Below are 144,179 nucleotides of genomic sequence, written 5' to 3' on the forward strand. Positions count from 1 at the left end.
GTAACTGTTGTATGGACAGATTAGCTGGCAAATGTGGTTTTCATATACACTGTATATTAGAGACGATTTCAGACCAAAAACCCCGGAGTATACAAACTCAGACCAAAAACCCCGGAGTATACAAACTCATCGATCACATCGGCCAGTGTTTTGTTAACGTCATAACCATTAAACGTATATCAAAACATTTGACAATATATGATCAACACTTCATTACAGAAGGAGATTGAGGAAAGTACCCAATGAAGCCCACTTATGGAATAAAAGAAATATCTTAGTCGGTTGACCTCCGGGAATGTTTCACTTTTCTTTGCTTGCTTATCGATACATTTCATTCGATATTGCTATAATAATATGACAAGTAGTATACCTTCCGATAAAGGTTTCTTTTTCTTTTTCAACTTAATCACATTTAGTTACATCATAATGTTTATATTAGTTTTAGATATTCTAATTTCTGACATCTGTGCTTGTTAGTGTTCTTGTTTTTCAGGCTGCCTGGCACCCCTGCATCCAGAAAAAGACTGTTGAAGAATGTCGTATAAATAATGTGGGGACTCAAATTTATATCAAAATACGATGTTGAAATATGTGTTTGTTCCGTATAACTTTGTACGTATTTACTTAAGTGTTGTTTTCTGAATAGAAGTGACTCAGAGGCAGTGGGAAATAAAATGCTTTGGGTTTCAACTAATAACGAATATAAGTCTATTACAAACACATATATTTTCAGGTCTTAAAGTGTAAGTAAATCGCACTTAAAATGATAAGAAAGTACAATGAATACAAAGAAAAAACAATTTAATGACTTCTAAAATAGTTATATAGTTAAATAATGTTTACATAATATGGAGACATACTGGAGTAAACACATGTCATAGTTAAACGGAAAATCGCCGATTCTCGCTTCGTGCCCATCTCGTCAAGGCCACGTCATATTCGTATTTCTACGCGTGAGTACCCTTCATCGAGATCATCCAGACATAGTTCAGGATGTCATTGTCGCGTTCACAGTCTATATTGTCGCGTTATTGTCGCGTTCACAGTCTACATTGTCGCGTTATTGTCGCGTTCACAGTCTACATTGTCGCGTTCACAGTCTACATTGTCGCGTTCACAGTCTACATTGTCGCGTTATTGTCGCGTTCACAGTCTACATTGTCGCGTTCACAGTCTACATTTTCGCGTTCACAGTCTACATTGTCGCGTTATTATCGCATTCACAGTCTACATTCGCGTTCACAGTCTACATTGTCGCGTTCACAGTCTACATTGTCGCGTTATTGTCGCGTTCACAGTCTAAATTGTCGCGTTCACAGTCTACAATAAACGCCGGAATCAGACGGGTGACGGTAGCGATGAAAGCAATGTCCTCCATTCCCGCGTTGAACGCACTAACGACCCGTTTCAAAACACCTGTAACAGTCAACTTTCTCAAGGTCGCGCCAGGATCAGCCAGGAAAACGTCTGTTTCCAGCTGTCATCTGTCCCAGTTCTCCGTTGCTATGATGGCGTCACGAGAGATGTTGGGGCACCGTCCGCTGGAGGTTGCTGTCATCTGGAGTACTGAGAATCTAAATGACCTGAATTTACAGCATTTTGTTTCAACATTTTATAGACGCATGGCCAGTCTTTGGTTACATTGACTGTTGCTCTTTTTTAACGGGATTTACTTAAGTTCGTATTAAGGTAAAAACATAAACTGAATTAAAGTAACAGTCGGCGAACTTATTGAATCTTAATTTTTGATTTAAATCAATACATCGATTTCAAACGTTTTGTTTTTCGAGTTGGCAGATATGTGATGGTACAGTTTAACTTTAAATAATGTAATAAACAAAACAAAGTTTGGAAGAAACTATGTTGCCAATACGAATTTTGTAAGCGCGTCTCTTTAATACATTTTTAAAAAAACAACAACAAAAACAACAACAACAACACAATACCATATTATAAGGTATATAAGTGACAAAAAAAATGATGTTTTAGACAATAAAATACGAATTTATATTTTTCACTGTTTAGAAATTTTTGCCCGCTCTTAGTTCCATATCAACCGTCAGGGCAGGGTCATAGGGCTGGGTAGGGCTGGTTCACATGGCTGAGTAGGGCAGGGCTAGGTCACAGGGCTGGGTAGGTCACAGGGCTCGGTAGGGCAGGGTCACGGGGCTGGGTTGGGCTGGGTCACGGGGCTGGGTAGGGCTGGGTCACGGGGCTGGGTAGGGCAGGGTCACGGGGCTGGGTTGGGCTGGGTCACAGGGCTGGGTAGGGCAGGGTCACGGGGCTGGGTCACAGGGCTGGGTTGGGCTGGGCTGTGATCCAGGGCTGGGTCACAAGTTAAACGGCATCATTTCCGAAATGGATTTACGTCCGCATACAGTGCGGCGTTCTTTTCCCAGCATTTATCCAAATATAATCATAATTATGATGCCGAGCGCCAGGCAAGGGAGCAACTGCTTCCATAAGTTGACGTCTTTTGTAGCAATATGCAAATCAACATAAAAGTTGCACTAGAAACTTGACCTTATCACTAACTCTTATAAACAACGCAGATTGTGATAAGAAAAGGAAAAACGTGCAGGGCGTTAATGTGAGGAAATCCAAAACAATGGTAAGGGCATTTTAACTGTGCTTTCGTTATAACAAAATTGTTGAATATTAAAAATATACATAGTAATACTCGTTTTTTAAAAGCTTTATATTAATGAAACAGCATTTCGAGTTCGATTGACATTTAACATCTAACAACTAGATTCGCGTGATTCTATACCTTGAACTGAATAGGAGAGGCAAATCCTATAAACCCGAGGTTTCCTAGGCCTTTTAACGTTTTTTTCTGTGTAATTGTACGCCTGTTCTTGCACTTTCTTGATCAATTAAAACTGTTGTCTAAGCTGTACACGTTTTACGACATTCAGCAATTTTAATTTAACATAATCTTTGATCTTGTAGATCGGTGGTAAGGTAACATGTCTGTTGTCCGCATTGATGGCGTCAACTGTGGTGTCATGTTTCCTGGAGATTCCGTCTTGTTCAGTAGTTGAACCTCCATGCTCGTGCAACAATAATTACATTGACTGCTCCAATGGTGGACTCACAGTTCTCCCGATGATCAGCACTGCAGTGAAAAATTCCAGTGAGCAAATACATACAATTTACCTACTTAACAACAACTTCACCTACATACCAGATGACTATTTCAAAAGTCTACATAACCTAAAGCATATATGGTTGGAACATAACTGTATTAGGAACATAAGTGACAGCGCTTTCCGCGGCTTGGAGTCAAGTCTTACTTTTCTAGATTTATCAGATAACCAACTGACAACCGTTCCATCAGCACTGAGGGTTTTGAATCATCTAGAAACACTAAATCTGCAACAAAATCCAATTTCATCCTTCGACCCCTATGCATTTAAAGGTGTTAGTAAGTCGGTTTTGGAATTGAGTATTGATTTGGGACTATTTTCAACATGGCCTGAAGAATTAAGCTTGTTGCAAAATGTTTCGCTCATACAACTGCAAGAAATGAATTTTTCGACGGTGCCCGATGAAGCCTTTTCAAACTGGACACAACTGCATCGCTTCTCTTTGTGGGGCACCAGGCTAGAGGTAATCCAAAGAGCATTGTGTAACGTTAAATCTACATTTGACTTGTATCTCTTCTTTAATACTGCGATACAATCAGGCACAAACCTTTTTCAGACTTGTAACAAGAGTTCCTCTTCTCAACCGTTCTTCAATCGAGTTGTTCTTAACGGAAGCAACCTAAAACGAATTTCGAACATAATCACTTCTTTTCCGGAAATGACATATTTGGCGATAACAAACAATCCTTTGCTTGGATTCATATCAAACGAAGAGGTACCCGACAACTCCAACTTAACCATTCTTGTCTTAAGAAACAATAGTTTCAACCGCTTTCCGGAGGCTCTTCAGAATCTACCGAATCTGAAATATCTCGACCTTTCTTACAACCACATCCAGTCACTACAACGACATGATTTGGACGGAATGACTCAACTAAGGAGTATTGACCTAAACAATAATCCTCTTCAATACGTCTCAGGAGACGCGTTCAATGCAGCTGTTTTGCTTTCCAACATAGGTTTTCAATCGACAAATCTTACTACCATTCCACAAGCGCTTTCATCTGCGCACAGTCTTCGTGTTATTTATTTTGCGGAATCACCGATTGAATGTTCTTGTTCCATGTTACCATGGCTGGATGCATGGGTCCAAGGTTTAGGGAATTTATATGGAAACTGTGAAAATGAAAACACGCACTTATCGGACTTTATCACGAAACAACTACCGAACTGTACATACTGAAAAGTTATGTTTATACATGTATTACGATCAATGTTGACCACGATTTTGACCAAAGTTTAGGAAACGCATGAACATATTTGTGAAATAAAGTTTAAAAGGAAGATCAGACACTCTCCAATATTGAGGCTGTAATGTTTTATATATATATATATATATATATATATATATATATATATATATATATATATATATATATATATATATATATATATATATATATACACACATTGGTAATACACATGTAATTTGTACCTTATGTGTTTTCAAGTTTGTCTTGTGTAAAACAAATAAAGTTTGAGTTCAGCTCTGTGTTTTTTTACATTCATCTACAAAAGAAATACTCGTTCCATTCAATTTAATAGCTTTTATTTGATTCAGGCCAACTCCGAAGTGTAGTATTAGCAAATTCATAAGTGTTCATATCTATAAAATACTATTAAAGGGGCTTTATACCGTATGATGAATTAGCGAAATAAAAAAAGAAAATTGTCGAAAACTGATATAAACTTGGTATCGATGTGTACAATGCATTGAAATTAACTAACTGAAGTACCACATAGTTTACAATTCATTTTATTTTTCGCAGTCTTTTCGTATTTATCCATTAAAAAAGATTACTAGGTATGTATACCTAGTAGAATTCATTCTTAGGCGTGATTGGTTAGTCGATGATATCACGTGATACTACCAAGATAGGTATAGAGCTTAAATATTCCAAATGATTAGTGTAAACCTTCGTAGCAGAGTAGATACAACACAGGACTGCAGTTTTGGCGACACCGGTTCGAACCCGGTCCCCCACTTGATTTTATTTACATTTTGGTATTTTTTTTTTACAATTATGATATCAAAGAGTAAAACATTTTATTTAATAATTGTTCTGAGATTCGTTACAGAAAAAGATGGTGCCCATCTGGTATATAGTCCCTTTAATAACAAGAATTCAAATAGAAGATGAAGCTTAAAATTAGATTAATTTTATTTTTGCTTTTCTCGTCAACTCTTGTATTGTAGAAGTCTCCTTACATTGTTAAATTGAACTAGTTCATCCTTTAATTAGTTTGTGAGGAATACGAATGCGATATTACTGTATTGAACGAACGCAGATAGAACGTTGTCATCTATACACTAGAATGAAAAAAAAAACACGTTTTGAATTTATAGAGTTCTCGTATAAGAGAATATGGACGAATCGGTAACCTGACTTTGATTAATAGCCAGACTAAATTATCATTAGACCATATCACTGTTTCGATTACTGTGCGTATCAAGACAATTACTGTTGTTGTTTTCTTTTATCAAAGTAGACAGTTGGTTATGAAAAGTTAGTTTATTGTGGCATTTGAGAATTTAAAGTGCTCTGTGGATTTTCGACATTTGTGCGTTTTGATACGAATTTCTTCAAAGAGTAAAGCTTCTAAAGCATTGCAATCTGTGTGGAGAGTGTAACTCCTATAACAGTAGACGTAACCGCGTGTGTAATAATTGTAGGAACCCAAAGCAGACGTAAATGGTCAAAGTTTGACTATGTTTTATTAAAGTGTATATTAAAGGAAAAATCCCACCTGAAATATAACTATTTCATATACATGTTTCAGTCTTCAGGAAATTGACATAATATGATGTTCTTTAGGGTTGCTTCACGGTATTTCAGAAAAAGTCATTTGACATTTTATTAATTGGGGGTGAGGTAGAGGGTGAGGTAGGGGGTGGGGTAGGGGTAGGGGGATTTAACAGGACCGATCGCAAGATTAGATTTTTTGCATTTTCTGAAATATTGGTGCAGTATAATTCGTGGCAAACTAATATCAATTTTGTTTGGCCTCTAATGCATCAAAATACAACAATAGACTGAAATATAGGCTTTAACCTAGATATTGTTTAATCCAGAATAGAAGGCGAAACATAAACATCTTAACGAAATTAACGATGTTATCAAGATGAAAACAAACCTTAGTACAAATGTATTATATACAATCCAAACGTAAACAATTATCTTTTACAAGAAATACTTCAAGCCTTTTTACCGGTTTAGGTGCTTCCCTTTTTTTCAAAACAAAACAAAACATTGAACCATAATAGTTTATATTTGCACACAATTCCGCAACTGTTCACCATCGCACGACACTGACATAATGATTCGTAAGTTAAAAGTGAGGCTGTTGAATCTTCGCCAAAATACCATTCTCGGCACCCCAACGTATCATAACCTATATAATACAGGTTATGATACGCTGGGGTGCCGAGGATGCAAAATACCGACTAGTTCGAAAGGTGCAACACCACAACCTGCGACTCAACTTTTTCCATAGATAACCAAATCAAACTAACATAAATATACTCTTTGGCAAAATATAGTGTTCACTTACGTTTTTGTAATTTAATATATTGTTCCTAAGAGGACTGTGTGATGTTTCATTTAACATCTTGAGAATCATATAATATATTATAATACCATGTTTTTTTTTTAAATGGCTAGCATTTACAAGTTTTTGTAAGAAATAAGGGTTTTACAAAGCTGCATTTTTTTAATTCACTATTCAAATAACGAGAGACGTAAAGATTTTGACGTACACGTTGGTAAGATATTAATGTTGATAAATTCATGATATCGCGTATGGCCACATCTTCTACGGATACACACCATATAATGCGTGTATGACCGTCAGAACGTACAAATGAATATTGTTCCATTCCTGATTGAGAGCGTTTGCTAAATTTTGCAGGTTGTTAATGTCGCCTCTTGACCTCACCCTGAGACCATGCTTGTCTCAAATATGCTCAATATGGTTCTGACTTCAAACCTGGTATAATGGCCGGCAAATGCATCACGTTTGCGTCATTTCTGTTAAGGAACTGTAAATGATCAACTCAATGGCGTGTTAGCATAATTTGTCCAACGTACGATCGCCTGACTCTTTTATAGGTTGGCGAGTTTGTCTAGGACGTCGCAAACCGATAAATTTACTGATACCGTTTTTACACACCTGCTCTACTAGAGGCCGTTTGAAAACGACGGTAGACGGCGCACGTGCGTCAACGTTATGAAATGGTCCTTTTCTGTGTTTGTTGTACGTGGTCTGCCAGTTCTGGGATAAATCGTGACACCTTTAGTCTGTTGAAAGCATACTTGAAGGCGGTATATTGTTTTCTGTGGCTTCCAAACGTTCCAACGACGTCAGTTAGTCTTCTACCAAAAGCAAGCATCACCAATGCTTGAATTTGCTGATTTTCAGAAAGTCTTAGAATATCAATTTAACGCAGAGTTGAAATCTGATGTGATTTTACCTTCATAAAATGAAAGAGACCAAACAAGTGTTGGTTGACATGTAGCTTTCTCACTGCTTGCACGTGAAAATATGTTGTAATGTAATAATCGCTATACAATCGAACTTTCTCCAATTCAAATAGGTATTTGATACGCTTGAGCGATAGAAAATGCTGCTTATAAATAGTACACCAAATGTCAGACTGTTCACTGTTTGTTTTTTAACTCGGGGATATTTAAAAATGAAAAGTGAATACTTTCTTTTGCAACTGAGTATACATCAATTACTACACCTTTAAGATGCTAACTTCTTCCGCTCCAACATTTAATGCTTTAGCTTATCTGAGTCCTCGTAGAGTTGAAATTCATACGCGAAAGTACCAGATCTCGATAAAAACCAGATTGTAAAACATACCTGGAATAATGTTTTCTGTACAAAATAAGTTCATGTTCATTCTGAAGAAATAGTGCGTAATAGTTTGCTTATATTAACAGTAAACACACTTAGCAAACACGAATATGAAAGATTAAACTCCTTAAAACTGGGAAACTCGATCCTGGCAGTTCTGGTTTTGAACTCATTTGAACTAGATTACATAACAATTCTATAAAGAAGATACTACAGGGAAGGGACCTATGATATACAATACATAATTATTTAAATGCAATGTTCTCCCTTATGCACCGTTTTAGCATGAAAATAGCTAAATGGACGAAATATACACCACGAAGCATTGTATGTTAGATGGAAGAACATGTATTCTTTGCCATTATCTAAACTTATATACCTCAGATTTTACAAACATATAGTGGTGTTGGTGGTAGGGTGGTGGTGGTGAGTGCCTTGCTATCATTCATATGAATTATTTTGAATATCCAATAGAACGAACCATTGCCCAAGTCATTCAGCACTATCAGTGCTTTGATTTATGTAGGAAAAACACATAAATTTGTGCCTTATATAAATGAGATGCGAGATTGCCGTCGATCTATCTGTGACCTTACATGTAGTGCATAACATAAAACGAGATATCCATACCAGGATCAAATGTTTAAAGTCATACTCCCAGCATGTATGCATGTATTTTACTTTAACAATTTACTAGTAATTTACATAATAGTAAATCAGTATCATCTTTCATTTCAGATTTCGTGATACTGTGCCCTTCCACACGGTGATCCACCAACATAGCGTTTAGGTTGTCTGGTACCCAGTGTACTCTGCACACCAACAGTACCGATAATGAAATGGATAGGGCAAGTAACCCAGGCTAAACGTCTCGGTCATATACCCCATTTGCAACATAGCCGATTTGACTTACTGGTTCATACCAAAACAATATTGTTATTCGATAAAACCAGTAAAGCATTTTGTTTACATTAATGTTTTTTATTTATTATTTATATATTTATTAAAATAATACGTCATAACCCATGTTACACGTAAGTATTATAATCGTTAGGTCGATATGATTTAGAACAAGTTACTTAACGCCTTTTTTTAACGATATTTGATTTTAGCATACTGTACTTTTTGCATGGTCATGAAGATGTCCAAAATACACATGTAGTTTTTACCAATCTCATTAAAATCATATCGTGACGTTCACTTGATTTCATTACGTTATGTACGTATTTCTAAGACGCCATTTTGTTTTTTGGTAGTGATAATTACGGGAATACTTCAGTAATCAATGACAAGTAAAAACAAATAGTTAAAGAAAATACAGGATGGAAAGGAATATTTATTATAAACTTAATCCAGTAGCAATCGGTTTACATCTACAAGTGACGGATGCCGGTGTTTACCTCGTAAATAAACGGCTATTGCAGCATCATAAAATGGTGACCTTTTAATGGCATTTGGTATACAGAGAGAAAAGTAGTTTTGGAAGAAACCATGAAAGTTTCATCAAAATGACACCATTCTGAGCTAGTCTAAAATATTAGACGTGTTATACGGGATTCTTCCAATCCCTAACGTCTAAACGGGAATGTGCAAAAAACGGGGGTGTTTTAAAAATATTGAAATTGATTTAAGTGAAGTATTTTATTGTTGAAATTGATCATAAAGAGTTATATTCATATTTTACCATGTAAGTGAAATGCTATTTTGCACTAAACAAGCATTTAATGCATTAAAACAAGTTGTTTACCTTTCCAATAAAACGAAAGTTGACTGACACAGAAAACAATTATGCGAAGGGGAACAACTCGATACAATCGTAATAACTCGGCCTCCTCCGACAAAGCTTCGAGATAGACCTCGTTATACAATCGTAACAACTCGGCCATGGCCGAAATGTTCCGATCGATTTAAAACTGTGCCCTGAAGCCTTGCAGGTGCCCTTCATGTATATATCGTTATGTTTTGACAGAATGAAATGAAGAAAAGCCGTCAAACTCATAATTATAAGTTGGATATTTGTTTTTTTTGTGTACGGAACTAATATAAAATAACATTATCGGTAATATTTCTTGTTTTTATGATATTTTATAGACGCTATATGCTTTAACCCGTAATCCTGATCGGAACAACTACCCACTTTTGATACTAAACAATTTGTACGTGAAGGATTTGCCATATCAAAAATCTAAAAAAAATCCGTCAACGTACAATTATTTGGACTACATTCTGAGCATACTAATTTGCTATTTTTTGTAAAATTGCCATATACTCACAGCTTAATTCGGCCATGACGTTTGGAGAAAACGTCAGCTTCGTGTCTGCCTTCGACATAACGAGCAATTTCATTGGCTAGTGGAGAGGTCAATCTGAAGTGACCCCTTATGCGAAGTCCTCAGATCCACATAGCGTAACGTCGTGAAGCGTGTATTGGGGATCTGATTTTAATGAGATTGAGTTTTTACGTTCATTATAGTAATTTAATCAATGATGTAAAAGGGGAGAACAATTGCCAAGTGAAATGATTTTCTTAAAAAGTTTGGCTCAGGGTAAAACGCAGATGACATAGGTATTGTACTGAGATGAAATAGGTGAAGAAATCCATTGCGTTGAACATTGTGTTAAAGGCCTAGTTTAAGGAAGCATTGAACATTGTGTTAAAGGCCTAGTTTAAGGAATGTTTGGCATAACAATCACCTGCTGTGCATCTCCTGCTTATTGCACTGATGTCACAGTAGGGGCCAATTTCAGGTTTATTTGTTTATTGGCTCAGGGCCATTTAGGGTCCATTTCTATAATAAAACCTCCAAAACTGCACAGCAGGATATTCAGATCGGAGATCTGATAAGACTATTAGGCATTTAGATTAAGATCAATACACAGAGGTTGTGTATAATACATGTTGTTTTTTTGGAGGGGGGAGTCACTTATAGAAGGATTTAACTAGGGCTTTAAGCAGTCACATAAAAAGTGACCAAATACTAACATCATTTTTATTTTTGAAGTTCAGGAACTGTAAGGCAACATTCATCTCAGAGAAAAACAGTATTTTTCAATGCCCTTCAACATCTATATTATCTGCGTAGCTATATCTTTAAATGTATGTTACCTGACCCACACTTGAAGGAGTGGGTTGGCGTTACCAGACCAAGGTTTGATGGTTTGTGTTGGCATTACCAGACCCACATTTGAAGGAGTGGGGATGGTGTTAGCTGACCCACATTTGAAGAAGTGGGTTGGCGTTAACTGACCAAGTTTGACGGTTTGTGTTGCCATTACCAGACCAACATCTAAAGGAGTGGGGGTGGTGTTACCTGACCCACATTTCATAGAGTTGGTTGGCTTTAACTGGCCCACATTTGAAAGAGTGGGTTGGTGTTTCCTGACCATGGTTTGACGGTCTGTGTTGGCATTACCAGACCTACATTTGAAGGAGTAGGGGTGGCGTAAACTGACCCACATTTGAAGGAGTGGGTTGGCGTTAACTGACCCACATTTAAAAGAGTGGGTTGATGTTAGCTGACCCACATTTGAAGGAGTGGGTTTGCGCTACTTGACCCACGTTTGAAGCATTAGTTTTACCTGATTCACATTTAAAAGAGTGGGTTGGTGTTACCTGATCCACATTTAAAGGAGTGGATTGGCGTTTACATACCCACATTTGAAGGAGTTGGTTGGCGTTACCTGACCCACATTTGAAGGAGTGGGTTGGTAGTGTTTTTATTTCTTCAGCCCATAATTCTTTAAAGAAAACAAAAACAAGGAGTTTGATTATTAGAGCGGCTGAAAAAAACTGTCAGGTGGAAGGTATTTTTGTGAGTCAGTCCAGTAATTCCAAACAAACTATATTTTAATTATGGTCTTTTATCAAGGTATGGTAATATGCGAAATGATCTTGTGCTTTGTGAAAATTTAGGGCGGTAAAGTAGCTTTTTTCATCCATATCCTCATCTGAGTACTTGCCTTTTGCCCCCACACCCTGCCGTTCGCAGGTCATCACAGTGTCTGGCCATACTTCAAAACATAACTAGACTGTTGGGGTACTACCAGGTTGCCCGCTAGATTTCCCTAGCACGATATGGGACAGGAAGTGATTATTTTATAGGTCCTCCTCTGGTTTGACTATTCTAAGGGTGTAGTGGCTTACATTATTGGCATTTCTGTAAGCTGGGAACCTTTATATTTTCTATAATTTAAATTTAATCTTTTAAAATGATACAGTATATAATTACATTTTCTTCGCATAATTTTGATTGAGATAGTATTCATCTTCCAACAATTGTTATTACTATTTAATGTGGTATTACTTTTTTGCATTATTAAGTCAAATTTTTTTTTTTAATATTTTGTTCCTGCTATTCCTCATAATGGGAAGTTACATGTACAATGTCGGTGTGTTACAGTCCACTGCACACAGAAGGCTTGTAAAATACCTGTTTTGGGTTGCATTATTCCATTGAAATGTTTTTGTTAAGTATAGGTTTTAATATTGATTTTATTTGAATTATTTCAATATTGTTATTTACTTTTGTTGTCAGTGAAAGATTTCAAAATTTGAAAAGACCGGAGCGCAACCAGGTTTTCACGATAGAGGTGTAACATTTTTACTTAAGCCCCTCCCTCAGAATCAAATTTATTTGATTTAAAGTGTTGGTAGGGGTGTTTTGGGGTAAACTCCCAAGAAAGGTTTAACAATATCTAATCTAAAATGTTGCATTTGGGTGTATTTTATTACTTTTTTGCTCCTATATTGAAATAAAAAAACTAACTGGTTAACTCAGGACCGCACTAGTAACAGAGATATGAAATGTCTTATTTCATTATATTTCCTTAATTTCCATTAAGAAAAAATCTCTCCCTCTTTCCAAATATATTTTTATATATATATATATATATATATATATATATATATATATATAAAGTATATAGATATATATATATATATATATATGTATAATTAGTTTTACTGTGTCAGTGTGCAAATTTCAAATTTGCCCAATGATTATACAGTCTAACGATGGTCATTCCAATAGGCGGTCAGTCGAGGTCGAAGCTTTGTCCTGACAATTATTCCTTTTATTTTCATATAAAATATACTGTTGCTGGATTGAAACCTTAATCAGTTGAGGAGTCAAGCACCATTGCTGGTCCCAAATAAACAAATCATGCGCAAAACCTTTTGATTACCTCGAGGTCACAATAACACACATTTTCCCGAAAGCATGTTCCAAAATGAACTAAAGATTGGCAGGTGTTAAAATTTTGCAAGTTCTAAAAATTGCAATGACAAATGAAAGGGAATTTGAAAAGGTGTGAAAAAAACAATTATCACCGCTCAGTCTTTGCCTTATTTTTTTCAGCACTTGTCCTTTTAGGCAAGTAATTGAAGAAAATCACTTGCCCCAAATCAGTTTTACTCGCCCCCCCAAAAAAACCTCAACAAAAGTTAACTTGTAGTGTTCATTTATTGCCTCAAGGATAACAGCAAATTGAAAACAAGGTCTTCAGTCATCTCTAAGTCATTATCATCACCACCATCCTCATCAGAATCATCAAAATACTTAAAATTCATCATTTAGTAACCAAACCAGGAACGAGAGAAGTATTTCATTAATAAGCGTCCATGTGTCAGGCTAAGAAGCTAATAAATTTATTATTTAATTAATAAGCGTCTAAGAATCGGGCAGACACTTAGATGCTTATTAAATGAATACTACAAATGCTGAGCATGCAGAATGCTGTGACGTCACCAATTCCTACCTAAATATACGAAAGTCAATATTTAGAAAGGATTTGAGAATTGTTGCTGAAGAAATTATGAAAACTGAGGGATTTAAATTTTGGAAAAATGCACTTGCCCGTTCGAGCAGAAACAGTATTTACTTGCCCCGGGCTTCCGGCAACCCAGTTACGATGAAGACTGACCGCTTTTAAACATATGAGCAATTTCCACAATGAAATTCATACTTGTGCCGAAGTAAACTGACTACTTTAAACTTTGAAAACACATTGTACGACATTTCATAGTAGACTAAAATGGAAACTTGGGATGCTCGAAACATCTGATCAAGATTTTAGGTCAGTCCCTGGCGTCATCTAGCGGTCGCAATTTTACTGTTTTATGAAAAGTATAATGAACAATGATTACAAATATGGTTAAATGATATGACATATATTATAAACACACTGTTCATTACCATAGTTCTATGATTTGGTGATTTGAGCCATGTATGATTGTATTTCATTTTACTCATGATCATAAAAACAACAATAATATTTTCACTCATGCATGGCCATAGGGCCTCTTCTTCAAAGAGCTTAACAAGTGATACAACTAAGCTCAATAGAGTGGAAACAATAAAATGTTAGCATTTGCTAATCTGATTAAGTTTGAAAAGAAATGTTAAATAATATTTTACCAATATTTTGCACTTAAGGAGAGTCTATAAATCATTAGTGCATGAAATCAATTTTATCACCAATATTTTGCACGCTATAATGAACATCATATGATATGATAATTTTGTTCTCAAAATGTTGATCATTTCATTTCACTTTTGATGGATACAAAGTTCTCATTCAAATGTACTGTCATGTCACCAGTGTATGTCCACTCATACACATTTTAATGTTAGTATAAACATGATTTGCATAAATTTTGGCCAGAGAAAAAATAGTGTTTGATTTTTATCTCCACAATCCAATAATCTCCGTCCCATTATTTTTCATTTCACATTATCTATCTTGCCAAGACGTGACAGAAAAAAAGGAATTACACAATTTTCTTTCTTTTTATAAAAAATGAAATTCACACCCCTGCCCCGTAAAATTCTAAATAAGAATTGTAAAATGAGTTTTGCTTTGGCCTAAGAAATCATTATGAAAACTTAAATGATTTATCATGTGCTTATTTATTTATCAGTATTCAGAATAAGTGTGATATTTAGAACACTGCTGCAGGTGCTGAAGCTTTGTTTTAAATAACGCATGAAAATTAATGCTAACACACAATCATACATGTCCTTGATAGGTGGAAGCCAGTTACAGATCAGGAGTTATGGAGAATATATGATGGATTTTGCCAGCTAGCTGCATTCTTGCCGACTGTGTCTACTCAGGAAGTTGTGTCGAGGCTACTCTAGTCATACATTCAAGCGACTTCACTCTTGTACAAAAGAACACCACCACAGAAAACCATCAGAGGCAGTTCCCGAGGATATATTTTCAAGATGATGGTCTCAATGTCTTGTGAAGTTAACTTCAGGTAAGAATTCATGTATTATACTTTTAATGCTCAAAGACTATTAATTTCTATTAATTGAAAGAATGACAGAATAAGAAGTCTAAAAAATTGCATGAAAGTTTTCATCTTAACTTGAAAAAATACTATTAGCAATAATATAGAGGGTAATTTTGGATCTAGCACTTTCAGTAACTGCTGAAATTCAACTTTGATACTCCGGCAATGGAAATGGCTGTTGATGAATAGAATGGATTAGTTGCTGAGTGGTGCTAACTCAAAGAAGGGGTAAATAAGTGCACCTGTTTCCCCCCTCTCAGGCATTATGTGGAATGGAGGGGGCGGGGCGACCACATGGCCCCGCCTGTTCTGCTATCAGTGTTGCAATGCTGTGCGTACATAGATTTTGTTATCTTGCCAATAAAACTCTCAATACTTTGTTGTATGTGTAAAATTTAAAGTACAAAAATTGGAATTAAAACATTAGAAACATGAAGTCACAAGAGCATTGCTGTAATAGCATCTGATTCTTAACATTCATATTCCTACTCAGGAATGTTACTTTTCTTCCCTCAAACACAGGGTTCGTGCGAAAACCCGCCCTGGTGAGACGGTGTGCCTGGTGGGGGACTCCCCGGAGCTGGGAACATGGGATCCACACCGGGCCATTATATTGAGGCAAGAAACTAAGAAGCTCATACACACAGACAGTGAGGCATGCTTCGAGGAGTGCTCTGAAGATGGGTAGGTTGTTATTAATATATATTAATTTGCTCATTATTATTTATATACTCATAGTCACAGAATGATCTCTGTGAAAATACATTAAAGCTGTCCAATGGAAATCATAAAATAAAAAGTATAACATGACACTTTCTGTGAAATCATAATAATATGTTGGCATGAAATTTCATGTTTTTCCGAAAAATGTTTATTTGCATGAGTACTTAATTTTTTTTATTTTTTTTTAGTGATCCTTTATCTTCTCTTGACCATGTGCATCTTTACCTACATCACATGGTGTCTGACACTCGCTTCAGCGAATCAATATACCGATTAGTACAGATACCCTTGCCAATGATTGACAAATTAAAGGTCATTTATATAAAGATGCACCATTATCAAAGATATAAATTAGGGAACCCATTGATTGTCAATAAATCATTTTTGCAAACTGAAAAGATAGTGACGATGCATAATTTTTATTATTTCCATGGTATTCTTTTTAAAAAATTATTCCTTCATGTTTATATGTTTTTTTGTATATATATATTGATTTTTAAAAAAACCACCTACCTTGGAAATCACCTTAATTGAGCACTCTAAGAATGCAATTTCATAGATGACTGACTCTCTACGGAAAACAAATACAGATGCTCAACAATAGTTACAGCATATCACAATAATTTTCACAGATTGTTGTAATTTTACATGTTCCTTTCTGATCAATTCCAGTGACATCTGGTCAAAGACGCTTCAACTTGAGGGTTTCAAAACCCACTACTATCGCTATTTCATCTGCCGACTCTTCCAGTCTGATAGCGAAGATGACGGAGGTCGGAGCGTTCTTGTGAAGTGGTGGGAGGGCCATATAAAGCCACGCAGGTTTTCACCAAAAGGTTAAATAATTAGTATTAGTATGTCGATTTTTTTTTAAGAAATAACTTGAGGACTTGAGGTACATGTATAACCATATTCTTGATCACCAGCATTGTCATGCAAATGTTGACATTTGGGCCCTGATTCCAGGGTTGTCACCTATTAGGAAAAGTCAGGGGAAAAATTATATCAAGGTTGGTGATTGGTTAGGAAATTTTGAAAATTGATCTGTGAAAAATGAAATTTTAGAAACCCAGGAAAAATAATTTTCCTGAACCTAATATAAAAATTAGTGTCTATTACAGTCTTCAAGCAGTATTGGTGTTTTCTATATGTATAATTTGTTGTAACAGTAGATAATAACTACCATTGTGTTTAATTAAATTTAAAGTACTGTATGATACAGTATTTGAAACCTTGAAGACTGAAAAGCTTGGTAGTCCTATCAGTAAATGTGTGGATTGGACAGCTGTAGGGTAAGGGAGAAAAATGAATAAAAATGGTGATACTGTTCAGTGAAAACCATGATTTGGTTAGTGAAAAGAATAGGTTTTTATTTTCTTATTTTTGGTGGCAACCCTAAAATCATTTTAAATATGAGCCATGTCGCGTGATTTTGGGCCTTCGGACATATATTTGGTATTACAATGTTTTAAGGTATTTGAATGAAATGATATTCCAAGAAGAAATTCTGAAAAATTCATGATGATATCACTTAAATTGATTGAGATACTTAAGTTTAAGTGAGACCTTGTATTGCACATTTTGAATACTAAATTTGACGACATTAACATGACGTCCTTATGAAAGCCCATTATTCGAATGATGAGAAAAATTAACATATCAATGTAACACCTAGCTCATAATTTAATTATTTTCTTATCACAGAATCCTTGAGGAACGTTAATTAAGATAAAAATAATGAATTTAGTAATTTTAATACATTTGGCCATTTAAAAAACAGACTATCAATGCAGTCAAAATATATTCCATTAAGCAGTTATATACATCATCAGGCATTTTTGCAGGCAATGCTCTTGTTTCATAAGTTTTCTGGAACGAAAGGAACAACATTTCTTATTATTTTCTTGTCTAAAAGTGTAAGTAATATTATGTTAGAGAAATAAACTTTTATGATGGAAATATAAGAAATTTTCTTGAAAATAAGCTTGAAATATGACAAAACTCTCAGGATGAAAACATGTTAACTTCATACTAATTTTAATTAACATTATTTATATGATTCATTTCCATACTCAATAAAAAAATTGTGCTTTTCTTGAACATACTGTTTGTTTAATTTGTTTATGTGTGTTTCAGAGGCCATGTCGGAAACTGAGGAAGGTGCGGAAAAAATGTTAGACGTGTTTGGAAACTTTGGTATGTTATAAGTATTTTAATTCTAACTTAAGATACAACACCTTTATATAGACTTAAGGGGCAGGATACGATTTTAAAGCAGGGAACTTTGTCTGTTTTATTAGCTTATTGTTGTTGTTTCTTGAATGAAAACTGTTAAGATTTTGTCATAGCCATTATTTCATTGTCATACAACTTAATATCAATAGAAAATACTTTTGATGATCATATGCAAGTGATCGAGCACTGAATTTACCACTTGTGGCCATCTCTTGTTACATAGTATTAGATTTTGAATATTTTCAACTATTCATTGAAATTGTTAGCAAGGTCTTAGCTATACCATATGCATTGATCATTAAAAATGAAATATTTGAAATAAACTTGTGCCATTGGTGCGGTCAGACCACTGTTCAAGGTGCCGAAAGACTTCAGTGTACATGTATAATGTTATCTTGCGTTCCTTTGTAAACTCTCGTACGCATACGTTGAGTCCTTAATACAGTTGCTTGTCAACAAGTCCTACAAGTTATATGATAGTAGAATGGTGTCCTCGAGTTTGGTGCTTGGAGTCACTGTTTGTTATTTAAATGCTAGCTCATATGTGCGCTTATTTATTTGACCTCATGAATGTCTATAATAAGTTTCATTATTTACCCATCATAAATCCACACGCAATACATATCGCAAAATACAGTAGTCCGTATTCCACTCTTGTGACGTCACGTCAAAACAAGTATCGTTGCAAGATGTTAAAATGACGTCATAAAACAAAATAGTGTTTTGTTTAAATGACATTTATTATGAAAACATGTGGCTTTTAAGTGATCTAACCAGTAATGTATATAATAAAAGGCTTATTAGTACTGCTTTTGATCCTGAATGTCATATTCGACTTGTGCCTTGTGAAATCCGAATCTGCAAAAATCCACTCAAGTCGAATACAACCTCCCAGATCAAAATGCAGTACTAATAACTCTATTTTATTGCCATTTGTCATATTTTTGGCTTCATTATCAAACATTTCTATGTTCAATGGGACAGTGGGAGATTATTTTGATATTTAGCTTATGTTAATGGCTCCTGCATGTCTACAGATACAGCAGCAGTATACATGTATCTGTATAATATACTAGATTACATCTATCTCTATCCTTGGTCAGGTGGAGGGGTGAGGGGGGGGGGGAAGGGGATAAGCTTATTTACCCTCACCATCAGATAATACCCATTCGGCAGTAAAATGGCGGTTAACCTTTTTTAGATGGTATAAGGTCGATCAACCGTGGCTGGCTGATTGACCAAGTTGAGGTGCAGTTACAGTTACATGGTGAACCACTCGCCTTCTGGAAGCCTAAATACTCCGGTCAGACCTACAGCATCAAATGTACACCCATAGATCATAGTTACAAGAAGGTATGTGGAATTAGTCTCTTTTTATTATTATTATTATTTTCCAATAATCAAAGGTTAGGCTTAGGGTTAGAGTTATCGCCAGTATATTATTAGTTCCCGGGTTGACATTAAAATATGGCTAAAAAGTTGAGCATATAAAAAACAACATGATGCATTGATAAATCAGGACCTACAGAACTATATACATATGGTTTATTCTCCAATACAATGTTCTAAGCTATACATTGTATTGACCCCGCCTTGGTGATCTCGTCATCATTGTTGTTGGCATGCAAACTCTGTAACCTTGTGGACAAAACTCTAAAAACGTTCAAGATAGTTGAATGCATCATGGTACACATGTTGCCACTAACAATACATAACAGCAAGGGCCATAACTTTGACTTTAATAATTGTTGAGTTATGCCCTTTTCCATAGCTCTCTTGTTTGACTTTTACTGTTATTAATGTGTGCGTTATTTTCAGACACTGGATGACAAGTATGAGATGGAAATGTTGGGGGACTCACTGCCAGAATGTCACAAGACAGAACTGCTGGTCTCTGTAAGTATGGGGGAATTGCCACAACACAGAATTGCTTAGTAATTGCTTGTAAGTAAGTGGGTGGGATTCACTGAAAGAATGCAGAAACATTACTCTTAGAAGACAGATAACAGCTTTATCATGCTTTCCTAAAACATCCTTGACCATTGTTTTGTTGTACACAGAATCACTCTTTATTTCAGGTTTTGGAGAAGGGAAGATCCAAGCCCCGACCCCAATCCAAGTTTGGTCCAGTGGTCCAGCAAAACTCTTTTGTAACCTTCCATGCTCAGACATCAGACCCAGAGTCCCTGGTTGGTGTTCATTCTTCATATAAGTGTTCTTTGGTTATGGTATATACTGTGACTTTGGTGACATGGGCAAGCCGTCGTTAATAAAATCTCGTTATAAAGTTACCAGCTGCCCCACCTTCCTTAAATCTTTTGTACAATCATGAAATTTGATGTGTAGATCTGCAAAAGATATACACTTGGTATGAGACCTTCTTTATTTCTCTACTTCAATCAAGCTCTGCCATCACCCCTCATACATAGTTTGGAAATTGTAACATTCTACTCTGCAATGGAATAACAAGGACTTACCTGAAATCCACAACCTTGTAGTCTTATTAGGAGTCCTATCTGGCTCAAAATACATGAAAAAGGTTATATTGTTTAAAAGTTGAGTAGATTAAATGGGTCACATCATGCAGTAGTCATGTTTGGTAACTCTTGTGTGAGGATTGATATGATAGATCTTGAATCATTTCCCTTACATGCTATCTTGCATCCAACACCCATATTCCACTTGCTTAGATAAATGCATTTCATTTCAATTGAATTCATATTTCAATGATTGCAACATCTCCAGAAAATTTGAAAGTAAAATCTTGAGTGTTTTTGATTGGACAATGATAACTGACCAATATACTGAAGGGAATCACTGAGGCATGTCTATAGGATAAGAATTCTATTGAATACTGGTCCTGGATATGATTACAAAATATTAATACTACCGGTAGTTGAAAACATAAGCATGAAATGTATAGTGTATGCAATGTTAAAGCAAGTTGGAATCATGTCATCCAGTTTCATTACTGGTATGTTATTTTTCCAGGGTTTCCAGCTAGACCTATATGTAGATGAGGATAACAAAGAAAACGAGACAGCCAGGCATGTTGGGTCAAGTTTTATCTTGCCCCTCAGTATGAAGAAATCTCGGGGCTCAAAGAATATACCGATTAATGGGAACAATAATAGGCCCATCGGACAGCTTACATGTGAGTTTCCCTAAAAATGGATCTCTTTGCATTAAGATTTTAGTCTCTGAAGAGGTAGGTTTTGACCTATTTAATTTAAGGTCAGTAGTTCACAGTCATCATCATAAACAGTCTTATGAACCTTGTCTGCATTATAGCATGATATCATCTGTAAGACCCGATAAACTTTCAGAGAATATCTTCCCTCTTGTCTGGACAATCTCAGGTCTTGAAAATTACAAAATAGCTGTATCATTTTTGTCAGGATCTTTTTGTAGGACGCACTGTTTTGTACAAGAGTTGTACAAAACATACCAACTGGGTATTAATGTTAAATACACAATACATTAATGTCAGAGTCAATGGATTCTAATCTTCAGTAAGCAACAGCAGTTTTACAGTGTCGAAGAAAATAATTATAATTCATTTTTGTTCTAGGTATCTCAATGTTTTGTACTCAAAATATTTAGTTCTAAATAATGACTGAATCAGATTTTTAGTGAAAAAGTTACCTTCAAATACACAGACACACAGGTGACAACCATTCTTTACATACTTTCATGAGTTCTTTGTTTAATTCAAAAAGGTCATTTCTCAGTATTCTTTATAATGCTCATAAGTGATTCGGAAGATTTATTTTAAGCTGGTCAACTGCCTTCTTCATGTTTTAAAAAAAAATAGTCTGTATTTGCTAAAAAATACTAGATAACTGGAGTATGGTTTGTCTTACAGTCTACAAAATGGTCACAGTGACCTTGGACTCAAAAAGCTTGTCCCCTTGATTACAATAGTATGCTTTGACCAACGGTCCTCAAACTTGGCAGGGGTAAGTAGTTCAATGGTTATAGTCATGGTGACCTTGGACACAAAAAGCTTATTCAGTTTATAAGAGTATGCTTAGGCACACAGTCCGCAAACATTATAGGAAGGTAGGTGGGTCATGCAGGTACCTGCAGAGTACCCCTTTTGACTTTAAGGTCAGCAGGTCAAATTTCAGGGCCACATTGACCTTGAACATAAAGACTCGTCTGCTCAATGTAAAGAGAGCACTTGAACATATGGTCCTCAAACTTGATGGAGAGGTAGGCCATGACCATAACCTAACCCACAGACATTTAATGCAAAATGACTAATTGGGGGTCATTTATGATTTACAACCATCTTTTTGGTGCTCCAGTGATGGCTATCTGTCCAATAAGGCCCAATTTGGGGATTTTGCAACGTGACTATGAATTTTAAAACTGGTCATTCTGTACTCAGATCAACTATAAGCATCATGTCTTTCAATCAGCAATCCTAATGATTGTTATTTCTAGGTCTCGGTTTTGCTTAACAGTTTTGTTTGTCTGTTGTTTGTTTGTCTAAATATTAAAAAGGTATGAATGTTAAGGATTGGACATATTTCTTACAATGACAGGCAAATATTTCTTCCAATTGAAAGAGAAGAAACCTTAACCACATAACAGGGCATAACAGAACTTATTATATTGAGGAATTTTAAGGAGACTGCTCTCATGATAAAAAAAGAAAAACGATTTTCAGTCATTATAATTTTTGAAAAAGTAACCTGTCTATGGTCACCAAAAAGTGATATTCGGTTGAACGCTAAGATCAACAGTTAATCCCTATATGAAGAATCTACAGAAACAGAGGCCCAGAAGCCTTAAATCATTCGAAAGATCAAAGGTCGATTACAATGACAATTATTATTTATTTGGTATACATGACAATACATATAGTTTAAATAAATATATTACTGTATAAGTATTGTACATATCATCATTGCCAATAAATGTTACTACCTTTGCTTTAAAATAAAAACAGTAAGTGAATATAAATGAAGCTTGTAAGAGACATTAAATAAAGGAGCAGGTTTTATCATTTTTAGCTCCACTATTCAAGAATAAGAAGGCTATACGACTTGCTCCAGTGTCTGTATCTGCACTGTCGTCCGGTTTTAGGACAAGTTGTCATTTTCACTTATACCTCCAATACCCTTCATTCAGTTCACTTATTACTTCACACAGTTGTTCAGGACCTGAGGTCCTCAATACCGGTACAAATTATGGCCCCTGATTGACTTAGGAACTTAGATTAAAGGTTTAGGGCGCTTTGTATCAGGTAAAGTTTAAGAGCAAGTTGGGATTTTTACTAATTACTTCTATACCATTCATTCAATTAAATAAATACTTCACACAATTTTTGACGACCATCGAGAAGTTAGGTATCATGAAACACCATTTCATCTTAAATACAAATTTTGGTCCCTGATTGACTTAGGAACTACGATTAAAATTTTAGGGCACATTGTGTGTGGTTAAAGTTTTACGGCAAGTTTGGATTTTTACTAATAACTTCTATACTACTAATTCAATTGACTAAATACATCACACAATTATTGAAGAGAATCTTAAAACTAGGTTTCATAAATCCAAATTATTCTCCATACAAATTACTGCCCTTGATCAACTGAAAAAGGTAATTTTTTTGAGCAACTCTCAGATTTCAAAAACTGTTGATGGCCTTCATACTTAACACAATAGCCATCTCACAAATTACTGTAACATAGCTCCATATTACCTTAAAAACAAGTAATGGCCCTTGATTTACTCTTTTTTTTTGGCTTTTGATATGCACATTTTAACCAGTTTTCAAAAAGTGATAATTTTTAATGTGAAACCTGGTTATTAGAATGTACGTCATTGTTCAACATCAAACTCACCTATGGTATTGAATAATTTTAATTAGGTTTGAAATATTGTGAGCTTGATATATAGGAAGAGTTTATGAAGACTTTTCATGGGATTGCATATGGTGACCATGGGTCAAGATCAAGGTCACTATTCCTAATAATAGAAAAATGCTTAGTACTGAATAACTTTAGTTAGGGTTGACATATTGTGACCAAACTTGGTATAAAGGAAGAGTTTATGGAGACCTTTCACAGAATCTGGTTTTGTGCCCCTAGGATCAAGGTCAAGGTCACTGCTACTAAAATAAGATAACTGTTTTGTACTGAATAACTTTAGTTATGGTTGACATATTTTGACCAATTTTGGTATGTAGCAAGAGTATATGGAGGACTTCCATGTAATTGCAAATGTGTCCCCTATGGCCACCTAGGGTTAAAGTCAAGGTCAAGGTCACTGTTACTAAAAATTGAAAGTTCAAACTGATGGCTGAAGTTCTTCTGTCAATCATTGAACACCTGGTTTCGTTGCACTGCACTGTTTCTTATTTACTTTTTATTGCTTTTGACAGGCATATATTACATTATTGTATTCATTTCGATTCTACTAAGGGATTGCACTGGGGATTAAGCTGGCTTGTTAGCCTCACACTAAGGATTGAGCTGGCTTGTTAGCCTTGCACTTGAGATTAAGCTGGCTTGATAGCCTCACATTGGGAATTAAGCTGACGTGTTAGCCTCACAGTGGGGTTTAAACCGGATTGTTAGCCTCACACTAGGAATTTAGCTGGCTTGTTAGCCGCTCAGTGGGAATTAAGCCAGCTTGTCAGCGCTTAACCTCACATATGTCCCAGCTTTTACTGATAGAGGATTTGCAACTAAATGATTACAAGCAAATTTTAACTCAACCTGATCATATACATATCATCACGTTATTCTTTTATACTATCAGATACGTACCTCCTCATAAAGCCAATGTATGGACCAAATACAAGGATTAGTATGGAGCGCACCTTTCAACGTTACTGGAAGTCCACACGTAAACCAGTCGATGTTGGGCACAGGGGACTTGGGTCATCATATAAGTGCAAAAAGTGAGTGAACGTATATTATACTGAAAACTTTTTTTTTTTCAATTTGTCTGTTTTTCAAAGAACAAAGGCAAAATATTGTAATAAAGCCCTTTTGTTGTCAGGTAAGTAATGCAAATACTTCTTTTAGGGAGCCACATGAAAAAATTTACATCTTTCCGTTGACATATGCATTATGGTCAGCAATCCTAATATCCTGTCTAGAATAGTTGCCAAGAAATGCTCTTTGACTGTCTCAGAAAAGCGGACAAGAGTAATGGCATATCTTTTCAGTGCTCTTCAAATCAATTCCTTGTCCAGATGTCCATTAGCTATCACCATGCTAATTTTTTACCTTTAATGTCAATGTCTTTTCTTGCTCTTTTATTTTTTTTAGATCAACTGATCCTTTATAATGGAATCTTTAAATCAATATCTAATTTGCAAAGTTTGAATGACTAGGTAAATGTCAAAATCATACAGATTTATAGATGCTATTTTCATTGACATGTTAAAAACCAGACATTCTGTGTTCAGATTGAAAAAGTTAAGACATTATAAAAGCTTTTGTCTTGTCGTTGGGGTTGGCATCAGCATCCTAACCTTGGCTCTTATTAACTTCTTCATAAGGAAACTTGGTACATTTGTACATTTGTGATTGGGACCATATGCACATGTATAGCAAGATTGCTAACTCTTCCTTAAATTATTGTCAAGTTATGCCATTGTTGTACTAAAAACACCGACAGCATTACTGGTAATGAAGTTTGATGGAAGGGTCCATTAATTATGCCAGTGTTTTAACATCAATTTGTTTTCATGCTGATATTGTTTCAGATTAGCCATTGTGCAGGAAAATACAATAAGATCATTCCAGACAGCAGCCAACCATGTGAGTTCTAGGATAGCACTGCAGATTCAATAGTCATTGACTTTCATTTGCTTAAGAGATTGAACACACATTAAAGTTTCCTTGTTAAATTGAATTTCAAGAGGTGCTATCAAGACTGAGGTAATTACCTCAATTTATTGAAAGACTTGCTTTATTCTTGCAGGCACCTCTTGTTATGCTATCAGCTAGTATCAGTTGGCTGAATCTGTAGCCTGAAATACTTGTTAATGTTTCCAATTCAGTTCTACTATATAGTTAATGACTGTCTGAAATTTCCATTGGCTGGTTCTCAGACTGGTCGCTTTGGTAGTTAAGTATTTGATAACTGTATTTGAACGGTCTTTTTTCTCATCTAATTGTGCCCGAGGATCATCCTAAACAGGCATAGATAGCAAATGGGTTTAGGTTGGCTTGTTCTGTCTGGCTTTGATAAATGGTAAAAACTATTCCTGTCAAGAATAGATTACTTGTATTCTTTAAAGGGACTAGACACCAGATTGTCAAAAATCGGCAAATGCAGTATGTTTTCAAAACAAGCCTAGAATTGTCAATTTGAGCCAGTTGGAGGCCGATAAAAGATCATTTTACATGTTTAAAGGAATAAACATATATGTTTATGAGTACAGATCAATATACCGATGCTTTTTTTAAACTTGCTGGGATTAACGTCATAAGTGATGTGATACATCAGTACAAAAGATTCAATGTGTTGTACACAGGGATGTCAATTTTATGTTAGTTTTTGAAAAAAATATTTTTATCTTGCAATTGAATAATCTGGTGTCTAGTCCCTTTAAGAGATTCAACATCTTTGTGACGAACAGAGTTACATGTTTTATAGACATAATTGGTCTGTATTGACAGTCATAGCTATATGCCAAATGGGCATATTGCGAAAGTCATAAACAATGATCATGCATCAAAGAATTGATTGATATTAAGGTTCTTTTAATTATTTTCTTAAATAATCTAAACACCTTTAATGCTTTAACAATTTTCTGAAATAAAAAAATAAATAATGAGGGAATCTGCTAAGTGTTTATCAATCAGTATATTAAATTGTCTATTAATAAACTGAACTTATAATGTTTTGTTTTGATTGAAACCTTACTTGAATTTATATGAAGATGATTTTGGGGGGGGCTGTTTCTTTTTTGTGACAATGTCATTTTGGGTTCAAAAATGTGCATCACTTGTGGTTGGCTCTGCACTAACAGTGTTTGGTTTCATGTGTTTCCTTTTTGAACGAGTAGTAGAAATCTAATATAGGACACACTGGTACCCATCTCTCAAGGCTTGGAAATAAGCTAGGATGAGCCTATTCACGTCATAGAAAGTCTCTTGATAATGATGATAATATATATTTAATATGAAATATTGATCATTGTTTTCATATATTTGATATATCTGTTAAAGGTTTTGAAGGTTTGCTCTCATATAATTGATAATTGTGTTGGTTTGTTTTCATATATTTGATGTTTGTGTTGGTTTGTTTTCATATATTTGATATATGTGTTAAAGGTTTTGAAGGTTTGTTTTCATATATTTGATATATGTGTTAAAGGTTTTGAAGGTTTGTTTTCATATATTTGATGTTTGTGTTGGTTTGTTTTTATATATTTGATATAATTATGTGTTAAAGGTTTTGAAGGTTTGTTGAGAGTACATGGTAATATTTATTGGTAGGATGGGGTTTGTTTGTTTATGTAAGTCACAACAGTACATATATACTTTTCAAGATAAATTAACTCACAATTGGCGGAGTGGCCACAGAGATATATATCCCAGCTGGGCGCACGGGTTAGCAGTAGGAGTAGGTATGCATACATGCCATATCCCCCGGCGGGGGGGGGGGATCCCCCAGAATTTCGACCCATCCCCTGGTCCCCCCCTGGGGGATCCATATCCTCTGGAATTTAAAAAAAACAATACAAAACTGTGTTGACTGTGGAAAGCATCAATAATATTATGAGTGTGAAATTCCATGAAGGACCATGATGACTTAGTCCAAAAATTATTATAATTCTTATGTTATAAATGCAGATATTGCGCAAATTTTCTTCGCATAAAAATCCCCTGGTGTAATATCAAAATCCCCTGGAATTCAAATCAAAATCCCCTGGGAAGCCTCTCATAAATATGGCATGTATGGGTATGACTCTGTTAGGTGGAACTATTGTGATAGTTATGAAATATGTTTTTCACCAAGTTATTAAATGGAAGAGAAGTGCAGAAGTCGATTTTTTTCTACACGCAATGTCTCAGAATGTTTTTTAAGGCAATCATTGCAATATACTAGCCCTATTCTGCTAAATTAACTTTATATAAAAAGTATTGCCTCTCTTTCTGAGTTATAAGAGACTATACAATATTTTTTCATATATTGTATAAAAAAATGTAATAGTTATACCCATAATATTTTTCATATATTGTATAAAAAAAAATAGTAATACCCATAATATTTTTCATATATTGTATAAAAAAAAATAGTAATACCCATAATATTTTTCATATACTATATAAAAACTACAAAAGATATATCCCCTATCATATTCCTTGACAATGGATTAAAGTGTTTGATAATATCTACCACATGATTGTTTTGATGAATATATTCACAACCATCACCTAATTCAAGCAAAATGTCAGAAAACTACACATTGGCATGTTAACATAATAGTGAATAATGGATCTATACTATGTAACTTAGAATTGGCTTTATTTTAGAATCACTTTGTAGCTTATAGTAAATAATATTGTCTACTTAATAAACCCTATGTTTACATATACAAACTATTAGATCTAAAATTAATTCAGATTATGGATGTGTGTAATAAACATTGCCATTCATTAAGTAAAAAGATTTTTGTTTTACTTGGAAAATGAAAATAGTTTATTACCTCCTGTATTGTAGGGGTTATTACCTCCTGTTTTGTAGTGGTTATTACCTCCTGTATTGTAGTGGTTATTACCTCCTGTATTGTAGGGGTTATTACCTCCTGTTTTGTAGGGGTTATTACCTCCTGTATTGTAGGGGTTATTACCTCCTGTATTGTAGGGGTTATTACCTCCTGTATTGTAGGGGTTATTACCTCCTGTATTGTAGGGGTTATTACCTCCTGTATTGTAGGGGTTATTACCTCCTGTATTGTAGGGGTTATTACCTCCTGTATTGTAGGGGTTATTACCTCCTGTTTTGTAGGGGTTATTACCTCCTGTATTGTAGGGGTTATTACCTCCTGTATTGTAGGGGTTATTACCTCCTGTATTGTAGGGGTTATTACCCCCTGTATTGTAGGGGTTATTACCTCCTGTATTGTAGGGGTTATTACCCCCTGTATTGTAGTGGTTATTACCTCCTGTATTGTAGGGGTTATTACCTCCTGTATTGTAGGGGTTATTACCCCCTGTATTGTAGGGGTTACTACCTCCTGTATTGTAGGGGTTATTACCCCCTGTATTGTAGGGGTTATTACCTCCTGTATTGTAGGGGTTATTACCCCCTGTATTGTAGGGGTTATTACCTCCTGTATTGTAGGGGTTATTACCCCCTGTATTGTAGGGGTTATTACCTCCTGTATTGTAGGGGTTATTACCCCCTGTATTGTAGGGGTTATTACCCCCTGTATTGTAGGGGTTATTACCTCCTGTATTGTAGGGGTTATTACCTCCTGTATTGTAGGGGTTATTACCCCCTGTATTGTAGGGGTTATTACCCCCTGTATTGTAGGGGTTATTACCCCCTGTATTGTAGGGGTTATTACCTCCTGTATTGTAGGGGTTATTACCCCCTGTATTGTAGGGGTTATTACCCCCTGTATTGTAGGGGTTATTACCCCCTGTATTGTAGGGGTTATTACCCCCTGTATTGTAGGGGTTATTACCTCCTGTATTGTAGGGGTTATTACCTCCTGTATTGTAGGGGTTATTACCTCCTGTATTGTAGGGGTTATTACCCCCTGTATTGTAGGGGTTATTACCTCCTGTATTGTAGGGGTTATTACCCCCTGTATTGTAGGGGTTATTACCTCCTGTATTGTAGGGGTTATTACCCCCTGTATTGTAGGGGTTATTACCCCTGTATTGTAGGGGTTATTACCCCCTGTATTGTAGGGGTTATTACCTCCTGTATTGTAGGGGTTATTACCCCCTGTATTGTAGGGGTTATTACCTCCTGTATTGTAGGGGTTATTACCCCCTGTATTGTAGGGGTTATTACCTCCTGTATTGTAGGGGTTATTACCTCCTGTATTGTAGGGGTTATTACCTCCTGTATTGTAGGGGTTACTACCTCCTGTATTGTAGGGGTTACTACCTCCTGTATTGTAGGGGTTACTACCTCCTGTATTGTAGGGGTTACTACCTCCTGTATTGTAGGGGTTACTACCTCCTGTATTGTAGGGGTTATTACCCCCTGTATTGTAGGGGTTATTACCCCCTGTATTGTAGGGGTTATTACCTCCTGTATTGTAGGGGTTACTACCTCCTGTATTGTAGGGGTTATTACCTCCTGTATTGTAGGGGTTATTACCTCCTGTATTGTAGGGGTTATTACCTCCTGTATTGTAGGGGTTATTACCTCCTGTATTGTAGGGGTTATTACCCCCTGTATTGTAGGGGTTATTACCTCCTGTATTGTAGGGGTTATTACCCCCTGTATTGTAGGGGTTATTACCCCCTGTATTGTAGGGGTTTTACCTCCTGTATTGTAGGGGTTATTACCTCCTGTATTGTAGGGGTTATTACCCCCTGTATTGTAGGGGTTATTACCTCCTGTATTGTAGGGGTTATTACCTCCTGTATTGTAGGGGTTATTACCTCCTGTATTGTAGGGGTTCTTTAGTTCATGGTTAATCCCAAAATCAGGATTGAGAGCTGTAAACTTCAGGCGCGGATTTCTCGAAACTTCTTAAGCTTAACAGGCTAATAAGTAGCTTATTTCAATTTGATAAAATACATACTTAAATTGAACTTTTATGAAAAGAAAATGGTTTATTATGATAATCATAAATTTAAATCCTGTCTAAAGTATAAAAATTCTTAAAGAAGTTAATATTACGCAAATTATTGAAAAACAAAAATAGTGAGCTTAGCTTAATCCTGTTATAAGGGACTTAAGAAGTTTGGGGAAATTGGGCTTAGACTCTTGTTCGGTTGTAGGATTATTTTTTTTTACTCTGATTGCTGCATCAAGAACTGTTACAGGAAGTACCTAAAAATAAAAACAAATGACTTTGGAAACAATGTCAACAGGTGTTCAAGCCTGCTGACCTTGTTTGGGCTATCCTGAGTTAAGGAATGGTCAAAATAACAGGATAAGTCTATAAAATGAGAAATTAAGGATGAGCTTAAGATTGTGGTCATTTGGGTCCTGACTTGTCAAAATAACATGATAAGTCTAAAAGGAGAAATTAAGGATGAGCTAAGGATTGTGGTCATTTGGGTCCTGGCTTGTCAACAAGTGTGCAACAAAATAGCATAACATCAGGTTCCATATTCACTCACATCTTCAGACTGAGTTTGTAAATCATGCTCAGAAAACTGAATTGTTGAATAGATTAATTATGAAAGATACAGCATTTTTTCCATCTTTGCTCCTGTTATAGCATTTTAACAACAAAATTGAAATTGCTTTTTTGGGTCTGATTCTATAACTCGAATTCAAAATGTTAGTGTATATGTGCCCTTGAATTTTAAACAAAATTTAGATTTAACTTCTTGATCTAAATTGAGATAAAGGTCGCTTATGCAAAATATAGATGGTTATAATTATGAAGGTTATAACAATATGTGCTTTTACAATACAATAGTCTTGCGCTTGGGGACACAAAATTACTGATAGCTTATCTTTAAAACCCGGTTTTGTTGCATTACAGCAGTTCTAGATCTAGTTTGCTATTTTGATGCTCTTATTAACATTTCTATTTTAAGGGAGCAGACTTTGTGGAGTTTGATGTCCACCTCACCAAGGATGAAATACCAATTATCTACCACGATTTCAAGGTGCTGATTACCTACCGAAAGGTCAGTTACAATCCCCATTCCACAATTAGATGTGAGAAAAAGATAATATTCACTGGACCAATCCTTATATTTATTTAAGACATTTCCGTACCAAATGAGCGGAAATAACACACAATTGTGCATCTCAGGTTCTATAAAATGTCAAAGATTTCAATAGAATTAAATTTGATGGTCACAACTTGGGAGTGATTCAAGTACCTGTTTTGAAGGAAGGGAACAGGTGCCGAATTTGTCATAAATGATGGGAAAACAGCTCTCAAAGACAATTTTTACTGTTTCATTTGGCCAAAATGATTTGTCAACTTTAATCACTAATGACACTCGCCAATGTTGACATTTTCAGTCTTTATATGTCACAATTTATTGGAACAATACTGCTGTGTTCGAACTTATAATGTTGAAAGCACTTCGAAAACATTGACCTTTTTAGCTCGACTATTCGAAGAATAAGGAGGGCTATACTACTCGCCCCAGCGTCAGCGTCTGGTTAAAGTTTTAGGGCAAGTTGGGATTTTCACTAATAAGTCCAATACCCTTTATTTAATTGACTAAATACTTCACAGAGTTGTTCAGGACCATCACACAATGAGGTTACATAACTCCATATTATCCTTTATACAAGTTATGGCCCCTGATTGACTTCAGTTAAAGTTTTAGGGCAGGTTAAAGTTTTAGGGCAAGTTGGGATTTTCACTTATAAGTCCAATACCCTATATTCAATTGACTAAATACTTCACACAGTTGTTCAGGGCCATCACATAATGAGGTTAGATTATCTTTTATACAAATTATGGCCCCTGATTGACTATTGAACTTAGGTTAAAGTTTTAAGGCAGGTTGGGATATTTATTGATAACTTCTATACCCTTCATTCAATTGACTTCATACTTCACACAATTGTTTAGGACCATCACACAATGAGGTTACATAACTCCATATTATCCTTTATACAAGTTATGGCCCTGATTGACTTAGGTTAAAGTTTTAGGGCAGGTTAAAGTTTTAGGGCAAGTTGGGATTTTAATAAAAAAAAACTTCTATACTCTTCATTCAATGCACTTAAAACTACACAGAATTATTGACGACCACCTTACAACAAGGAACATAACTCCATTTTAACCCTACATACAAATTATGGCCCTTGAATGTTTTTTTTGTTTTTTTTAAATTTCTTTTGAAAGGCACATTTTTAGCTCGACTATTCGAAGAATAAGGAGAGCTATACTTCTCACCCTGGCGTCGGCGTCGGCGTTGGCGTCACACCTTGGTTAAGGTTTTGCATGTAAGCACCTTTAAGTCATTATCTCAGTAAATACATCAGTTATTGCATTGAAACTTTGGATATGTATTCCCAGCTATCTTACATACTAAATTAATGAAGTTAGATAACAATTATTTGAATATAATGCAAATAATAGGCCTTTATTATTCGACATAGAAATTCTGGTTAAGGTTTTGCATGTAAGCACACATAGGTTAATATCTCAGCAACTACTTGAGGTATTGCATTGATACTTGATACAATGGTACTCAACCATCCAACCTACTAATTTAACCAAGTAAGATAACTTTAGTTTGCATTTAATGCAAATAATTGCCCTTTATTATTTGACTTAGAAATTCTGGTTAAGGTTTTGCGTGTAAGCACACATAGGTTAATATCTCAGCAACTACTTGAAGTATTGCATTGAGACTTTATACAATGGTAGTCAACCATTCAACCTACTTAATTAACCAAGTTAGATAACTCTAGTTTGCATTTAATGCACAATAATTGCCCTTTATTATTCAACTTAGAAATTCTGGTTAAGGTTTTGCATGTAACCACATTTAAGTCAATATCTCAGCAAATATATCATGTATTGCATTGAAACATTAGATTTGCATTCCCAGATAACACTTTTTTGAATATAATGCAAATTATGGGCCTTTATTATTTGACATAGACATTCTGATTAAGGTTTTGCATGTAAGCACACCATTCTGATTAAGGTTTTGCATGTAAGCACACATAGGTTAATATCTCAGCAATTACTTGATGGATTGCATTGAGACTTTATACAATGGTACTCAACCATCCAATCTACATAAATAACCAAGTAAGATAACTCCAGTCTGCATTAAATTTAAATAATGGCCCCTTTTTATTCCACATAGAAATTCTAATTAAGGTTTTGCATGTAACCACTTTTAAGTCAATACCTCAGCGAATACATCATGTATTGCATTGAAACTTTACACACAGGCTCCCATCTATTTAACCTTCTTATTTAATCAAGTAAGATAACTCTATCTTTTATAATATATAATTTTTGCCCCTTTATTATGCGACTTAGAAATTCTGGTTAAGGTCTTGCATCTTAGCACACATAGGATAATATCTCAGCAACTATTTGATGTATTGCATTGAGACTTTATACAATGGTATTCAACCACCCAACTTAATTGAATAACCAAGTTAGATAACTGTATTTTGCAAATAATGGCCCTTTATTATTAGACTTAGAATTTCTCGTTAAAATTTTGCATGGAACCACATTTATGTTTATATCTCAGCACACCATGTATTGCATTGAAATCTAATCTAACAGTGATCCATGCATGTTTCGCCTAAATGTTTCAATCCTTACATTGAAAAGCGGCGGAATATTCGAGCGCGCTGTCTCTGTGACAGCTCTTGTTATATTCTTGACCGCATTTTCATAAAGGGAAAACAAGTTATTTGAATGACTTGCGTCATTGTTTGGGCGGGCTGGTGGGAGGGCAGCGTCAAAGACACCTTATGTATCGAATAATTTTAGCTAGGTTTGACATAAAGAGACCAAACTTGGAATACCACGTTTGAGACCCCTAGGATCAAGGTCAAGGTTACTATTAATAGAAAAAAGGTTGGTATTGAATAACTTAAGTAAGGGTCCACATATTGTGACCAAACTTGGTATATAGGAAGAGTTTATAGAGAATTTTCCTGAGAATGTGTTTTGGGCCTCGAGAGTTATGGTCTAGGTCAAGGTCACTGTTGCTAAAAATAGAAATATGGTTAGTACTGAATAACTCAAGTAAGGGTTAACATAGTATGACCAAACTTGGTATATAGGACAATTTATGCAGAGCTTTCATGGATTGCCTTTTGGCCCCCTAGGGTCAAGGTCACTGTTTCTAAAAATAGATTACTGTTTCAGGTATGGTTGACATACTGTGACCAAACTTGATATGTAGGAAGAGTTTATACAGAAATTCCATGGGATTGTGTTTGGGGCCCTTAGGATCAAGGTCACTGTTACAAAAAATAGAAGAAAGCAGTTGAAATTGAATCTCTTCAGCCAATCATTAAAAACCTGGTTTTGTCACATCGCGATTCTTGTTCACTTTTTAATTTGATTGTTTTATTGCTTTTGACAGGCACATATTACATCGTTATTGTATTCACTTCTAAGTCAAAGCTGCATTGTCGAGCGCGCTGTCTTACAACAGTTCTTGTTTTGTATATAACATTTATTTGGGCAAATAACTGGGACCATTTGCATAAAAAGATATATCTTAACTTAGGTCACTTTTTATAGTCAAATTAAAAGTATAAATATTTTTAAAATAAAAACTATGCATATTAAATGAAATTAATACAAAAATTATAAAGCTTTTCAGATTTTATCAAGTTATGATTACATATGACATAAAGAGAGATACTTAACCTAAGAAGATGGCGTTAGGAAATGACTTACATTTTTAGCTCACCAGAGCACAAGGTGAGCTTTTGTGATCAGTCTTTGTCTGTTGTCCGTCCGTCAGTCCGTCCGCACAAGAATGGGTATATATTGGGTACAAATTCCTGCATTACTTATAGAAGATATATTTTTTTAGGTAGTGCTTGTTGGTTTAGGTTAGTTAGGGTTAGTAGGGCATTAGTGGGTATATTTTTATAATGGGAGTAATGGGAAAGTACCTAACAAAGGTTGATATGTGAGAACGTCCCTCAGTCCGTCCGTCTGTCTGTCTGTCCGTCAACAATTGCTTAAAAAACATCTCCTCTGAAACTACCAAATTCAATTGAACTTCATAGGAAGCTTCCTTGGGTGTCCCTCTACAAAATACAACAAGGGGTCACGATAAGCAACAACAACAACAATCTGGCCAACTTCCTGTTTTGCTTTAAAAAGCATCTCCTCTGAAACTACCTATCCAAATTCAATGAAACTTTACAGGAAGCTTCCTTAGGTGACCCTCTACAAAAATACAACAAGGTTCACGATTGATTAACAACAACAACAAAATGGCGACTTTCTGTTTTGCTTTAAAAAGCATCTCCTCTGAAACTATCAGTCCAAATTCAATGAAACTTTACAGGAAGCTTCCTTGGGTAACCTTCTACAAAAATACAACAAGGGGTCTCGGTTGATCAACAACAACAACAATCTGGCCAACTTCCTGTTTTGCTTTAAAAAACATCTCCTCTGAAACTACCAGACCAAATTCACTGAAACTTCATTGCATGACCCTCAACAAAAATACAACACAAGGCATTGAGATTGGTCAACAACAAAATGGCCGACTTACTGTTTTGCTTTAAAAAAAACATCTCTGAAACTACCAGGCCAAATTCAATGAAGCTTTACAGGTAGCTTCATTGCATGACCCTTTACAAATATAAAACAAGGCATCATCATCAGTCAAGAAATGTTTAAATTGCAACATTTTTATTGATGCTTTATCACAGAGTTGTTCTTAGGTGAGCGTTTTAGGGCTATCGTGGCCCTCTTGTTTTTTGAATACCGGCTCATTTCTTAACTTTAGACGATTTTCATAGTCAAATTAAAGCAAAAGTATAAATATTTTAAACATAAAAATATGTTTATTCAATAAAATCAACATAAATAAAGCATTTCATATATTATTAATTTATTATTACTGTTGCATGCATATGACCTAAAGTAAGATACTGAACTTAGGAAAATGACTTACATTTTTTTGTGAATACCAACCCAGTTCTTTTTATATTCTTTTGTTTCATAAATGCCATTGCAATCATTAAATAATGTAAATATATTAAGTAAAATTGTGTGTAGAAATTCTTTTTATATCGGGGTTCTTAAGTCAGGATTGAGATGTTTTACATTCAGACTATTATACAGTTGTCAAGATTGTTTTTTGCTCCGATTTGCATCAATTCAGAAGGAATGTTAATCAATAAGGAAATTGATTTGGGTCTGGAAAAATATGTGAGCTACAACAAATGTTCATTGACCTTGTGCATCTAAAAGTGGAAACTATGGTGCATGAAGAATTCATATTACAGCTATTTTGTTGTCTTCCTGTCACAAGTCATATATTTCCCATCTGCTGTTTTTCAAAAGGAATTAATCAAGCCGTATTTCTATGTGTCTATTCTTTCTTTTTCAGAAAAAGCGTGAAGACCTGGAACTGTTTGAGATTCCGGTAAAGGACATCACGTTTGCTGAACTCCAACAAATGAAGGTCTTTATCATTGTTGTTGTTGTTTTGGAAATTGCTTCAATTATGGATTAGTATCTTAAGTTGATACACATTTTATTTTGCCAGACATGTGGTCCCAATTTCTCAATACATCTTAAGGTCCCTTATAATAGGACTAAGCTAAGCTAAATGGAATAGTGTGTGAGTATATTATGCACATTCTGAAAAGGTTTTGGACATTAAAAGGATTTTTTATGATAATTATGATCAACTAATGTTTTGCTCCGCTATTCCAAGAATAAGGAGAGCTTTACGACTACTACTAGTGACTTAAAAGAAATATAATTTCACTTTTTTCTTAGATTTTACCCGTTTCATTTTGAAAATAGAAATATAAACACATTCAATGCCCGGAAAAAAATGCACTAATGTAATTTTGCTTCCGGTATGACGCCATTTGGTTGTATTTTCACATGGTTTTCTTTTAAAATACCAATTTAATTTTGTTTTTGTTAAATCATAAGCATGAAATAAAAAAAATAAAAATATGTTTGTTTCAGTGTAAGAAACCTGGCAAAATCACTCGTGAAATCACTTTGGTGTTCACTCGATGATATGTATGGCATATCTTAAACGGAAACAAACAATTAACCTCTTTATGTTACCAGTGACAGTTTGTACATGTATTTTAAGACCCATTTCTCTAGCTTTATAAATAAATAAGTTATGTACCTTTGATGTCTAAAAGAACAACAAGAGATTGTTGACTTGGCCTTGAGGTCTCTTTTAAAGAAAATAAAATTTACATAAGTTTTCGTGTTTGGTCAGAATTAAAACATATGATGCAACATTCTTTGTGGCCTACGGTCATTACTGACTTCGCTTTTGAGAATGTGTAACTAAATTTAATTTTGAAAAGTTTGCTAAAATTTTCAAGTTATGAATTTCCCAAACATTTTACCTGTGAAGAAAATGAGAAATTGACAATTAGCTATCTTAGAGTGCATGAGGAAACGCAGAGCATTATCAATTGAATACTGGGGATATAGCCAGACGCTGTTGATGGTGTTCGTGTGACTATTTGACCTATGAGAACATTTCAAGAATTTAGCAAATGATGATGATTTTAAAAGGTGTTTATAATGAAATATGATTTCAAAGGCATCAGGGACCATTATCACATTCTTACTTACCTTTGTTTTTCCTTAAAACATGCCCTATGTTGACATTTTATAAATGTATATATAGTGCTTTATGGATATCAAACTCACTTTATAATGCCACTCCATTGAACAGTTTATTTTTGGTGAGAACATATGTTCATCAAATTTCCTGGGATAAGTTATTCTTTAGTTTAAATGATCACTTATTCCTTAGATTAAATGATCAGTGGTTTAAAGGATCAATTATGCCTTATGTTCAACAAGCTGTCTTATTTTTCAAGGATCAGTGAAGTTTTTTAGTGGTCTTCATTCTATTTTGTAAACTACCCACTAACTGGGCCAGCCACTGTTTATAGCTTCTGCCTCACCCGATTAAAATCAATAATGGCTGACTGATGATTTATTGAAATAAATGTATTGGAAAACTGGAGAAATACTGCCATCTCATTGGACAAAATATTATAAATATTGACCACTAAATAAGGTTTATCTGACTACTATCTGGTTAATAGCACTTAGTACTGAAATACATGACCACTGACCACCCCCCTGTTGCTATTAAGAAAAGTCTTGTTCATATAAACGCTTTTTTATGCACAGTGGGTGAATATACACATATAACCTAGTAAAACATAATTATGTAACAGTATTATTTTAAAGTTATTCCATTTTTATTTATTTGTAGAATACTTGGACAATGGTTTATTTAAGATATAAAATTGAAGTGTATTCTAATGTAAGTTTAGTTTTGACTTAAGTCCTTTTCAAGGATCAGTTAATTCTTCCCTAGTTTATTTTTTTCCATCATATATGGATCAATCAATCCTTAGTTTAACGTTTCATTCAATATTCATTAGGATCAGTTATTCCTTAGTTTAGCAACTCATCCAATATTCAAGGATTTTATTCCTTTCTTAAAGATGCACTCTTACTCCCAAATATGATGTACCACAATTAATTCAATTGTTTTAATTTACTGGAAAGGATGAATAAATATTGAAAACAATGGTTCTTAATTATGAAGGATACTGTGTTTAATTAGGAAGAAAGGTGCAGAAAACACGGTATTTCTACCTTATGAGACGGCATTTGATCACTGTAAATCTTTTAGGAACAACAAGTCATTTAATATTTGTGTTTTTTCAGCATTAATTTCGTGGTGTCAGTCTTGTTATCAGTTATTAATGTTTTCCATAAAAGCGTTTTTAGTAAATAATTAAAGGTTTATCAGTCAAAATATATGTTTGTTATACATGTGTATGTATTGATTTTGAATATGAGTGTCACTTTAAAGGATTTGTCCAATTTTCAAGGATCTTACCATGTAATAACAATCTTAAATATATACATGATTTTTTATTATCATCCCATTATGGCTTGTTTTTCTTTGAGTTGGTCTCTAAATGGGAAATGGGAATGTTCTATAATGAGTTCATAAAAACTGTGAATTATGGCCTTCTACAGCTTGTTTGTGACAATAATGATAATATTTATACCTGACCTACCATCCTTCTTTGGTATAATGCTCATTTTAGCTGCTGTGTTCTTAAAGTCACTTTTTCTCATAGATTACCTGGTAAACTTTTAAAAATAGAATTCTTGAAAGACAAATTTAAAGAAAAAAACAACAAAACAAATACTAATATCTTTTTTTAAATAAATCAAAATCTAAAAATCAGTAAACAGTATAGTCTATATAAGAAATACATTATACAAATAAATAGAAAAAAAGATCCTTTATAAAATTGTTTCTGAAATTTTGACTATATTGAAAGCCCTCACTTTGATACTTGGTGAATATAAAAATGCAAACTTTATTTCTTAATATAGACCATAATATTACATATAATTCTGCAATAATATCATTTAGATTTCAGTAAATCAATGAATTGCATAAAAGCTGTTTTTGTGGACTTAAACTACATGATCTAACTAAATAATAATTTCCATTTGTTGCAGTTGTCACACCCTGCCTCCACACCAGAGTATAAATATGGTAAGAAACAGTTTGATTGCTAGCTAGAGTGGCTGATATGTGGTTTAGTTGATGGCTAGCTAGAGTGACTGATATGTTGTTTTGTTGATTGCTAGCATGAGTGGTTGATATGTGGTTTAGTTGATGGCTAGCTAGAGTGACTGATATGTTGTTTAGTTGATTGCTAGCTAGAGTGGTTGATATGTGGTTTAGTTGATGGCTAGCTAGAGTGACTGATATGTTGTTTAGTTGATTGCTAGCTAGAGTAGCTGATATGTGGTCTAGTTGATTGCTAGCTAGAGTGGCTGATTTGTGGTCTAGTTGATTGCTAGCTAGAGTGGTTGATATGTGGTCTAATTGATTGCTAGCTAGAGTGGCAGATATGTGATCTAGTTGATTGCTAGCTAGAGTGGTTGATATGTGGTCTAGTTGATTGCTAGTTAGAGTGGCTGATATGTTGTTTAGTTGATTGCTAGCTAGAGTGGCTGATATGTGGTCTAGTTGATTGCTAGCTACAGTGGCTGATGTGTGGTCTAGTTGATTGCTAGCTAGACTGGCAGATATGTGATCTAGTTGATTGCTATCTAGAGTGGATGATATGTGGTCTAGTTGATTGCTAGCTAGAGTGGCTGATATGTGGTTTAGTTGATGGCTAGCTAGAGTGACTGATATGTTGTTTAGTTGATTGCTAACTGGAGTAGCTGATATGTGGTCTAGTTGATTGCTAGCTAGAGTGGCTGGTTTGTGGTATAGTTGATTGCTAGCTAGAGTGGTTGATATGTGGTCTAATTGATTGCTAGCTAGATTGGCAGATATGTGGTCTAGTTGATTGCTAGCTAGAGTGGCTGATATGTGGTCTAGTTGATTGCTAGCTAGAGTGGCTGATATGTGGTCTAGTTGGTTGCTAGCTAGAGTGGCTGACATGTGGTCTAGTTGGTTGCAAGCTAGAGTGACAGATATGTGGTCTAGTTGATGGAAAGCTAGAGTGGATAATATGTGGTCTAGTTGGTTGATAGCTAGAGTGGGTGATATGTGGTCTAGTTGATTGCTAGCTAGAGTGGCTGATATGTGGTCTAGTTGATTGCTTGCTAGAGTGGCTTATATGTGGTCTAGTTGATTGCTAGCTAGAGTGGCTTATATGTGGTCTAGTTGATTGCTAGCTAGAATGGCTGATATGTGGTCTAATTGATTGCTAGCTAGAGTGGCAAATATGTCGTCTAGTTGATTGCTAGCTAAAGTGGCTGATATGTGGTCTAGTTGGTTGCTAGCTAGAGTGGCTGATATGTGGTCTAGTTGATTGCAAGCTAGAGTGGCTTATATGTGGTCTAGTTGATGCTAGCTAGAGTGGCTGATATGTTGTCTAGTTGATTGAAAGCTAGAGTGGATAATATGTGGTCTAGTTGGTTGCTAGCTAGAGTGGCTGATATGTGGTCTAGTTGATTGAAAGCTAGAGTGGATAATATGTGGTCTAGTTGGTTGCTAGCTAGAGTGGCTGATATGTGGTCTAGTTGATTGCTAGCTAGAGTGGCTTATATGTGGTCTAGTTGATTGCTAGCTAGAGTGGCTGATTTGTGGTCTAGTTGATTGCTAGCTAGAGTGTCTGATATGTGGTCTAGTTGATTGCTAGATAGAGTGGATGATATGTGGTCTAGTTGATTGCTAGCTAGAGTGGGTGATATGTGGTCTAGTTGATTGCTTAATAGAATAGAAGCTATGTGGTCTAGTTGATTATTAGCTAGAGTGGATGATATGTGGTCTAGTTGATTACTCGCTAGAGTGGATGATTTTTGGTATAGTTGATTGCTTAGCTAGAGTGGCTGATATGTGGTCTAGTTGTTTGCTATCTAGAGTGGATGATATGTGGTCTAGTTGATTGCTAGCTAGAGTGGCTGACATGTGGTCTAGTTGGTTGCAAGCTAGAGTGGCAGATATGTGGTCTAGTTGATGGAAAGCTAGAGTGGATAATATGTGGTCTAGTTGGTTGCTAGCTAGCGTGGGTGATATGTGGTCTAGTTGATTGCTAGCTAGAGTGGCTGATATGTGGTCTAGTTGATTGCTCGCTAGAGTGGCTTATATGTGGTCTAGTTGATTGCTTGCTAGAGTGGCTTATATGTGGTCTAGTTGATTGCTAGCTAGAATGGCTGATATGTGGTCTAATTGATTGCTAGCTAGAGTGGCAAATATGTGGTCTAGTTGATTGCTAGCTAAAGTGGCTGATATGTGGTCTAGTTGGTTGCTAGCTAGAGTGGCTGATATGTGGTCTAGTTGGTTGCAAGCTAGAGTGGCTGATATGTGGTCTAGTTGATGCTAGCTAGAGTGGCTGATATGTTGTCTTGTTGATTGAAAGCTAGAGTGGATAATATGTGGTCTAGTTGGTTGCTAGCTAGAGTGGCTGATATGTGATCTAGTTGATTGAAAGCTAGAGTGGATAATATGTGGTCTAGTTGGTTGCTAGCTAGAGTGGCTGATATGTGGTCTAGTTGATTGCTAGCTAGAGTGGCAGATATGTGGTCTAGTTGATTGCTAGCTAGAGTGGCAGATATGTGGTCTAGTTGATTGCTAGCTAGAGTGGCAGATATGTGGTCTAGTTGGTTGCTAGCTAGAGTGGCTGATATGTGGTCTAGTTGATTGTTAGCTAGAGTGGATGATATGTGGTCTAGTTGATTACTCGCTAGAGTGGATGATATTTGGTATAGTTGATTGCTAGCTAGAGTGGCTGATATGTGGTCTAGTTGTTTGCTAGCTAGAGTGGCTGATATGTGGTCTAGTTGATTGCTAGCTAGAGTGGCTGACATGTGGTCTAGTTGGTTGCAAGCTAGAGTGGCAGATATGTGGTCTAGTTGATGGAAAGCTAGAGTGGATAATATGTGGTCTAGTTGGTTGCTAGCTAGAGTGGGTGATATGTGGTCTAGTTGATTGCTAGCTAGAGTGGCTGATATGTGGTCAAAATGATTGCTCGCTAGAGTGGCTTATATGTGGTCTAGTTGATTGCTAGCTAGAGTGGCTTATATGTGGTCTAGTTGGTTGCTAGCTAGAGTGGCTGATATGTGGTCTAGTTGATTGCTAGCTAGAGTGTCTGATATGTGGTCTAGTTGATTGCTAGCTAGAGTGGATGATATGTGGTCTAGTTGATTGCTAGCTAGAGTGGGTGATATGTGGTCTAGTTGATTGTTAAATAGAATAGAAGCTATGTGGTCTAGTTGATTGTTAGCTAGAGTGGATGATATGTGGTCTAGTTGATTACTCGCTAGAGTGGATGATATTTGGTATAGTTGATTGCTAGATAGAGTGGCTTATATGTGGTCTAGTTGTTTGCTAGCTAGAGTGGATGATATGTGGTCTAGTTGATTGCTAGCTAGAGTGGCTGCTATGTGGTCTAGTTGATTGCTTGCTAGAGTGGATGATATGTGGTCTAGTTGATTGCTAGCTAGAGTGGCTGATATGTGGTCTAGTTGTTTGCTAGCTAGAGTGGATGATATGTGGTCTAGTTGATTGCTAGCTAGAGTGGCTGATATGTGGTCTAGTTGTTTGCTAGCTAGAGTGGATGATATGTGGTCTAGTTGATTGCTAGCTAGAGTGGCTGATATGTGGTCTAGTTGATTGCTCGCTAGAGTGGATGATATGTGGTCTAGTTGATTGCTAGCTAGAGTGGATGATATGTGGTCTAGTTGATTGCTCACTAGAGTGGCTGATATGTGGTATAGTTGATTGCTAGCTAGAGTGGATGATATGTGGTCTAGTTGATTGCTAGCTAGAGTGGATGATATGTGGTCTAGTTGATTGCTAGCTAGAGTGGGTGATATGTGGTATAGTTGATTGCTAGTTAGAGTGGCTGATATGTTGTATTGTTGATTGCTATCTAGAGTGGCTGATATGTGGTCTATTTGATTGCTAGCTACAGTGGCTGATGTGTTGTCTAGTTGATTGCTAGCTAGACTGGCAGGTATGTGATCTAGTTGATTGCTCGCTAGAGTGGATGATATGTGGTCTAGTTGATTGCTAGCTAGAGTTGCTTATTTGTGGTCTAGTTGATTGCTAGCTAGAGTGGCTAATATGTGGTCTAGTTGATTGCTAGCTAGAATGGCTTATATGTGGGCTAGTTGATTGCTAGCTAGAGTGGCAGATTTGTGGTCTAGTTGATTGCTAGCTAGAGTGGCTGATATCTGGTCTACTTGATTGCTAGCTAGAGTGGCTGATATGTTGTCTAGTTGATTGTTAGCTAGAGTTGCTGATATGTGGTCTAGTTGATGCTAGCTAGAGTGGCAGATATATGGTCTAGTTGATAGCTAGAGTGGCTAATATGTGGTCTGGTTTGGTTGTTAGCTGGATTGACTTCTTGTTTATTGTAAATGATAAGAATATAGATGAGTTCCAATACTCCTACAAGTATCAAATCACATTGATATGTCCTAAGAGACAATTCTCCTTGCCAATAAGTGTGCTGACTCCAGCTGTTTTGCTATGAAGACAAATGGGACTGTCAGATCCAGAGCTATCAGTTGCTGACCCGTTCCCTCACTAATGTGTCCCTGACAGGCCGTTTGTATCTGAAACCCTCTAATATGTCTGTCTGAGCTTTCTTGGTCATATAAGTGGCTATTCTGCCTGCATTTGTCATTTCTAGGATTAATTCAAAGAAATATAAGATGTTACTACGAATAGATGTCTAGTCCAACATTACGAGTGTAACTTAATTGTAGCTGCATGATGTTGCCATTTTCTTCTATTATGAATATCTTGTTGAAAGCGATTGAGAACTGTCTCAAGATGGTATGTACTTTCAAGCAGCAATATATCAATTTTGAAAAAAATCCAATATCATAAATATGTTCAGCCATTAACTGCTCTCATTCAAAGTTGTCTGTTGGCAAATTCATACTCTGCAACATTAAACAATTAATATGATCATAGACATAAGTATTTGTCATAATGTATCAATGTATATGACAGTGGGAATACTGTTGAACCAGAGTACATTCCCATTCCTTGAACAATAAAATAACATTCTACTCTGTAGATATACATACAGTCAAATTCCGTTGGGTCGAACTTGCTTGGCTGGATTTCCTCATTGGCTCGAACTTTTTGTTAAGGACCGATTTTGTTTCAACTGAATGCAATCATAAACGCTTGGAACAAATTTTAATAGGCTCGAGCTATTTTTGCCAGTCCCTGGAAGTTTGAGTCAACGGGGTTGAACTGTACGGGCTTTAGCATTTACCCATTATACATGTATGTTATAGAGGGAATACAGGACGATGATGTTGAACCAGAGGACACCCAACCATTCCCGTCTCTTGAACAAGTCTTCCGCTCAGTTGATATACATACGGGCTTCAACATCGAGATCAAGTACCCGCAAGCTAAAGTGGTGAGTACCAGGTGCTCTATTTAACTATTAGAGACGTTATGGAATACTACTTCTGGACCTGTGGCATACTTTCTGAGCGCTATTTAATAACTAAACATAGTGCAAGTTTAAGATGATATATACAAAAGCACAAACAAATTGATTTATGCCAGTATCAGTCAGCCATCAAGTACAAACTTACAGAGAAATATCTCAAATGAAACTTTGTCTGCTTGGTTTTACATAGATGTGTAGCTACATTTACATACTCAAGTCATATTTTGCAACTGCTCTATTTTCTGCCATTGATCTTAATCTTAATTAAGCATAATTCGAGTGATTTCATTGGGTTAATAATCTATAATCAATTAACCAATACATACAGAAAGGAGTTACTGAGGCCTGTCTTAAATCATAAGACAAACTGAAATGGTAAGGTTTTTCACTGTATTTAGTTGTATTTTTATCTAACCCTGCAACACTAGTTTTCTAAGGTGGTATATACAAGTTCAGTTTAGGGCAAAATTCCCCCTACAAAACCCCCCTTCACCAAGTTTTGCCAAGGCATTGAGAATCCCCCCATACTTTTAAACTTTGTTGTAATGTTTTTGAGAAGAAATTAATGTTGTGAAATGAAATAAAATGGGAACAATGTTTATTGTTCAGAAGCCAAGGGGACTTCGGCATTAGACAAGGGGGTTTTGGACACTAATTTGTCCTCCATGCAATATTACTGGAAGGTTTCCACTCGCTTTTTCCCCGCCTGACCTGCTTGTAATAAGTAGCATTTAATGAGAAGTGGCAACGGTGGCATGCTACCATTATAGCTTGTGTCTTGGTAGAATGGTCCATTTCAATCCTTCAAAGAATTTCCCCTTGTCATCCAAACATGCTTTGAGCAGTGAATTCCAGTCAGAAAATGCCTCTGTAAACTCTTCTTTTAGTATGATGTTTTTAAACATGTATAGTGCACTCCCATCAGCACTGCACCTATCTAAACAATCCTGTCTGCAAAGATGCATATTCATTTTGGATTTGTGGTTGAATTAAAGAGTGTACAATGCTTTCTGGCAAATGTGCACATACTTTGCACTTTTTATGCCCCCACAAAGTGGCGGCATATAGGGTTGCCCTTGTCCGTACGTACGTACGTACGTACGTACGTCCCGAAGATTGTTTCCGATCTAATTCTTGAAAACCGTTTGTCCAATCCTCACCAAACTTTAAACACATGTTTGTGACCATAATATCTTGATCAAGTTCGATAGTCATGGAAATCGCTTTAGTCATTTAGGAGTTACGGCCCTTTTTTGCCAAAAATACTTCAAAAATATATGTTTCCAATCTAATTCTTGAAAAGTATGTGTCCAATATTCACCAAACTTTACATACATGATTGTGACCATAATATCTTGATCAAGTTCGATAGCCATGGAAATCGCTTTTGTCATTTAGGAGTTACGGCCTTTATTTGAAAAAAGACTTGAAAAATATGTCCCGAAGATTGTTTCCGATCTAATTCTTGAAAACTGTTTGTCCAATCCTCACCAAACTTTTAACACATGTTTGTGACCATAATATCTTGATCAAGTTCGATAGCCATGGAAATCGCTTTAATCATTTAGGAGTTAGGGCCCTCAGATTATCCTGAATAATCATTATGGCTTATTTTCTGTGACAAAAAATCGAAGTGGGGGCATCCGTGTCCTATGGACACATTTCTAGTTTAATTTTGTAAAATCAAAAACACTGCTTTTACAAGTTTAACCCTGGCATGACATCATCCTCTATCTTTACTAATAAAACATTCCTTGTTAAAGCATTTTATTCAAACTAGCATTTTTTAACTGAAAAGCACTGAGTAATTTTTTTGTAAGAAATGTATATTTGTATTTTATTTAATTCTGGGAATACGCATTCACTGCATTAGAGACTTTAGAATGAATCAAAATTCTGGATTTTCCCTCCTCCAGGGGTTATTGCATGTATGAGGCTGTGTGTGTGTGTTTTTCTTCCATATTTTGTTCACTGGCGCTTCATTTCCCATATATTAGGATGAATTGACGCTTTGTACAAATAATATAACACAAATTGGCCTTGACAAATATGAACTGTCATCTGGGGGATTGTCATTCATTCCCAATGATAATAACATATTCATATATGACTCTCCTGTTTTATTTTTTAATGAGAAATATTATTGTTTTTAGTGCATAATAATGGCCCTATACGTGTAGCCTATTTAGGAAAGATTCTAGCCTTCAACAAGCCTGTCTCTCAATTAACACTTGTATATTATCCCACAGAGTTGAAGAGGTTACAATATGGGAATTCTCAAATTATCTTCTATATCTGTGAAAGGAACTTCATCGATACTTTAACTATATTTCTCTGGGATCCTGAATGGACGCCACCAACTGAAATCAAGTCTCCCTTCTAAAGTCAAGAGTCACTTCAAAATATTGTCAATTTATCTTCTGCTAAAGTCAATGGATAGTATGGCTATTTTACAGAAGAATTACAAAGAATTTCACATGGCCGATTGTGTAAAAGGGCTATAAAGTGTATGATAGTCATTTTAAAAATCACATAAAGCTTGGAGTCCTTATCATATGGATGAAATAATATTAGTACAAATCATGTGTTTGAAAAACAGGATTACTTGGTTACATGTTATGGCAATTTAATAATTATTTTTGACACCTTGAGATGTTAACATCTCCTGTATGCCGATTTGCTTTCATCAAAAATATAAAGAATTTAGAATATAAAGAGACAGTTTATTAAATTTACGTCACAATAAGACAGGAAGATTATAATTACAGATCACTTTATAATGTAAAATCGAAACGCTAATGACAACGATACAATTACCATAATATCATTAATGAACACTTTCTAGTTTGTTGATTTAAGTGGCCTGCTGGCATAATCCAAATGATAACAAGATCAACACTTCAATTTACATGTATATTTTTATGCGATGATTTGTGATCCGAACATATCTGAAGATGTTGCAATCATCAGAAAATATTCACTATTGCCGAAAGGCAGTTTATTTAAGGAATGATAGTTGAAGTGTAAATATAAGGCAGCTAATTGTTAATTGTCTCTCATCAAAAAAAACATGTGGTACGTACACTTAAATGTTGGCAATGTTTTCCTGAATTTTGTCCACTTTTTGCGAAGACTAATATATATATATTGGACAAATAAAAAACGTTGGCAGTCCATTGGAGGGTTTTGACAAGATTATCTTAAGAACAGATTTTCTATGGCCATGAGCATAATTTTGTTATGATTGACTTTCAGGATGGCTCTGGGAAGATCAAGGACTATTTTGACTTGAATCGTTTCGTGGACATCATTTTGTCCGACGTCTTCAAAAACCATGGTGGACGAAGGATTGTGTTTTCCAGCTTTGAGCCAGATATCTGTTCCATGTAAGACCTTTCAGCTTGTTTACTTTTTCAAAGTGTTGTTAGTGCCTGTGTGCCATCTTTGTGTCACTGATTGTTGTTTTCATTATTTAAATGGTTAAATGCTGGTTATAACTTGTTTGTGTGTGTTTGTGTGTTTTGTGTTTAATCTTGAAACCAATGTTTGATGCCTGTGGTACAATTCAATTTATTTGAATCAGAGGCTTGATCAAAATTATGGTGCCATGCCAATTGGTCCATTTTGTTGGCAATGTTATCCAATAGATGCATTTCCAGTATTAATGATTTAATATATGATCACATATAATTCTTGACCATGAAACTAATTGACCAGTAGATGACCCATATATTTTTAGCTTGACTACTCAAAGAATAAGGAGAGCTACACTAATCACCTTAGCATTTCCAACCTTCTTAATTAAGTAAGATTATAAGTATCTTCCATGGCCGTGAGTGTAAGATAGGTTCATCCCGACCCTAGCGTAGGGTGTTTTGCGGAAACAAGGTTTACCGAGTTTCCGCAAAACACCCATCGCGAGGGTCGGGATAAACCTATCTTACATAAGCGGCTATTGTAGATGCTTTTTCTCCCACCTCAGTTATACAAAATTAAGTAAAAATGTATTTTTTGCTGGAACACTTTTGTGCGTAGTAAAAATAATGTGTATGGATATTTGATAATTCGTGGTTGTCACGGATATGCGCGCATTGATTCAGATTATGTTAATAGTCAAATCGGTCTTAAAATAGTCCTGATCGGGGTGGAGCATTATTTCTTGAAAGGTGCGTGAAAAAAAATTTATGGCGACATTTGAAGCGAGAAATAGTTAATTAGCATTCTAAATATTGACACAAGACAATGTTTCTATGATGCTACAGACGACAGTCTTCAACAAGGGAGGTAATTACAATGTGGTGACCATTAAAAAGGAGTTCTATACGGGCATTTTATCTTCGCCCATGGGCAAGATAAGAATTTCTAGCATGGTTAAATTATTGGATCTACTTATCTGAGGAGGGAGAAAACTCTATCTAGTGATAACTCTATCTTGTATATAATACTTAATAACTCTGGCTGCGGTTGTACATGTAAACACATATAAGTCAATAACTCAGCAACTACTTGAAGTTTTGCATTGAAACTTTGTACAATTTATGTTTGCAAGTGATGTTTTAATAAATGTACATTGTTGAGAATTTAGCGATAAACATCTCTGTATTTGGCTATCCAAAACAAACAAAATTTTCTTGATGTTTAAATATAAAACATTTTTTTGTTTTTATGTTTTGTAATAACAGTAAACAAGTAAAAACAATTTTTTTGCATAAGATGTTTTAATAAATGCACATTGTCAATAAGTTTGTGATAAACATGGCTGTGTTTGGCTGTTAAAAAAAAAAAAATCTTCCTGGTGCTTTAATAAATATTTATAACATTTCTGCCTAGTTTTTATGTTTTGTAATAACAGTAAACAAGTAAAAAAATAAATGTTTTGCAAATGATGTTTTAATAAATGAGTAGTGTCGACAATTTTGCGATAAACAACGCTGTATTTGGCTGTCTCATAGAAAATCTTCTTGATCCTTTTATAACAAACAACTAAAGTACAAAAATGAGATTCTCTTGCTTAAACCACTGGCTAACTTGTGCTGTCTTCAATCATGTCTTTTTTTTAGAGAGATTCAACAATTGATTACATTTTTATTATTGTTCATTCATGCTAATTTTATTTGTTAAATTGTGATGAATTATTCCCATGGTTTTCAATTGACAAGAATTACATGTAAATTAGCATTCTAAATTAGAAATTAAGGCCTGTAGATTTTCTGTCGCCTCCATGTTTCCCGAATGCCTTGTAGGATTTTAATGAAACTTCTTTATGCTTTGTTTCTATATTTCAAGCGAGACTACCATGGGAATATGACTTACAAGAGAATAGGATAATTCATTACACCATCCATTGAAATCATGGTGAAATGATCAGTCTGTTTCACTGCCATGTCCCCTCTTTATAAATAAAATATTTCATTTGCAGAATTCTAGTCTTTTAATAAAATTAAAAATTTCATGATTTTTTTTGGACAAAATAGAAGAATCACGAAAGTATAGAAATATTTTTACATTTTTCTTCAAATAACACTGAAACAAAATTGTATCATGAAATAGTGTTTTAGGTATTACTAACATTTATTTCATATGAATCTTTTATTTGAATGGGGCATAGCAAAATTATGCTGTTAACATTATTTCAGGTTACGACTGAAGCAGAACGTGTTTCCGGTGTTGTTTCTTTCCCAGGCCGATACTTCGAGATATGTTCCGTATGCTGGAATTCGTACACAGTCTGTTGTCATGGCAACTGAGTTTGCTCTTAGTGCTGGACTGCTGGTATGATTTATTTCTGTTTATATTAGCTTCTTTATTGTGTAGGAACCTGAAAGCTGAAAAGAATCACTTTTTGAGTCAAAGTGAAGCCAAGAAAAAGTCCCTGGTAGAATTCTAATCCATGAACTCCCAGTTACACTGAACAACACTTATATCACTGCACCATTTTAACAATGCTTGGGGTCTCATCCAAAACTTTATAGATGACCTAAACCACTACTCCACGCTAACCCTGGTGGGGATCTTTGTTAAATAACCTTATTGGTGACAAAGGAACACCTTTACCAATCCACCACTCTCACCCTGGTGGGAATCTAAAGTCTGTGACCTCATGGGTGACAGGGGGAGACTTAACCCCTGCACCACTCTCACCCTGGCGGGAATCTAAAGTCTGTGACCTCATGGGTGACAGGGGGAGACTCAACCCCTGCACCACTCTCACCCTGGCGGGAATCTTAAGTCTGTGACCTCATGGGTGACAGGGGGAGACTCAACCCCTGCACCACTCTCACCCTGGTGGGAATCTAAAGTCTTTGACCTCATGGGTGACAGGGGGAGACTCAACCCCTGCACCACTCTCACCCTGGCGGGAATCTAAAGTCTGTGACCTCATGGGTTACAGGGGGACACTTAACCCCTGCACCAGTCTCACTCTCTTAACCCCTGCACCACTCTCACTCTCTTAACCCCTGCACCACTCTCACTCTCTTAACTCCAGCACCACTCTCACTCTCTTAACTCCTGCACCACTCTCACTCTCTTAACTCCTACACCACTCTCACTCTAGTGAGGATCTTATTGGTAACAGGGGGATACCTTTACCTCCTCATGGCTAAAAGGGGTACACCACTTCACCACTCTAAGCCTGGTGAGTATCTAATATGCTACCTCATTTGTGACAGGGGGATACCTACCTCCACTCAACTTTCACGCAGGTGGGAATCGAATCTATAACCTCATGAGTGATAGGGGGACACCTATGCCACTTCACCACTCACACTGGTTTGGGATCTAACCTGCTACCTCTCATTGATGACAGGGGGACACTTATACTACTACACAACTCTCACCCTTGTGGAGATCTTAGATCTTACATACCAACACAACTCTCACCCTGGTGGGGATCTTAGATCTTACATGCCAACACAACACTCTCACCCTGGTGGGGATCTTAGATCTTACATACCAACACAACACTCTCACCCTGGTGGGGATCTTAGATCTTACATACCAACACAACTCTCACCCTGGTGGAGATCTTAGATCTTACATACCAACACAACTCTCACCCTTGTGGAGATCTTAGATCTTACATACCAACACAACTCTCACCCTGGTGGGGATCTTAGATCTTACATACCAACACAACTCTCACCCTGGTGGAGATCTTAGATCTTACATACCAACACAACTCTCACCCTTGTGGAGATCTTAGATCTTACATACCAACACAACTCTCACCCTGGTGGGGATCTTAGATCTTACATACCAACACAACACTCTCACCCTGGTGGAGATCTTAGATCTTACATACCAACACAACACTCTCACCCTGGTGGGGATCTTAGATCTTACATACCAACACAACACTCTCACCCTGGTGGAGATCTTAGATCTTACATACCAACACAACACTCTCACCCTGGTGGAGATCTTAGATCTTACATACCAACACAACTCTCACCCTGGTGGGGATCTTAGATCTTACATGCCAACACAACTCTCACCCTTGTGGAGATCTTAGATCTTACATACCAACACAACACTCTCACCCTGGTGGGGATCTTAGATCTTACATACCAACACAACTCTCACCCTGGTGGGGATCTTAGATCTTACATGCCAACACAACACTCTCACCCTGGTGGGGATCTTAGATCTTACATACCAACACAACTCTCTCACCCTGGTGGAGATCTTAGATCTTACATACCAACACAACTCTCACCCTGGTGGGGATCTTAGATCTTACATACCAACACAACACTCTCACCCTGGTGGGGATCTTAGATCTTACATACCAACACAACTCTCACCCTGGTGGGGATCTTAGATCTTACATACCAACACAACACTCTCACCCTGGTGGAGATCTTAGATCTTACATACCAACACAACTCTCTCACCCTGGTGGGGATCTTAGATCTTACATACCAACACAACTCTCACCCTGGTGAGATCTTAGATCTTACATACCAACACAACTCTCACCCTGGTGGAGATCTTAGATCTTACATACCAACACAACTCTCACCCTGGTGGGGATCTTAGATCTTACATACCAACACAACACTCTCACCCTGGTGGGATCTTAGATCTTACATACCAACACAACACTCTCACCCTGGTGGAGATCTTAGATCTTACATACCAACACAACACTCTCACCCTGGTGGAGATCTTAGATCTTACATACCAACACAACACTCTCACCCTGGTGGAGATCTTAGATCTTACATACCAACACAACACTCTCACCCTGGTGGAGATCTTAGATCTTACATACCAACACAACACTCTCACCCTGGTGGGGATCTTAGATCTTACATACCAACACAACACTCTCACCCTGGTGGAGATCTTAGATCTTACATACCAACACAACTCTCTCACCCTGGTGGAGATCTTAGATCTTACATACCAACACAACTCTCTCACCCTGGTGGGGATCTTAGATCTTACATACCAACACAACACTCTCACCCTGGTGGGGATCTTAGATCTTACATACCAACACAACACTCTCACCCTGGTGGGGATCTTAGATCTTACATACCAACACAACACTCTCACCCTGGTGGAGATCTTAGATCTTACATACCAACACAACACTCTCACCCTGGTGGAGATCTTAGATCTTACATACCAACACAACACTCTCACCCTGGTGGGGATCTTAGATCTTACATACCAACACAACACTCTCACCCTGGTGGGGATCTAATTAAGCTGCCTCATTGGTGACAGGTGGACACCACTACAGAAATTACACCACTACAAACCCTGGTGGTGATATAATTTGCTACCTGATGGGTGACAGTGGAACACTTTTTTTATTCCACTACACTACTCAAGTACAGCTGAAGCACAGGTCTAGATCTTGTTTGCTAATTCATGGGTGATGAATGATTCACCTTTACCACTTACTACACCACTATTTTAAAACTACCTTTGTTTGCCTAAAGCCTCCTCAAATTTATTACGCTATCAAAAGAATGAATGCAGAACCATGAATATTGAGTTGTGTGAAACAATAAACTAATGTATAAAATGAATACAGATTTATTTTTGTATGTTTTTGTGTTTTTTTCTTTATTTTTTTACTATTAATAAAAGTAAAGAAGTTGTGTACTCCATGCTCTTAAGGCAGTGCATATGAAAGCCAGGTGGGGGAAAACAACAGTATATTTGTAAACAGGGCGATGCTGTGTGATCGAAAACTGTAGACTTTGTTACCTTATATGGTCCAGCCACGTCAATGTTTGGTCATTTGTTTTTCTTCATGCTAATAAGACTTCCCGCAAACTTGCTGAAGGTAGGGTATAACAGCTTTTGTGTTCAAATTTAGGAAACATCCAGATCAACGTAATGTTGTACGCAATATCACCACAAACTGTGGTATGTACCAGTGTCATAAGTCAAATGAAGAATCTGCTAATTATTAGGCTGCTGTGAGTGCTTCAAATACTGAGTGCATTATGTTTGGGATGTTAAATGTTGTTTTTTTGTACACTTGTATGTGTGTTTGAAAGTATTATGATTAGGGATGCAAACGAATGGCAAAATTGATATTCGAATATTTGGTAATTCTTTTGATCAAATATTCGAATATTCGATCACAGGCAAGATTGTCTAAAAACTTCTATATTGCATCGATCATTTGCGTTCCAAATAATGACATTTGCCGAATAATTTTATTGATGTCGGATTGTATGACGTCGTCTGTAATACGTGTAGTGGCTTTATTGTGCAATTTCAAAATAACTTTGCATATGTTATCTAGAATAATACTAGTATGTCATATTGTTTCATTACAAAAACTACGTCGATATATCAAAAGTCAAGGTCATGGCATCTTCACCGTTGCAAACGGTCTGGTTTCCGTCGACTTGTTATTATTTTGTACCTATCTTTCGTTTGTTACTTGTTTTTATACCAATAAAGATAAAGAAAACCACATATTTGGATTTTAACTAGTATATTGTGAAATATTTTAAATAATAATGCTATTATTAGGATAACAAAATTATATACATGTACATTCTATATTACACAAAACACTTTGAATTTAATTCATAAACAAGAATAATAAACAGTTGCTTTAAATAACATACATCACATATGTCGGCTTGCTTCACTACCAACTTAGTCTTAGAATCCCTTTGATATCACCCAAGCTATTTATTCGTCAATGTCACAGGTCACCTTATTCTTATTTAGAAAGATAATCTTGTCTACAAGTTCGTTTTGTTGCTTACTCTCATTTTCATTTTTTGCACTAGGATGTTTTCCTTTCACATGATTCCATAGATTTGTGGTAGTTCCCAAGTACGTAAGACTAACACTGCACAACTTGCACGACACTGTTTTCTTGTCTACAGACCGCGTGAAATAATTCCAAACTTCAGATGAAGCAGGCATTTTGTCGATTATTTTGTTTACGTGTATTTGTTATATTTATTTCCGAACAGTTCGAGAGAGCTTATTCACAAGGAATGATGGACATCAAATTTTATGCGCATTATATTCAGTGCGATTTTAGCTACATTGCTCAGTTTAATTGACATACAAAAGAAATATTTTGTGTTATTGCTGACATGACGAACCCTTAATTGGCATCGTTTAAAATAGGTTCCAATCCCCTTTCAACTTTATTTATTTCATTGCCGCTAATTGGCAGGGGACGGCACACGTAAAATTATTTGTTTATTTCGCCATGATGATGGGCCTTAATTGACACTTGACGCGCCACTGTATATTGTCTAGATGCTCGCACCTCGATAATTGGTGACATGCGTGGGTGTATTGATGAAACGATGGTAAATTAGAGCGTTTTAATCTTTAAATATAAATGTTAAATAAATGTTCAAGATGGAACAAAATTTAGAAAAAAAGTAGAAAATAAACGAATATTCGAATACCGATTTTAATATTCGAATACCATTCTTTTGATCGAATATTCGAATATTCGTTTGCATCCCTAATTATGATTAATCTAAATTTAATGCTGGGAAACGTTGTGAATCCCTTGAGTACAGTGTAAGCATAAGAATGTCCTATTTAAAGTATCCTTTAAGCTAGTTAAAGCTCTTATGACCACAGTTGCTTGATTTTTTAATGAATGAGAGTATAGCTACCAGTATCAGGTACATATTTTTTTATTGCATAATTATACCCCCCGAAAAACGAAGTATATTTGAGTTACCTTTTGGTTGGTTGGTCTGTTGGTCGGTCCATTGCAATTTTCCTTGTCCGGATGATAACTTGAAAAGTATTGGGTTAAATTAAATTAAACTTCATATGATAATAGAACATAATGAGAGGAAGTGCAATGTGCAAGAACCATAACTCTTTTTTTCTATTTACAGAGTTATTGCCCTTTGTTACCTTTTCATGTCCGGAGCATAACTTGAAAACTACTCGATGGAATTTAATTTAACATCATACAATGGTGGAGCACAACAAGAGGAAGTGCAGTGAACAAGAACCATAACTGTTTTTCAGCTAATAAGTTATTGCTATTTGTGGTAACTTTTTCTTGTCTAAAGCATAACTTTAAAACTACTGGATGGGATTGAAATAAAACTTGGTATATAGATAGATGGCAATAAGAGGAAGCGCAGTGCACAAGCATCATAACTCTTTCATGTGTATTAAGCTACATGTAGCACCCCCTAATGAAAACCTCCTCTTGAAACTCTTCAATTTCAATGCTGTAGCCTATGTTGTAATTAGCATATTTCTACAAGTTCTTTTTTAGGGTTTCACGGTAGCTGTTTAAATCGACCCAGAAGCATTTTTTTTTCATTTTTTTTCAGTAGCTAACATTATTTACAGAAACAGTAATTAGCACAGAGTTATTGCCCTTTGTTACTTTTCCTTGTCCGGTGCATAACTTGAAAACTATAATGGTAAAGCACAACGAGAGAAAGTGCAGTGTACAATAACAACAACTATACATCTACACCACTCGCACACTGGTGGGGTTTTGATCTGCTGCCTTATGGGTGATGTGGGGAGGTCAGAGTATCTTAACTACTTCACCATGTTTTCAAAACTACAATTGTTTAACTAAAGACTCCACAGATTTATAATTCTATCTAAGAATGAATGCATAACCATAAATCCAGTTCTTGCTAGAAACATGATACTAAGGAACAAAATTAATACAGGTAAACTATATCTTTATCAGTCATTTGCGTTCTTTTTCTTGAAGATTAAAAGAACAAAAGTAGTTGTGTACTTCTTGGTTTTTGCAAGTAAATGCCATGTGCGAAAAGACAAAAAGTATGTGTGAAAACAGGGCGATGCTGTGCGACAAAATACTTTTACAGTACAATACCCTTTAACCAAATACTTGTTTACTTTGATATATCTTACATGTTCCAGCCATGTGAATGTTTGGTCACATGGTAGTTGCTTCTTTCTGATAAATAACCCATACTTGCGAAAGGTTTGGTTTAACAGCTTTTGTGTTGAAAAGGAAACTCCCCAAAAAACTGATATTGTCTGATTTCTACCAGTGTGGTCATATGAATATTCTGCTACCTTTTGTTACTTTAATATGAATGTTTTTAGTACTGAATGAATTATCAATATGTTTGGGTGTTCAAGTTCACATTTGTATGTTTGTAATGTAAATCAATTGCTTGGAATTATTATGAGTCCCATGAATGCAGTGTCAGCATTGAAGTGATCGATTTAAGGTAACCAGATGATTCACAAATAATAAGGCAAGTTAAGGCTCATGAGGCAAGTTAAGGCTCATGTCAGGCAAGTTAAGGTTCATGAGGCAAGTTAAGGCTCATGAGGCAAGTTATGACTCATGTCAGGCAAGTTAAGGCTCATGGGGCAAAAGGCTCATGAGGCAAGTTATGGCTCATGTCAGGCAAGTTAAGGCTCATGGGGCAAAAGGCTCATGAGGCAAGTTATGGCTCATGTCAGGCAAGTTAAGGCTCATGAGGCAAAAGGCTCATGAGGCAAGTTATGGCTCATGATGCAAGTTATGGCTCATGTCAGGCAAGTTAAGGCTCATGAGGCAAGTTAATGCTCATGATGCAAGTTATGGCTCATGTCAGGCAAGTTAAGGTTCATGAGGCAAGTTAAGGCTCATGATGCAAGTTATGGCTCATGTCAGGCAAGTTAAGGTTCATGAGGCAAGTTAAGGCTCATGATGCAAGTTATGGCTCATGATGCAAGTTATGGCTCATGTCAGGCAAGTTAAGGTTCATGAGGCAAGTTAAGGCTCATGATGCAAGTTAAGGCTCATGATGCAAGTTATGGCTCATATCAGGCAAGTTAAGGTTCATGATGCAAGTTATGGCTCATGTCAGGCAAGTTAAGGTTCATGAGGCAAGTTAAGGCTCATGATGCAAGTTATGGCTCATGTCAGGCAAGTTATGGTTCATGTCAGGCAAGTTAAGGCTCATGATGCAAGTTATGGCTCATGTCAGGCATGTTAAGGTTCATGAGGCAAGTTAAGGCTCATGATGCAAGTTATGGCTCATGACAGTCAAGTTAAGGCTCATGAGGCAAGTTAAGGCTCATGATGCAAGTTATGGCTCATGTCAGGCAAGTTAAGGTTCATGAGGCAAGTTATGGCTCATGATGCAAGTTATGGATCATGTCAGGCAAGTTATGGCTCATGTCAGGCAAGTTAAGGCTCATGATGCAAGTTATGGCTCATGATGCAAGTTATGGCTCATGTCAGGCAAGTTAAGGCTCATGAGGCAAGTTATGGCTCATGAAGCAAGTTATGGCTCATGATGCAAGTTATGGCTCATGTCAGGCAAGTTAAGGCTCATGAGGCAAAAGGCTCATGAGGCAAGTTATGGCTCATGATGCAAGTTATGGCTCATGTCAGGCAAGTTAAGGCTCATGAGGCAAGTTAAGGCTCATGATGCAAGTTATGGCTCATGAGGCAAGTTATGACTCATGTCAGGCAAGTTAAGGCTCATGAGGCAAGTTTAGGCTCATGTCAGACAAGTTAAGGCTCATGAGGCAAGTTAAGGCTTGTATTATAGTTAACGTCTTTGTACAAGCACACTACTGTATTTATCCTAATCCTAATAGACCTGCAAGGTGTGCATCAAATTTAATCTCCTTTGTGCTTAATTATGACCCAAACATACCTAATTGTTTATAGAAGTACTTTTGTGTAACTTGATGTCGTTGGTTACACGTCGTTGAAAGACGTCAGCATGTACTATTGTGACATTGAAACTATTGTTGATTAAGCTGAATTTTAACAAGTTTTAATTCCAGTCAGGCAAGTCCCAGAATCAGACAATATACTAACAAAAAGGCTTTTCTGGCGCATAGAAGAAGAAATATGTTTTTTGTTAGACCTATGTATAAAGTGCACTATTAAATAGGCCTGTCATTAATGTATAGTTCAGTGAACTTCTAGATTTTGAAAAAAATGGATTGTTTTTTCATGACAAAAGTTCACCAAATGCCGTGACAAAAAGTATGTGTGAAAGCAGGGCGATGCTTTGTGGCAAAATACTTGTTTACTTTGATATCTTATTTGGTCCAGCCATGTGAATGTGTGGTCACATGATTTTTGGCTTCATGCTGACAAAATTGAGGGCATACTTGCTAAAGGATTGGAATAACAGCTTTTGTGTTCGAAAAAAACGCCCAGAAGAGCTATAATAATGCTGGTTGTTAGGTAACTTTTATATTTATATAAGTTTTACAACTGTGATACAAATATGATGTGGTGTTCTAGTACACCTTTGTATGATTGTTATGTTGGAGATACAATGGCAGCATAAAAGTGATCTATTAAGGTAGCATGATGATTTACAAAGAAATATGAATACAAACGTCTGTACAATATCTCACCAGAATAATTAAGTTCAAAACCATTATGTAATGGGCCTGTTATTGTAGTTTTTTTTTTTTCAAAAGAGAACGTCTAAATCAAGGGGTGAAAGTGAAAAGGTTCTATCTTCTTCTTTATTTAATGTCACTTAGAACCTTTTTGCATTCGCCCCTTGAAATATGCATCTGGAATTTTTAAAATATGGGGCACATTATATTGGATTTTCTTCCTGGACAAAAGCTAACCCCATACATGCTAGTGTTCGCTCTTTTTCCCCATTTATTAAATAAGAAAACCACTCTCTCTAGAAGTCTATTTTTTCTATCTGAAAAAGACATGGAACAAATCCTTGACTCTTGTTTGCCAAAACATCAGTGAGAACACTGAAAAGAAGTTCAGGCTATAGAAGTTTTAGCCAATGAGTTTGTGCATCCCCTTGGTGTGAATGTGATATAAGAGATGCACTTAGTTTCATTGAAAGATGCAGGACATTTGCTTTAGTGGGCTTCAATTTGATGATTTAAAAATGATCATGTGACTATTCTGTTATTTCTTTCCCCAGGGTGTTGATGTCATATCAGACATGCTAGTGAAGGACATGTCACAGATTCGGTACGTGAAGGATGCGGGACTGGTGCTGTTTGTCTGGGGAGAGGGCTGTAATGACAAGGAATTCATTATACAACTCAAGGAGAACAAAGTTGATGGAATCATCTATGACAGGTATTCACACATATCATATAGTTATACAATCACCTACTGTTGTGAATGTATGTAACAGGCATTCACACATATATCATATAGTCCTACAATCATGTGCTGTTGTGAATGGCTTTACATCTGTTTAGGTCCACTAATATATAAGGAGTTCTTTTTTGACTCATATGCGAAAGAAGGTGTCATTTCAATTTGTTGAAAACCATTTCTGTTCAGAACACAAGTCATACTTTATAATTATTAGTTATATGGCATGTTTTTGAATGTCAACAATGCATGCTATGGCTGCATTTAGGAATTATAAAATTATTGTCATCATTTGCCCCAGTTATAATAGCATGGTATATGAATCTCAGTTAACACTGAAAACACTATAACATTTCTTGGACCTGTAAAGATATGAATTTGCCGATCATCTGACCATGTTAACTATAATTCTATCATGGTCCTTATGCAGAATTGACTTCTACAAGACCGGCCCCAAGGAGAGTATCTTTAAGCTGGAGGAGAAGCAGAAGCGACATCTGCTGGAGACTCTAGGCTCCCTGACCATTACTGAAGAATCACTCGACTCTGGGACTGACTCTCCTTGAAGTGCCAAACAAGGGAGATAAATCATTTATATTGTAAACAGAGTTCGATTGACATTGCATTTACAAAATGAATACTCAGCCAGTCCTTGAACAGGTTTGTTGTCAATGACCCGACGTTCTCACTGAAATTGTCCATAATCTCTCTTTCTTTCTTAAATAAGCAAAACAAAGTTGTTATAACTATATACAATATATTATGTTGTGTTTGTGCATTGTTAAGTCATTGCTTATTCCTGAACAAATTATAACCTTGCAAGCCACTGAGGCCACTGAAAACAAACCATGTGTAAGGATGACCATGCATTTAAAAGTAGAAGATGATACCAAAAGTCAAGAGTGTAGCTCCCATGACTATTGTAGCGATTGAAAATACCCGGTAGGTCTTAAATCATAATCCATCAAGGGAGATAATAGATCAAACAAGACTTAATTCCATCAAGTTTCGGTTATGTAATTGAAATCAACAGTTCAAAGAAAAGTTCAAACTTGCTTAAAAATGCATTTAAATCATCATCAGAATACTTAAAAATAAAAGGTCATGAAAGCAACTTAATCATTCCATATTTGGAAATTATTTTCAATGATAAGCATTAAGTTTTTAGCTGAAAACAAGTTAATTTTTACTATTGTTCCACCATCTTTCCTTAAAGCGATACTATATTGCAACATTATGCAATAGATAATTGGCAACCTCAGTCATAATGAATCAATTTTTCATCATAGTCTGTCATCGTTTTTTCCCTAGAATGTTGTTTCTCTATACTGTTGGAATAATGAGCCATCTGCCTATCAAACTAACACAGAACATTTACTCATAATATGTATGCATAATAATTATGTTAAATGTACATGTATAAATGGTAGTGTGAAAGATTTAGTGTTGATTTTTAATTTTTTTATACAATAACTTATTTCTTTTAGATTTTAGTACATGTGCATTAAATGTGCTGGCCCCTACTGCTAAGGGGATTGGAAGAATACTCACCTTGGAAATTTGGTATTCTTCAATGGCTGTAGAAACATTTTTCCATAAATTTTTCCATTTTTATATAAACTTAAAAGAGCACATTTTATGAAAATGTTTGGCAAGCAAAGGCCTGCTTTGCCCGTGTAGAGCTACGCTAGTGTGTCCAAGTACTGGTACGGCTAACAGAAACTAATTATGCATATTTGTCCTAAAAATTAACATCTTATAATGTTCAATTGTCTATGAAAAGTGGGATTATATTTATTCCCTTGAGCTCAGTGCTCGGAAAATGTCTCAATCTTCAGAGGTAAACAGGGTAGACAACTGTAAAAGAGAGTAATGTCTCTTGTATGTATGTATGTATGTGCTCACCTAATGTACACAAAAATCTGGGCCAGATTATTATTATTATTGTTCTGACATAAGGTCTTGAAACTCTATTTATTAAATTTGCTACATCTAAAGCAAAAATATCAACATTTGCTGTAAATGATGTAAAACAACGATTGTATTATGATCAGTACATATTTTATTGGTTAGATTTATATATATTTTTATTTTTCAACCTGTTAAGTTCTATATTTTTGAGTCAGAGTCTTAAACTGTGTGAATAATATGGGCCCTGTTGCCATGATTACGAACAGTCTAAAGTCTAGACTCAGACTCAGGAAAGCATTTTTATGAAGAAGCAAAAAAATCATATTTATTCCATTTCTTTTTACAAAAAAATATGTAGATAATAGTAAACATTCAAATAGTGATGTATTTCAGCAAATTTTACCATCAATGCTTTGATAGAAGGAAAATTACAAGTAAATGCAGTTTTGCCATAATGAGTCCTAATTCTGAACTCAGACTTGAAACTGTTTGTTATCACTGCCCCAGGTTTTAGCCTTCATTGCTCCCACTGTTGACATGATTTTATACCTAGACTGGTTTAGATAATTTTACTCATTAGTTAGTGTGTCTTAATGAAATTGTGTGTGTGAGGGTCAAGTGCTTATTCAATATTTATTCTTTTAAAAATGTGTATTTTTGGGTTTAAAGAATTTCTAGGTTATGTTGTGTTTATACCATATGTTCAGATGTATATAAAATTATGTGTGTTTACATTTTTAACTAACAAATATTGAAGAAACATCTGCTAGACAGACATCAGTTTACTATTTCAAGATTTATATTAAAAGCAATAATTGGTTATGCATTCTAGATATCTTGCAAGCCTAGTAGTAATAAACAGTAATAATGTAGTAAAGGAAGTAATAAAGACTTTGAAATGTGGGCTGGTATGCTTTATGTTTATGTTAATGATACGCATGGACAGATATTTGTGGTTACTATAATATTATGGCATATCATATGCATTTGAGCTCAAAGCTGGAAGCCTGTATTTGGAAAAAAAATACATAAATTGTCTGTAATCTCAGGATATTTTGGGATATCAAAACCTGTTTTTTTATTAAATGAAAATGAACTTTTCCCCAGCCAATAGCTATTGATCAAATAGCGGGGAATTTTACCAGAAGGCAGGTATCAAGCATGTTCAAATATACATGGTTTACACTAATTTTTATTATTAACCCAACAATTATTGTTTATGCCTTATTTTTACTGTTAAAGATTAAGTTTACATTATTACAGGTATTAAATTGTGTTTTTTTACACATGCTAACTTGTTATTGTAGAATGTGCAATTTTAATACGGTGCTCAAATTATTTGAAAGTTAAACATAGAAATGTACATGTAAGTATTCTTTGAAAAAGTATGGTATGAACAATCATAATTTTAAGATACAGGCTCCAGTTTCTCGAAACTTCTTAAGCTTAACAGGGTTAGTAGCTTATTTCAATTAGCCGAAATACATACTTAATTGAATCGATAAATGAAAAAAGAGTAATTGTGATTTTCATCAAGATAACTCCTATCAAAAGTATAAAATAAAACTCTTGAAGAAGTTAATATTATGAAATTATTGAAAAACAAAAATAGTGAGATTAGCTTAATCCTGTTATAATTAGCTTAATACTGTTAAAAGGGACTTAAGAAGTTTCGAGAAATTGGGGCCAGGGGTTTAAAATTCACGAATAATCCTGAATTTAGGATTGAGAGCATCAGACTATTGTACAGTTGATTGTTTTAAATAGTACCTTGAAATGAATATAAATGACATTATGGTAAACCATTTTAAAATGGGTCTCGGCCTCTTTACCATGCTTTGTGCATAAATATTTAATACTTAAACAATCCCACAGGTATTTTTGAGGATTAACAATTATCAGCTGTTAAAACCCCTGAAGGTAACAGAACCAAGTATATGTATTATATAAACTGCACATAGAACTAGTATGAATTATTGTTTATTAATGTGCACAGGATATATACAATTCATTCATACATTCCTGTTCATTTTTCAACCTTTTTAGTCCTGATTTACAAATTGAAAGAAAAATCTTGGACTATGAATATTCTGCCGGATGAAATAGTTATTATCTTGTCTGTATTAATTGTTACGTGTGATATACCTGTATCTTTTGTTTAGGTCAAATTGAAATAATACTAAGGGGCCGATTCCTCTGAACTATTTAAGTCTGTTTTAACATGATTAAGCTAAGCTCACTATTTTTGTTCCTTTCCCATTGGTGAAATATTTACTATTTTGGAAGTTTTTTTATTGATAACTGAAATTATCTGTCTGGTAATCACAAAATTTTCTTTATCAAAATTATGTTTATGTAAGAAATTTTGCTTAACAAAATAAGCTACTTAAGTCTGGTAGACTTAAGAAGATTCTAGAAATCACGGCAAGGTTGTTCCTGGGCTCCACTGGCACTGCGTTCATGTTTTAATTTGGTTTGCTCCATTATGTTTCATTCTCATAGAACTTATATTTTTCCCTTTTTAAAGCCAAAACAACACTTTGTGGATTATTTTATTTTAATATAATTATGAGATTGATGTATGCACGCTTTTTAATTATGTTTTTTATTATATAATGTTTGGCTTACCGACCACAATGGAAATTAGGGATTTATAATTCCTTTTTGTGGTATCCTTTGTGTACAATTTAGTTGACATGGACTATTTTACTTATGCTTGATGTTTTAATTATGTTAAGTGTTTGCCCTACATTGTCAGCCAATCAGGGGCGCTAGATTTTTAAATGGTTCGTTTCTTATTTTTGAAGAATCATTTCTTATTTCTGAAGAGGACTCTTCATGAATAAGTAAATTTCTATAACTGCACATGCGCATATAGCCATGCCTACTGTTAACGGTTATTTAAATGACGTCACAATATCTTGCATTGGTTGACATGCAGGTCTTTTTGACAGGCGCATGGCTTAATCTTAAAACTGATGCAATTTGGGAGGGGCTAACACTGAGTCGGTTAGAATTTATTAAGGAATTTCTTTGTGAATAAGAAACATGGTCGCTTCACTTCCTTAGGTTACTTATTCAGGAAGAAAGTACTTAATAAACTCTTATCTATACATGATGTTACCTTGTTTATGTACAGAAATAAATCTATCTATCTACCTTTTAACATTACAACAGTTCATTATTCTAAATATTCATAAATGAAAATGATGTGTTGCAAGATAAAAAATACAATTGAAGTAGAATTAAATACTGCAAGCTCCTCATTTTTTCAATTTGCCCGCCAGAAAGCCTTGCAAGTGGTCTTTCCTTCTCCAGTTATTATCTGTTTGTTTAATTGTCTGTTGTAAGGAGTACCTCAAGTTGTTTGCTGAGGTGTCGGTTTTGTTTATAGTACTTCAGTTATGCTCCATTTGTTTGTTTCACATATTTATATAAAATATTATTGTCCACACACCTTGTTGAATGTTTGTGTTATTGGTAATAGAACCACAAAGATCTAGATTTAATATTCAATTCTGAAATCTTTCACAACTATGTAAACAAATTTCACATTGAAGTGTCTTTGTTTTGGGTGATGTTCACTCTTATTAAAGTGCCCAAATACTTTGCTAATATTAACATATCTTGTCAAACAAAACCTTTGTTCTCTTTGTTAAAAAGCTAAAGTGAATGCATATTTTTTATCAAGTTTGTACCACTTGTGTTTGCTAGTTGTGTATTTAACCTACACTCTTAATAAACACCATTATATACATGTATGTTTCAGTTCATGATTTGCACCATGCCCTGTGGTATTTGATAATTGTGTTATAACATTTACATGTGTGAGTTTACAAGAACAGGGGAAGCACAGAGCTATGTAAATCACTAAAGTCAGTGTTAAACTTGGACACTAAAGTCAGTGTAAAACATGAACACTAAAGTCAGTGTAAAACATGAACACTAAAGTCAGTGTAAAACATGAACACTAAAGTCAGTGTAAAACATGAACACTAAAGTCAGTGTAAAACATGAACACTAAAGTCAGTGTTAAACTTGGACACTAAAGTCAGTGTAAAACATGAACAATAAAGTCAGTGTAAAACATGAACACTAAAGTCAGTGTAAAACATGATACACTAAAGTCAGTGTAAAATATGAACAATAAAGTCAGTGTAAAACATGAACAATAAAGTCAGTGTAAAACTTGGACACTAAAGTCAGTGTAAAACATGAACAATAAAGTCAGTCTAAAACATGAACACTAAAGTCAGTGTTAAACATGAACACTAAAGTCAGTGTAAAACATGAACAATAAAGTCAGTGTAAAACATGAACAATAAAGTCAGTGTAAAACATGAACAATAAAGTCAGTGTAAAACATGAACACTAAAGTCAGTGTAACATATGATCACTAAGGTCAGTATTAAACATGAACACTATAGTCAGTGTAAAACATGATACACTAAAGTCAGTGTAAACATGAACACTAAAGTCAGTGTAAAACATGATACACTAAAGTCAGTGCAAACATGATCACTTAAGTCAGTGTAAAACATGAACACTAAAGTCAGTGTAAACATGATCACTAAAGTCAGTGTAAAACATGAACACTTAAGTCAGTGTAAAACATGATTGATCACTAAAGTCAGTGTAAAACATGAACACTAAAGTCAGTGTAAACATAAACACTAAAGTCAATGTAAAACATGATTACTAATGTCAGTATTAAACATAAACACTAAAGTCAGTGTAAAACATGATCACTAAAGTCAGTGTGAGCATAAACACTAAAGTCAGTGTAAACATAAACACTCTATTCAGAGTTAAACATGGACACAAAAGTCAGTGTAAAACATTGACACTAAAATCAGTGTGCAACATGATCACTAAAGCTAGTGTAAACATGATCACTAAAGTCACTGTAAACATAATCACTAAAGTCAGTGTAAACATAATCACTAAAGTCAGTGTAAACATAATCACTAAATGCAGTGTAAAACATGATCACTAAAGTCAGTGTAAACATGATCACTAAAGTCAGTGTATACATGATCACTAAAGTCAGTGTGAAACATGATCACTAAAGTCAGTGTAAAACATGATCACTAAAGTCAGTGTTAACATGATCACTAAAGTCAGTGTAAAACATGATCACTAAAGTCAGTGTAAAACATGATCACTAAAATCAGTGTTAACATGATCACTAAAGTCAGTGTAAAACATGATCACATAGGTCAGTGTAACATATGATCACTAAAGTCAGTTTAACATATGATCACTAAAGTCAGTGTAAACATGATCACTAAAGTCAGTGTCAAATATGAACACTAAAGGCAGTGTAAACATGATCACTAAAGTCAGTGTAAAACATGAACACTAAAGTCAGTGTAAACATGATCACCAAAGTCAGTGTAAAACATGATCACTAAAGTCAGTGTAACATATGATCACTAAAGTCAGTGTAAAACATAAACATGGGAAACCGGAAGACAGATTTGGTTGTTGTACAGGACAACATTAATGCTCAGCGTTATGTTGCAGGCGTGCTAAATGCATATGCCTTACCATTTATTTGTCCGCATGGTCCTAGTGTAACATTGATGCATGACAATGCCCGCCCTCATGTAGCCAGGGTCACCACTCAATTCTTGCAGCAAAACAATGTCAACATCATGCCATGGCCCGCGGTTTCCCCGGATCTCAACCCCATTGAGCACATCAGCTGGGCCGCAAAGCACGCGAGCTAACTATCAGATTGACAATGTTCGCGATCTTAACGGACGTTACAACAGGAATGGAGGGATTTGCCCAACGCACTGGTATTACGTTACGTTACGTCGATGTATCATTGCATCCATTCATGCAAATGGTGGTCACACTCGGTACTAACGAGATTTACTGGATGTGCCACATTTCTTATTGAAATTCCATCTCTAAACTTTCAATAACACCTTTCTGAGTTTTGGGATTTTTGATTTTGACCCCTACCTCTCTTGACCGGTTATTTCTCGAAAAGTTAACAAGATAGCCAGATGTTATTAATTGGTTTTGATACAGAAATGAATGAACTTGTTTTTCTATTTTGATTCATAAAAGTAAGCCTTTTGGTTTTCGATAAATCTTTCCTGAAATATGGAGGGACGTTTCTATTTTTGCTGAGTATATAAATATATATATATAGTTATATGTATAATCTGAAGTCATGCAGTATAGTAAATTATAGTACAGTTTAGTGTATACTTCTGTATGAAGTGTTACAATCAATATTGGATTGCTTAGCGTTTAAATTGCGGCTGCTATGCCTGAGTTGGTGGCTTCCATCCTGCCCTGAATAGTTAATGTAACTTCAGTTGATGAACACAAAGGAATACCGATAAAACCCATCCGATCTAATGAATGTTAATATGATATGTTCCGCCTCAAATGCAGTTCAGCATGAGTCATTCTTTGTATTGATCCCATTTCAGGAGCAGGTGATATATGCATGGCTGATCATAAAACTCTCTTATGTTGCGTTTATGTATTATGAGATGATGGTTTTTTTCTGTAGCGCTATTACCATTGCTTGAAATTCTTATGTTTTTGTCACAAACGGAAAATAATAAATTCAGTTTTAAGATTTATTAGCAATATCTGCAATAAATAAACCTTTGGCCATGTAAAAACCCCGTATAGAATGAGATGTACACACATGGTAAGAGTTACAATTACAAAAAGTTACAATTACAAAATATAATTAACAAGAGATGTTTGTCAAACATTATGCCCCCCTGAGCGCCATGTTGTCAGGATTATATGGACAATTGAATGAAATATGCATGGACCGAAATGACAGCTGATTTGTTGCTGTTTAAAGATTATGACCATTAAAGTGTGAGGATAAAGTGTGTTATGACCGTCATGACCTTTGACTCTATGAACTCAAAATCCAGAGTCATCAGCTGGTCACCAGAAACCTTAATGTCAAGTTTGAGGGCCATGGGTGCAGGCATTGTCAAGTTATCATAAGACAAGTTTTTTTTCGTTCAAGGTCACTGTGACCTTGACCTTTGACCCGATGACCCCTTAAATCATAAGGGGTCATCTACAAGTCAGATGCAACTCCAAGTCAAGTTTGAAGGCCATGGGTTCAGGCATTGTTGAGTTATCACTCGGACAACCTTTTACCATTCAAGATCACTGTGACCTTGACCTTTGGCTCTATGAATCCTAAAATCAATAAGGGTGATCTACTGGTCAGGCTTAACATCCATGTCAAGTTTAATGATCATAGGTTCAGGCATTGTTGAGATATCAGTGGGGGAAGATTTGTTAACTTTTTAGCGTTAAAGGTTACTGTGACATTGACCTTGGCCTGATGACCCCCAAAATTGATAGGGGTCATCTACTGGGCAGGCCCAACCGTCATGTCAAGTTTGATGACCATAGGTCCAAGAATTGTCAAGTTTGCTTTCAAGGTCACTGTGACCTTGACCTTTGACCCCTAAAATCAATAGGGGTCATCTACTGGTCAAGCCCAACCTCCATGTCAAGTTTGAGGGCCATGGGTGCAGGCATTGTTGAGTTATCACTTGGACAACCTTTTACCATTCAAGGTCACTGTGACCTTGACCTTTGGCCCAATGACCCCTAAAATTAATAGGGACAATCTTCTGGCCAGACTCAACCTCCAAATCAAGTTTGAGGGCCATGGGTGCAGCCATTGTCAAGTTATCACTCGGATAACCTTTTACCATTCCAGGTCACTGTGACCTTGACCTTTGGCCCAATGACCCCTTAAATCAATAGGGACCATCTTCTGGCCAGGCCCAACCTCCAAGTCAAGTTTGAGGGCCATGGGTGCAGGCATTGTCGAGTTATCACTCGGACAACCTTTTACAATTCAAGGTCACTGTGACCTTGACCTTTGGCCCAATGACCCCCAAAAACAATAGGGGTCATCCCCTGGTCAGGCCAATTCTCCAAGTCAAGTTTGAGGGCCATGGGTGCAGGCATTGTTGAGTTATCACTCGGACAACCTTTTACCATTAAAGGTCACTGTGACCTTGACCTTTGGCCCAATGACCCCCAAAAACAATAGGGGTCATCTACTGGTCAGGCCCATCCTCCAAGTCAAGTTTGAGGGCCATGGGTGCAGGCATTGTTGAGTTATCACTCGAACAACCTTTTACCATTCCAGGTCACTGTGACCTTGACCTTTGACCCATTGAGCCCAAAAAACAATAGGGGTCAGCTACTGGTCAGGCCCAACCTCCAAGTCAAGTTTGAGGGCCATGGGTGCAGGCATTGTTGTGTTATCACTCGGACAACCTTTTCCATTCAAGGTCACTGTGACCTTGACCTTTGGCCTGATGACCCCCAAAAACAATAGGGATCATCTACTGGTCAGGCCCAACCTCCATGTCAAGTTTGAGGGCCATGGGTGCAGGCATTGTTGAGTTATCACTCGGACAAGCTTTAAAATTATTTTACCATTAAAGGTCACTGTGACCTTGACCTTTAACCCGATGACCCCCAAAATCAATAGGGGTCATCTACTGGTCAGGCCCAACCTTCATGTGAAGTTTGATGACCATACGTCCAGGAATAGTTGAGTTATCACTCGGACAAGCTTTGGTCTACCGACGGACCGACCGACCGACCGACCGACATACCGACATGCCTGTGCAAAGCAATATACCCCTCTTCTTGGAAGGGGGGCATAACAAGTAGATAATATACGAACTATTTCATATAGGACTAGATAGCAACTGCTTCAATGGTGACGGAACGCCTTAATATAGCATTATAAAATACTTAAACAAGCACTGATATGATTATTATTGTTATTATTTGATGGCATTATAAACATCAATGTATTGAAATTTGTTTTAAAGGTTAATAAGAATTGTGGTCAACATATTTTTGTCCAATGAAAAGGCAGTATATTTGCCAATATATTTGTTTCAGTAAATCAGCAGTCAGCTGTTATTGATTTTAATCAGGTGAACTGGCAGATAAAACAGTGGCTGGTCCATTATTAAAATCTGAACATTGTATTACCAAAAATTATTAGCTAGTCAAACTCGTGTACATGCATATCTTACTTTAAAACATGATACGATATATTATGAAGGACTATCCTGTGCCAAATAACAAAAGGTATTCATTGTGTTCATCAAGTCAATGCTTAATGCTAGAAATAATTGAGCACCATTGACTTAGAACTAAATGCTTTCTAATTGCATTTTCCTTTCTCATCAAAGCGCTCACAGCGCTGTAGTCGACTGTTTGCAGTTTTGTATCCAGATCGTCAAAACTGTCAAAATATTGGATATGTGGCCAGTCATAAAAGTCACTGAACTGTAACCAGTACATCTCTGCTTCAGAATCCTGGTTAAATTCAGCATTAGGATTGTAAGAATGGTGGGATGTTGGGTGCTTGCTCACTTTCCATGGTAAATCTTTGTCCACATTGCAATAAGGAGGTGTGGTGCTCGTTCTGTCTCCTCCAATTCCACCTCGACTTCTTAAGAATTTTGGACTTGGCATAAATAATGGAATATTTATGGAATAAAAGTCTGTTAATTTATATGACATCACAGAATAAGGGATATAAATTATTGCTCTGTGTCTAAGTAAATCATTTGAAGTGTAGTGTTTATATTTTTTATGAATTTCAATAAGTTTAAAAGATTTCACTTTTCCGATCATTGCTTTGTTATAGCCTGCAACAAGAATTTCAGCCTCTGTAGGTTTAAATTCACCACCTTTTGTATACATTCCACCAAAGCTGCTAATTAATTTTATTGAATCACCAAGACCAGTATAGTATTTCAGATATTCATAATCGTATCGACTAGCACCGCCAATTATGTGTTTTGCTCTTGTTAGATCTTGAACGTTTCTTAATTCAAGATCTATCAATTGATCTGTTAACTTATTCCATGAATCTACAGTGCACCGTCCAAGGTTGTATCTATGAGCTGTTATGAATAATATAGACTTAGTTTTGTTAAGTGGCATCCACAACTGGCACATGGACGAATAAAATCCACAATAAAATGCATCAACGCTGTTAAATAATTCATCATTGGTATAAAACTTCATTACTTTGTTGATTAAATCCGGTGTAACCTGAGTTCCTATCCTGTATTTTTCTATTTCTTTAGGAATCGATTTTGGAACTATGATATTTGGAAAATTAAACACTTCCGGGTATGGCGTTTTTCTATACTTGTAGCCAGCCACTACAGATCGTTGTCCAAGAGAGGAGAGAATGGTCGGATAGTCTATTCTACAACCGTCATACAGATCGGCGGTCCATAATGTCATTTTGGTATGCTTGTTTTTAACCACTTCACATTCCTTTGGAAAAGTGTTTGGTTGGTAAAAGACCGAAGACCCAACGTTGAAGTTTGACTTTTCCTTAGTTATAATCCAATCAGAAGAGGTATCAGCAAGTGTGCCACTAGTTCTCGTCGTATATCCAACATCAAAAAGAGCCAAAATCCACCGCTGAATAGCAAATACGTCATCAATTTCTATAAAGCCGCGTTCGTAGATTTCAATATACAAGTCCTCATAAAGATCTTCCAATGATCGTGACTTATGCTCGCCTTTGGCTATCTTGTCTCTTCTCCAGTGATCTAGAAAGGATACAAATACCTCAACTCTAGTGTACAATGGTGTCTCTGACTCAAGGTCTGCAAGATAAGAATGAACATTACGGTCCTGGTCGACTAGAGGTCGTGGCATGAACCCGACCAGTATGTCTTTCAAAGAGAGTACAGCCTGTGCAATGTAGCTTCGCAATATATCAGAAACACGTCCGTGAACAGTGGTTGGAAGGTACATTGCAATGAAAGCGGAGTGAAAATGTAGCGTTGCTTGAGCATTAAGTGGGGAATAAACTCCAGGTGACAAGAGCACTGCTGACTTTTTGTCATTCTCCGACTTTGGTCGTTTAAAGTAGAACGGAGTCCCATGAATAAGACGATACAAAGCATCTACGTCAGGTTCATGATCGGCCAAAGCCTGGAGAACACCAATGTTTTCAGCAGCTGATTTGACATTACTAATACTTTCAAATGTTAAATGATCCATCTCCTCTGATGATGTGATTAAAGTCAATGGGTACCCTCTCGGCCAACAACTTGGATTAGGCGCTCCTAGATATGGATACGGGTTAAAGAAATGGGCTTTGTCATTTTGGTACTTTTCTTTTACATTAACCAAAGTTAAAGGCTTAAGTGTTTTGTCAATGTTTGTATACGTTTCTATCCATAAATTATCATCTGGAGAAGCTCCTTCCATCCAGAACTTGAGCATGTTATCATCATCACAGTCCCATATAACCGTTGCCCCATGCGCAATCGCATAAAGAAATCCAACATTCTTTCTACCGAAACTTTTCCAGGGCAAACCGTCAACAAAATCAGAACCTATCTTCTTTTGATCCTCTTCACTTAAGAAAACAATTGTCTGATTAATCACAGAGGAGGGGAGGATGTATTTCTTTGGCAACCCAGCATCCCCAGCTATAACCACGCACCAGTTTCTCATGTATTTGAACCGTCGTACAGCTTCCGACGGAGGCTCAAATATCGTTGTAAGCACCGCCCACATTTTACAGTTTTTCTGCATAAATTCACTTCCGGTATTATCAGGACTGTACGATGATGTTTTAGACTTCACCCTTTTAAAGCGGTATTTGATTTCATGTGTGGGAAACTTTCGGATGATTCTACCCGAGTATTGTTTACCAGACACATCCGAACTGTTTAACACCTCTTTTAAAAAGTTCGCTTTGTCCAAGTCCTTGAGTTTTCTAAGCATTCGCTCAGCCTCCCCCATAACGTAAGGGGTTCGTTTGAAGTCATTTTCGTAAACGTCCAAATGCGCGTTTATGCCGTTATTTAATGGCTTAAACACAAATGAGTCGTTATAGTCCAAAACATAAGCAGCTGCCCTTTTGCTATCGTCTTTGTTGAGATACATGAATGCTATAAATACAAGTGAGCACAGCACCCCAACCGCTTTAAGGCCGACCCGTCGACAGGGAAATGTACATCTGTCTCCCGCGGCGTTGACCATGGCTAAGATCAGTAAGCTGAAAATATAATAAAATAGACACGGTATGAAATTGTTCAGTAGTAGTAGTAGTAGGTAGTAGTAGTAGTAGTGGTAGTACAGTGGAAACTCACTAAACCGGATCTCCACAAAACCGGAATCCTCGGGATACCGGAATTTTCTCAGAGTCCCGATTTCCCCCTTCTATTTTCAATGTAAAATAATCCCTACAAAACCGGAACCTCGGAATTCCGGATACCGGACAAAAAATCGAGAAAATTTGTTCGTTATCAACGTAATTTTACTTCACAAAACCGGACGTATATTTGTCCAAACATGTCAAAATGTTTTTGTGTATTAGGAATTCGCGAATCGCGTGTCACTTTGTTTTGACAGCCGGTGCGTCGTTAAATATTGCACCTGTGATGTTGTGTTAACTCGATAATCGATAATGATGATTGCGCTGTGGATTGACTGCCGCGCGATAATCACACGATAATCAAACTTGTGAAAAGAAAATTGATTGCAACATTAATTTGTTTGTTGCTGAAAATAAAGAACTAGAAACGCTTATCAAGTGATCATTTTGGAGGGTTGTTTTATCTAAAGACTTCTAAGATTGAATCAAATTAGAGCGGTGCGTTAATTAAACTATCAAACATACTTAACAAGCATTAAATCAACTTCCCTTAAAAGGATAACTCAGTTAATATTTTGAGTAAACTTACTCCGTACATCATATCCTCACTAAACCGGAATCCTCACTAAACCGGAAATTTTGCCCAGTCCGGACCTTGTCCGGTTTAGTGAGTTTCCACTGTAGTAGTTAGTCAGAGGAGGAGTAGTAGTAGTAGTAGTGGTAGTGGTAGTGGTAGTGGTAGTGGTAGTGGTAGTAGTAGTAGTAGTAGTAAGTAGTAAGTAGTACATAGTACGTAGTACGTAGTAAGTAGTAGTAGTAGTAGTAGTAGTAGTAGTAGTAGTAGTAGTAGTAGTAGTAGTAGTAGTAAGTAGTAAGTAGTAAGTAGTAGTAAGTAGTAAGTAGTAAGTAGTGGTAGTGGTAGTGGTAGTGGTAGTGGTAGTAGTAGTAGTAGTAGCAGTAGTAGTATATAGTGGTAGTGGTAGTGGTAGTAGTAGTGGTGGTAGTGGTGGTAGTAGTGGTAGTAGTAGTAGGTAGTAGTAGTAGTAGGTAGTAGTAGTAGTGGTAGTGGTAGTGGTAGTGGTAGTGGTAGTGGTAGTGGTGGTGGTGGTGGTGGTGGTGGTAGTGGTGGTGGTGGTGGTAGTAGTAGTTGTAATAGTGGTAGTGGTAGTGGTAGTGGTAGTGGTAGTAGTAGCAGTCGCAATAGCATGTACATGTGGCCGTTATTGTCAGACCTAATAAGTACCAATTGTAATTTAAATTGTTATTACCACCTTGACCTTTGACGACCAACTGACCTCAAATGAATAGAGAGCATCTATTATCCATAATCAATACACGTACTTGATCTGTGGACCGTATGAGCATGTGTCGTGGATATATAAAGCGTAAATCGTTTTTGAATAAAGGATTGATGACCTTTTCCTTTGAACAACTGGTCTTAAAATATAAGGGTTCATTAATTATCATAAACAATATTCCTACAGTTTTTAAGGACTGTACGCTCAAAAGTTCTGAACATTCAGCCGACCCTTTTATCAAGTAATGGTCAATTCGACCTTGACCGTTGACCTTGTCCATTGACCTTGTAAACTAAAATTAAATAAAAAAGGTATCATCTACTAGTCAAAGTCAATCAGCCTATTAAGTTTGACGTCTTTGATATATGAAGTAGAAAAACGTTTTTGGATTAAAGGTCACCACGACTTAAACATCTGACGTACTGACATCAAAATCAATAGAGTCTGGTTATCTATTGATCATAACCTATGTGCGTACAACAAATCCCAATATCCATTGGAAATACACGTGCAGTTTTTACAGTCAAGGTCTCCACGACCTTCATATTTGACCTCTGACACAAAACTCAATAGCGGCAATATATGTTAACCCTTGTGATGTTACAAGAATATATTGGTAGATGCAAGAAGATACCATAAATATATTGTTAAACAAGGGCTGTCACAGTATGTGACTAATGCCCCCGAATGTGACATTGACCTATGAACAAGGTCAGTACATGAAAAGTTAAAGATCAAACAAATACATATGGTAAGTTATTTTAAATTGCCTCGGAACATAAAAAATACCACCCATACTTGAAAACCTACATTAGTATGTCCTTATATTCAGCATTCCATTGTGAATAAACACTAAGTGTATCTTTCACCTTAGAGGTAGGGACGTGGGTCTTGCACGTGAAACGTCGTCTTGGTATGTCGAACACATGTGGCAAGTTATTTTAAAATCTGTCCATACAAGAAAAAGTTACAGCCCGGACTTAACAACCAATACTCTGTATCCGTATATGCAGCACTCATTTGTGAATAAACACCTAAGTGTGACCTTGACCTTAGAGGTAGGGACACGGTTCTTGCACGCGACACGTCGTCATGGTATGTCGAACACATGTGGCAAGTTATTCTAAATTCTGTCCATACAAGGGAAAGTTACAGCCCGGACATGACAACCTATACTCTATGTCCTTATATGCAGCATTCCATTGTGAATAAACACTAAGTGTGACCTTGACCTTAGAGGTAGGGACACGGGTCTTGCACGCGACACGTCGTCTTGGTATGTCGAACCCATGTGGCAAGTTATTTTAAAATCTGTCTATACAAGGGAAAGTTACAGCCTGGACACGAGTTATTGAGCCGGACACACGGACGGACGGACGGGCGGACGGTGCGATTTTGATATGCCCACCTTTGGGGGCATAAAAAAGAAGTTTATAATGGACAAATTACAAACACACCACTTAGAAATCTCTAAAAGAAGTAATGCAAAAGTGTATATAGTTAAACCTCCTGGCTGTATACATTGTACAGAGAGTAAACAACACCTCCGAATAATGATAGAATATCTATACATATAAAATGTAACTATATATGCTTCAATCAATTCCGATCAATGATGATGATATGATGATAATAATAATAATAATAATAATAATAATAATAATAATAATAATAATAATAATAATAATAATTAATAATAATAATAATAATAATAATAATAATAAATAATAATAATAATAATAATAATGCTATTATTATCATTATTAATATTAATAATAATATAGATAATTTTTATATGTATTTAAACTCTATTTTCTTTCATTTAATGAAATTTAGTAATTATATTTTTAATATTGTTTATATGTACGTTTGTGTCTTGGCTATATCAATATCTATTCTATTTGTGAATGGTCAAAGGCAAGATCCAGTTTTGCCACTACAAACTTGTAAACACTTGTTTAAATTCAACTGGCGATTTTAAGAAGAACTGTTATTCAGCAACAATATTTGCAAACGATATGTTTTAATTAGGTCAATACTTCACGTGATTCAAACATTTCAATGAATACAATGCAAGTCATATATTTCAATATTTACATTCGCCTAGTCCATTGTGTAGATAAAAATTGACGTTCATATTGTAAAACAGGCAAGGAGTATTGACCATATAGTTTATTTCAATACTGCGCTCCTATTGGATTACCGCGACTTCATTTAACTAATGATATACGACGTTACAAAAATCAACTATTCTTTTAAACAAATGTATGTTGTCGGGTACATATCTGTAAGAATAAAAACTCAAACTCAGAACATACTGCTAATTTTCAACCATAACGAACCATCATTTAAAATGTAAATATAAGTATTGATCGTATTTTTTGCGTTTATGCTGTATGAACGCAGTAGTGCAAGCGAGCAAATAATCAAAAAGCGCTTGCGCGCTTCATGGAATTTGCTCACGTGCCCTACTGCGTTCATACAGCATAATCACACGAAAATGATATCAATCCTTAATTTAACCATATATTAAATGATATGGTTGTGCGATTTTCTACTATTTAAATTGTACATTGGCTATATTTTGAAATATGTTTTTTGATCATTATATGTGTACTCAAAGGTATTTTGCGTGTTACAACTTCTACATATCTATCCTAAGAGTTTCATACTTTATATACTTGTGTTTTTTGTTAACAATAAAATTGTCTGTTCTTTTGGCGTTAAAACGAAGTCAAAATATCTCAAATATGATTTTAGAAGAAACCTTGGAATAGTTAACCTGGTGCTGTCCAATTATAAGGTTGAAACGTATTAAACTTGAGGTCACCACAACCTTAATCGGATATTAATCAATCACCGACCATGACCACTCTTCATTATGTTATTCTAGATATTAACCTTTGTCTAGATAGCTTAAAGTTCAAAGTGCGCCATCTTCTGAACATGAGCAAATAAAGTCATCATAGATGGTGAATAATAACCCCGCAAATCAATATCCACTATGTGCACCGCTCCTTTGTATAACCAACCGCACAGTATCGGAATTGATTGAAATTTGTCACGCATGGAATATGATTTAATGTAGTAATTTTCCTAGAGTTTCCAATTGTGACAGTAATATATCTTTCTTATCAATAACCGACACGATGTAATGGGAATGGGAAGGTGTACTACACGTCCCATTATCGGATACCTGCGCTACACTATCACGCTCAATCTGAACAACTCGGCCATCCGATATGCTTCGAGATAGACTTCGTCAATCGTTTAGATAATGACCGAGGTGTTCCTTATGTACTACGCTGTGAAGTGTAACTAAAGTACCGCGCTTGCTTACAAATCTTGATTTAAAACTAAATATAAGTGAATACCCCTGGATTCGCTTGTGGTATATATGATATTTATCATTTACTACATTAATAACAACAGCTGTCACAGAGACAGCGCGCTCGACTATTGTGCCGCTTTTCAGTGTAAGGATTGAAAAGTTTTGGTGAAACATGCATGGATCACTGTAAAATAAGATTAGAATGATGCCTGCAAATATTTGTGTACAATTCAAAAACATTCAGCCTTTAATGAAATACAGACTTGATGGAAATCGCATGCATTAAATTAAAGGATTATGGGTTGTATACAATAGTAAATGGCCATTATTTGCAAAATACAGTTATCTAACTTGGTTATTCAAGTAGATTGGATGGTTGAGTACCATTGTATAAAGTCTCAATGCAATACATCAAGTAGTTAATGAGATATTAACCTTTGTGTGCTAACATGCAAAACCTTAACCAGAATTTCTAAGTCACAAAATAAAGGGGCAATCATTATATAATATGCAAGATAGAGTTATCTTACTTGATTAATTAAGAAGGTTAAATGGCTGGGAGCCTGTGTATAAAGTTTCAATGTAATACATGATGTATTCGCTGAGGTATTGACTTTAACGTGGTAACATGCAAACCTTAACCAGAATTTCTATGTCGAATAAAAAAGGGGCATTTAAATTAATGCAAACTAGAGTTATCTTACTTGGTTATGTAAGTAGATTGGATGGTTGAGTACAATTGTATAAGGTATCAATGCAATACAATAAGTAGTTTCTGAGATATTAACCTATGTGTGCTTACATGCAAAACCTTAACCAGAATTTCAAAGTCGAATAATAAAGGGCAATTGTTAGCATTAAATGCAAACTAAAGTTATCTAACTTGGTTCATGAAGTAGGTTAGATAGTTGGGAATACATATTCAAAGTTTCAATGCAATTAATGATGTATTTACTGAGATAATGACTTAAAGGTGCTTACACGCAAAACCTTAAGCAAGGCGTGACGCCAACGCCGACGCTTGGGCGAGTAGTATAGCTTTCCTTATTCTTCGAATTGTCGAGCTAAAAACAAAAAAATCCAGAATCAGTATACATTTACGGTATTCCATTCGGAACACCTCGACCATTTCCATCGAAAACAACCTCGGATGTATATAGACGTTATAATATGTCCGAAACCTTTATATTCAACTATAAGTATATATACAAAATACCCGTCAAAACACTACTGTTTCAGCAGTTTCTACAGTACAATTAATAAATACTACTTTTTTTACGAATAACTTTTACTTATCGGAGGTTGTTTTCGATGGAAAATGGCCAAAGAGTTCCGAATGATTGCAATCATGCTAGCATAGAAGTATTCCTCATTGTCATGAACTTTTACCAATATTTAAAAGGGTTTAAGGTTTGAAACCGCTTACAAATATATTTAAGGGAGGAAGGGGGTAGGGTGGGAGGAAATCAATCAGGGAAGGTCGCCATTTTCCCGAGCAGAATTTGTGTACAATTTCGTTGCTTTTCTCATCGACTACAATATTTGGATTTACAGATCTTGTGAATAATTTTGAGAGTTTTTCCTGGCACAAAGCTTGAATTTTGGACAATGTTAATCTAAACAACCATGTACTTTTTTCAAAATCTAGAACTCAGATATATTTGAGAAACTCAAGCGGTATAGGAGTTTTCGTTACGAGATAAATTTTAAATAGTGTATTACCTTAATGTAAAGTTTCAAGTTTTATTCATGTTTTATTGGCAAATATCGGCCATAAAATAGCCGTTGGCAATGTATATGAGTACGTTATTTAGATTGATATGTCGCATAATTTTTTAAACACAAAGCAAAATGTAATTGTAGAAATTGTGTATGTACCCACAGAGAGCCTTTGCGCGATTTTTACTCTTTTATTTAACCAGTTTCCGTTTATTGGCCAAACACAAACAATATCATTTATACACAAATACCCACACACTCTTTTTTAATATGAAGTGAAAATTAAGTGCTTTAAAATAAATTATTTCTCTGTAGAGATGTAAAGAGACCTTACTTCAATTAAAACATTCATTGTTTCATTGTGGCCGATGCATTTCCTGAAGGAAAGTCAAACCAATCAGGAAAACATTGGTATCAGTACATGTCACTAGTTCTTTGAATATCAATATATTGGGACAAAGATCAACATTGGGCATGAAAGCATCCAACACGTGTTAACTCAATAGAGCTCCAAACTTCAAACTTCAAAGTTTATTGACAAATCGGCATATAACTATACCTCTGGCAATGAAACATGTTTAACATTGTACAGCTTGTCGAATAATAAATATTTACAACACAAGTACATGTAATGTTTTAAGGAGTACATGTTTATAAAGATCATATAGATATATATTAAGGAAAAGTTAAAAAGCAGGTATATTATAAAGTTGTTCCTGTCTAGTTAACAAACCATGATGAATATGTTTAAAAATATTTGTAAAATTTTTCACATGACATTTAGTATCTTAATAAACTTTAAAATAGTCGGGAATGATACATTTATACAACATTTTAGTCTTAATTAAATTACGACAATGTGGGCAACATAAAATAAAATGGTATTCGGATCATATCATATATTCAGAGCAACACGGAGACATAGACTCTTTTAAACCAGGCTATTAGTGAACCTACATAATTTAATCATGTATTTAAAAGCCATTTGACAATATTCAAATTTAAAGAACGATGATTTATATGCACTGAAAAACAATTAAAACAAACATACCGACCTTCAGCCACTCGCATAGTAATCCGTTTTACTCTGCACTATGCAGACACCACTATAATATTCCACTTTTAAAATTACAACTTGACAAAATCAATGTACATAGCCACTGGCTAGTAGATCGCTATATCTATCGTAAACATTAATCCCTATCTAAAATTAATCCTCCCCATAAACTGTATACATGCTTGTTTTCACAATGCGTTAAGAATGAAAGCAAATTTAATTTAGATTATTGAAATGCATGTATCCATCAGTTCTTGAATACATATTGTATAATTCTGTATTGTTTGTATCGCTCATTTTTCCTCTGTTTGAATAATTTCCTGATTGGTTACCATTGCCATGTTTCATGTAAATTATTTGTCCTCGTGTTTGTAATAGTATGTAAACAATTGGTTTGTGGTCACCAAGACGGACAAGTGGGTTTTCTCAGGGTACTCCGGTTTCCCCTACAACACAAGACCAACCTCTCGCGTTTCTCAAGCATTGGTACATATATTAACACACATATATATATATATATATATATATATATATATATATATATATATATATATAAGCATGTAAGTCGCGATGTTGTTTCTCTTTAGAAAGTAGTGCGTACTATTAAAAATAAAAGTTATCATACTATACTTGCGGAATCTAATCTTGTAGACCAATTTCAGCAAACTTGTTTGAACAATTTAATATTTCGTCTAAGGGGGGTATAATGTATTCTCTGTTTAATTAAAGCTGCACTCTCACAGAATTACCGTTTTTACAATTTTCTATATTGTTTATCTTGAAATGAGAAAATATTTGCGTAAATATTTGCAAACCAGTGATAATAGACTGCTGACAACAAGGAGCAAGGATGCGCCATTGGCATGACGCCCTATATGGCATGTATAAGGTAGGCCCTATATGGCATGTATAAGGTAGGCCCTATATGGCGTGTATAAGGTAGGCCCTATATGGCATGTATAAGGTAGGCCCTATATGGCGTGTATAAGGTAGGCCCTATATGGCGTGTATAAGGTAGGCCCTATATGGCATGTATAAGGTAGGCCCTATATGGCATGTATAAGGTAGGCCCTATATGGCATGTATAAGGTAGGCCCTATATGGCATGTATAAGGTAGGCCCTATATGGCATGTATAAGGTAGGCCCTACATGGCATGTATAAGGTAGGCCCTATATGGCATGTATAAGGTAGGCCCTATATGGCATGTATAAGGTAGGCCCTACATGGCGTGTATAAGGTAGGCCCTATATGGCGTGTATAAGGTAGGCCCTATATGGCATGTATAAGGTAGGCCCTATATGGCGTGTATAAGGTAGGCCCTATATGGCATGTATAAGGTAGGCCCTATATGGCATGTATAAGGTAGGCCCTATATGACATGTATAAGGTAGGCCCTATATGGCATGTATAAGGTAGGCCCTATATGGCGTGTATAAGGTAGGCCCTATATGGCATGTATAAGGTAGGCCCTATATGGCGTGTATAAGGTAGGCCCTATATGGCGTGTATAAGGTAGGCCCTATATGGCATGTATAAGGTAGGCCCTATATGGCGTGTATAAGGTAGGCCCTATATGGCATGTATAAGGTAGGCCCTATATGGCGTGTATAAGGTAGGCCCTATATGGCATGTATAAGGTAGGCCCTATATGGCGTGTATAAGGTAGGCCCTACATGGCATGTATAAGGTAGGCCCTATATGGCATGTATAAGGTAGGCCCTATATGGCATGTATAAGGTAGGCCCTATATGGCGTGTATAAGGTAGGCCCTATATGGCATGTATAAGGTAGGCCCTATATGACATGTATAAGGTAGGCCCTATATGGCATGTATAAGGTAGGTCCTATATGGCGTGTATAAGGTAGGCCCTATATGGCATGTATAAGGTAGGCCCTATATGGCGTGTATAAGGTAGGCCCTATATGACATGTATAAGGTAGGCCCTATATGGCATGTATAAGGTAGGCCCTATATGGCATGTAAAAGGTAGGCCCTATATGGCATGTATAAGGTAGGCCCTATAAGGCATGTATAAGGTAGGCCCTATATGACATGTATAAGGTAGGCCCTATAAGGCATGTATAAGGTAGGCCCTATATGGCATGTATAAGGTAGGCCCTATATGGCATGTATAAGGTAGGCCCTATATGGCATGTATAAGGTAGGGGATTAGCTTCCTCCGTCGGTCCTGGATGGCCTTCGGGAACTGGTCGCTAACACTGAACTGAGAACCACGTGGTTAAATACAAATGTACGGGCCTCGACCTTTACTGTAAGTTTGTCCCCGTGAAAGTTGAATTGTGCGTGTGTTACCCTGCTCATATCTGCTGTGCGTGTGTTACCCTGCTCATATCTGCCAATTCTATGTACCCTATCAAGTTTAAAATAAATGTTTGCGTAATTAGTGTTAAGCTCTTTTTCACAAAAAGTAATAATTTTATCAACACATTTTTTCCGTCTTTCGCAGATCAGCTGAGTTTTCTTCGGTGATGTTGAAAATAAAATGATTGTCTCTCACTGAGCCACGGTAAACCATATATCCAAAACTCTCTATAAAATTCCATCAATTTTGGCTATAATAAACATTTCTTTCAGAGCACAAAAACATAACCTATACGTACAAATACCTGTTAGTAAAAAGTTGAAGGTTTATCACTCAAAATGTATTTTTGTCATACATGTCTTTGTATGATTTTGAATAAGGGTGTCACTTTAATACTTATTAATTTCCTGTCATTATCGGTAGATCGAGACAAAATTTGTACCACATGTCAATAGAAAATGCATTTCGAATCCTATAAGAAAACCATACGTACAGTTTCGTTTACTCAAGACATGAGAGAAGTTTTTAATTGTTAGAACCCGTCAATCTTAAAAAAACCCACATCATTTTCTTTGTTAAAATCGTAGTCAATCACATAAACAAAATTGAACATGTGTTATATTTTCATCTCACTACTGTATTGACTACATTATACATTAATTCAAATAAGTGAATTTGATTTATATAACCATAACATGTTTATAAGAGAAGTGATACTATTTGAACTAACCACATTCCCTTACCTGATTATATTTTTATTAATATAATGGCACATTAAACCGCCATTAACCCACTTCTTTAAAATTGTGTCTGCATGTACTAGAGGTATTGAGTTTCACACGCTTTCATAAAACATTTGTATACATGTAAACTGTGTTGTAATAAACGAATATTAAAGATGCATTCTTACTCCCAAATAAGATTTACAAAAAATAATAATATTGTTTTAATATTCCTTTAGGGATGAATAAATGTCCAAAACAATGGTTCTTATGCAGGATACTGCGTTTAATTCGAAAGAAATGTGCATAAAACACGGTATTTCTACCTTATGACACTATAGTAGATCACAGTAAATCTTTTCGCATGCACCAATCATTTAATATTTTTGCGCTCTCCGCGATTAAATACACATTTATAATATTGTTTTCAGTAATTAATATTTTTAATAATTTCATGTTTTAGTAAGTAGTAGAGGTTTATCACTTAAAATTGATGTTTATTATGCACCAGTCATTTGTAACCACGGCCCCCCGGTCCGGGGAATAGCGGGGACTTTCACTTTCGGTCCAGCCAAGCCCGGGTATTTTCCCGTCCTGCGGGGACGAACTGCTGGTAAAATCCCCGCCAAATGCCCCCCCCCCACCCCAGTGACCCTATGTTAGGCCCATTTCCCGCTATTTTTACATCTTACGTTATTGCATCCTTAATTCGTTATTTGGGCAACTATAATGCTAGCATCGTGAACGTTCCTTCTTGTATCTCGGTTAGTCTAATGTGACATTCAACGTTTGCCTATGCATAAATGTGCAGGTATTTCTGAGTTTCTTGTCAGTTAGTAATCAGTTTAATAATTAATGTCATTGTTTTTACTCTAGCTAGCTTATAGCTTACTTCCTGGCTAACTTTCTTCCCTTGCTTTGTTTTCCAATACTCAACATGAAATCTGGGAGAGGGTTCGATGTATTAGTAAATTCACATTCTAGAGACATCAGTCAGTGATTATTGTTTTTTAAACAAAACAAACTTTCACCGCAGTAAAAAAAATAGCAAATTCATGTCGAAACACGATACGCATTTGTACACAAAACAGTTAACTTACGGGTGTAGGTTAATACGTATTTATGTATTGCTATTGAACAAGTTCAACTAAGTGCGAGACGTGAATAATAAACCGCAGTCAGTTAAAAGGACATTTATTCAATGTCAAAACAAAATAATAAACACGAGTTTGACATCCTCGTAAAATATTATTCACGACTAGCACATTGGGCGTCCAAATAACCGCCTAATAATGAATAACCGTGTAACAATAAAACCAAAATATACTAGAACAAATGCCTAAACATGTATATGTTTAAAGAAATGACGTATAAAACAATACACAAACAATTTAGAAATTAGTTGATTGCACTACAAATATACAACATAAAGAAATGCATAAAAACAATATATACATAGATTATTTGAATATGTACGGAGGTGGATTGGGAGGTGGAGGAATATTATGCAAAATATTTTGCTCAAAATATACAATCACGTATCTCAGAAGATTTTTCTAGAATGGCTGACGCGGAAGGCTATCGATAGGCTGACACCCACCACGTGACCACTGGTCACGGCTTGGAACGCTGATAAGCCAAGCACACACCACGTGACCACTGGTCACGGCGTGGAACGCTGATAAGGCACGCTTTAGATGTAACCGGTTAAACCCGCACATTTAGCAAGGGGTGATTCAGTTCAACCCGAAGATCCATAAAACATTTTATGTCGGCATAAAATTATATTTATGTATTGCTACTGAATAAGGAGGGGCTGGCCATGACAAGTTCAACTAAGTGGGAGACGTGAATAATAAACCAGTCAGTGTAAAGGACATTTAGTCAATGTCAAAACAAAATAATAAATACGAGTTTGACATCCTCGTAACATATTATTCACGACTAGCACATTGGGCGTCCAAATAACCGCCATAAGTGTAACCACACGACGCCCAAAGATAGGTATTTCGATATAACATAACGTGAGTGTTCATTTCCTGGCGGCCATTGCTTACGGATTTTAAAAATGATAATACAATAACTGGCATACACATGGAGATCAATCGTCATTCACAAATATCAGATGGAGGGAAACCGAGGGAAAGTACTCATTTTGTCAACAACATAAATATATTCATTTAAAACAATATAGAATACCTACCATTATCCATATAATCCAAAGTTAATTGTCAGTCCATGCACACTTTTGATGCGACACAACTACCTCTGAATTTTACCAGCTACACTCTTATAAATACCCAATGGCTGCCGTTTAGGGCACGTGCTATATTTATTTCAGTGGGACGTTTTCTTTCAATATTCAACTTTTAATGTATAATAGCCAAGTCCCTCTTTACACAGGAAGCAAAAGCGGGCAATATAGACAAATACAGTAAAACTAAGTGAAAATGGTCTCATTCACAGAAGTCCAATATGTTTATAATGATGAGAAACTAAGTATAGATTTATCAATAAATGCTCTGGTAAACTTTTTCAAATATTGTTTAAAAAATTATCATGAACAAAATATAATTAAGAAGTTTCATCAAATATTGTAAAAAGTTGGCAAATACATAGTCATGGATTAGGTCGACAGAAACATTTTCTTTGAGCAACATATTGCCACTGTAGGGGAACGGACACCGGATATAGCTCAAAAAGTGATAAGTAAACAGACAAATTTGCAGCTGTTTTCTTTACCAGAAGTAAGATCTTGGTGTGTTAACGCTTATCTACCGTATCCACAAATGAAACAAGTGTTTAAACTAATAGCAGCTAAACTATTTTTTATTGTAAGAACTGGCAATGTCACTTTTAAACTGTTAAAGATATGCCCTTAGAAATGTTCACAGCACTGTACTGGGGATAGCCTATTATGTACTGAGAATATTTCAAAGTTGAGAAATGTGTACTGGGGATAGCATGTTAAATGGGACAAAATGATAGTGACACTGTTTATATACAATATACATGTATGTATTTTTCAAATAATCTGCAAAAAGTGAGAGTTCAATTTAATAAGAAATTATTAGCACACTTTAGTTAACAATGATTTTGATCCATACTCTCCTAAATGAACGTATATATGCCAGCTGCTTAAATATCAAGGTTGGTCATAAAAGATAATTTCTCACTGAAGTGAACGAGCAGAGACCATTATTCTGTTCTAAGTAATATCAACATCGACCAAAGCTTAGAAAAATCTTAACGTGTTCCAAATTTAATCACAATATCTTATTCCTTATTAATGTCTTTCTGTGTGCAAAAACGTACCTACTTGGTTTGCAAAGCGATGCCATATACATGTATAGCAAACACCACATACATTCTACGGCCATATATTTTGTGTTCCTCAATAATTCAGATTACTGGGGTATTTCAAATATTTAAATATTTGTGACTCAAACGTTGATGAAAAAACACATCATGGTTAACTTATCTATATAAATGAAACAGTTTTAAGAACATACAGGTATAAAAAACAACAACATTTTTTGCTCTCATCCCTCGATATGGACAACATCGAACTATTTCCCCCCGAGCTTGCGTAGAGGTAAAAAGCCGTAATCATTATCACAGTCTCGAGCTCGTTATTCTAAATACATCGTTACTATCCTCAGTCCACTTAACAGCTAGCCCCTGTGCAGTTATTTATTTGCTTCATCTATCCCCAGTACACCTTCAGGTCATCAAAAAGTATGTATACCTCCTTAACAACAAAAAATATTGTATTGATATCTTACACAATACTAGATGCTGTAATTACAATGAAATCACTCGATTCAGTTTTTGGTCTTATTTTCTATTTGTTGATCGTACCACATTACTGAGCATATGTTAGCGACCATTCAACTTTCGGCGAGAATTGTGCTATTATACGAAAGAGGAGACACATTTCCATCATAGTCGTATATTGCACTGGATCAAGCTATTCGAACGATTTTGATATAGATCTCCATAAAATACAAAACATGATAAAAAGAACTTACTGTGTGTCAAATCTTATCGATTTATCACTTTTTGAGCTATATCCAGTGTCCGTTCTACCACAGTGATTACTGTATATGTTACTATTTGTTATCCTATCACGTTTTTACCACTTGATATTTAATTATGATGATGAAGTCAGATGGTTATGAGAGGCCGTGTAAAATTCACCAACGGTGCACGAACCCATGAAGTGGTTGGTTCGAGGTGTGCATGTCTACCAGTAGACCACAATTACCCGGTAGAATTATTACATTAAGTAAATAACTACCGTCAACACCATGGCAAAGATCTTTCAAAAGAAACAACATTCAATATTTAACATCTTACCTCACAAATGACTCACCAAACTATTCAAAACAATCCAAAAGAATTAAACAAATCAACTGAAACTTGTATATACTGATTTATATTTAAGCAGCTGTTTCAACAGACAATCTTCTCAATTACATTAACATTAAACATGTGGTAAGTGGCTGTTATGTGTTTTTTGTAATGAATCAATATCGTCATACAGCACGAATTGTAATGAATCAATATCGTCATACAGCACGAATTTTTAACAATTTCTAGCAAGAAGAAGAAAACAAAATGAGACAGTATGAATTACATTACTCAATGACAAGCACAGGAAATATTTTGAATGCATAATATTTATGCAAAAGGTAACCCTTAAGATAAAAATAAACTAAACACTTCTTTTCAGAATGTAATCCAATACAAAGATTGAGTGTGTTGTGTATATCAAAGGTCCACACAATGCAATTAATTAAGTTGTGAGGATAAGATATTTTACGACGTATACCGTTTCCGGTTCCGCTACTTTGACCTCGTTTTGGATCGGATTCTGCCCATTGGTGGGGATCCATATCTAAAACCAGCCCATTTGTGGGAAATAATTAAGAATAGCGCTCTTAGCGCTCTGCGCATTTGTGAAAACCTGCCAATGTGTGGGACGCGTCTAGTATATGTTTTATAAGAAGAAATTATATGAAAAAGTTAAACATTAACACATTACAAGGGCAATGTGAGATAAATACACATGTATCCTCTGTATTTCAGACAACGCTTCACTCCCCTAGTCATTTTAAACGGTTACATACAATAAAACCAATACATGTAGTTCAGGCAATTCCTTTGCTTTGAAAATCAGCTCAACCCAAGCAACAAAAACCATGAGCAAGGTCATTAAACGAAATTAATTATATAAATTCATACACTTATGGTCATAGTCATTGTCTGTTTCAATTTTAAGAATACATAATAGTATCTTACGGAACAACTGTACTTGTGACCTAATTACAATTTACTCTCCCCTAAACAAGCATTATTTTTTTTAGCTTATAACCATTAACACCAAATATCCCATTGAAACAGGTCGGTAGAATGTAAGCTGAATTACTTTGGGTATTTGTATATTTGCTTGTTAATTATTTTAATGAATGTTTATTTTTTCCGTATTAGTTGGTTGGGTGAAAAGCGTTAAGCGTTTTTAGAAGTCTGCGTTGTGATGTTGATCACGTTATGCGGTATTCCAGTTTGTTAACACGATTTTGATTTGCCGAGCAAACGCAAAGGTTTGTTTTATTTCGTAGTTGTTTGAGATGACCAGAAGTACAGGGATGTTTGACTTGGCTATCTTGTATGCCTTGTTCCGACGGCGATTGGATTTACACATATTTTTGTAAAAAGGAGGATCTGAAGTTCAAATAGTGATAGTTTTGTCTGGTGTGCACTCCTCACATAAAACAAAAGATGGTGTTTGAAATAAAATGTTATTTCAAATGCACTCAACTGCGTTCAGAGTATTTCCAAATTTTCCGTTTAGAAGAGAGTTTACTGATTTGCTGTACTTTAAACAGAAAAATAGGACAATGGTATCGAATTGATTGATTACGAAAAGGTTCTCCAAGTCCAGCTATTGGAACTTTCGAGAGTCAGTCGAGAAGAGTATAATAAGGTCTATCAGAAATTGGGAAATTTTAGTATAGTAAGTGGCCTCCTGAATGTACGGTGGCATGGAGAATTCTTTGCGGCGACAACTTTCAACCCCGTTCCAACGAATAAGTATGTCATTACAATATCATTCCACGATTTGTTATTTCGTAATTAAGCTGTGGAAACTCCCTCACCATATTTTACCTCACTGTATTCTTCCTCACTGTGTTCCTCCTCACTGTATTCTACGTCACTGTATTCTACCTCACTGTGTACTCCCTCATTGTGTGCTTCTTCACTGTGTTTTTCTCTACTGTGTACTTCCTCACTATGTTCTTCCTCACTTTATATTACCTCACTGTGTACTTCCTCACCATATACAACGTCACTGTGTACTACCTCATTGTGTACTTTCTCACTGTGTACTACCTCACTGTGTACTAGCTCACAGTAAACTTCCATACTAAGTACTGCATCATTGTGTACTGCATCACTGTGTTCTACCGAGTTGTGTACTTCCTCACCATGTTCTTCCGCGTTTTGTACTTCCGCACTGTGTACTACCTTACCACTGTAAACTTCATCACTGTATTCTTCCTCAGAGGGAAATTCTTCATTGTGTACTTCCTTATTTTTTTTATCTCATTGTGTACTACCTCAATTTGTACTCCCTATCCATAGTCTACCTCATTGTGTACTCCCTCACCATATACTGCTTCACTTTTTATTTCCTAACCATATACTACCTCACTGTGTACTTCCTCGATATATACTACCTCTCTATATACCCACTAAATATAAAATATCTAACTTTGTACTTCCTCATTGCGAAGTACCTCACTGTGTTCTACGTCATTGTGTACTTTTTCACTATGTACTACCTCATTGTGTACTTCCCTCACTGTGAAATTCGTCAAGGTGTACTATATCACTCTGTACTTCCTCAATATGTTCTACCTCAATATGAACTTCCTTATTGTATACGACCTCACTTTCTTCTAGTTCATTGTGTACTACCTAATTGTGTACTTCATCACTGTAAACTTTCTCATCATGTACCACCTCATTGTGTTCCAACTTACTAAGTGCTGCCTCATTATGTAAGGATGTATTACCTTACTATAAACTTCATCACTATGTACTACCTCAACATGTACTTCTTCATTCTATACTGCCTCACTATAAACTTTCCAAATATGTACTACCTCAAAACGTACTCAATACTTGTTTTGTTCTTCCTCACTATGAACTTCCTCACTGTGTACTTCCTCACGGTGTACTTCTTCATTATGCACTTCCTTACTATTTTCTACTTCACTTAGGTCTTCCTTACTGTGTACTACCTCTCTATGTACACCGTGAACTAACTCGCTATGTACCCCCCCCCCCCCCCCCCCCACCATATACTACCTCACTGTGTACTCCCTCACCATATATTGCCTCACTGTTTATTTCCTCAACGTACACTTCTTCATTGTGTGCTCCCTCACCCTTACACTGCGTCACCATGTACTCCCTCACCATATACTATTTCAATGAGAACCTCCTCACTGTGTATTACCTTACGTCATGTACTACGTCATTATGTTCTTTTTCACTGTGTATTATCTTATTGTGTACTATCTAATTATGTACTTCCTCACTGTGTTTTTTGTCACTATGTACTACCTCACAATGTTTCACCTCAGTGTGAACTTCCCCACAATGTATGTCCTCACTGTTTGCTACCTTATTGTGTACTTCCTCACTGTTAACTTCTTCATTTTGTCCTTCCTCATTGTGTACTACCTCATTATGTACTTCCATTTTCGTAATTCCTCTCCGTGTACTTCCTAACTGTGTACTACTTCACATTGTACTACTTCACTGTGTGCTATCTCACTGTATATTTCCTAACTGTGTACTTCCTCAATGTGTGCTTACTCACTGTTTATTTTCTGTACAACCTCATTGTCTACTTCCTAACTGTGTACTACCTTACTGTGTATTTCCTCACTATGTACTACCTTATTGTGTTTTTCCTTATTAATTATGTCCTCGTTGTGTATTCCATCATTGTGTTAAACCTAATTATCTCTTCCCTCACCATATACCCTTTCACATTATAATTCCTCACCAAATAAGTGTGTACACCATCACCATATAATACCCCATTGTGTACTCCCTGACCCTCACCATATAAAACATCACTGTGTACTTTCTCACCATATACTTCCTCATTGTGTACTTTCTCACTGGCTAGTACCTCACTGTGTACTTCCTCACCATATACTACCTCACTGTGTACTACTGTGTACTACCTTAATATGCACTATCATACTGTGTACTTCTAATTTGAGTATTTCCTCACTATGAACTATCTAACTATATTGTGCCTCCCTATGTACTACTTAACTATAAACTACCTCCATCATATACTACCTCACAATGTTCTAACTAACTTAATACTACCTCACTATAGACTACATCACTATGTTCTACTACAATATGTTATACCTCACTATAGACTACCTCACTATAGACTACCTCAATATCAATTTGCTCCTCTCTCATTCATCATGTTCTCAACAAATCTTTCAATGGCTCGTTAATGGTTTATCATAATAATTATAAGTATGTCCAATAAATCATTGAATGGCTCTCCTCATGTCGATCATATGCGCAACAAGTATTTAAATGGCTCTCATCATATCCAGCCTTTATAAAAAATATATCTTCTCATGTACACCTTTTCCCAACATATCCCAGCAGTTTTGATATAATAATTAATCCCCTTTGCTAAACATACAAAATCAAAGCACTTAGAGTGCTAAATGTGGGAATGCCTTGATAATTCTGATTTTGCGTTTTATAATTTGTTGAATAAAATTAAAAATAGTATTGTCTTGAAACTAAAAACCACGAAATTTTCAAATGGCAACATCTGAATTTAAAACTTACGATAATATGTAAACATTGACTTAGGAAGACACTGAGACAAGTAAACCAGTCAACCGTGTCGGTATTCGTACTTTTATAAATAATCCTAGCAGGCACGACAAAGTTGATAAAGTCATTCGTCAACTTGGAATGCCGGTGATAGTAGTTGGTTTCAATAGTGTTGTAGACAATGAGATTTTAGCTTTCAAACAAAGATCTGTAACCTAGCTATTTGGAAGTTAAGATAATTCATCTTTAGTCTTAGGCTTAGGTAGGAAAATGAGTGTCTAAATGATTCTAGGAATTCTTAAAAAAAAAATTTCACAGCGAACATCATACTCATTATGCCATTTACACAATAGTAGCTCATATCAGGTTTACCTCGTTTGCAACAAATACTGGTATATTTACTATGTCACATTTCCATTGAATTGAGACAAATATGATAACATTTTCTTTCGTAAAAGTTACTCATCTCCTTATAACGCCGAAACATGGTGCAAGGGATATATTTTTTACTATTGAAAAATTGCGCTCTCAAAACTTGAACGTTTGAAACACTTTAATTTGTTGGCATCCCCACGCATTTTCGCAATGTCATTCATCTTCTACTGCGTTACATGAAATACATTTGCCATCGAAGCAAATATGATCATGTTAAATATTCGTATATAAGCTATCCCCTTACTCTCAAATGCCCCAATTTCGTTACTTGATCAGATTCCAGCATGAATGACATATGTCAGCATGCTAAACAGCCGAATGCAGCAAAGTTATAATGTAGTGCACCACATGCTGCCATACAACATGAACCTAGATAGTTTTTAAGGATCGTATTGGACATCAACCTAATACTTTTTTATTGTAGCCATAGCAATTTTGTAGTTCTTTACTATGTCTCCTGTATTCTTAGTTGTATACTTAGTAATTTATGTTCAAAGTAAGTTGATATATTTCTAATTGTTGGTAGTTACACAACTTGACCTATGAATTTATATAGTTTAGTTTATTTCAGAATGCGTACACAATCAATAAAATACGTCAATGTTTTTAACATAGTTAATGGTCACTCAATCTTCCAATCATACAGTTACAAATTGGTTTAACAATCACAGTTCCATACAACAACATAAACACAGCGAGAGGAATAACCAAATATTATCCGTAATAACTATTGTAGGCATTTCTCAATTCGAAAGCTTTGAAAACAAACATAGATAATTTTCTATTTACGTTAGTATTTTGAGAGGTGAATAATTCTATAAATTTAAGCATATTAGGTCTTGCAAAATACTATTACTCTATGTAAGCTTTTCTTATATCAGTACACAATTTACATTCAAGAACAAAATGATATTCATCTTCCAGTGAATCACATAAATGACATTTTCTTTCCGAATAAGGTATAGCAGCTGGTTTATGCCATCTACCAGCCACTATCTATAATCTGTGTGCAGACATCCTTAACCTTGACAATGCAATTCTATACTTATCAATGTTAACATCCTTTAAATATGTTGTTATGTTGAAATCTGCAAAAAGTACATAGGTTCTAGCTCTGGTAGACTCTGTTAATTCTGAGCTCCAACTCTGTATAAAAATATCAGTAACTCTTTGCTTAAAAACATTTAAAAATAAAGATATATCCCCATATATCCCCATACATCATTAAATCCAAGCCTCTGTAATAATTCTCTCATGTATATCCATGATCTATTATTTGGAGTTCTATCTACTTCTAAATACATTTTATCATATACAATTCTGAAATATATTATGGTTTGCATATTTACTATTTTAAACCAATATCTAATCACATTTACATAACGCTTACTAAACAATGAAGTCCTACCTAGTTCACCATAAACAAAATTATTTTGAGTTTGTTTTCTTACTCCTAATATTTCTTTACAAAAATTTATATGTACTCTTTCTATTTGCTGACTATTAAAAATACCCCACACTTCAGAGCCGTAACTTAAAACTGGATATATAAGTTTATCAAAAATATCTAATCTATGCTTCACAGACAACGTCGGAAATTTGGATAAGCACTGTCTAAGTTTATATATACCTTTCATAGCCTGTCCTGACAATGTTTCAAAAGTACTAGTAAAGGAACCCCATGGTGTAAATACAATTCCAAGATATGTAAACTTGTCAACAGTTTCTAATTCCTGGCCTTTATACAAAAAATTTAAATTCCTCCTTAATCTACCGCCTTTACTAAATATCATGACCTTTGTCTTTTGTGAGTTAACACTTAATTTCCATCTATCACAATATCTCTAGTAATAAAAGACCATCTTGTAAACCAGCCCCTGATTCTGACAACAAAACAATATCATCAGCATACAATAATATAGATAGTTTAAACACATCTAAATCTATACCCTGATGGTTATTGGTCATGAAATACTCTTCTATATCATTTAGATACATTGAAAATAAAAATGGAGATAATGATTCTCCTTGACGAACACCTAACAAACATGTAAAACTATCACTTAAAACATTGTCATATTTTACTCTGGACTTAACATTCCTGTACATTGAACGTATAATATCTAACATTTTACCTCTTACCCCAAGTTTAATAAGTTTATACCATATAATATCCCGTACAACATAATCGAATGCCTTGGTAAAGTCCACAAATGCAGTAAATAACTTCTTATTTGTATTTTGCCAAAAGCCAGCCTGAGCCTCAATATACACTTGATAATTTTCAGCCCAATCAGTAAGTCTATCATTCAAAACTTTAGTAAATAACTTTCCAAGTGTACTCAATAATGTAATACCTCTATAATTATTTGCAACATTAACATCTCCTTTTTTATGTAAAGGCACAATGAACCCTTCAGACCACTTCTCAGGGAAATAACTAATGTCAAATAATTTGTTAAACAATTTACATAAAGATGCACTAAATGCATCATTGTTTGATCCATACTTGAAAAATTCATTGATAAAACAGTCAGGGCCACCTAATTTACCGTTATTTAATTTAGTACAAGCCTTTCTGATAGCCTCAATAGTAAAAGGTACATTAAGGTCCTCAAACATAACATTTATTTCTCCTTTTAAATATCTTTTATTGAAATACAATATGTCTTCATCAGGTTGGAAAAACACTGATTCAGGATCATTTATAGATCTGAAATATTCTACAGAATCACCGGATGTAAGGGAGCATGAGCTGTTAACAATAGATCCTTTAAGCATCTTCCAATACAATTTTGCATTATTCATTTTAGCATTTTCTAATTTACATGTTTGTGACTTGTCAAATACAAATTTCTTTTTTCTAACCTCATTTTTATAATCTCTCCTTGCATGCACCATATCTATTCTTGTAACATCACAAGGGTTATTTCTATAATAATTCAAACATTTATAATACTTTCTCTTTAAATCAAAACAGTCACTATCAAAATATTCAGCATCTTTGCAAACATTTTCTTTATGTTATCAATTTTTTACAAATATTCCTTTTAAATAAAGGTTTACATATAGTATCCACTATATCAGTAAAAGACAAAAGATTTACATCTAAATCAGCATTACCTCTTGATAAATCTATGTTTTCACACAATAACTCTAATTGTTCAACCACATTATTAGAACAAAGTGCTTGCAAATACAAATCCTTCTTTTCATCATCCCATTTATATCTAAATGGTATATTCAAAACATCATCTTGCAAACCTTGATTCATGCTAGTCTGTGTACATGATTTTAAACCAAAACTAATAACACAATGATCTGATATAATTTTAGGGTCCATAATGTCAAAAGATGAAATACATTGAAAAAAATCACTTTTACATAAGACATAATCAATCAAACTACAGCCTTGAGAATTTACAAATGAAAACTTTCCAATATCCTTATCTAATCCACACCTTCCATTCACAATTCTTAACCCTGTCGCCTTACAAAATTCCAACAACTGTTTGCCATACTCATTTACAGTCTTATCTTTACTGACTCTTGGAATACAATCATCCATAATATAATCATCTGATAATAAATTCACAACATGAATATTTTCATTTTCAACATAATCCGGCTTTTCACCAACACGTGCATTGAAATCTCCACTTATTACAAAATTACAACCATAGTCGTACATATTTTCTATATAGATCATGTCATTTATCAATAAATCAAATATATTTGTATCGGCAAACATTTCCCTACTACTACCCTGTGGGACATTATAAATTAAACACAAGAAAATATCATTGCTGAGATTAAATAAATTACCATTTATTTTCAACCACAAAACACAGTCTTCAGTTTGACTTGTTTTTACAACGACTGACCCCTTATGCCAGAGGTGAGAATGTGATGACAATACACTAAACACGCGTCATATGTCATTTAGGGTCATATCGTTGGGTACTATAAAAAGTTTCCCTACTTTTACTATAACTAGTATCGTCCGCCCGTTTAGCTCAATCGGTAGAGCGTTGGACTCTGAATGGTTCGATTCCCGGGAGGACAAGGTCACCTCTGTTGTAATTGGTTATGAAATCCTTTCTACGACCATTCGCACTGTACCACTGCCCCTGGCATGAACAGAAGTTGTCAGTTCCTTTCAGATGTGAAGGCACCTAGTACTGGTTCTGCCCAGGATAGGTGTGCAGTGGTTGAACTGTCACTCTGGGACCCTACAATGTGCTCACGCCGGGACCCGGAGTATAAACTACTAACACCACCACTATAACTTGTCACCGTCTCCGTGGCCTAGTGGTTAAGGTGTCCGCCTACGGAGCGGGAGGTCGTGGGTTCGATCCCGGGCCGCGTCATACCGAAAGACGTTAAAAAGTGGTACAAGTTGCTCCCTTGCCTGGCACTCGGCATCTAAAGGGTAGTGCTTGGAAAAGTACTAGTTCACCCCAGGAAAGTTGTATCCCGTGCATCGGTGTTTTACACCGAGCACGTTAAAGAACCAAGAGGTCTCTTCGCAAAGAGCTAGGGTATCGCACCCGGATCTCTTGTATCTCACTCTGTTTCTTCAAGTCTTCCAATGTCTGGCTTTGACTGCGAATTGTTGTCACTTAAGTCGTGATGGCGTCACGGCGGGGTCAAGTCATAATGCAGCCAATGGTCATAAACTCAAATAAATCAACTATAACTGGTCAGAGCTGTGGGACCACTCTATATTTCATTCATCGCGGCATTTTGGGTACAAAATTACTCCTTTGGCGAATATCCCATCAACCGATGGGGGTAAAACTCCCCCCTTTGGCTTCAAAATTGTGTTTAAGCCAAAGTCGCACTTGGAGATGTGACGGGGTCAAGCCATAATGCAGCCATTATAGGGCGCGGGCAGAACTTTATAAACCAAACAACAGCAACAATTACTGGCGGATCCGTGATCTAGTGGTAATACAATTGACTATTAATCCAGGGGTTCGATTCCCCGTCGCATCACTAAAAATACTAATCGTCTTCCGGGAGGGACGTTAAATTGGGGTCCCGTTTGACAGTGCTATTCACTGGTGCACGTTAATGAACCAGGGTAGCTCTAACCAGGGCTACATTCTGTCCGTGCACTATGCTCTAAAAACCTAAAATGACTAAGAATCTTAACGGAGCACTCGCCGAATGAACAAAGCCCGAGTGCGAGTATAAATAAGCTTACATACACACACACAATAAATGGCTTTTATCTTAGGGCCCGCGGCATTTTGGATTCAAAATTACTCGTTTGGGTGGAAAACTCCCCCTACGGCCTCAAAATATGTTTCAGTCACACTTGGGGATGTGACGGGGTCAAGCCTTAATGCAGCCACAATAGGCCGTGATGATATGAATGCCATGTGCTACAATAATGTTGTTACATATATTTGCTTTATACTGTTTACCATGTTTCGATACAATGTTCGCGCTTTGAAATGTAAATGTATAGTATAGCGTTTTCGGATATATTTCCTCTATTGATGAACTATAGATAAGTCAAATCCAAATAGTTTACTACATCTTCTAAAATATGTATTTCGGTATTCGCATATTCAATCGAAAGAATTACCGAATATTCGAATATCAATTTTGCCATTCGTTTGCATCCCTAATTTTTATGCATTTTTTGTGGACATATATTATGGAATGCGTTATGATTCAGAGGACCTTCGACAATAAAGTTAATGATAAGATGAGATCATGCACATCATTAGTGTAATGAATTCATCTATCGATATTAAAACAAAATCAAAACATACAATTGTTACGTAAATCAATAGTTTAGGAAACAAATTGTGCGTACCTGTGTCCATCATAAAGAAAGTTTTGAACTCATTATTTCCACTCAGTAAACACATAATTCGTTATCAGTTAGTAAAGTAGCGCCTTGCACCGAGACAATACGTAACCGATCTTATTGGAGTAATAAACAAAATAGACACAAAGCTTCTAAAACAATGGAAGTGCGTTTACACCTGATATCAATATTTGTGCAGTGATTCACAGATGAACTTTCAACATGAGTTTCAATGCCAAAAACTTGAAATTGAATACAAAACATTGTTTAAAAGTGTCTGCTGACGTAACTTGGAAGAAGACAAGTTTTAACCTGTCATTGCTGTCGTTAATCTTATGGATTATTTTGAATTTATCTGGTGTCGAGTGATAGAACTGAGAGACTGGCTACCAAATGGCGATTTTCTAGTGACACATTTAATTTGCAGTAATTGTACGTTGATGCTATTTATTATTTCGAGCTGCTCGAATTATTGTAAGATAATTGGTGTGCATGTAGCAAAAGCATGCACATAAATAAATATTTGCGTGTTTTGGGCAGCTTGGCTTCATCTCCGGATTGATCATACGTTCACCCGTGAACGAGCTCTACTTGAAGGTATGGCGATTGTCGTAGCTTATAAGAGAAGGTCGGCGCTGGGTTACGGTGAGAAAAACTAATTTTAATTTCTTGTCTACATTTAAAAAGTGAGTTCTGGTTTTCCAGAATATTTTTAGAAACTCCAAATTAACACCTGATTAATTTTAATTTTAATGATGTTTCTTGAGAACCAAATTTCGTCAACGAACTCAATTTAATATTTTTTTATAGAATACGCATCAACATATAAATTATATAATATATGTTCTATTTAAAGGAAGCAACTTTAGATATATTTTGTTTTGTATTTACTTTGGGAACCACAACAGGAGCAACTACAATTGTAGTTTGATTAAGGAATAAGGGAGACTAATCCGAAAAAAAAAACGTCCGGGTAAGACATTATGTTTTAAAATACAATGAAGTATCAAAATGTTATTTCACTATTGCAAAATCATTTTTACTGTTTCAAAACAGTGAAATATCAAATTTATTTCACGGATAAATCCATACAAACCCCCGGGAAGCATAAAAACATTACATTTTTTTTAAAAATAAAACAATAAAAACAAGTTGGCAGAATAGCAACGGAAATCTTTCAGAACTCAACACTGAACACGAACACCGAACTATGTACAAAGAACGGGTATCGATTACTTTTATTCACAGTTGCATGAAATAGATAATGACGCTTCTCAAAACACCAAACTGAGCGACTTCCTCCGTGGAACTAACCCGCAGGATAGTTTAACTACTCGTGGAAGGAATTGTCGTTGTTGGCTCAAAACAGCTGTATAGCACTTTAGTTCAGCTATTAAATGTTCAACAGTTACCCAGTACTTGCTCACACTCCATTCTTTCTATCCCGTTACGTTGTTAAGTTCTATATGGGGTAACTATAGATTCCCTATCTGGATATATTTTGTTTCCGATCAAGGTACAATCATAGGGAAATGGCAGCAGTGGCCCACCGAGACTGGCAATTAAGTTTAATTGAAGGTCATCATTTAGATGTCCTATGAATCCAGACTCATCAACATAATCAGACCTTTATTTTCAACGATGATTGTTGAATGTAGACAATGATAGTTGCGGTGTGCAGAAACATGCTGTTGCTGTTGTGCATTCATTGGTCGTCGTGTTTCGTGCGATGTGCCGGTGATCGCCCCAAGTTTTGGGTCTAAATCCCGACCGCCCATTCGAGAGCGCCACTCATCGTGAGACGGCCATTTACTAAAAGGAAATAGAAGATTTTCGAATAATGGTTGCACTTTTGACAACTCAACTCCAATGGTTGATATCGAAATACCAAATAATCAGGCTAGGTTTGTGTAAGATGGATACTGTCTCATCTATATGACAAACAACATCAGCCTTTTTAAGGCACTAAGTCTCAACTTCTCAATCCATCTGAAGTTCGGCTACTAATTGTTGTTTCTGGGGTTTCAACGGTATACGAGTAGAACTGATATCTATTCTCGGCTTAAGATGAAAGGACATCTTTGCCCTCGTACATACAGGTATCGTCTGAAAAAGGGCCAAGCGTTCAAATGAGTTACATATGCAGTACGGAACATTGATTTTATGGCAGTCAATCGATTTTAATACCTTTAATCAAGTATGAGTAAATAACCGTGGAATAATCCCTTCCGGACTTTTAACATCAAATCAAAGGGATGAACATCACTATCTGGTTTGCCATCACATCATTATAATCGCTGTTATTGGGTGGCGGTTCTGCCCATTTAGGTTATACTACCTGAAAAAAAAAATATCTTTGTAACTTTATTTATGACTATCTGAATTCGGAGAATTTGTTCATCTTGCATATAAATTGGTGAATGTCTTTGTTGTGTCTTTCTAGAGATTGTTAATGTCTCTGTTTTCCTAGGGTTAAATTTTACAAGCTAATTGAATGCCCAAGGAGATATCCTATCTAAATCACAATTATGGATAGTTGATGCCTCACCTGGATCGTCAACAATAATAGGCTGGCATTGTCGGCGAAGAGCCGAATATAAGCGTTGATATAAGAAACAATACCATTTAAATAAATAAGAAACAACAAGGGTCCTAATATAGAACCTTGAGGCACAGCTGCACTTATATTATTCCACTCAGATTCACATCCGAAAGAACAGCTCTTTGCTTACGACCCGATAGATATGAATCGAACCAGGACATTAGATTACCAGATACATCAACCGTTTTAAGAGTATGAATCAATCCTACCATTCTCTATCGAAGGCCTTACTTATATCACAGAAGACTGCACGTTTTTCCTTGCCACGATCAACTGCTTCAGTGAGCTTCGTAAGCAGGTTAGTAAGTTGATTAATGGTCGAGTCTCCTTGTTTAATGCCTGGAGAGCGGTCAAAATGTTTGTATATTTGAATATGAGTAGGTTTGAATACTACACGTTCAAACACTTTACATACATTACTTATGAAAGAAATGGGACGATTGTTGTTGATAAGGGATGGTTCGCTGGATTTGAAAAATAGGTGAAACATGGTGTTTTACAAGACGACGGGAAGACACTTTCTGATAACGATTGGTTAAATAACGAGGACAAAGGGTGGGGAATTTCATTTGAAAGTTCAGGAAGAACCCTATTATTTATAACATCCGAATCAGATGCTTTGCCTTCTAGAACAGACGATATATCTAAATGTAAAATAACAAAGATGCTGATACTTTGGACATTAGAAGACTGCGGGTCAGTAAGAACGGGTGCGGACGTAGCGTCAATTAATGTCTGATCTCGAAAATAATTGTTAAGGAGATCCGCTTTCGATTTGATATCGTATATTTAATAAGTGCCGGATCTTAACAGAGATTGACTTGATGAAGCTATTAAGACAGGACCATCCGCTTTTTATATAAATATTTTGAGTTTTTAGTTTATCGGCAAGGGATAGATTTTTTTCTTTTGCATATTTAATTTAATTAGTTTTCTCATTCCGGAGCGTTATGGACTAATTCCAACCTTGTTTTGAGTTGAAACCTCTTGCTTTTTGATATGCTCGTTCACGTTGGCGAACATGGAGTCGAATATTGTTATCAACCCAGGTTTGTTGATACTTTCATGATATATAAAGATAATACATATTCCGCATACATGTATATAGTAAATGCAGCAAGTGAACACTACCCAAACCGGATGCCATAGAAGTAAATATCCTCAAGGGTCTAAATAATTTCTTTTGAAGTATAAAAGGATGGCACTACGACCCAAAATAAAAGTAATTAAGATGACACTGACACCGATACAGATATCTAAATATGATAAATATGTTAAAAAAGGATGTAAAGTAAATATAATAAATGAAGGTGATCCTTAAATACAGTTGAAGGGAATAGAGTTATGAAATCAGAGTGTTTCAAAACATACGTGGAAATAATAGCCACTTTATTATGCAGAAGACAGGTAATGTATTGAAGGAAATAAAGAAGAAGAAAAGAATTTTGAAAAGGAAATATATCTTTTTTATAGACAGATTAAAAAGGAGGGATTAGAAACAAAAAGATAGTAATAAAAGTAACGCTAGAACAATGACAATAAAAGGCAAAACGTGCAAAATAATCATCAATAAAATAATGATTTGGTAAATGAGTATAAGGTTATAAAAAGAGAAAATAAACAAGAGGAAGGCGAGATTTTGTAAGCCATTATATATTTATATTTGCAGTTTTGCAAATACTTTTTAACGTGTTCCTGGTTAACTTATAAAGTATATTCTATAAAAAAGTTTGCTTTGTGTCAGGATGTATGGAAAACCTTCTTATTGTAGGTTAAATACATAAAACCAAATAAAGTTTGAAAAATGGCTCTATTTAGAAAGGTTCCAGTAGTTTTACTTTTTTTGTTTATCGCGTTAGTCAATGTCATCGTCTATAGACATTGTTTGGCTGACAATATTATTAATGTTGCAAGAAACAACAATGCTAAAGAAATATTGACAAATGGGTTATCATTTTCATTCCTTGTCACATTTTGGCTTTTCACATTGACCACAGAATAATTTTACGAAGTTGTTGAGAACTTTGTGTCTGTTTGTGGTTACTGGCCGTTTATTGAGTGTTTATTTTAGAACGAATTCATTACGCGAGTTGCATCAGCTGAGTTGGTATCGTTTAAAAATGACGAGTTTACTGCAAATTTGGGATCCTATGGAAATCACGCTGACTTATCTAGTTGTTACTTTGTCTTTTAAGACAAATGCATAGACGTTTTCTTAGTCTATATAAAAATAATGAAATAATTGACCCACTTTTGTCCTAAGGTGCTTCTATAGTCAGAAGGATGGTCATCTTGGCCTAATTCTCTATTCTAACAGCAATCGTGAAAGCCAAGCTGTGTCATAAAAGTGCACTTCCATAAAAATGATTTGTATTCATGTGAAACTTTGACGTGTTTTTGCCTAGCCGGCTTCATTTAAAGACAAAGTCATGAGACTGAACAGAACTTTAGTCCCAATTGGAACTGTCTTTTAAGACGAATGATGTTGAAACCCTACACATGTTTCCTTTGAAAACTGTGCACGGTTCGAAGCTATTTGCATATAAGTTTGCATTTGTAAAGGGATGTATTTCACATCAGGTTGCTGTAATGGTCCGTCAATCACTTAAAAAGCCCTGTCATTATAATGACTCTACGATACCGTATATGGAATGTAGTAGATTGGAAATGTCTAGCAATGAATTTTGTTTATATGATACGCTATTTGGAATATTGTTTTTCAACAGGAACGGGATTCATAAATCACCATAAAAGTTTATGTCCTTGTTGTGTAATCAAAGGTAATATTATCGGAACTTAGTAAGAGAATGTCTTTAATCTTCGTGAGTTAAACATATTTTGATGGGCGTGATTGGAGGTTAGCAGTTTTGTTGCTCTAGTTTAGAATGCATAGAAGATGATAAATATTCAGATTATAATATTTGCTGTTATTTGATACATGCAGGTATTCTAATAGCCCAGTTTAATACAGTGAGTATCCTCATGATAGCTCTTATTTAGCTATCACGTGTTGGTTAGGATATTGCATTCCTCTTGTTTCCCAATTACCGTGATAAACAGTAATACAAGCTTATGACGGAATAAACGCGGTCTACAAGTAATTGTCTCCCAGCCAAAAACCCTATTGACACACCTTTCGATCAGAGGAAAAAACTTGGCCTTTGACAGTCGGACTTATAAACAATAGGGGTCACCTACTGGTCAAGAGCAACCTATCATCGAAGTGTCATGATCCAAGGTCAAACTTTTCTCAAGTAATTGCGCAGACCGGTCTACCTACCAAATGTGCATATATAGGTGGCATAATACTATGAAAAAATAATGTACCTTCAATAGTAAAATTAACGACACTGCCACATGACATTATCATCATCACGAAACTAACACAGAGCTGGAATCAGTCGCAATAATGCCTTCCTTACTTTCATCATCATAATTTACTTTACAAACTATTCTTTTGCTTACTTATGTAGAAAACTGAATCGTTATTTTTGCAGTTCTCATCGTTATATGTGAGACCGATGGAAAACAGTTGCGCGGCTCCTTTTCCGAGAATTATTTTGCTGGCAATGAGCAGCGCGTTGTACTCCGCGACTCCATCTGCATTCATGTCATCTTCGCGCACAAAGCAAATGCCTGTTGAACTTATCCCAGCAAGACACGTGTTACAAATGTGCGCGAAAGGACCTGTTTGAGTTAACTTTGTTTATAGTTTTTCAAGTTAAACACACTGGGATCCATCAATAACTACTGAAAAATATATATCGCACACGAAAATCGTTGAACAATAGGGAATGAATAAAATTATCATTTCAATTTCAATTCCAATCTTGTTATTCAATATTGCAAGTCACAGTACAATACTGAGGGTAGACTCAACCTGGAAAATTGACGTCTCTCACGAATTGTCAATGAATAACAATGCTAAACTTTCATTCGAAAATACTTGCACCACATTTATTTTAAACAGGAGTTTATTTTTTTGTAAAATTTCATTTGAAAATGTTTAGTATTTCCTTGTTACTTCTCCAGTCTAATCCGGCAACTGCACAGGTACTGTTTTGCAAGGTTCTGTTTTGCTCCTCCTACTTATCTACCTCATTAGCATGTATAGTGCGACTCAGTGATCAAGTTCGGGATCCCGTTAGCATCGCCCATTCATTTCTTTTGAGTTGATTCTATCAGACATTATAAGAAAATCCATCTTAGTAATATACCCACTTTTATTTTTTTGTCTTATCAAATCTTAAGTGGTGCTTAGACTTTACGATTTTTTCTCATAAATTTACAATGAAGATGGAGGTATCCGAATATGTCTACACCATAGTTTTAAATTGATCTGATAAGACTGTCAAAAGGTTTAGATTATTCTTTATTGGCAAGGTTTAATTAATTAAGAAATAACAAACAAATTGTGTAAGGCATACGTTAATAGCTATTCCAGTTACCATTCTTAAATAAAGTTATAAGTAAACATTTGAAGGATTCAATTATTTCTAAATTTATATTGTTCAAGGTAAAGTTATAATTTGTTTTTCTACCCCTATCAAGTATCATAATTTTAGTTTTTGCAGTGTTTACTTTTGAATTCCAAAGGCCACAACACACCTTTAGGTCATTAATCATCGATTGCAAGGGTATGTATGCCTTAGCAAAAATGACCTCGTCGTCAGCAAATGAAGTAAGTATAATTTACATCATTTATATTGCAATTATCGTGTACATTATGGTTAGTATTTGATAATATATCACTTACGAGAAACAAATACACCAGGCTGGAACTGGGGTACCCCTGTTTCTCACCGATATATGACGTAAAAATGGAAACATTACAAACCGCGTGCTTACGTTTGTAGAATAGACGTGATCTAGTAATTACATCGACATTTTTATAATCGATAAAGCAATATAATTTGTTTATTTATAATATATATATATACTAATCAGGGGCATAGCTTGGTGAAAATCAATGTGTAGGCCCCGTTGTTCTAGGGGGTCCGGGGGCATGCCCCCCCACGAAATATTTTGAAATCCTATGTCGCCGCAGCTGTATTTTGGGGCATATTTTGAAGGAAAATAAATTTTATAATTCTACAGTCTTTGTCAAGCTGAAAAGTATAATCCATACTTGTTCTAAAGCAGTTCAAATTTGTAACAAAAAATAAATTAACGATAATAGAAAAACTCTCCATACTGTATTCAGAATATATTTATGACATGCATATACATGTATAACCGATCATGTCAATAAAAGTAATCAGACAAAGAAACCGGAACTAGATAGAAATCGTACAATTCAAACACTTTCTGTAGCAAAGGCCGGCAACACTTGCTTCAGAAAAAGTTTAACTTCCTGCACTTCCTTGAAGCGAATGTATTTATAACATTATTAATGTCCATGTCCTTGTGAATATGCAGAAGTGCCAACGATGACATCCTGTTTGTACTCATGATCGACCGCAATATTTCTTGATTCGCTTCATAGCACTAAACGATCGTTCGCATGATGCTGATGTCGGTGGCAATGTCAACAGTACTCCGAGAATGCCATTAATACACGTACGGGTACAAATCTTTGCTCGTCCGTCGGAGCGTATCTTGGAGCCGAGGCGGTCTACTCGTTACCGAAAGTTTCAAACGAATGCTGGAGATCTGGAGCATATGCGGCATATATGGACGGAAGCATTTCATCTTGTAGACCTGGCAATCGGTTTGGCAGAAGATACTGTGTCGCGAAGCGATCTTCATTGCTTAAAATGCGGGTTTCCATTTCCCGTATCAAATGGTAAAGGAATACATTGAACAGTGTTATTCTCCAATAGTCGGAAACTGTATCTACATCCGGGTTAGCGCGGTGATTTTGGCTACCAGCCCTTTTTGGTCTCGACGGGATTATATCAAATTCAACATTTGTAGCTTTTTCAAAGAGTGCGCCCCACACGTCTGGGTCGTTTCGCTCATTGTTCATTAGCTGAATAGCCTCACCAATTGCATGCAATAGATCATTATCTTCTTTTTGCAAAAGATTTGTTAATGCAACCGTGGAACTAAGCACATCTTCAGCCACTATCAATGCTATAATGAATTCAAAGCAAAGTTTCCTTGACAGATACTGCCCTGCTTTGTTATCTCCGTCGTCATTTAGAGTTTCAAGCGTATGAACTACAACGGGAAATGATTTCTTGAAAGTCGCCAGGGCATCGGAGCGACTCAACCACTTTGTTTCGCACAAAGTACGCAATTTCGTTCGCTGCTCCATTTCCTCTTTAGAGGTGGCATCTCGAGACAACTCGTCCACGAAAGCTGCTAGCCGTTTCGCAGAGTAATCGAACATAAAACTTATGTCCTGGACAGTTGACATCATTGTTCAAACACAAGGAATATTGGAGCTGTGAACCAACGCGAGATTCAGGCAATGCGCTTTGCAGTGTACGTACATGTAATTAGCATGCGGTGATCTTTCACGAACAAGAGCCTGAACTTCTCGATATTTCCCCGACATGTTTGATGCCCAATTGTAACACTGCGCTCAAACTTTTAAGACGTCAAGGTCGCCTTCCTGGAGAAATGACATACTATTGGCACAAAGTTAAATTCCTTTGACAGAGGCACACTGAACGAAGCCCAAAAATTCCTCTTATTGTACCCTTATTGACACCAAACATGACACAGAGCGACAACTGTTCTTTATTTGATTTATCGGTAGCTTCATCGACAATTATAACAAAGTATGGACAGTTCCGACAGTCGCTAAGAATCCTTTCCTTGACTTGTTCAGCGCAAATGTCAATAAGTTCATTTTGGATGTCAGGGGAAGTGTACTTGGCATTATATTGTGCTCTAGCTATGTGCTCCGACAGAATTTCATCACTATGTGCAAATGCAGTAAGTATTGCGTAGAAATTACTAGTTTCCTCTGTATGCCCTCGTAGCGGTATGTTTTGCTTTACACAGAGAACTATTATTTCAATTATTCTATGCAAGACATGTCTGTTGTTCTCCACTGTTGTCCTAGCGGAGTCCGACAGTTTCTTGTTAATAGACTCACTTTTTCCAAACTCAGTGACAAACTGACGTTTAACTAACGATGACAAGTTCTTCCAATCAGTCATTCAAGATGTAAACGTTTTCTCTTCACCATCAGTACCTCCAAACAGGCAACAGTTCACACAATATATCGCATCTTTTGACTAAGAATACCGCAACCATTTGTTCTCCAATAGCCATTTACCATTCAGTTTTCGTTGTTTGCCTCCAAATGCCCTGTAAAGCAAAATATTTCAGTGTTAAACATTTTTGAGATAATTCTAGAATAATGGTTTCGGACGGACGAACAGACAGACGAAAGTAAAAAAAAACCCACCAACTGTTTACAAAAGAAGTATGAGTGTCGAATATATTTTTTTAATATTTACATGCTGGATCGAGGAATCGAACCGGAGTCGCTCGTGTGGTAGTCAAACATTCCACTACACCCCACTTGATTAGACAATATTAGAGTTGTTAAACTAGTACATATTTATAACTTGACACATTTGTTTCGTAAGTAAAACAATAAAACATTTTATTTTTCAAAAATAAATAACAAGTTCGATTGATGATCCTTCAGGTATTGCATTTAATGCATCTGAAATAACATTGAAGGCATCTTCACATGGGGTAGAAATCATATAATTTCACAGTAGCACAACCCCACCTCCTTCTTCATGTTGAGCTGGCCAGGGTGGGTAGCTAGGTACAGGTGCACCTGTGACCTCTGAAAACACTTTGCCAGCTTTGTCTATGATATGTCTGAAGTAGCGTGCCATCGATCTCGGAGCATGACTAATTGCTAAACCAGCCACATCCTCAAGCTTTAAATGTCTTTTTTCGTCAGTTGTCATTCCCAGTTCATTCTTTGAAAATAAATCCAACTCAAGAATCCACACTAAGCAGGCACATACATCCTTAATATTTTTTACTCCGTTTGAACATTAAGGAGAAAAGATGTTGTAGTCATTGGAGGTCTTATTTCAAAGGCATGATTTCCCTTGATGACTAAATGCTTCAAAGTCATTTGATACAAAGTAACACCCTCATGTTGCTTGGAAGAAGGTTCACCACTATCATCTTGCTTCTGAAAAGAATTAAAAAAGAATCGAAGAGTTAAATGTGTATACCAGTGCTACCCAGCCACCTGAACAACATACCTTTAACAGGATAAATGCAATATTTAAATATTGAAGTTGCATTTTAGAATTGCAAGCATCGATTCGAATGCCCACATAGATTCACCAAAGCAAAAGCACTAAATTGATTGGTGCTTATAAAAGAATGTGTATACAGATGTTTATAACATAAGTGTCATTTTTAAAGGCAACATATCATATACACTCATTATTATATAAAATATTTTAATATAAAAATGAGGTTATTGTACAATGAGTTGTGAATATGCTATGTGACATAATTTGTATCATCATCAAATGTTCATACTCTATGGATAGTAAAATGTATAGCAAATACTATTGTAAAATGTCTTCTTTGTAAAAATAAAACATTTAAAACACAATAATTATCTCCTATATATTTTCACATTTCAAGTAGGTTTGTAAATTTGTCATGAGGAGCACGTTTGATACACTATCTCTCATGTATGTTTTCACATTTGAAGAAGGTTTTCTTAGAATTAAACACATTTAAACATGAGCAACTTTCTCTGCACTCTATTCAGTTGTCTTATTTGCATTTATAGCAAACAATATTCTCTTCTGTCTTGTCATACTCAAAACCTATTGGTAAGCAGTCTTCATGTAGCCATACTGTGCAATTGTCACATTGAATCCATGTGTTGCCAAGCTTTAGTGCCTGATCTTCTGTCCATGCCATTTAACAAACAAGACAAAAACATCATTATTACTGTTCAAATCACATTCTATGCTTGGTTCAAATCTCTTTTGTCTGTCTCCTTTTGAATATTTCACTGCTGCTTTTCCTTTAAAGGCATTTTATGAGGACTTTCCTTTCAATGCAGCATTTCCTGGGGACTTTCCTTTCACTGCGAGGTTGCCAGATGACGTAGCTTTCAAATAAGCTTGTTTTGCCTTCTTCTCTTTCTCAGCAAACTTCCGTATCGTATCTAGGTTTTTATTCTCAAGTTCTCTAATACAATCGAGTGAGGTCAGGTGGTCAGGTAGTTCATCAAGTGCTTTTGCGTTTCACTTTCATAGATAAGACTTTTGGTAATTTCATTGCCTCTTTCATTACATGCGACACATGACTTTCAGATGTTTTACTAGCTGTATCTTGATTCAGACCGGTATCCACGTCAGCAAGGAGCTGTAGAGCCCTGATTTTTCCCTGGTTTTTGATTATTAGTTGAGCTGTCTGACTGGATACTTTCATCTGATATTACTTTTGTTTTCACCTTTGACCTTAAAAGTACATACGTATCGTACCGATATGCCCTTTATATCGAAATTCTCTTACAGCCTGTTTTTATACGTCTGCTTAACTGGCGTTAACGATACACTTGCATACGCATTGAATACTTCTTTATTTATATCAGTTTGCACCTGAGTATTTTCTCTCTGTTCTGATCCCTTCTCGGATTCCATGGATGCCCTATCAGATTCATTGAATGTTTAACTTGTCTTCAACTGCTCATCTGAGATGACTTGACAGGGTATATACCTGATGAACGGAAACTACTAACGATCATACATGGCTTTTAAAAATCGTTAAAGCAATCCTTTAGCTTCTCTTCAAAATTTGTTTTGTTTATTTCTACACCCGGATGTTCTCGATTGTGTTTCCGAACAGTCGTATACCACTGTTTCTTCAGTGACACAAACACGCCCTTATCAAGTGGTTGCATAAGGTGAGTCGCATTAGACACAATTCTGTACAGCTCAATTCCCCTTGGCCGTGCTTTAGTGAATATGGTACGATTGATGTGTGAACCAACCGAGTCAACAATACAACCGGCTTTTCTCGTCACAATATGTTTGTCAAAGTGATCAAGGTATTTCTCAAACGTTTCAATGTTCGTCCATCCCATTTCTGTGTAGGACACAAATCCACCTGGTAAGGAACAATTTAACGGATTAACACCTTTTGTTGGTGGGGCAGGGTAAACGTAGAATGGTGGCATCATTGCCCCACTAGCATTTGCTGAAAACATAACAGTCAAACGTGCCTTCGTTGATGATCCTGTTTTCTTGCCGTATTATATCCTGGGTTAGATTCAAAAACTCACAGGGCCGTAGCCCCATCCCTCTTTTCGCTATTTCACTAAGATACTGAGCAAGTTTTGTTTCCTCTTGCTTAGAAAATACTGTTCCTAGTCCATTACTAGAATCTATTGCAGTCTTCCCGGAGACTCTTCTGTACAGGTAACTGTAATTAAGGTTGTGCTATATCGAAGCTTTATGTATAGATACCTTTTTAATTTGAACGTCGAACAAGGCACGTCTTGTTCTCACTATCTTGTCTTTGCGTGGAGTTTTTTTTGTATTTCTTCTTAACCTTCTCTGCTGATATGACCACTTGACTGGTCCCTGGGGTTAACTTAAATGTTAAGAAATTGCATATAAAGTACATGTTTTTATATAATGCTTTACGCTTTAAAAAATCACTTGTGTTAAAGGAACACTCGCTATGTGATATCAACGGCTATATCAGAGTTTATCCCCTTAGTAAAGTATATAAAGTCAATAATTTAGTAAGTTGAAAGGGAGTCGCGTCCAAAAAATTACGGGAGGTACGTACAGACGAACGTATGCACGGACAAGTGCAATACTAAATGTTTTCAACATTGTGAATGCAACAAAACATGCAGACAAAACAAAATCAATGATAATTGCTGCAACAGCCATGATAAATTGAAAATAATAATAATCTTGAGCAGATCCCTAAATATCATGAATTCACAAATGACTGATCCGTAACAGGTTCAATAACATGCCTCACAAACGTTGGTCACATAGACAGAATGCGTTTACATTTGCACAATACTTTTCCTGTGCTGGTACAGGAATGATAGAACAAACCTTTGCAAATTACCTTTTTTCGTTTTAGGGCCATTAAAATATATCTTTTGGAAATAATTTCCAACACTAGTTTCTTCCGTTGTCAATTTCTGAACACGATCGTCTGCAGTCGTCAGTGTCACTAGGCGCTTGACCGGAAGTAAACAATATGTCAAAACCGAAAATTTGTAAATTGTGCAGGCAAAATGGCTATTTTATGGGAGTCGATGAGAATTTTCATCATGATTCAATTACTACCAATAGTTGAGTATTGTAAACCCGCGCAAATGTTTCATGCTTAAGTATATACGAATAAAAACATAACCGGCTCCAAATTTGCAAAAATACTTCTCATTCCTCAATTCCCATCATCAAAATTTAACTCTCTTTACCATATAATGGCATTGTATGAATCTAAATTTGTTATGCTTTTTTAAGCAAATACACAGGAGATTGGCACCTACTGTGACACCAGTGTAATAAACTTGAGATGAACAGCAGGGAATTACCATGCCAAACATTACTAAAACTAGGCTATTAAATGCCTAAATACAGGCTTATAGGTTATTTACGTCACATCGCCATTAACGAAAATTGTCGAATGTCAAAGTGTTTGTGGCAAGGAGCAATTTGGCTAACAAGATTACGGTATAGTGGATGTATTTTGCGGTTGGCTATGCAATTTGTCTCTGACAAAATTACGAAGCATAACAGACATACGATAGAACTAGCCAAAGTGTTGCCCGCTTATGAGAGATTATTGTAAACGGAAATTCATGTGATTTTTGCGAGTACCAATGCTAGAGAAAATAAGTGCAGAAGACTGCTGGATCACAGCATCTGTAACGGGTTTGTTTTTAACGTATTTTTGCTCTGATTAAGCGACCGCCACTCGCGTTATTTGGACGCATTCGATTTCTTTAAATTTCTCCGGAGTAAATATGATGTGGAGTACCGAGGGCACCAAGGTCTGGCAAGTTATCGTATTCTCAGCGTTCCCGAGTGTTCAATTGTTCCTTCCGTACAAGAAACGCATGGCTAATACACTTTCCTGACTAACTTTTAATACACTGACGTTGTTTTAAATTTACCCAAAACGTGCGTGTGTCTTTTTTTTTGCTGACGGCAAATTATTTTAAATCACAATTAACGTCACAGATTTTCTAAAAACATTCAGCAGATTTTGAATAATTTTGTAAAACGTTTTTTTTAAATAAATATTTAACTGCCTTTCATTTTTTGAAACGACATAATTTAATTTAAATGATAATGATAATCTATCTATTGGAATTCGCACACTGTTGCGTGTGTTGCATCGTCCATTTGAGTTGAAAAGCGAATTTTTAAGCACTGGTCACATTACCGGAAATACATGTCCGTTATGCAAGAATAGAAGTTTAGTTCATGTGTTTCCGGTGTGGATTGAAAAAGTCCGACCCGAGAGCACGAGCAAAATCCTGTAATGAGGCTTGCTGATAATACAGAAAAGTCTTTCATTCAATTGTTGACTGTCTGCAGATGCAGCAACATAAAATGTACGTAGCGCATTACTGAAAAAGGAATTGGTAAGAACGTAGTTATTACTTAGAAACTTTACAATGCAATTTTTTTGAACTTCACAAACGAAGTTCAATGCTATGAAATGCTTTGTTGATACTAGAATCTTAACCCGATGGACTGCGTTTTATTACGTAAAGACACGTTTATCCATTTCTGTTATTTTTTTATTCTAAAAGAGGTCTCACAAAAGTTACGACGTTCTCAACAAGATCAAATGTAGTCGTTTGCTCTTTATATGTGCGAAAACACGTGCCGAGATATATAAAGATGTTCTTGTAGGAAAATGTAGAGAGTGTACACCAAATGATAAATGATAATATAAGAAAGAAGAATAAAGGTCCACTTGACAGCCGGAAAAGACATAGAGGACAAAATAAAAAGATAAAGAAAAGCATGCATTGTTTAGTAGGTAGACAACATATACTGGTAAGGCAAAATGGCAAACTTATTTATTTAAAATAGTTCGTATTAAAGAAACCGTTATGTCAATTTTCTAAAATAGGTGTACATGTTAAGTGTTATCAAGAGATTATTTATAAAAATGATTGACAACAGAAAACATATATCCTCCCAAGTTTCTGTCTGCAGTAAGATAGCAACAGCACATTTTACCTGACATAGTTTTCCTGACCCTACAAAAAGTTAAATCTCTTAATAAAGCCTCGAGATAAATCAATGTGTCCATTTAAATTAATTAAGTATGTGCATCATTTATTTGTTAGACATGATAGCTGTGTTTAACGTTCATGACCCAATTTCAAGAAATTCTTAACTTTAACAATCTTTAAAAGATGATATAAATAAAATGATAAGATTTTAAAGCAGAACCGTCTGCATGTTTTGCATACGGGGCATCTACAGATGTCTTCGGAAAAAAATCCACTGCAACATAACGGAAGGTATCCGAATTTGTCAACGTCCGAATGTTCATGTTCGTTATAAATATTTATTGAAGGTTAAGCCCGAATTTTCTCGAAACATTTTAAATCCCATATAAGCCCACTGTCTTTGTTTGATATTTTTTTTTTGTAATATTTACATTCTTATTTTTTTTTATATTATCATTATTATAATCACGATAATCTAATTCTAATCATTAAGAAACATAAAGATAATAATAATCAATAAGCAACTGAAGAGTGTTAAACTTGAACATTTCTAGACATTTAGTCAAGAACTTCAAATCACAGCTATATCCAATGGAACTGCGTCAACCTGGCCCCAGTTTTTATAAAAAATATTCAGTAAAGTCACAGTCTTAATATCAATTCATTTAACCACAAATTATGAACTATTTTTCAACACTTTACATTTTTACACTTTTTATAAAAGCGAAATTTCCTTTAGTTTATGTTGACGAAAAGAAATGTCAGGATTTCAATTATGTGATTGAGTACAATTCATTGTTTTATTACAACTATTCAAGTGCATTTTTTTTCCTGTAGAACAAAATGTCTTTCTATTAAATTATTATTTGTGAAAATGCGCTTTTAAAAAAGTAAAAGCATTCTAAATTTAAAATAATACAATGATTGTATATGATTAAATAAGTTGTGAGCGAGATGTTGTGATTTGACCTAGGTGTGTTTGCGATTTTGGACCCTGTTTTCGTAAATACTAAGACTACATGACAAGAGATTTGCACGGGTTTTCAATTTTTAGATTATTAGTGATATTGCAAGAACATATTTAACGATAATATTTTGAAGCAATAAGCAGACGCTACGGATGAATAATCTTGGCCGCATCTATTTGTCATGCTTTCTGGCATAAATAAAAATGTTATCATTTCAATAAGTTCATGTATTGGAAGTTTGCTTACGCATTCACAAAAAAGAAGCCGCTATTCGTTGAATTCGTTTTGTTTACGTAAACGTTTTCAAGTGGATAACGCAAAACCTGTTTGTACACAATTCGACAATTTTAAGCCCAAATGAGGGTGTAAAAAGAACGACGGATCTTGAACGTCCACACACAATACATAACTTTCCTATGCCATTAAAATGAAAAGTTAGAAACATGAAGATGTGAACATGTCCAAAACAATGAACGATGACCAGGCCCAAAGCCGTATGTACATTTTGATCAAAAACAAGTAGTAGATCTAAAAATAAATGATGCACATGCGTTTCAATGTGAATTTAGATAAAAAAATGTATTGATCTGTAGGCTTTATGAAGAGATGTAACCTTTTTTGTACGGTCAGGAAAAACTATGCAAACTAAACACATAGTTTGTTTTTCATTGTTCCTAAGAAACAGTATCTTTATTGGTTTGTGTTTTGTTGCCATCTTACAACAGACAGAAACTTGTCAGGATAGATGTATGCCGCTGGACTTGTCTTCTGCAGTCAATCAGTTCGATAAACAATCACTTGGCTTCGCGTAACATGTAGACGGATTTCAGTCCATAAATATAACGCTTTGCCCTTCTTAAATACGACCTATTTTACATATATACGTTTGCCGTTTTGCCTTACCAGTGTATGTTGTCTACCGACTTAACAATGCATTTTTTGTCCTCTTTGTCTTTTCTGAATGTCAAGTGGACATGTTTCCCTACTTTATTAAATCACATCATTATTCAATTTCCGTACACTCTGTGCATTTTCGTACAAGAACATCTTAATATTTCAATTAAGTCTCTTTTTTTCGTACAATTAAAGAGCAATCGACTATATTCAAATTTGCTGAGAACGTCGTCACTTTTCTGATATGATACGTTTCTACCAATTACAATTAATTCTCCTTTCTTCAGTGGTGCGCTCCTTACATTTTTTGCTGCATAGCAGACAGTCAACAATTAAATAAGATTATTTTTATGCAGCATCGGTAGGCCTCATTACCGGCTGTCGCGCTTGGTCTCAGGTCGGATTTTCCCATCCACACCGACAACACATGAACAAAACTTCTATTCTTGGATACCGGATATGTAATTGCGGTGATGTGACCAGATCATAAAAAAAAGATTTTCAACTTGAATGTATGACGAATCGCGCGCAAAATCGTGTGAATTGAAATTGTACGATAATCATTTAGTTATTTACTTAAATCATGTAATTTCAGAGAAGCAAAGGAGGTTCAAGTTTCATTTAAATAAAGATTTTAAAATCTCATTCAAATCTGCTAAATGTTCTTAGAAAATATTTGACGCTATTTGAGATTTCAAAAAGTTTGCCGTCAGTAAACAACAACACTCGCATGTTTTGGGTAAATTAACAATAACGTCAATATATTAAAAGATACGCAAGAAAGGGTTTTAATGATGCGTGCCTTGTTCAGATGGAACAGTGGATCACGCGGCAAGGCTGCGAAGACGGTAACTGGTCAAACTTTGCTGCCGACGTTCGCTCGTGCCCTCGGTACAAATTTTACTCTACATTGAAAAAACATGATCTTTAGCTCAAAGAAATGCAAAGAAATCTAATGTGTCCAAATAACGCCGCTTAATTAGAGAAAAAAATATAGGTTAAAAACAAACCGTAACATATGCTGTGAGCAAGGAACCTCCTGAACCTATTGTCTGCAGCATTGGTACACACCAAAATCACATGAATTCTCGTTTCATAATAATCACACACAAGCGGGCAACCCTTTGGCTAGTTTTATCATATGTATGTTATGCTTCGTAATTTTATCAGAGACAAATTGCATAGCCTACCGCAAAATACATCCACCATACCGTAATCTTATTAGTAAAATTGCTTCCTGCCACAAACAGTTTGACATTCGACAATTTTCGTTAATGAAATGTTACGTTTCTTACGTATAAGTTCATGATTTTAGCATTTACTAATTGAATGTTTGATTTTAAAGGTTTATTAGATGCAATTCTGGTGGAAAAGTCCCAATCAAATATATAACACATCTTAAAAATTGTAAATAATATCAATATAAGAAGTGAGCCAATACATTTAATAATTTGAATAGGTTGACTTCTAGGCTCAAAGGGACAGGTTCTATTTTAAATATTTTATAATTATATTATAGCAATATACATACAATATTATTTTGTTTCATAGCTTACGTCGCTGAGCCTTGTTTTCATCGTTTTAAAATATTTTAGTTTATCCGATGCAAAAACACTCATTTGAGATCCTCTATATATTACATGTTTGATGCACATGTCACGTTAATGAAATGTTTACTTACTTCACTTACTTAATGTTGAAGGTGTTTGTTTTAACATGATAAATACATGACTACTATCTGTGTGAAGTGGATCAGGTTAATAATTTGCTTTTCGGTGGCTGATTTGAGTTTTATCGGTGAAATTAAAATTGATATTTTACTGTTTCAAACACCGTTGAATTGTCGGTATCATACCAGTATTACCACCTGTGAAAGAAAGGTATCATTGTGACGAGGGTACAAAAATACCATATCTGATTTTAATTAGAATAAGTACGCGCTGACGATATCAGCTATTACATTGTTGTTTTGAGAGCATACTAAAGTAATATGGAGACCTTTTATCCAGAATATTTGAATCAAGCATAGATCTTCAAAACGAATTGTCTTCAGTTCACCTTTTGTATGAAACAGCCTCCCTAAACTAGAATGCGTTTTACTAGTATCATTAATCGAAAGTTTCTTTTTAAGATAGTTCGTTATTCGAAGAGATGCGTCGAGGTTTTTATATAGCATTGGTGCAAATCTCGTTGTCGGCGTGTAAAGACTTTAACCTTGCAATGGTTACAACTTGAAAACTATCAAGATACCGTTACGACCACCAAACGCATCGCGGGAAGAGAAACCAGCCATCAACTTTATACAATGACAACATGTATACGAAGAGTTTTAAAAATGAAATATCAGCTATGCTTTAAATTAAATACTTAGGAAGAAAATTAATGTCAAAAGTCTAAACGTTCACACATTATGTTTAATGACCTTGGTATTTTTATGTTAACATACTTAAATCCAAATATATTATTGCACAATTAAAAAACCAACAGCACTTTCAGAATAACTCCCACAAAAAGGTTGAAATGATATCCTCAAACATAGAATAGTTAGAAATTTTCGAGCACTGGTGAAACTTTATCGCAGTCTACTAGACCCAAGATCAGAGGAGTTTTAATTGTTCAAAATTTCAAATGGTCACATTTGGAGATGATTTTTTGTTCCAAGTAAAAAAGATGGAATAATTAAAAGTCAGTCCAAACATTAGTGCAGAAATATTTCCCATTATTTTCTTATTTGTGTCACCAATATATTTAAGTCAACGAAAACAAGTGTAAATGAAATCATATCTCTGTACAAAAAATCCTTGGTAAAGATTTTAAACAGATAAACAGCCCATTCATGCATCCCAGTGCCGTCGTCGGTTAGCTGTCTTAAACAGATTGTATGCCGCTGACCTGATGTTAACTATTAAAATGTGTCAAAACTTGTCAGAACTGGGACTAATACAATGTGCAATGTATAAGTTAGCTTTGACATCATAATCATATTCCTGTCAAATACGATGCCGTTTTATATTTTTTTCTAGAAATGCCAAATATGCTTTTCGGTGCAACCACGCTGTAAAACAAAATTTCCCAGTGCCGTTTAACAAACGTTTGCCTTCCAGTTTTCCTTGAACTGACATTTTCTTTCAACAAAAGTGCTATCGAAATTGAAATTTTCTCCGCCATAGTTCTGTAGCTGCATCGGCATTGTGGGGCTATTGCATAGACCATTATTACGAACAGTCTTAACTGTAAGATTAAAGTTGCAAAACTGCAAATGTCCATCACATTGTAACTTAAGGTCTAGACAATCATTCAAATAAATTCTTTAAAACGAATGGAATAAAATTGATTCTTTGTACTTTAATGAAGTGTTTTTTTGAGTCTGAGTCTAGACTTGGATATGAGACTGTGCTTATCAGTAATCAAGACTCCTGGTTGTGAAACATAGATCGTATGCAATTGCGTCGTCATACCATATTATGCAACAGCTCTTGCCCTGCACTTCACCCCGGACCTGGAATCTGAAAGCCATGTGTGTCATTCCAAGTACATCATATATATGTAGCTGGTCATTCTTATCAATGGATTTGACACGGTGTCAAGACCTTTAAGGAAACATTTATTGCCGGCTTTCAATTGTTTGATTCATTTATTTTTTTGGGCAAAATGGAAAAGACATAAAGCAAGCTTGGCATAATGCGTAAGATAAAATAAGTATTTTATTATATAGAAGTCAATGTCAAGATTCTATAGAGGATTCTGTGGGACTTGCCTTTGATAAAGGAATAAGTGATATAATCATCACAGGTGACTTTAACTACAACACCAGCAATATAAGTTACTCTAGACGTGTTCAAACTTTATGTTCACTATATGGTCTATCGCAGGTGATAATAGAGCCAACTCACTTTACTGAAAGTACCTCATCAACACTAGATCTGATTTTCATTGCTAACTCTAATAGTTTAATAACATCGGGTGTCGGAGATCCTTTTCTTCCATCAAACATTCGCTACCATTGCCCAATCTTTGGCATTCTTAAGTTTGCAAAATGTAAGTCTTCCTCTTTTTCGAGAGAAATATGATATTACGATAGGGGTAATTACGATGAGTTGCGTGATCTTCTCGAGGGAACTGATTGGGACTCTCTTTCTAATTTGAATATCAATATATACACTGACAATATTACCAATGCCATTTTGACTAACGCAAAAAGATGTATCCCGACTAAAACAGTCGTTATTCGACCAGATGATGTACCCTGGATGACTTTACATGTAAAAAATCTTATTCGCAAACGTAAACGTTACTATAGTAAGGCTAAAAATACAAACTCAACCCAACTATGGGGTAAATTTCGTAAACTTCGGAACGAAACAACTTCGGCTATTCGTGACGCAAAAGAAACATATTATTCTAATCTCTCAGAAAAAAATTGCTCAGGGTCTTCTCAGTCTAAAGGATGGTGGACAGTTTTGAAGTCGTTTGTTAATCCTCAACCAAGGCCAAACATTAATGCAATCCAAGATCCCTCTGATGGCGAACTCTGCCTAGATGATGCTAGTAAAGCTGAAATTCTCAATACCCACTTTAAAAATCAATCTTTATTAGATGATACCGGCCACATTGTTCCGCCAGCCAGTAATCATAACAGTAACCGCAAAATTGACAATATCACAGTGCTACCAATTGAGATAACTGACATTATATCATCATTGCCTGTTAATAAAGCTTCAGGACCAGATGGCATAAGCAATCGAATCCTAAAAGAATGTTCTAACGCGTTAGCTCGCCCGTTGTGCTCCCTATTTAATATGTCTCTCTCAATCGGTAGATTTCCAAAATCATGGAAAGATGCTAATGTGTGTGCAGTTTTCAAAAAGGGTGATTCCATACTTCCTGTTAACTATCGTCCTATCTCCCTACTTAATACAATGGAAAAGGTGTTTGAAAGGGCAATATATAAACACTTCTTTAACCACCTTCGGGACATAAACTTTTTTACCCCATTCCAGTCAGGCTTTCGGCCAGGCGATTCTACTGTTAATCAGCTTGCATACCTTTACAACACATTTTGTAAGGCATTAGATGATGGCCTAGAGGTTAGAGCAGTATTCTTTGATATCAGTAAGGCATTTGATAAAGTTTGGCACAAGGGCTTGATTGTGAAGCTACAAGAAACTGGTGTCGATGGCAATTTACTTTCGTGGTTTAGTGACTATCTTAGCAAACGTAGGCAACGTGTAGTTCTCCCTGGCTCCATATCTAGTTGGGTCTTTCTTAAGGCTGGTGTACCCCAAGGTTCTATTCTAGGTCCCCTCTTATTTTTGATATTTATAAATGACATTGTTGTCAACATTGGAAGTAATGTTAGGCTATTTGCAGACGATACTAGTCTTTATATTCTCGTTGACGAGCCCTTAAGGGCCACTGAAATAATCCAGAGAGATATTGATAGCATAAGTACATGGACTGATAAATGGCTAGTCACCTTTAATCCTGCAAAAACTAAGTCAATCCTGTACTCCAGGAAACGCCTACCGCGTACTTATCCAGATTTGTCTATGTATGGTCAACAAATCTCAGAAATCAATTCGCATAAACATCTTGGTTTGGTTCTTTCCAGTGACTGTACATGGCATGAACACTTTGAGTACATCAGAAGTAAAGCACTTAAAAGAATATGCATCATGCGAAGGCTTAAGTTCCGTCTGGACAGAAAATGTCTAGAAACTATTTATTTTTCGTACATCCGTCCGATTCTTGAATATGCGGATATTGTCTGGGATAAGTGTACGGACTACGAAAAAAACGAACTGCAAAAGATACAAAATGAAGCCGGTAGAATAGTTTGTGGGTCTACTAAGTTAATTTCGATTGATGTTCTCCATACGGAGCTATGTTGGCCTACTCTATCAGAAAGACGCATTAATCACAAACTATGTCTCTTCTATAAAATGAAATACGGCCTTGCCCCAGAATATCTATCATCCCTTGCACCTTTAAATGTCAGTACACAGAATTATCCACTACGGAATGCATCTAACACAAGAACGGTTATGTCACGCACAGATTCTTACTTTTCCTCATTCATACCTTCAACTATACGTGCATGGAATGAACTTCCACAGAATATGCGGGATTGTCGTTCAATTGCATCCTTTAAATATGCAATTCGTAGTCGATTGCCAGTCTGCCCGCCTTACTATTATTACGGTAACCGCCGATTACAAGCACTTCACTCTCGACTGCGTACTAGTTGCAGTGGTCATAACTATCACCTTTATTGTAAAAATATTATCAGCTCTCCTCTTTGCGAGTGTGGTGAAGTTGAAAGTAGTACTCACTATTTTATGCATTGTCCTTTATATACCGACTCTCGACAAACTTTCTTTCGTAATATGTCAATTATCACAGAAATTAACATTGGTTTCATTCTCTATGGCAATCCAACCCTAAACAACGAGAACAACTCCAAAATAATTGATACTGTTCATAAATTCATACAAGACTCGAAACGTTTCTGATCATAACCTGACTTACAGTGTTTCCCCAATATGGTATGTACCCAACTTCTTGTCTTCCTTCATATCTGTCCACACCCTACTTATATATCCTTTATACTGTCACTTGTGCTTATTTTGTGTCTATTATGTATCGTGTTTGAACTATTGAATCCATATCTAAAAAATAAAACAAACTTATTCCTATTTTTTTAGCATTAGAAACAACCTTTCTCGCATAAAGGATATATATCGTCTAATCGTCAATCATACGCATTTTTCTGGAAATGAGTAATTTAATTCCTTTGGAGAAGAACTCTATAAGCTTTGCTTTCGTTCCAATCCATTTCAATATTATAGACAACTTGTGTGTGTGTGTATATTCTGTGTAGTTTGTTTGTATATGTTGAATAAAATATGTTTAAATCAATGTCAAGTAAACACACGTTAGTTTTTGTGTAATTGCATATGACAATGTATAAAATGGCGGATACGTTTTTAGAAATGATCAACGGGCGTATTCGTTTGATTTTTTAATCGTTTTTTCTGGTCGTAACAAAATATACAATAGAACTATCTTCAGTTGTAAGTTACAATCAAACTTCCCGAACTTTCGGTGTTGTTTCTTGTTAATAAAACGGCTTTATCACACTTCTTTTTTTTCAAAACAAGTCTGTTACACAATGCATGATGAACTTTTATAAATCAGTGCATGTCTTTTGCACTGAAACACACTCGAGGCTTGTTACAAATAATCGTTAGAATTAAACGTCCTTGTGTTTCCTTGTTTAACATCTTGTTTCTTTATTTCTATCATTTTTGTTGTTTTTGATGTGTTGTGTATTAAGATCACTGACAAACTTGTTTATCACACTTAATTTCGTTTGAATTACAATCGTGCCAAGACTTTTGATTCTTAATTTAAATGCTAGTTGGCATCGCACGTCAATAACGAAGATATTACGTATCCATCACAAATACGGTTATTTCTGGAGTCGATTAAGATACGTTATTTTCTTCCTATACCTAAATACCTCAAACTGTTTCATGTGAAGTCTTATTATTTAAAAGGAAGAGGAGTTAATAAATTGTAGTAAACAGATATGTTTCCTTGGGAAAGAAAAGAAAGGTGAACATGTTGTGAAAGTGTTCTACAAGTATTAAATAGCTGCGTATCCATGCGCCACATATTGAGTCTTCTTACGCTTATTATTCTTCTACACAGTGGTGTTCCTATTCGAACGGAGAGTATATCTGCGTACGTCAATTGCTGGAATTCAGATGTTTATGTTGTTGTTTTTTGGAGAAAAATTGTTTACAGGCTAAGGATATTTAAAATTAAATGGGAAATAACATGATTAACTCCTAGAATTATCACTTTATCATAATGACAGCTTTCGTGTCAAGAATAATTGGTATTGATATAATTGGCAAGTGCAAATGACTGTTCATAAAATATGATTAGCTTTAATATTAAGACTGGAGAAAGGAATGCTTTATCTGTGTTGCACTCATAACGCGTCCATGTCAAGCATTATGAATATTAATTTATTGTCTATTGAAAATATGTACCTAAACAAGGTGATGTATTGTGTTGGACAATAACAATCAATGATTTATTTTTCAAATTTACCGTTCATTACTTTAAAGCAGAGCTAGTTAAAGAACAATTTTGTCAACATTTTACAGTCCATGCATTGCGTCTCCATCGCTGCATATTCAATGTTAACGCTTTAAACTCATGCGTTTAGTTGTTTTTGTTGTTGTTGTTAAAGTATATACATCAATCCCTGTAATTGCAAGGAGCGCCAACCTTTTTTATCCATTGCGTTGTCAAATCCCTCTATATCAATAATAATATGAAAGCTACAGGGACCAGGTAAATGGGCAAAGTATGAATAAATAAAACCACCTGTTTAGAGGCACAAGGCGAGGATCAAAACGAAAATGAACTAGAGACACAAACGTATAAACAACACATATACAAATACATATATCACCTCCGTATGTTGCTTGGTAAGGAAATGACATTCATTGATTAAAACATGGTGGTGAATTTTAATTGATACTCATGTTATTTCCAATCAAAATGTCGGTCGTTCAATGGAAGGAATTAAATTAAATCAAATGAACACGTCAACAAATTGCATTCTTCATAATTATAAAGTAAGAAAGTCGTTTATAATTGTGACATGTGCAATTCAAACAAATAACAGCAGATGGGTCTAAAGCTGAGAAAATTTCGAGTAAACATCATATTTATATAATGTAGCATTAAAGGGTATACAATTAAAACATAGTTCTGTACAAATCATTTCAGGGTTAACAAAGTCTTCCCAAACATGTACTAACAATAAAGTTGGACCGTTAACAAGGATAAAAGTACCTCATAGTGATTAATTTACTATTCATATAGTGTTTATCATCAGTATAATAACCGCAAAGCATCATTCAAATCTCATTCAAGTAAGAAATGTTCTTCTTCTTCAATCTGACCTAATTCGCACTGATCATCCATTTATCTAAAATAGTAAAGGGACATATATAAAGGACCACAAGCACAACACAATATTACAACGCTATAATACACCTACAAATAGTAAAGTATAGTCATGGTAAATGTTGGGGAAGTCACATTGGCACGGTCTTTAGAAACTATTCAATTACTCATTTGGGTAAGCCAAACACATACTTGTCCCAAACTTTATCAATAAGTGCTCAATTAAACAAATATACAGATTCAACTCATCAACTATTACATAGCACTGTAACGGTGTCCATCTGGCATACCAAATTGAAACAATTATTACAATCATTAGTGCAGAAAGAATTCCTTTTTTTAATTGTGTTCTCTATCTGGACACAAACATAGTTTTATCAACGAAAAAACCCCATATAAATGAAATCGTATTTCTTTCCAAGAAATCCAGAGGAAAGACTAGAAAAAGATAACAACCCATTCATGCAGCATAATAACGTATGTTAGCTGTCTTAATCAGGCTGTGTCCCGCTGATCTTATATGATGATTAGGTAGGATAAAACATACAGGGTGTTAGTTTACAAAAAGGAAACTATACAATTGACTGAACTAATAACGGTTAAATCAAAATTTTCTTCTTGTACCTAATACGATCTCGAAAATATAAGAACAGGGAGATTCGACTTATACTTGTTTTCACAATATTGATATGTCAAATTGAAGATTGTTTTCATTAAAGTATAGGTGTTTTTGTTTCGGAGATTAATAGTTACACTGAGCGTTCAACAAAAACGCGCGATAGCTGAACGAAGATTTTTTTCTGTCAACACATTAACTATCAATACGTATCACAACAAAGAACACTACATAAGGGGACTGGAAACAATGTATAAGTGTCCCTAAGCATTAAAATGATATTTCTGTCAAATTCGATGCCGTTTTATAAAATTTATATAAATGATACATATCCATATTTTGACTTCATTCATGTTATTTTTCAATGTAATTTCGTATGTATTTGCATATGAAAATTTAATACATTGCGGTGATTTTTAGATCACTTCGTTATTTTTCTAGTTTTAACTTAAGTCTTCGATTTAGAATGACAGCCCTCGTATGCATAGTAGATCCATCGTAACAACGAACTTATTCTACGTTCGATTTTTCGATTTCTTAACGAAATATACTTTGAACCATCAGTTTTAAGTAGATATCGATTTCGATTTTTTGTTGTTTTTTTGTTAATAAAACGGCTTTACTAAATTATCAAAACTATCTGTTACACAATGCATGCCGAATATTAATAAATCATTGGATGTCTTTTGCTCTGAAAAACACTTGATGCTTGTTACAAAAGACTCGTTATAATCAATCGTTCTTGTATTAGTGGTTACGCAAATGTTGTTTTCTTGTTTTTGTCATTTTTTTGTCGTACGCCATGTTGTGATGCTTTTATTAACACTGACATACAGATTATTACTACAATATATATTTGATTAACATTCGCGCAAAACCTCTTGTCTCTTAAGTTAAAGACCAGTTGACGTCTTGCGTCATTTACGAAGATGTTATGTCTCCATAATAAATAAGTTTATTTCCGCAGTCGATTGAGATACATAATTTTTTCCCAGACCTAAAAACCTCCAACTGTTTCATGTGACGTCTTATTATTAAGCAAAGAGGAGTAAATAAAAGAAAGGCCATTTAAAGAACAAATGCCAGTGAAAGTTGCGTAGTCTTTTTCATCAAAGGATAATGCTTTGTATGTATAATGTTAATCCGGTTATCAACATTTATTTATGTATCATGCCGCCTCAGGGTAAACCGTTAGCCATGATTCAGCTATACATATTAATGTGAGCATCGACTATAAGAGACGACCATGTTTTGCATTGAATTCCAAGTCCTGCAATTATGTTGTGGCTTTAAATTAGCAGCGGGGTCATTCTTATAATTTTATTTTCTATATAGATACGTTATTTATACACAATATTACGCTGATGGTTTACATTAAGGTCAATATTGAATAAGTCAAGACGCCAAATAGTTTTCACATGCATTCAAATATCTGGTCACGACATTAAAACGGTCAGAAAAGCAAGAGCTCATTTTTGTTAAATATAGAAGCCAGCATCAAACAGAAGACAATGGCAAATAATGTAAACTAAAATACATACTCTTTTCTGTCCTTGATGACTTGTCATTCAAGGCACTGAAGCTTAATAACAATATTATTAATATCCGATAGCTGTTGAAACCGCGTAATTAATGTAAGGTAATGAGATTTATTCCGAACGCAGACGATACTTAATTAAACTACTGTGTCATAATCCCGGTTACTTTATATTCATCGCTGGCGCTATCTACGGTTGATTCTATTTAATGAAGACTCCTTTACGTAAAATGAAACCCCTTTTTATGTCAAAAACAAAGACGAATGACCGAAGAAAAAACAGATTTTGTTGATTTTTTTTTTCTATGACTGGACATTTAACACAGATTGAGATTACTTCAATCACTGGATAAATTTAGATGATCTAATTCAAAAACCATAGTTTTATATACTGAATGACCTATGATCTTGTAGACTGGTATACTAATCATGAATATTGGCCAGTTCGAGGATCGTACGGAAAATACCAAATGTTGTTTTTATATGTTTTAAATTAGTATTTAATAATTTTATTTAATAATATTGTATACATTCTGTATCACCTAGAATTATGTAGCAACTTGAGTAAAGGTCATTAATTGGTCAAATGTAATACGTTGGCTAGCTTGTACGTTCAGATTAGATTGGTTCAAAACAGTAAGTGGATAAACATTGCAGCCAGCATTGCAACATAACTTCCGACAAATAACGGATACAGAACTTATGTCTTGCAAATCACATACCAACATTTCCTAAAATAAATTTCATTGCCCTATGTTTTAAGCGGATAATTGGAATGATGTCAAATCCGTGAGTATTAAGTAAAAATATAATAGCATTGCAATAATAATTGTGTTTTATAATGTATATATATATATATATATATATATATATATATATATATATATATATATATATATATATATATATATATATATATATATATATATATATATATATATATATATATATATATATTGCAAAATATATACTAACTGAATCATTTGCATCAGTTTAATGACACACGTTTTATCATACCTACACTTTGGACCACCCCTTATATCAGACACGTGGATCATATAGTTATTTATACATAAAAGAAACAACAACATCTTGCGTAGATAACGCATGAAGTATGTTATGGAACGGAAATCTTAAGTCATTTAGTAATTCAGATCGATGTACTTAAATGTTTATAGTAAAATTAAAAGAAATATAAACGTCTTTTAAACATATAAGTATAAAGTTTCCATATTATCAATGAAAATAAAGTATTTCAGGTGTACACTGGCACATAAGCACAAGATGCACAAACAGTATTAAAACAGCTGTCTTTCGATCCATTTGTATGACAACCATCGTTGTCAACTTTCCAATCGCTCTGAAATTTCAATGGATACACCTGTGATCTGCTGTATTTCTAATATACCTTGAGAAAACTGTTTTCACTTGTACATGTTTATCCATACCCGTGTGAGCAAATCATCAACTATTTGAGTTGAAAAGATAACAACGATTTTGTTGATCACGTTGCTTACTTCAACCAAGTTTTTATCAAAAGCCTCTGTCTTTAGTTCTCTATCGAATAGCATTATTCCTAAGCGCAACACTTTTAACGACCATAGCAACGACTTCAACGTCAATCTGCTTTAGAATCATATTTATATTTGTCGCAGGAATTCGTAACCTTCCTAGCAACCAAATAACCTTTTTAGATCAGAATGTACTTGCCGTCAAGTTTCTCAAGTAAATTGCTGAGACGGCTTACCTCCATTGTAACTATCTTATTCCATCATTGTATATTTTTCTTCCCGAAGCATTCTGTCACATTTGCCACTTTAATGTTTAATGACGGTGTCTTGTATCCTGTAGAGCGGATTAGGGCTTGTTTTGTCACATTAACGTACTCAAGAAATCTGTTTGAAGTTAAAAGTGCTGTTCAAATATCGCTAATTATTTGTGTCATTGTAAACATCGAAAATATGTCGGTTAATTATGGTTTGTATCCCTACAAATGAAATGGTTATAAAGAAATGCACGGAGAAAACAAAAAAAGAGAGTTTTATATGTAGCAAGGAGTCAACGCCGGGCTCACCAGTTATAAACGTATTATTTATTTATTCTTGTTTGCAGACGATACCGCTCTGTTTTCCGAGTCGAATGAAGGCCTTCATAAATCATTCGATCACTTACAAAGTTAATGTAATTGCTGGGATCTCACATTAAATGTTGCGAAAACTAATATTTGTGTCTTCAAAACAGGTGGTCGACTGTCGCGAACTGATATATGGAACTATGACGGAGTTGATGTTGAAATAGTGAACTTTTTCAAAACAATACTAGGTGCAATACTATCGTCTGTTGGTTCTTTTGCTCAAGCAGCAAAAACTGGTAAAGCTGTTTGATTGAAGAGTGAAAACAGATTTTTAAATGGATATTTAAACTGTAAAGGACTTCAAACGCATAGTGTTTTTAACGTGAGCTATGTCGTCTTCCGTTGTATAACGAACGGTATATGTGCGAATTGTTAAATATTTGTTTAATTTTTCACCAGAAAAATTGTAAATTGTATTCTAAGGCCATCTTTTTGTAATGAATTAAAAGTGATTAAAATCCTGCTATTTGGCTTCATCTTGCATAAATATTCAAACGTTCGAGATGTTTTACGATTTTCAGGATTTCATGATATATGGTTATAACAAGATTAAAATAAGAAAGGCTTCTGTCTTATAGTTTAATATGTGAATTATCATCCAAAACAATACGATTTAAGATGTTTTATATTACCTTTTAACATTATATTCGTTTCACAAATGATTTGTCTGTGATCTACATATATGTACTCTCTTAAAATGTTATTTCCTTAAATTGTACATAAATTGTTTTTACTGCCAGAAATGGTTTGAACCATATACTGTTTGGAAATATCATAACAATGCATGCGTGTTGAATCTGTTTGCTCTACTGCACGCGCTTATTCTAGATGTGTCTGTTCTAAGAATCATAGAGATTGCTGCCAAAAAGAGTTTTGGAATTTAAGCAATAAGAGATATTAGTTTACATCTTTCGGAAAGTTACAAAAAAGGAGATCAACGTATTTAACACAGGAAGCATACACTGTCCTACACAAGAACATAGTGTAGTGTTCGCTAATTTGGCTTGTAAGGCAACGTGGCTTGACCCCATCGTTCTCATTACGATATTGACACATTATTCGTAATGAATGAGGAGAATGGAGTAGATTTTCTTATATCATAAATGACGTTACCTGCATCAAATATCATCATTGTATATAATATAACTTTTGAAACAATGTCATGAATGAATAGCGTTGGAAATACACACAATATAGCGACGATGTATGTAGTTAGACCTGTAAAGAATCAAATTAGAATGTTTGATATAAATTAAATATCACATTTGTGGTCATTAATAGGTAATTTATCAAGTTGACTTAAATTGGAGGAAATAAAGGAACACAGAATATACATAAATTGCGGTTGAGCCATTCGTAAACTACGAAATAACAAATTGCCAAATAAAAAAAATGTCCTTCAACCCCAAAATGCCCTCGATCCTAATCTTATTTGTCTAATTAGCAGCATCGTATTTTACCATTTACAATGTCATTGCTATTTTGGTAGGATTTAAGACAATTGTTGTATTTTGTTGAAAAGGAATGTATATATGACCACAAAGATTGTATACCAATATGTTTAAATGACGTTGTCTTCCAACGTAAAATAGCATAAATCAGTGAAAAAACGTTTTAGCGTCGTCTTTCGTCTGAGGTGCGTTTAGCGGTAGGAGATCATCGTTGACATTCGTCCTCAAAATCCAGGAGGAGAAGAATGCTAAGTAACGGAAAATTGAAACGCTTGGCGCTTTGGTTGTCTGTGTCGTTCCCATTACATTATTGACACACTATTCGTAATGGAATGTTAATGGACTAAATTATTAAACTCAATGCTTTCAGAATTTCATTATGACAATCCAATAATGACGTAAAAATATTGTTTAGAACATCAAAGTTCCATCTCTCTTTCAGGCATTGACAACAGATAAATCTTCGATTTTCAGAGTCCGATAACACATAATATATCACAAAAAATGCCATAAAAAAGCTGTAAAAATAAGATACTATCGTGACAGGGACACTAAAATATATATCTGATTTTAATTCCAAGAGCTGTATATATTGGCGCTGATGAGAGCTAGTTACATGAACAGCTTGACAATACAAAAAAGAAGACGAAATCGAATCATCGTTATTGATAGCGATTGACTTACTAAAAGTCCTCCGTTCTGCATATAATGATTTTCAAACACCTCTACGAACAACTACATTCGACTATGTTGTTCGATTTGTCGCGTAAAATATTCAGGAAATTTGCGATTTGTTTACTAATTAAATATACTAACGTTTATGTCTGTTGTTGTTTTTGTGCTATGACATTCAATTATTGTTTTCGTATTAGTTATTTGTTGTAGTGTTTTTTGCTTAGATATAAAACATTTGCTTGTTGTTTTTTTTGCTCAATGAAGTGAATTTAATATCTAACTACTAGATGGTTTCGTTGAGGGTGCCTGCCTTGACTTCAATACACAAAAGTACATTACATATTCATACACGCCAGCTATTTATGAAAAATTAACAGATAGGGGTAATTAAAATGAAATTAAATTGAAACCGAAAAATATAAGGAATATTTGTAAAGGTATATAAACCATGAAACATTACGACAGGCCAATGACTTCTGCGTCATTTCGCAGAAAAGCCGTTATATATGATTTAAATTAGTTTTGGTTTTCTTTCTATTTTTCTGTCTAAAGCTGTGTATGTGCATAACCTGGCCAATGTATTTCTTCGTTTTTAACGCATAACAAGTAATGTTCATCAAACTGATTTTGTAAACTTTGTGTAAAAATGAAAATAGGATATAACAGGATTAATTCCCAGAAGAGTTTGTTGCATTGTAATTAAAGCTGTCATGCAAATGACATAATTTGCAAATGCAAATGAGTATAATGACCCGATAGGTTGTGTGCGCTTCAATACAGTTTGTCTTGGGTCCACAGAGGCAACTTCATTGCGAAGAAAGCAGTTTTTCGTCCGAACCAATTATTTGCCCTCCCTTTGTATTTCTTGTTCAGCAATTCCATTGTGATTGTGTTTCATACAAATGATGTTGTTTGTTCAAATGAAGCTTCAGAATAGTAAAACAAATGTTGTTGTTTTTCTCTTAAATTAGCAATTCATCAGCAATATTGAAATTGCACAAAATTTTACAATATTTCTTCAAACTTGAAATTATCGATAGTTTTACACTCAACAAAATAGTTATTTTTTATTTGAACTATCTCAAACTACTACTTTGAAATGAACAAGAATGACAGAGAATGTTTCGTATATGATTTCATTCTTAATTTAAGAATGCAATATAACTTTCACCATACTGAAATTTAGATAATGGACCAATTTTCAAGACCTCCATTCGAAAATTGTCAGTTTTTCTCAGCGTATACAAGCAAAACCATTACCGGGCAATATGAGTCCTTACATAGCAACCAGGGAACTTAACAGGATTCAATATAATCTTGCATCAAAGTTCCATATCCCTATCAGATATTGACAACATAATATAAGGAATCCGTTATAGGGTTCCGATAAGAAATATTATATCGTACGATGTGCCTTATAAAACTCTGTAAAAATGCGATACCAGCGTGACAGGGACATTAACAATCCCTTATCTGATTTTAATTCCAAGAGCTCTATATTGATATAGTAATCTATCCGTGCTGAGATGAAATACAAAACCAACGTGTACTTAAATTGTTACAGATTATACAAACACTGGCTAACCCTTTATGCCGTATATGAGTTCATTTTGTATAATCATATGATTGCATATCTAATGGCTTTCGCGTTTACCCTGCTACTGAGCTTGTTTCTGTAGTTGTTCATATAAATATTTGTTTTTATAGTTTGCCTATCTATTTCACTCAATTTACATACAACAAATTATACTCATATAAACAGTATCATCGTCTAGATTACAACCTGAGGCATTGTCCATTTGATTTATAATATAATACTATCAATAATTATCAAATAGAATACTTAGTTGATATTTTAGTAAGGTAAATACCGATTGGTTTGGCGTCCTTAAGGAGCAATACCGTTTTATACGATTCCATTTAGGATTGGTTTTCTTTTCGATATTTTCTGTGTATAGTTTTGTTTGTGTATAACCTGTTTAATGCATCACGGATTTGTTTTTTCACGCATGACAAGTATTGATGATCTAGATAGTGTGGGGCTTCTATGACAAGGGTAACATCGCATATTGGAACATGTGATGTGATGTTTTACGTTAAATATTAGAATGGTGCCAACGGAGTTTTTTGATATCTGATTGAAACACTTTGAGAAACTATGTCAGAGAATGCAGAAACGAAAGGACCTTTTGATAACATGCTTTTAGATAAATTATTATTTTTTTTTTAAACGCAAGATGACGTATGCAATTAGTTTGATATAAACAACAATAACATGATATACTTATATTATAATTTTTCGCATAAATATTAATAATAATAGATACATAACAACATTTGATTACTTTCCAAGATCTACGCATATCAATCCATTTTATGTAATAAAGACGTGATGGTAGTAAATAATAACAATATGTGTCTGATGGGAATTTTTTTCAAGATTAATTTCTTGAGAAGCTGTGATAAATGTGTGCTGCATTTTGTTTACGTTATATTTCACTAGACGTTCAATTTGTATAGTTCAATCCATTTGATGAAATCCTCTTTATTTAATGTTGTTATAGGATTTCTTGGCTGCTTTTTCAAAGATTCCATCTGCCGGCATGATATTCCTACAAATGATCTGGATACCCTAAGATAAATGATAAAAAACACCCCCTTCAGATAAAAGCTTTTTAAGTTTTTGTAAATGCTTGATGTTGCTTTATGAAACCTTTCTGATCATTTCCAAGGTTGAACTTCTTCGAATGGCTAGAAAAGTGTCTGTAACGTTAGAGCACATTGACCGTTACAATTGATATTTCGGTAAGTTCGCCCTGTATTCCATTAGCAAGTCAGCTCAAATCATAGGTTTGCTAGTGATAAGTATTGTCTATAAATGACCTTGTTTGAGAGCAATTTAATAAAATTTATTGATAACTTTAAGACCAACAGAAGTGCCATTGAGTATTTGTATTTACTGTGAAGGCCTTTTATTATAATCAAAAGGTACTTCATCAAAGAAAACAGTCGGTCCTTGCGTTTGCTGAATTTACGTTATATTCTGTCTGGATGCATAAAGGCTTGTGAGTTTTCGAAAGGTTAAAATCTATTATATGCTTTCCGACGGGCTATAGACTAGGCCTCTACTGAATTCCTGTTGGCGTTTATTCGGTTAGATATTTTGCCATCATACACTGGAACCAAAAAATGAACGCATAACAGTAGCGACATTCGGGATTCATCTTAATTGTGCCACATCATTACAAACGTATGTATGGTTGTTTTCAACACGATGGACTCGTAGGAGTCACCATCATACGTGTATATTGCATTTTCAAGCATACAGACGTGGACTAATTAAAACTAGTTTCTTGCACGCATAAATTAAAATATTCGTCCCTTTGATAAATGCTTGCAATACACATATAACTCCTCCCTGTATTGTGTTCAAGTTAACAAGATGTTTACAAGGTAAGCGATGTTTTTAAAAATTATTCTAAAAGCCTATGTCGTTCTTATTATGCAGCGCTCCACAGTCTTCATAAATATCGCTCTGTCATATTTAGTACACCATTCATGTGTTTTCACTCTACCCAGTGCGTATTTATTTGTTAAATTCTACATTTCCATATGTATATAAAGAAATTATTACAACTAATTACCATTCGTTGCCTCATTCTCTTTTAGCACCATGTTTTGTTTAATGACCAACCCTTTTATGTATATATTTAACATGCCTTTCTTTGTATCATTCATCTAATGTCGACAAAAGCCAGAAGCCAATTGTATTAAACCTAGTTATGTTGTCCACACGTTATCTTTTGGCAAGTATTCCTATTTTAATGATTCAATTGATTAATACTTATTTTTGGATACATATTGACCAATCAATTACATTTTTGGATAACCAAACCAAAAAGAGAACCAATTTTATGAAATTGGCTACAGAACTCTACTATCAAGTCCATCTTTCCCTGGACTAAGGCAGTGATTACTAATGCGTGTTTAACCCGTACGTTTGCTCATCTGCGACGGACAAGGCGTTTTCAACATATTTCCTTTCTTTCGCTGTTGTTAACAGATTCATTTCAAAGGGGGTTTGACCCACATTTAAAACATACCTTTTTCTGACAACCTCTTTCTGTACGTTGGTTTTCCTTATGTAACCAGTCCCTCTTAACATCTTTTTCAGCATTTTTCTCCTCAGCGAAAGTGACCTGATATAGCTTTAGTGCTGTTTCATTGACAGTTTCGATTAAAACCATTTGAATAGCGTCCGCTATGTCAACATTTGCCTACTATACACATTTCCTAAAATGTTGAACTATCATCGATTGAATGGTATAACGTTTTGATGTGATGTTTTAATGTATAAAAGCAGTGTCTGATTTAATATAAAAGCTGTCAGATTATTTCGTTAACCTGTTTTACCAATTAATTTGCTGTCTGGTTATTAATAATTGTCCATCAAACTGTAGAGAAATAATATCCTCCGCAAATTCGTGTTAAATGGGATCATATCATTCTCCAAATCTCTCTTAATTATTTATGATAAACCAAACTGGTAATAACTAGCTACCCTCTCGGGCTTCATTTTTTTGTATGCCTTAATTGAAATATTCCTATAATGACGCCTCCACTGAAGGGGAACGCCTCTTATGAAACTATCTTCGGTTTTGTTTCTATATATAAGAAGCGGTTATCATTAAATTGCTTAGTTTGCTGCCAAGTTTTATTCATGATTTTCTGGCTTTTCTACATATGTCTAAACTACTGGGGGATTTTAATAGAAAATTTATTTGCTGTTTGATATTTTGTTTTTTTCGTACTACCAATAACATTCGTTTAATCAGTTTGGTTATGACACATAGTTTCATAATTTATTTCAAAATGCATGAAGGCCATAGGCCCATGAGCATACAAAAATTATGCATATATACATATATCATGACAATTCATAGATCTGTGGTTAAATACAATATCACAGTTACCAAATTTTATAATAAATTACACGATATTATTATTTAATACAAACTATGATGTTTATAATTCTATAAAATTATTATAATGAGGAGACGGTGGTTGCTGTATAGAACCTTGTAGATATATTAAATATTAAATAACGCATTTCTTAATGCAAATGCTTTGTGTACACACATCGATAATTTTCTGCATGTAGTTTCATATCACTGGCATTAAGTTAAACAAATGTAAATACGCATTTAGCTCATCTATGGACAGTGCATACATAAAAACATACGTTGGCAAGTGAAAACAGAATTCGCGCATGTATTAAGCGTTACCTATAAAATATAATATGTAATATGTATAGAAATCGAGGCCGGTAGATGGCATAAGTCTGAATATTTACCTTTTAATGAACGAAAATGTCAGATTTGTAATATTCTCGAAGATGAATTTCACTTCTTGTTAGAATGTACATAATATAATGATTTAAGAAAACAATACATCAGTAAATATTATTGGGAAAGACAAAATGTACATACTATACTGTAGACATCCGAAACACGTTGATCTTCTTGCTCAATTTTACAGTCGGCGTCGCGCAGTTTATGTTTCTGTAGCTTTTCGCATACAAATTTAGATAGCGAACAATACAAATATACAAAGAATTTCTTTTAAAAGTGTTTTTATTTTTTAATGTGTTTTTCGTATTCAAAATGTTTTTCAAACATTATTATAATGTTGAATCCTGATTGATGTAGTTTTACAATACTATTTCAGTTTTTTCATGTATATGGTATAACTAAGAAAACATATTTTCTGAAATATGGTCGTATTCTACAACTCTTTTAGATGATATTAAATAGTTAAAAACATGTAATACATATAACGTAATATGACCAGTGCGATAAAAACTGAACATGGTGATTAAATAACACGTGGCGAAGAACGTTAAGTAGCCATTTCCAAATCTTCATACTCGTTTAAAAAAGCTTATTAAAATGGTTTTACTATTTTGTTTTTGAAAACGCTTTCCTGTTTCAATTACAAACACGGTCGACCTTCGAATGAAGTTTATTTTAGAATGAAAAAACAACAACAGAGAAACGAAAAAAGCAAACGGTGGAATTGACCTCTTATATGTTATTAAAACAATAAAATGTTGTTTTTTTTCATTTATTTATTTTTTCTAACTAACCATAAATTATGTCATGATGAAAAGCAGGCTATTTCACAGGGCCTTTGATACTTTGCATCAGTGTTTTTCTTGAAATTATATTAAAATTTAAATATGATTTGGCATAGAAACTTGCCATTAGCATGGAAATAGCAATCTCGGTCTGTGAAACATGGGCGGTAATAGTGTTAAGTGCAACATTGACAATGCCCTGTAGCACCAACTTGAAAAGTAGTCTTATTAAAAAGGTCTTAAATACATCGAAGTATACCAAAGGATCAAAACATATAGCATGAAGTTGATTTATTTCCTGAAATTATTCGACAATTCTTCCACAAGATGCATGGTAGATTTATAGCTTATATGTCCTACATGTCGTTAGCCCCATGGGCCGTAATTGTTTGGCTATGGCTGTCACGAATTATTTCATTTAAGGCTGTCAAGTAGTCCAATTTTCCTGCTTGATTCACTTATTTGTACTGAACAATTTGCTCACTTTTTATCCTACATTTTCTTTCAAGAACATTCTTCTATTTTTATTTCGCCCATTTTATGACTGAAAGACTACATTAAATCTTGTTGAGTTGGTCTTCACTTTCCTGAACTCTTTAAGAATTCAAAGGAGCAGAACTGGAAACAAGTGCTTAAACTCAATTATAAAGCTTTTAGTATCAACAAAACATTAGGATTCATTGAACTTACGTTGCAAAATGTGATAAAAATCTACCTATGTTTCATCACTTTCTAACAAGCATTATTAACCCCGTTACGTATGTTGTGAGCTAGAAATCCACTTTAGCTAAGTTACTTCTCGAAATGAATGCATGAAGTTCCGTTCACAATAATTACAAACGTGGTCACACTTTGGCTAGTTCTATCATACGGCTGTTATGCTTCGTAATTTCATCGGAGACAAATTGCATAGCTTCCCGTAAAATCATAATGTTTCTTTTGATACTAAAAGCTATATAATTGAGCTTAAACACTTTTTTTTCATTTCTGCTACTTTGAATTCTAAAAGAATTCAGGAAAGTGAAGACCAACTCAATACGATTTAATGTAGTCGTTTGCTCGAAATAAAATAATGTTCTTGAAAGAAAAATAGGATAAAATGTGAGCAAATTTAACCGTACAAATAAGTGAATCATGTAGGAAATTTGAACCACCTGACAGCCTGAAATGAAATTATTCACGACAGCCATTGCCAAACAATTACGGCCCATGGGGTCAACGAAATAAAGGATATATAAGCTATAAATCTCCCATGCATCATATGGAAAAACTGTAGAAGTATTTCAGGATATATAAATCTACACGGTTATTCTATATGTATTTCGGCTCCGTTTCAATAAGATTAACTATCAAGTGGGTGCTACCGGGCATTGCGAATGTTGCACTTAATATCATTACTGCCCATGTTACGCTCTACACAAATAGAAAATGTTTTTTCTATGACGTTGATACAGTATCTGCACCTATAAAATCATTTTCCAAAACATTTTTAAAATTTGATATAAATCCAAGAAAACCACTGTATCAAACCTGTGAAATAGCTTGTGTTTTTCAGAATGATGTACTATATGGTTAGTTAAATTAATTAAATAAAAACATTTTTTATGTTTTAATAACATATAAGAGGTCAATGGCACCGTTTGCTTTTTTAGTTTCCTTGCTTGTTTGTATTAAAATAATATTTCATAAGTAGATCGACCGTGTTTGTAATTAAACCAGGAAAATGACAGCATTTTAAAAAATAAAATAGTAATACCACTTTTATAAGCTAAGTGTTTTTTAAACGATGATAAATTATGATTTCACCTTTTTTCGAAATCCATAAAAAACTGATATAGTATTATAATACTATATCATAATGTATTTATCATTATTGAAAAATGTTTTAAATACACACAAATCATAAAAAGTAAAGTATCATAAAAAAGTTGAGCCCTTGAGAAATTCTTTGGATTTTTTTGCTTTAAACTGCGCGACGCCGACAGTAAAATAGAGGAAGAAGATCAACGGGTTTCGGATGTCTACAGTACAATTAATACGCATTTAACTTATCTATGGACAGTGCATATATAAGACCATACGTTGGTTCATAGTGAAAACAGAAGAAGCTCCTGTACCTGTAGCGTTACCTTAATAATAGTAATATATGTCATTACGAAACTGAGTAATCGAATTATATTGATAGTACAAAAAACAATACTAAACAGCAAATGAACTTCCTATAAATGACCGCCCACTCCCCCAGTATTTTTGTCATATAAAGAAAACCCGAATAATGAATATAACTTGACAGCAAACCAAACAATACTTTAAGAAAGTATCTGAACCTTTTATATTAAAATTTAACACTGCTTTTATACATTAAAACATCACACTAAAACGATATACCATTCAATTGATGATGGTTCAAAAGTTTGGGAAATGTGTAAAGTAGGCAAATGTTGACAAAAGCTATTCAAATGGTTTTAAACTGATTACATAAGGAAAACCAACGTACGGAAAGTGATTGTCAGAAAAAGGGATGTAACAAATGTGGGTAAAATCCTTTGAAATGAAACTGTCAACAACAGCGAAGGAAAGGAAAGACAATGTAAAGCATGATAAATATACACATAACAGGATGGGCAAGAGGAGGCTATAAAACAAAATATGGTATTAAAATAGAAAGTGGCATCGAATGGTATTTAATCGTGACAATTTATTTTCTTAAACGATCAAACTGAAATGTAAAATTTAAAAAAAATATCCACGCAGGGACGTATGTAAACGTGTCAATGAAATGAGTAGCAAATTTGACAGAGCGATATTAATGTAAACTGTCGAGTGCTGCACATATTGAAAGTAAAGGGTTTAAGAATAATTTTTAAAAACATCGCATCGCAAGCATTTATCAAAGGGTCGAATATTTGAATAATTATAAAGCGTTCAAGAATCTAGTTTTATTAAGTCGACGTCTTAATATTTGAAAATGCAATATACACATATGATGGTGACTCATACGAGACCAGCGTGTTGAATTCAACAATCCGTACGTTTGTAATACTATGGCACAATAAAGCTGAATCCAGAAATGACGCTGATGTTATGCAATCATTGTTTCTTCCAGTGTAAGATAGCTTTATATTTAACCGAATGAGCACCAACAAGAATTCAGTAGAGGCGTAGCCTATAACCCATCGGAAAGCATATAATAAAGTTAAATCTTTAAAATGTACAAGCCTATATGCGTCAAGACATAATATAACGTAAATTCAGAAAACGCCAAGACCGACTGTTATTTTCGATGAAGTATCGTTTGCTTATAATAAAAGGCATTCACAGAAAATAAAATTATGCCCTGGCATTTCTGTGGATCCTAAGATAAAAATAATTCTGTTGAATTACATTCAAACAAGGTCATTTATGGACAAAAGTTATCACTAGAAAACCCACCATTTGAGCTGACTTGCTAATGGAACACAGGGCGAACTTGCCGAAGTATTAATTGTAACGGTCAAAGTGCTCTAACGATACAGACACTTCTCTAGCCAATCGATGAGGTGCAACCTTAGGAATTATCAGAAAGGTTTCATAAAGCAACATCAAGCATTCACAAAACTTAAAAGGCTTTTATCTGAAGAGGATGTTTTTTTTTTATCATTTATCTTAGGGTATCCAGATCATTTATAGGAATATCATGCCGGCAGACAGAATCTTTGA

At 35.2% G+C, this 144,179-nt stretch overlaps 3 protein-coding genes and 1 pseudogene across 10 annotated transcripts; 2 read left to right on the forward strand and 2 right to left on the reverse strand.

Annotated features, from left to right (window-relative positions):
* The first annotated feature begins 2,999 nt into the window (after positions 1–2,999).
* LOC128224883 (leucine-rich repeat-containing G-protein coupled receptor 4-like) lies at positions 3,000–4,452 on the forward strand. Its single transcript, XM_052934975.1, has one exon. The coding sequence runs from the start codon at positions 3,109–3,111 to the stop codon at positions 4,330–4,332; it is 1,224 nt and encodes a 407-aa protein (XP_052790935.1). The 5' UTR covers positions 3,000–3,108; the 3' UTR covers positions 4,333–4,452.
* Positions 4,453–8,907: 4,455 nt separating this feature from the next.
* LOC128223699 (glycerophosphocholine phosphodiesterase GPCPD1-like) lies at positions 8,908–67,277 on the forward strand. Of its 2 annotated transcripts, XM_052933015.1 has the most exons (20): positions 8,908–9,043; positions 15,037–15,270; positions 15,430–15,637; positions 15,829–15,990; positions 16,702–16,865; positions 18,166–18,225; positions 19,466–19,617; positions 20,083–20,160; positions 20,343–20,453; positions 21,256–21,418; positions 25,039–25,180; positions 25,994–26,048; positions 31,980–32,072; positions 37,470–37,544; positions 40,625–40,661; positions 45,884–46,011; positions 49,303–49,433; positions 51,684–51,819; positions 61,428–61,588; positions 62,040–67,277. In XM_052933015.1, exons 3-20 carry the CDS (start codon positions 15,579–15,581, stop codon positions 62,173–62,175), a joined length of 2,043 nt encoding a protein of 680 aa, XP_052788975.1. In that variant the 5' UTR covers positions 8,908–9,043; positions 15,037–15,270; positions 15,430–15,578; the 3' UTR covers positions 62,176–67,277. The 2 variants fall into 2 exon arrangements, with proteins under 2 accessions (XP_052788975.1, XP_052788976.1); XM_052933016.1 differs by lacking the exon at positions 15,430–15,637.
* A 2,843-nt stretch (positions 67,278–70,120) lies between these two features.
* On the reverse strand, positions 70,121–101,375 carry LOC128223697 (uncharacterized). 7 transcript variants are annotated; one of them, XM_052933014.1, is made up of 2 exons: positions 101,309–101,375; positions 70,121–75,596 (listed from the first exon to the last, which is right to left on the reverse strand). In XM_052933014.1, the coding sequence occupies exon 2, from the start codon at positions 75,578–75,580 to the stop codon at positions 72,668–72,670; it is 2,913 nt and encodes a 970-aa protein (XP_052788974.1). In that variant the 5' UTR covers positions 75,581–75,596; positions 101,309–101,375; the 3' UTR covers positions 70,121–72,667. The 7 variants fall into 7 exon arrangements, with proteins under 7 accessions (XP_052788974.1, XP_052788970.1, XP_052788973.1 ...); XM_052933010.1 differs by lacking the exon at positions 101,309–101,375 and adding an exon at positions 90,508–90,657; XM_052933013.1 differs by lacking the exon at positions 101,309–101,375 and adding an exon at positions 90,524–90,649.
* On the reverse strand, positions 96,193–97,115 carry LOC128223548 (uncharacterized; annotated as a pseudogene).
* Positions 101,376–144,179: the final 42,804 nt, after the last annotated feature.

The sequence above is a fragment of the Mya arenaria genome, chromosome 17, assembly GCF_026914265.1.
Source record: "Mya arenaria isolate MELC-2E11 chromosome 17, ASM2691426v1".
In the NCBI taxonomy this organism is placed as follows: domain Eukaryota; kingdom Metazoa; phylum Mollusca; class Bivalvia; order Myida; family Myidae; genus Mya; species Mya arenaria.

Bases quoted from the DNA above. Each gene is read 5' to 3' on its own strand.
- LOC128224883 (XM_052934975.1), top strand. From the start codon at position 3,109: ATGATCAGCACTGCAGTGAAAAATTCCAGTGAGCAAATACATACAATT.
- LOC128223699 (XM_052933015.1), top strand. From the start codon at position 15,579: ATGGAGGGGGCGGGGCGACCACATGGCCCCGCCTGTTCTGCTATCAGT. The intron at 15,638-15,828 runs GTGCGTACATAG...CCTCAAACACAG, and splicing joins GCTATCAGTGTTGCAATGCT to GGTTCGTGCGAAAACCCGCC. The intron at 46,012-49,302 runs GTGAGTACCAGG...ATTGACTTTCAG, and splicing joins AGTACCCGCAAGCTAAAGTG to GATGGCTCTGGGAAGATCAA.
- LOC128223697 (XM_052933008.1), bottom strand. From the start codon at position 79,941: ATGTTCAGAAGATGGCGCACTTTGAACTTTAAGCTATCTAGACAAAG. The intron at 75,597-79,894 runs GTTAATATCTAG...TTATATTTTCAG, and splicing joins TTTAAGCTATCTAGACAAAG to CTTACTGATCTTAGCCATGG.